Here is a 144,179-nt window from a genome sequence, read left to right as displayed (position 1 = left end):
AAAGAGGGGTTTCATGGTTCTCCAACCTTTGTAATCCCTTATAAGTTCCTCGATGTTTTCTGGGGTCAATAGTTTCACGTTCCATGTCCCCCTGCAAATCTTCTGGTCTTCCTATAAGTGACAGTCAGCCAGTAGGAGGCAGTGGTCAGAGACGAATTGCAGCTTGACACTGGTGGATCTGACCGTGAATGCTCGGGACACAAACAGGAAGTCTATCCTGGAACGAACGGACGGACCCGTCTGGCCTCGACCAGGTAACTTGATGGTGACAGGCCAGCTTTTTTAAAATCCCTGGCAGGTGCCAAAACAAAATCTTGGGTCACACTCCAGCAGTATAGATGTCACAGCTCAGGTCATGGTGAGGACAGCTTCAGATTTCTGCTAAGAACAAGGCCTGGCACAAATCCTGGGTCTGTATCTTGCCACATTGGATCGCCTGAGCTCACCAAATAATGGAAAACCAGGTGGGCTGGAGCACATAGATGTAGAGGGACTTACCTGGTTTTTCTTTACAGGAGTGCATTCACCTCATTTTCTGATATTCGCTGCGCCATGTAATCCAATGTGTCTGGGCACAGTTCCAGGAAACTCCTCCCTATTGAACCTACTGAAAACCCATAAAAGTATTGTTAGTTCCAGAAATCCAGCTCAATTTGTATGCACACTTCATAATTTCAATCTTCATTTATTAATTAAAGCACACTTTATGTTTCTTTTACAAGAACATGTTTTTATAACGTTGCCCAATTGCCGCAGGACAGCTCTTATGCTTATTTTATTTCACTTTTGAAAATAGTTAAACAACTGTTTCCTTGAATTAAATGGCAGCAATTTGAATGATTATTGGTTTTTACATAAAAACTTTGTCACCTTAAAATCATTGCAGGCAATGTAATAAAATGAGAACTACCATTATATATTTGAGAACTAAAGTGAAGAAACTTTGGATCTTTGCTATTGCCAACAGTACAGAATATTTGAAATTCAGTCTCAGTACTCGATCTAATAATTTGATTTATAATCTCTCTGGTACCAAATGAGAATTTATAAACGTTCCAACTCTTCACTTAATGCCATCAATGTTCCCAAATAAAATAAGCCATTTCTCCGGTTTCAAATATTTTTTCTCAAATATTTCAAGATTTTGAATAAAACCTTCAGTTACAGAATGATGTGATAAACTATGAGTCAAACATCTCCTGCAAGTGATTTCTTTGCATAAAAAATGCAATTTTGTTAGTCAAGGAGGAGGAGGGCTTGATAAATTTGGGGTGGCACAGTGGTGCTGTGGTTAGCACCGCAGCTTCACAGCTCCAATAACCCGGGTTCAGTTTTGGGTACTGCCTGTGTGGAGTTTGCAAGTTCTCCCTGTGACCGTGTGGGTTTCTGCCAGGTGCTCCAGTTTCCTCCCACAGCCAAAGACTTCAGGTTGATAGGTAAATTGGCCATTGTAAATTGCCCCTAGTGTAGGTAGGTGGTAGCAGAATTGAGGGAAGGTGGGGATGTGGTAGGGAATATGGGATTAATGTAGGATTAGTATAAATGGGTGGTTGTTGGTCAGCACAGACTCGGTGGGCCAAAGGGTCTGTTTCAGTGCTGTATCTCTAAAAAAAAGTAAGCCTCGCTTAGGTTCTGATTTATACAGACTGGATTTTAATCACTTGCACTAATTTTACTACAGTAACGATGCACCAGACTATCATTTGTATTTCTGCTAATTCAGTCTAAGTGTTTAACTTGGCTATCATTTGTGGTGATACGCTGGCCAAACTCAAAATGATTATCTGTGGTTAAAATAGCAATGCAGAGCCAGCTTTCTAGTTTGCATGCATTCTTTTATTGCAAAGGTTTGGAGCGCAAATTAGCTTTAACATTGCATTCAGCATGTTGTCCAAAAAAATTCAACACTACCACCATGACTTAAAATAACAACTATTTTAGTATTATAGAATAGTAATACTATATTAGACCAAATAAAACTAGAAATTAGGTTTTGCACTGGGTGGATACTAGTCTTTTACATTTCAGACCTGGGTTCAAATTCAAGCCAGATGGATAGTATGAAAACTGTTTGACTATTGACTCCAGTCTGAATCCAGTTCCCAATAGGCATAAGTCTACAACATAAAACTATCCCTCAATTAACATCACAAAAACAAAGTATCTGGTTATTATCATGTTGCTGTTCTACATTAACATTTTGCAAATTGGCTTCTGCATTTCCTACAGTACAACAGTGACTACACTACAAAAGTACTTAATTGGCACATTGAGACATCTTGAGGTCGGGAAAGGCACTATATAACTGCTTGTTATTTTTTTCTTTAAGCGATATTTGTAGTTTCCCAACATTCTATCCCGAATGCTCTGCTCCACTGAATCCAGCTTCATGAACATCTTCCCATCCTTTTGCTGCACAAATGGCAACAGAACTTTCAATTGTCTCAATCGCAATCTTTTGAATTCCCTCCTGAAAGCTTTCTGCCTTTCCACCTATTTGTCCACCTTTCAAAGCCTCCTTATGACCCATCACTTTGACCAAGATTTTGGTTATTGCTCCTAACCTCTTCCTTCCTGGCTCAGTGTTCATCGTTCTTTTGTCTGTTTGTGAAGTACCTTTGATTTTTTTCTTTTTTCTTAGGTCTTAAATATATTTAAAAAATTTTTTTTTATTGAAGTCTACCTTTTATGGCACAGAAAATTACATGTTTTTTTAACTTTAATGTTTTTTATTAATATCTTTTAACTTTCATCATAAGCATACCTTCAGAATATTCTGCAATTTTCAGTATCCAGACATTACAAGGGTCACTTTCAACATTGCCACCTGGGTTGTAACATGACAGGCTTGATCACCTGCCTGTTGTAAAATCCACCCAACTTTCATCCCATTGATTTTGATGGGATGTGTATAAGGCATGCATGCAAAGGCTGTGCTGATGTGATAGATTGCTGAAGAACAATGAAGGACACTGGAGGCAAGTAAATAGGAGTACTGGGAAACAGACATATACACTTATAAAGCATGTGATTAATTCTTAAAAATAATGGATCACTGAAAAGTAACAATGAACCTTGAAGATAGTTAAAACAAAACTGATAGCAAGCAAATGAGTTATAAAAACCTAACTGAATAATGGGCCACATGTGGTGTCTCATGGATCAGATATAATTTGAACAAATAAATTATCTTTGGTGCATGGGATTCTTGGATTTGGCCAACATGAGCTCCCTCTATTTTTTTTTTATTCGTTTGTGGGATGTGGGCATCGCTGGCTAGGCCAGTATTTATTGCCCATCCCTAATTGCCCTTGAGAAGTTGGTGGTGAGCTGCCTTCTTGAACCTCTGCAGTCCATGGGGTGTAGGTACACCAACAGTGCTGTTAGGAAGAGAGTTCTAGGATTTTGACCCAGTGACAGTGAAGGAATGGCGATATAGTTCCGAGTCAGGATGATGTGTGACTTGGAGAGGAACTTGCAGGTGGTGGTGTTCCCATGCATTTACTGCTGTTGTCCATCTAGGTGGTAGAGGTCGAGGGTTTGGAAGGTGCTGTCAAAGGATCCTTGGTGAGTTGCTACAGTGCATCTTGTATATGGTACACACTGCTGCCACTGTGCATCGGTGGTGGAGGGAATGACTATTGAAGGTGGTGGATGGGGTGCCAATTAAGCTTTTTCCTGGATGGCGTCCAGCTTCTTGAGTGTTGTTGGAGCTGCACTCATCCAGGTAAGTGTAGAATATTCCATCACACTCCTGACTTGTGCCTTGTAGACGGTGGACAGGCTTTGGGGAGACAGGAGATGAGTTACTCACTGCAGAATTCCCAGCCTATATCAAAGGCATTATAAGTATTTAATTTACAACATCAGGATTGATTGAAATACTCTTTCCATAAAGTCTTTCATTGAAATTTTGGATCTAACAATGGGTAGAAGAGGTGTAAAGCTACAAATTACATTTGTTCAAAGATTGTAATTTATCTGAATTTATCACTAATTAGTCATGCTTTGTATGAAAGTATGCAATTTAAATCTCCTTTGGGTAAAGAATCTTGATTTACTGCGTTTTTTGTTGACCTTTCAAAAATAATTTTGTTGTTATTGAATTTTTTTTTAAATTCATTCATGGGATGTGGGCGACGCTGGCCAGGCCAGCATTTATTGCCCATCCCTAATTGCCCTTGAGAAGGTGGTGGTGAGCTGCCTTCTTGAACCGCTGCAGTCGTTGTGAGGTACGTACACCCATAGTTCATTCCTTTTATTGACTTCGAATATTACCACCATTCTGTGCTGTCAGTGCAGAACAAAAGTCATTGTCAGTTACAAATTGTTTTTTCGATTACTACATTGCTATTGAATAAATTAGGAACAATTAACCAGCTAATGAGATTTTAGATTTAATTTTACCAATTACAATGCTTTCCATTCTCTCCATAAATAATAGTTCAATGCACGCGCTAATATTTTATTTGCATTGCTGGATCTGGTGCTGGTGAATGAGGTGGGCACATTTAGGAAGGATGTGAGGGTTCTTGAGAGGGTGTAGAGGAGATTTATCAGGATGGTTCCATGGAGGAGAGATTTTAACTACAAGATAAGGTTGGAGAAGCTGGAGTTGTTCTCCTTGGAGTACAGAAGATTGAGGGGAGATGTGATAGAGGTGTACAAGATTATGACAGGTTTACATAAGATAGTAAAGAAAGACTGTTTATCAGCTGATGGTACAAGGACTAGGGGACACAGATTTAAAGTTTTGGGCAAGAGATGCAGGGGGATGTGAGGAAGAACCTTTTAACGCAGCAAGTGATAATGACCTGGAACTCACTGCCTACGAGGGTAGTGGAAGCTGAGATGATGAATGATTTCAGAAGAAAATTGGATGGGCACTTGAGGGAAATAAACTTGTCGGGCTACAGGGATAGAGCTGGAGAATGGGACTGATTGGATTGCTCTACAGAGAGCTGGCATGGACTCAATAGGCCAAATGGCCTCCTACTGTGCTGTAATGATGCTATGACTATATGCAGCCAATATTCTGGTAAATCCACGTTACATCATTGTTTTATTTGGCCTATTCTCAAAGTGGCTCAATGATGTGCATAAATCCTTATAATGAATCAAAGGAGGTTGAATAATTGTGCATCATGCATATATTAGTGCTGATGACAGGATGAAAGGCAAGTATTTTTACGTAAATGAATAACTGAAAGAATTATAAAGAGACCTCTCAAAACGGTTGAGATCAAAAAAGCCTCTACCTCTTTGAAGATGCCCAATGCACAGTAAAGTTTAAATAATTATCAAAGAAAATGTTTTGTCAGATGTGTATAGCATTATCAATGTGTGGCTTCAGTAACAGCTACGATAGTTCCCTATTGCAGCTGCAATCACATTTTCATTTAATTTCTTTTAATATAGATCCCTTAGACATGATGATATTGAAATACTTGAATCAATCATATACAATATTCTCATTTACTAATTCATTTTGGTTGAGTAGATATTGTGGATAAATGTTAATGAAAATGGCAGTTCTTCTCAACCTCATTCTGTTATCTTTGCAGATTGTTGATAGCTGCCCTGATGACTCAACTAAGTAGCTGAACCATATAGGTGAGGAAGGTTCCATTTTTGATCCCTAATTTGTGCTGAGTGGCTGGGATAGCAGGAGGGAGCTACAATTGGTCTCAGCACCCCAGGGATACTCTAATAGGTGTTATGGTACCTATTACAGATTGTGCCATGCTTTTTATTTATTCATTCACAGGATGTGGGTGTTGCTGGCACGGCCAGCATTGATTGTCCATCCCTAATTGCCCTTGAGAAGATGGAGCATAGACACCTTCTTGAACTGCTGCAGTCCATGTGGTGTAGGTACACCCACAGTGCTGTTGGGAAGGGAATTCTAGGTTTTCGACCCAGCGACAGGAAGCAACGGCAATATATTTCCAAGTCAGGATTGTGTGTGACTTGGAGGGGAATTTGCAGGTGGTGGTGTTCCCATGCACCTGCTGCCCTTGTTCTTCTAGGTGGTAGAGGTCATGGATTTGGAAGGTGCATGGAAGGAGGCATGGTGAGTTGCCGCAGTGCATCTTGCAGATGGTACACAGTGCTGCCACTGGGTGCTGGTGGTAGAGTGAGTGAATGTTTAAGGTGGTGGATGGGGTGCCAATCAGGTGGGCTGCATTGTCCTGGATGGTGTTGAGCTTCTGGAATATTGTTGGAGCTGCACTCATCCAATCAAGTGGGGAATATTCCACCACATTCCTGACTTGTGTCTTGTAGATGGTGCAGAGGATTTGGAGAGTCAGGAGGTGAGTTACTCACTGCAGAATTCCCAGTCTTTGACCTTCCCTTGCAGCCAGACCAAAAATATGGCTGGTTCAGTTAAGTTTTGAGGATCCTTATGATGTTGATGGTATCAGGGGAGATGATTAGATTCTGTCTTGGTGGATATGGTCATTGTCTGGCACTTGTGTGGCACGCATGTTACTACAAATCAGCCAAGTCTGAATGTTGTCCAGCTCTTGCTGCATGCCAGCATAGACTGCTTCATTATCTGGGGAGTTGCAAATGGAACTAAACAGTGTGCAATCTTTCAGGAGCATCCCCACATCTGACCTTTTGATGGAGAGAAGCTCGTTGAAAAGCATCTGGAGATGGTTGGGCCTAGCACACTGTGCTGAGGAACTCCTGCAGTAATATATTGGGGCTGAGATAATTTTTTCTCCAACAACCACAACGATCTCCCTTTGTGCTAGTTATGACTACAGCCAGTGGAGAGCTTTCCCCTTGATTCCCACTGACTCCAATTTTGCTAGGCTCCTTGATGCTACACTTGGTCAAATGCTGCCTTGATGTCAAGGACAGTCACTCTCACCTCACCTCTGGAATTCAGCTCTGCGTCCACATTTGGGCCAAGGATGAAATGACGTCTGGAGCTGAGTGCTCCTGATGGAATCCAAACTAAGCATCGGTAAGCAGGTTATTGGTAAGTGCCACTTGATAGTACTGTTGATGACACTTTCCATCACTTTGCTGATGACTGAGAGTAGACCGATGGGGCAGTAATTGGCTGGATTGGATTTGTCCTGATTTTAGTGGATAGGACATACATGGGTGATTTTCCATTTTTGGGTAGACGCTAGTGTTGTAGCTGTACTGGAACAGCTTGGCTAGTGATACGGCTGGGTCTGGAGCACTACAGCCTGGATGTTGTCAGGCCCATAGCCTTTGCTGTATCCAGTGCACTCATCTACCCCTTGATATCATGTGGAGTGAATTGAATTGGCTGAAGACTGGCATTTGTGATGCTGGGTACCTCAGGAGGAAGCCGAAATGGATCATCCAGTCAGCACTTCTGGCTGAAGATGATTGCAGATGCTTCAGCCTTGTCTTTTGTACTGACATGCTGGGCTGCGCCATCATTGAAAATGTGGATGCTCATGGATCCTCCTCTTCCTGTTGTTTAATTGTTGAATTATCCATCACCATTCATGACTGGATGTGGCAGGACTGCAGCGCTTTGATCTGTTGGTTGCTTAGCTCTGTCTATAGCATACTGCTTCTGCTGTTTAGCACACCTGTAGTCCTGTGTAACTTCGCAAGGTTGGCACCTGGTGTTGCTCCTAGCATGCTGTCTCTACACTCCTCATTGAACCAGGGCTGGTCCCCTGGTTTGATGGTAAAGGTAGAGTGAGGCATATGACAAGCTGTGAGGCTACAGATTACGATGGAGTACATTTATGTTGCTGCTGATGGCCCACAACGCCTCATGGATGCCCTGTTTGGAGCTGTTATATCTGTTCTGAATCTATCCCATTTAGCACAGGGTGGTGCCACACAACACAATGGAAAGTATCCTCAGTGCGAAGACAGGACTTTGCCTCCACAAGGACTGTGCAGTGGTCATTCCTACCAATACTGTGATGGACTTTTGTATCTACAACAGGTAGATTGGTGAGAATGGGGTCAAGTAGGTTTGTCCCTCCTGTTAGTTCTCCCAACTTACCACAGGCCCAGTCTGGCAGATATGTCCTTCAGGACTCAATCAGCTCGGTCAGTAGTGGTGTTACTGAGTCTTAATGATAGACATTGAAGTCCTTCGACAAGAATATATTTTGTGCCCTTGCTACCCTTAGCGCTTCTTCCTAGGGTTCATCATGAAGGTGTACTGATTCATCAGCTGACAGAGGGTGGTAGGTGGTAATCAGAGGGAGGTTTCCTTGCATATGTTTGACCTGATGCCATTAGACATCATAGCCAATGTTGAGGACTTCCAGGGCCACTCTCTCCCAACAATATCCCACTCTGCTGCCACCTCTGGTGGGTCTGCGCTGCCGAAGCAACAAGACTTGCCGGGGATGGTGATGGGGCATTGACTGTCAGGTATGATTTTGTGAGTATGAATATATTCAGTTATACATGTCTCCTGCTTGGTTTGCTATCATAAACTTCTCACATGATTCTATTTTGTCACTTAGAATTTAGCAGCAGCAACAAGGGGAAGGTAAATACAGCTGAATTCTGAAATTTACATTACGCTTCCAAATATGGACAAGGCACGTAGTTATTTCATTCAACCTCTAGAAATGTTGTTCAGTTATTTTTCAAAATTCTTTGAAGGAAAGCTGGAGGACACATTTCAAAAACCTTATTCAGGTCAAGTTTGTACTATTTTTATTTAACAACAGGTTGTGCATTTTTTGGAGGATAAAGCAGAGAGGCTGGGCTGGATTTTACAGCCCACCTGATGTCGGGCTTCATGGCAGGGGTGGGGCCGGAAAATGTCTCCGGCAGAGGCCTGCCACGGGCCTCGACGCTGGGAAGACCTGGCCCGATATTGCCAAGGGTGGCAAAGCCTCGTGGCGGCCCCCCTGCCGCTCGACGACGGGAGCCAAATTAACATAGTTAAAAAATTGCAAATGAATGAATAAATGACTTACCTGCTCCCGCCGTCCATTTTGGTGCCATATTGGTGCCGGTGGCCGGCATTCCCACGCCTTCGGATCTCCATCTGGAGAGCCGATGCGGGATACTGTTGGGAAGGGGGAGCAGGTAAGTATTTCAGTGCAGGATGGGGGGGGGAGTGGGGTCAAACTAATCTGATTGGTGTGGGTGTTATATATGTATATATTGTTATACTATCTGTAAATTGTTAGGAACTAATTATCTGGGAACTAGTTGTTATGTGTAAGTGTTCCAGTAGGGTACCACATTCATGGCTGCACTGGGGAATCATGTTATATGTAACACAAGAACCAGTTCAACCAGGTTCTACAGCACAAGCATGGTGTTGAAATAAACAAGACTGACTCCAGCCTTTTCCAAGTTTAAAGTGTGATTCTTTCCAACATGTGGGAACCAGAAACAACATAAAGATGAAACATGGTGGCAGCGAGTGTCTGTGAGTCAACCTACAACATTTTTAGACGCATCAGATTGAGAAAAGTGACCCAAATTAGTGCCAGAGAGAGAGACAGAAAAACTGAGTGACTCGTGCAAAAACTCTAAAGAAACAAAGATCAAAATGCCAGCTGGGGCAGGAATGAATGCACTGATACAGCTCATAATGAATTAGGGAGCTGATGATGTCATAGAGGCATTTGAGAAGTTTAAACAAAAGTGCAATTTGACATTCAATAGTTTCCTAAAAGGCAGCTATATTCTTCTGTGGGCTGGAGATAAAGGATTAAATTTACTTAACAGCTGGGACCTAAGCAAAGAGGACACCAGAAACCCAGACAAATGTTTTGAAAGATTCAGCACCCATATACATGTTCCTGTTCCTGTGCTGTACTGTTCTTTGTTCCATCGCCAGCCAAATTCAAATCATCGAATATACCGATATGAATTTCAAGCCCACAGACAGGAACTAGGTGAGCCTATTGACAATTTTGTAGCAAGATTGAAAAATGCAGCCAAAAAACTTAAATTTAAGGACACAGATGAATGGCTGATCGATCAGCTCATTTGGGGTTCTGCACATCCTGAAGTACAGAAATCTCTAATCGGACAGGTCAAGCTCACAATATCGCAGGCTATAGACACTGCCAGAGCACATGAAGCCACGAGCTGACAGATGAAGACTCTGACCTCCCAAATGGCTATCCTTCAGTTAAGCCAAGAGAAAGGCAGAAGTGAAACAATGAAACAACAACGAAAGAATGTACATCAAACAGAGAGAAAGATGTGCAGGAGCTGTGGACGACCACATAAATTGATGGATGGAAGGAAATGTCCTGCATATGGATCAATCTGCAGAGCTTGCAGAAAGACCAACCACTTGGAAAAGATGTGCATAACAAGGCAAGAAAGTGGTAGACGAGTCATCAGAGCCAGAGTAACAGGGCGAAGGAACAGTGAAAGAAACCAAAACATCCATACCCTGGAAGATGGCGATGGGTTTGAGAACATGATAGAATTGCACGAAATGTCTGGATGTGACAGTTCCCAGAGAAAAGAAATTCACACAACCAGTCAGATCAGGAAGAGGTTGAGAAATAAGCCCACAACGATAAATCTGAAGGTGAAGATTGATACTGGAGCACAGAGTAACATCATCCCGCTCAGACTATACCAGCAGATCTTTCCTGAAAATTTGGAGAAAAATGGTTATCCAAGGGAAGGTGCTCTGAAACCAAACAGCATACGGGGGAACTGAGATTCAACAGCAAGGAACAACCCAAATCAGAGGGACATACAAAGGAAAAGATGTTAACTGTATGTTCTATGTCACAGAAACAGATGGTCCAGCTATCCTGGGGTTGAGCAGTTGTGAAGAGCTGCAGATTATCTCAGTAAACCATGAGGTGAGGGAGGCGACACTGAGGGTTGAAGACAGTACACCCATTAAAAGCGCCTTCCGATAAGAAACAAAGACGATCTGGTGCAAATATACCCAGAGTGTTTTGATGAGACGGTTGGATGCTTTGAAGATTTTGAGTATCACATCACTGTTGACCCAGCGACGAAACCAGTGATTCATCCCCCATGTAAAGTATCAGTAGAACTAAAAGGAAAGCTTGAAGGAGAGCTCCGAGAAATGGAAGAAAAGAAGCTGATCCACTGTCCACTCCTTGCTGTCAGGTCTGCGGGGAGAACTCAAGTTTGCAAGTTTGCAAGTTTTCCCTGTGACTGCGTGGGTATTCGCCGGGTGCTCCGGTTTCCTCCCACAGCCAAAGACTTGCAGGTTGATAGGTAAATTGGCCATTATAAATTGCCCCTAATATAGGTAGGTGGTAGGGGAATTGAGGGAAGGTGGGGATGTGGTAGGAATATGGGATTAATGTAGGATTAGTATAAATGGGTGGTTGATGGTCGGCACAGACTCGGTGGGCCGAAGGGCCTGTTTCAGTGCTGTATCTCTCAATAAATAAATAAACTCCACTTCCTCATCAGTACCTCATTCTTTAAATAGTAGCAGTCAGGGACTCCCTCTTCTTCAATTTCAGACTGGGCAGCCTGTGCTAACTCTGTCAATACTGTGTCGGCTCGCTGAGCCTCGGCTAGGGAAGATTCATTCAATTCATTCCTTGGGTCTTCTAACCTTCCAGTGCCAATCCAGTCTCCTATGGGGAAGCTGGTTTGATTAGATTTAGATTAGATTAGAGATACAGCACTGAAACAGGCCCTTCGGCCCACCGAGTCTGTGCCGAACATCAACCACCCATTTATACTAATCCTACACTAATCCCATATTCCTACCATATCCCCACCTGTTCCTATATTTCCCTACCACCTACCTATACTAGTGACAATTTATAATGGCCAATTTACCTATCAACCTGCAAGTCTTTTGGCTTGTGGGAGGAAACCGGAGCACCCGGAGAAAACCCACGCAGACACAGGGAGAACTTGCAAACTCCACACAGGCAGTACCAGGAATCGAACCCGGGTCCCTGGAGCTGTGAGGCTGCGGTGCTAACCACTGCGCCACTGTGCCGCCACTACACAAACAGGGGAACTGCAGGGGACCGTCTCCTGCCACTGCCTGTCTCTCTGACCTCCCGCAGTCTCTCTTTCATCACCTTCGCCCCTTCCAGATCATTACTTAGGAGCGGGTCAACCCCTTCCACAGGCAAACTAGGGAAAATCCCTACAGTCACCGGTCTCGAAACTAGGTCACAATCCAAGTGCACCCGATGTAAAGGTGCAGGCGTACACTGCCCTCCAATACCATTCACCACCATTCTGGTGTTTACTGCACTCTTTGGGGGAAAGGTCAGGCCTTTTCCCAGTAAAAGGGATCGAGTGGCCCCTGTGTCCCTGAGGATTACTATGCGCTTGCTTGCCCCACTCGAGGGGTATGGGGTTACTCTCCTTTTACAAAGTCCTGATAGCCTTCAGAAGTCCTATTAAATTTTCCTGCACTCGCAGCAGTAGGCATTCTGGGCCTTACTATTGCTGCAGTTAAAGCCAAAGCTTGTTCAGCTGTGCTTTCATCAGGGTCCTTTCTCCTTCACTGAGCGGGTGTGCCCTGATTAACCCGACAAACTTTCACCATAGATTCCGGCAGTCAGCTCTTCGATAACCTGCTTTGTTGCAATGGAAGCACAGAGGTCTCCGGGTCTCACTCCTACTTACAGCAACTTCCTTTTTGGCTGGAGGAGGGCCTCCTGTGTCTCCTGCTTTTCTTTCTCTCCCAGGACTACTTGGTCTTCTATCACCTTTTAGCCTTTGTCCTTTTCGGATTTGTGGGGGTGACTAGGAAAGGTTTTCTCTTGGGGAACCGACTTATAGATGAGAGAAAACTCATCAGCCAGAACTGTGGCTTGTCTGGCTCCATGAGCTTTTTGTTTCTCTACACGTGCCTTTATGGAGAGTGGGAGAGAGTTTTTAAATTCCTCGAGAAAAATTACCTCTTTCAGATTTTCATAGCTGGTCTGCACTTTGAGAGCCCTCAGCCACTGGTCAAAGCCAGCTGCTTACTTCTCTCAAACTCCAGGTAAGTTTGATCAGCTCGCTTCTTGAGAGTTCGAAATTTCTGGTGGTAGGCTTCCGGTACTAGCTCATATGCCACGAGGATAGCATTTTTTGTCAGTTCATAATTGGATGAACTCTCATCTGGCAACATGGAATAAACCTAATGGGCTTTTCCTGTTAACTTGCTTTGTAACAGAAGAGTCCAAGTCTCAGCTGGTCACTTTAATTGCCTTGCAAATTTTTCAAAAGATACAAAAAATGCTTCCATGTCTCCTCATTGAATTTTGGGATCAGTTGAGCAAATTTTAACAATTCAGTACCCAGCCCTGAATTACGATCCTCCATATTAGCCATGCTTTCACTGGGGTCACTTTGTCGCCCCCTAGTTAACTCAAGCCACCTCAGCTCTCTCTCCTCGCATTTCTTCTGGAAGGTTCTTTCTCTTTTTCCTCTCTTTTTTTTTTCTCCTGTCTTTCTCTTTCTCTTTCCTCATGTTCCTTCTGGAAGGTTATTTCTTTCTCTCTCCTCTCTCTTTCTCTTTCCTTGTCTTCAAATTCAAGTTTCCTCTGTTCCAATTGTATCTTTGCTAACAATACCTTGTCGGAGTCTATTTCTAATCCTGTTTCTGCTTCTTCAGATTCGAGGGAAAAATGGTTGGCCACTAGTCTTAGGAGTTCAGACTTTCTAGCCTTGCCACGTACAGTGCTCCCCCACTACTCAGCCATTTTTCTCAACTCTTCCATAGACAATGCTTTTAACTTATCTCAAGTTACTTCGCCCTGGCTTGGGGAGCTGCTGGTTTCAGTCGCAGACATGTTTGTATTCCAGCACACACAACCACAAGAAAACCTGTACTGAAATCTTTTCTCTTTGTGATTGGGATCAATTTGACTTCCCACTTCCAATTTCTCATTTATCTGTGGGTCGAATCCAAATTCTAGCCTCCAAATTTCTGATATGACCAGGTGAAAAACGCACACACAGTTAGAGACATAAAAGGAGAAAGAATCAAGGGGAAAGATTTGAAGCAATAGCTGGAGTTCATTTACTGTCTTTTGAGTTCGATGTAAATTCTTTGGTTGCAGTTAAATCTTGACATCTCGTTGGGGCCCAGTACACACACTTTCAAACTTGTTTTGATGGTTTTCTGTCTTCTTTTCATGAAAGAGAGAGAGAGCGAGACAGGGAGATGCTGTCTTCCTTCAAGTTCAGTTGCAGTCTGCCCTCAAACTGTTCTGTGAAGACAATTCAGATTAAACCTGGGCCAGCAGGCCAGTCATGTGGCTAGCTCTTTTTTTGAGGACATCCTGGCCGGTGAGGTATTGTGGATTCTTTCAATCAGCGTAGACATCCTCAGTAGGGGGGTGAGGGAGGGGGGGGGGTGCGCTGGAATGCTGACTTTCACACATTCAATGTCTAGTCATCAAAATCCATTTGGGTTAATTGAGTCAGGGAGCAGTTCCATTGTCTTTTCCAGGCAACTGTCTCTTAGAATGCAAATGTTCCAGCCTCTCTCTCTCTCTGATGGAAAAAAGAGACTGCAACTGGATTTCAAGAATACAGAAAATCATCAAAACAAGTTTGAAAGTGTATACTGGGCCCCAACGAGACGGCAAGGTTTAACTGCAACCAAAGACGACATCAAATTGAAAAGACAGTAAATGAATTCTAGCTATTGCTTCAAACCTTTCCCCTTGATTCTTTCTCTTTTTGTGTATTTATTGTGTATGCATGTTAGTGTGGTCATGTCGCGTATTTTTAGTAGTTTTAACTGAATTAGAGTTTTAAGGTTAATAAACTTACACCTTTCTTGTTTAAATCTAAGAAAACCTGCCTGGTTAATTTCTTTGCCATTGCAGGTGCAGCCATGTTTTCAGTCCAGTAAGAGTTTAAAATGAATATTCCATATGACGAAATTAATATGTCTCATTCTTGGCAGGTGTGGTTTTCATCACAATACTCATTTAGTTAGCCTTGCCCTGCATCTCTAAACATATGTCACCCTCTCTGTTCCTAATAGGCCCCACTCCTCCTCTTACTACTCGCTTACTATTTACATACCGGTAGAAGATCTTTAGGTTCCCTTTTATGTTGACTGCCATTCTATTTTCATATTCTCTCTTTGCCAGCCTTAATTTCCTCTTTACCTCCTCTCTCAACCTATTGTATATAGCCTGGTTTTCATCTGATGAGTTCACCTGACATGCATTATACACACTCTTTTTTTTTGTTTCATCATCATCTCTATCTCCCTCATCAACCAAGGAGCCCTGTTATTGGTTCCCCTACCTTTTATCCTTGTTGAAATGTTCCTAGCCTGTACCTGAAGCATTGCTTCCTTAAAGATAACCCATTGTTCTGATACAGCTCTTCCTGCTAGTCTTTGGTTCCATTCTGCCCTGGTTAGATCCCTTTTCATTGCGTTGAAATTAGCTCTCTTCCAATCTAGACATTCTACCTTATTTTGTTCCTTGCTTTTCTGCATTACTTGTGTAAACCGTACGATACGATGATCACTCTTACCCAAGTGCTTCCCCACAGACAACTAGTCCACTTGGCCCACCTCATTTCCCAGCATCAGATCCAGCAGTGCTTCTTTTCTCAGTGGGCTGAGAACATACTGGCCAAGGAAGTTTTCCTGAACACATTTTATAAATTCCTCCCCTCCTTACCCTTTACTCTAAAATTATCCCAATCGATGCTTGGGTAATTGAAGTCCCCCAATATCACCACTCTATAGTTTTTGCACATCTCTGTGACTTCCCCACAGATTTGCTCCTCTATCTCTCTCTCACTATTTGGAGGCCTATAGAATACCCCTAGTAGTGTGATCATACCCATTTTGCTCTGCAACTCTAACCAAATGGATTCTGTCCTTGTCCCTTCAAGGACATCCTCCCTTTACAGCACTGCAATGCCTTCCCTAATCAGGACTGCCTCCCCACCTCTTTTTTTTAACCTTCTCTATCTTTTCTGAACACTTTATATCCTTGTAAATTAAGTTCCCAGTCCTCGCCATTTTTAAGCCATATTTCCGTTATTGCCACTACTTCATATTCCCATACAGCTATTTGTGCTTGTAGCTCACTAACCTTATTCACCACACTTTGTGCGTTTACATACATGCATTGTAATCCTATCTTTGCATTCCTCATAGTCCTTCTCAGTCTACTCCCATCTAATACAGAACTCCCTTCTCTAGTACTGTCTAAAACTCTCACTCTGACCCCTACTTAATACTTTGCTATTTCCTACTCTAGTGCTATCTGTCACTTCCAACTTTGTTTATCTTGGTGTTCCTCTCTTGTATTATCTCCTGGTTCCCAAACCCCTGCCAAGTTAGTTCAACCCCTCCCCAATAGCATTAGCAAATTGTCTTGTAAGGAAATTTGTACCAGCTCTGTTCAGAGGCAACCCATCCAGCCTGTACAGGTCCCACTTTCTCCAGAATTGGTCCCAGTGCCTCAGGAATCTAAAGCCCTCCCTCCTGCACCATCTTTCCCACCATGCATTCATCTGCACTATCCTCCTATTTCTATCCTTACCTGCGTGTGGTACTGGGAGTAATCCGGATATGACTACTTTTGAGGTCATGCTTGCTAATTCTTATCTTGCTTACAAAATTCTTTCTGCAGGACCACATCCCTCTTCTTGCCTATGTCGTGTGTACCAATTTGGACCACGACTGCTGGCTGTTCACCCTCTCCCATCAGGGTGCTCTGCAGTCGTACGATGACATCCTTGACCTTGGCACCAGAGAGGCAACATACCATCGTGGATTCATATCTGCGGCCACAGAAATGCCTGTGTGTTCCCCTGACTATCGAATCTCCTATTACTATCGTTCTTCTAGTCCTCCTTGTATCCCCTGTAGAGCTGAGCCACCTGCGTTGCCATGGCCTTGGCTCTGGCTGCACTCCTCAGATGAACCATCACTTTCCACAGATGAACCATCACTTTCCACAGTATTCAGAACTGAATACCTGTTGGAGAGTGAGATGCACTCAGGAGTCTCCTGCACTACCTGCCTGTTTCTTCTTGACTGTTTAGTGGTCACCCATTCCCTCTCTGCCTGCATACTCTTAAGCTGCGGGGTGACCAAATGTGTAAACGTGCTATCCACAAAGCTCTCAACCTCATGGATGCACTGCAGTGATGCCAGCTGCTGCTCAACTTCAGAAACCCGGTGCTCAGGCTGCTGCAACTGATGACACATCCCGCATGTGTGGTTATCCAGGACCCGAGAAGCATCCTGAATTTCCCACATATCACAGGATGTGCACTGCAGAGGTTGGAGCAGCCCTGTCATTCCACTATCTATTAGATAATAAACCTTGGTACTACAATTAAATCCTGTTAACAATAAACCCTGCTGCTGCTAATACTGATAACACTTGCAATTGTAATAAACTTTCCCAATCATAATAATAACTTTACTACTGATAATAATAAACGTGATCAACACTAATCTACCGTACCACCATTAGTACATCCTACCAATGCTAAAACGTTACCAATAGTATTAATAAACTCAGCAATAGTAATACACCTTACCAAAAGTAATAGTAATAAACTGGAAGTACATCCAGCCACTCAAATAAGCTTTCATTTATTAGTAAACCTTACTACTTCTAATAAAACCTAACAATTAATAAATTACACGAGTTTTGAAAGATAAATCAGACAAAAACTCACCAACCAATCAACTACATGTTTTTCTCTGACGCCACACTGATTTTTTTTCTCTCAGAACAGACAGTTCCCACTGGAGCCACAGAGTGAATTGGCCAACTCTTGTAAACTACCCACTAGACTTGCTCTGGCTCCTTCTCACCACCGCTCTTTTAAACAGCTCACTAATCTCGCTCTCTCTCCTTCTCACCACCGCTCTTTTAAACAGCTCACTAGTCTCGCTCTCTCTCCTTCCCACCACCGCTCTTTTAAACAGCTCACCAGTCTCGCTCTCTCTCCTTCCCACCACCGCTCTTTTAAACTGCTCACTGGTCTCGCTCTCTCTCCTTCCCACCACCGCTCTTTGAAACTGCTCACTAGTCTCGCTCTCTCTCCTTCTCGCCACCGCTCTTTTAAACTGCTCACTAGTCTCGCTCTCTCTCCTTCACGCCACCGCTCTTTTAAACTGCTCACTATGTCTCGCTCTCTCTCCTTCCCGCTACCGCTCTTTTAAATTGCTCACTAGTCTCGCTCTCTCTCCTTCTCGCCACCGCTCTTTTAAACTGCTCACTGGTCTCGCTCTCTCTCCTTCCCACCACCGCTCTTTTAAACTGCTCACTAGTCTCGCTCTCTCTCCTTCTCGCCACCGCTCTTTTAAACTGCTCACTGGTCTCGCTCTCTCTCCTTCTCGCCACCGCTCTTTTAAACTGCTCACTGGTCTCGCTCTCTCTCCTTCCCACCACCGCTCTTTTAAACTGCTCACTAGTCTCGCTCTCTCTCCTTCTCGCCACCGCTCTTTTAAACTGCTCACTAGTCTCGCTCTCTCTCCTTCTCGCCACCGCTCTTTTAAACTGCTCACTAGTCTCGCTCTCTCTCCTTCTCGCCACCGCTCTTTTAAACTGCTCACTAATCTCGCTCTCTCGCCTTCCCACCACCGCTCTTTTAAACTGCTCACTAGTCTCGCTCTCTCTCCTTCTCGCCACCGCTCTTTTAAACTGCTCACTAGTCTCGCTCTCTCTCCTTCCCACCACCGCTCTTTTAAATTGCTCACTAGTCTCGCTCTCTCTCCTTCTCACCACCGCTCTTTTAAACTGCTCACTGGTCTCGCTCTCTCTCCTTCCCACCACCGCTCTTTTAAACTGCTCACCAGTCTCGCTCACTCTCCTTCCCACCACCGCTCTTTTAAACTGCTCACTAGTCTCGCTCACTCTCCTTCTCACCACCGCTCTTTTAAACTGCTCACTGGTTTCGCTCTCTCTCCTTCCCACCACCGCTCTTTTAAACTGCTCACCAGTCTCGCTCACTCTCCTTCCCACCACCGCTCTTTTAAACTGCTCACTAGTCTCGCTCTCTCTCCTTCTCGCCACCGCTCTTTTAAACTGCTCACTAGTCTCGCTCTCTCTCCTTCTCGCCACCGCTCTTTTAAACTGCTCACTAGTCTCGCTCTCTCCTTGCCACCACGGCTCTTTTAAACTGCTCACTGGTCTCGCTCTCTCTCCTTCCAACCACCGCTCTTTTAAACTGCTCACTGGTCTCGCTCTCTCTCCTTCTCACCACCGCTCTTTTAAACTGCTCACTCGTCTCGCTCTCTCTCCTTCCCACCATGGCTCTTTTAAATTGCTCACTAGTCTCGCACTCGCTCCTTCCCACCACCGCACTTTTAAACTGCTCACTAGTCACGCTCACTCTCCTTTCCACCAACGCTCTTTTAAACTGCTCACTAGTCTCGCTCACTCTCCTTCCCCCCACCGCTCTTTTAAACTGCTCACTAGTCTCGCTTTCTCTCCTTCCCGCCTGGAGATACTCTTGAGTTCGCACAAGGATCAAATTAATGTTGGAAAAGGTGAAATCTGTGCCACAGAGATTGCTAGATCTTTGTGGACTGTTTCTTAGCAGGTCAGCAGCAATGCTGTCGCTTCACTGCTGACTGCAAAATCTGGGCTGTTGTATCTTCATGAGTAAGCTTCCAAATAAGGACCGTGCAATAAAATCTGGTAATATCAAGAAAAAAAAAACCTGAGTCCACCCAACTAACAAAAAGGGCAATGACTGTTATGCATCAGAGTCTTTTATTTCAATCATAAAAAAATGGATATTATAAGATAAAAAACTCAATAAGTGAATTTTACAAACAAACAAGTGTACTACATTCCTCTGTTCAGGACTTGTATGCAGTAATTAACCAATTTGAAATAAATTTGAAATGCCAGTTGTACTAGAGGCAATTCACAGAACTGTGAATGTGAGTCAGTCGGAGCTAAGTTCATTAGTGACCATTTCCGGATGCGAATCAGGCAGTGCTCTGGAATCTCATATCAGAAAATGCAGGCCCATAGACCATCCTAAATTAGTCCACAGGCCTCATTATCTTCAGACTGGGAAACTGTGGAGGCCAATAGGGGCTCTTCATGCAACTCACCAATTGGGGCCAGAAAAGTTTTGGCCAGCCTGTACACCAGCTCAGGTAAATTATGGGAGCAGGTAGGTGACTGGGAAGTAGATAAGCTGAGCCAACAACAGTACACAGTAATGTGGAGGTAGGAAGTACACTCATGCTTCATCTGACTATATTGAGCTAAGTCCAAAAACTTACATGACAGTTTCTTTTGCGGTCTCCAGCAGTACTTTTAAGGAGTGCTGGTTAGCCAATGCAAGTACATGTTACAAACTCAAACTCGTCTTAACGAAAATAGCAATTGAATGAAGGACCCTCATTTCAATATTATTTTAATAATAGCAATGGCCCAAATGCACACTCATTTCAAGCATGGGCTATCACTGCTAAATTGGTCGTCATTGCACCCATTTTACAACAGCAAATTATGTTGAATTTCTCCTCCTGTCCCTTTCCAAGAGGAAGAAACAAAGTGGAAGATACTTGAATACATTTATTATTGTAATATTACTGTTTGCTCAGGGTCACAATGAGAGTTGAAACCTTAAAATAAACCCAGTACAGGGAGATAGTCAAATTCCCAGACTTGACAAAAGTCTCAGGGTAATTATGAGTATTTGCAATCATTGATTGTTGAAAGGATTACAGATGGTGAGACTTCCTCTTTAATCTGACTATTTAATAGTTCTAACAGACTGTTCTACCGTCTGCTCAGTCTATCAGCATTTCAACACACCTATCTAATGTGCACACATAATTTTGCTAAACAAACCTGCATAATGTGCACTTTGCTGTCTAATTGTAATACTGATGGCCATGCCAGTGCAACAACCACAAACAATGTTCATCTTCTAAGTAAGTTATTCACCTTTAATTAAAAATAAAATGAAGTGCTTCTTATTTACATAAAAGCAAAATACTGCGATGCTGGAAAACGGAAATAAAAACAGAAAATGCTGGAAATACTCAGCAGGTCTGGCAGCATCTGTGCAGAGAGAAGCAGAGTTAACATTTCAGGTCTGAGACCTTTCATGAGAAAGGTCTGATGAAAGACCACAGATTTGAAACGTTAACTCTGCTTCTCTCTCCACAGATGCTGCCAGACCTGCTGAGTATTTCCAGCATTTTCTCTTTTTATTTGTTTCCTATTTACCGTGAACAATGATACACCAGACATCATAATACAGAAATATTATTATGTAATTCACTTAGAGTGGTTTACTTTTTATGTTGTAATCTTCATAGAATAATTGATGCTACTCTTTGATTTGCTACAGTCTTCTACATACCCAACTTCCTGACTCTTGACTTCCACGGGAGATCCTTGCCAACAGAGGGTGGCTGAAACATTCTGCATTTCTGTTGAATTTCTGAATTGTGGTTCTGCTGGAGGGCTGTGGAGACAAAGTCCTAGCCAGAAGCATTAAGTTGGAAAATTGCCCTTGTATCAGCCATGATATTTTTTGAATGGCAGAGCAGGCCCGAAGGGCCGAATGGCCTACTCCTGCTCCTATTTTCTATGTTTCTATTCCAACAAAAATACTTCTTGCACATATTTAATATTTCTCCAGTTTCTCCAGACTGTTATATGCATATTACAAAGTATATTGGTGTTCAGAAGAAAGGAAGCTGAAGTGTTCATATGAAGATTTAGTGCAAAAATATTGTCTTGAATCTATAAAAAAAGTTACAGTATATATTTTATGTTTATAAGTTGTCAAAGTCAATTACCTCACAGGAATAGCTTGGGGCTTTTGCCAAATTTGCAACAATGATTGCTGATTTTAGATAGGTGCCGCACAGTCAGATTTTTTTTTGTGTGGGGAGAGGCTACATTAAATAGGGAGATGTTGAACGGGATGAAACATGAGTTAATTATCAAGAGGGACATTAAAAGATATGAAGATGCAAATTTGATACAACGAGAATTATACATCTTTTTAATTGTGTACCTAACTTGGGCACGAGAAACACTTTGCATAACTGTCAAGAATGTAACAATTTTGGACAGTAATGCAGTGGAAAGGGCTATTTACTACCCAAGTGAGAAAGGCTGCTAGTTATGATAAATGGCAGCTTAGTTTATTATCATGCTTTAGCACAAGTCTTTATGCTTTGTGTTGGAAAGGGAGAGGTTGCACCGAAAGAAGAGCTGGATGAAAGTACTGTAGTTGATAAGTGCAGGGACATATAGAGTTCATCAAATACACAATGTAACATGATAGTTCCTGAGACGCTGGGACTATGAGAATATGTGCTCTGAAGGTGAAGCCTCCCATCTTAGCAAATTGCAGACATGCTCGTCTTAATGGCATTGGGAATGGGAATGGCATTAAACAGGAAATTAGAGACGCATGCGATAAAGGAACATCTGTGATTATGGGTGACTTTAATCTGCAAATAGATTGGGCAAATCAAATTAGTCACAAGCCCATAGAGGAGGAATTCTTGGAGTGTATACGGTATGGTTTTCTGGACCAATATGTTGAGGAACCAACTAGAGAACACGCCATCCTAGACTGGGTATTGTGTAATGAGAGAGGAATAATGGCAATCTAGTGGTGCAAGACCCCTTGGGGATGAGCGACCATAATATGATAGAATTCTTCATCAAAGTGGAGAGTGACATAGTTGATTCTGAGACTAGGGTCCTGAATCTTAGTAAAGGAAACTATGAAGGCATGGGGCGCGAGTTGGCTATGACGGATTGGGAAATGTTACTTAAAGGGATAATGGTGAATAGGCAATGGAAACATTTAAAGAGCGCATGGATGAACTGCAACAATTGTTTATCCCTGTCTGGCGCAAAAGTAAAAAGGGGAAGGTAGCCAAACCATGGCTTACAAGGGAAATTAGAGATAGCATTAGACCCAAGGAAGAGGCTTATAAATCTACCAGAAAAAACAACAGCCCTGAGGATTGGGAGCAGTTTAGAATTCAACAAACGAGGACCAAGGGATTGATTAAGAAGTGGAAACTAGAGTACGTTAGCAAGCTTGCAGGGAACATAAAAACTGACTGTAAAAGTTTCTACAGGTATGTGAAAAGAAAAAGATTGGTGAAGACAAATGTAGGTCCCTTACAGTCAGAAACAGGGGAATTTATTATGGGGAATAAAGAAATGGCTGACCAACTAAATGCATACTTTGGTTCTGTCTTCACAAAGGAGGACACAAATATCATACCAGAAATGTTGGGGAACACAGAGCTTAGTGAGAGAGTGGAACTGAAGGAAATCAGTATTAGTAGAGAAATGGTGTTGGGAAAATTGATGGGATTGAAGGCCAATAAATCCCCAGGGTCTGATGGTATGCATCCCAGAGTAATTAAGGAAATGGCCCTAGAAATAGTGGAGGCATTGGTGGTCATCTTCCAAGATTCTATAGACTCTGGAACAGTTCCTACAGATTGGAGGGTTGCTAATGTAATCCACTATTTAAAAAGGGAGGTAGAGAGAAAGCAGGGAATAATAGACTAGTCAGCCTAACGTGGGGGAAATTCTAGAGTCCATAATCAAAGATTTTATAGCAGAGCACTTGGAGAATAGTGGTAGAATCGGGCAGAGTCAGCACAGATTTACGAAAGGGAAATCATGCTTGACAAATCTACTAGAATTCTTCGAGGATGTAACTAGTAGAGTTAATGAGGGGGAGCCAGTGGATGTGATTTATTTGGACTTTCATAAGGCTTTCGACAAAGTCCCACCTAAGAGATTAGCGTGTTAAATTAAAGCGCATGGGATTGGGGGTGGTGTATTGCAATGGATAGAAAATTGGTTGGCGGACAGGAAACAAAGAGTAGGGATAAATGGGTCTTTTTCCGAATGGCAGGCAGTGACTAGTGGGGTACCGCAGGGATCGGTGCTCGGACCCCAGCTATTCACAATATATATTAATGATTTAGATGGAGGAACTAAATGTAATATCTCCAAATTTGCAGATGACACAAAACTGGGTCAGAGGGTGAGTTGTGAGGAGGATGCAGAGAGGCTTCAGGGTGATTTGGACAAGTTGAGTGAGTGGGCTAATGCATGGCAGATGCAGTATAATGTGGATAAATGTGAGGTTATCCACTTTGGTAGCAAAAACAGGAAGGCAAATTATTATCTGAACGGCTATAAACTAAGAGAGGAGAATATGCAGCGAGACCTGGGTGTTCTCGTACACCAGTCACTGAAGGTAAGCATGCAGGTCCAACAGACGGTAAAAAAGGCAAATGGTATGTTGGTTTTCATAACGAGAGGATTCGAGTACAGGAGCAGGGATGTCTTGCTGCAATTATACAGGGCCTTGGTGAGGCCACATCTGGAATATTGTGTGCACTTTTGGTCTCCTTATCTGAGGAAGGATGTTCTTGCTATAGAGGGAGTGCAGTGAAGGTTTTCCAGACTGATTTCTGGGATGGTGGGACTGACGTATGAGGAGAGATTGAGTCGGTTAGGATTATATTCGCTGGAGTTCAGAAGAGTGAGGGGGGATCTCATAGAAACCTATAAAATTCTAACAGGACTTGACTGGGTAGATGCAGGAAGGATGTTCCTGATGGTGGGGGATTCCAGAACCAGATGTCATAGTCTAAGGATACAGGGTAAATCATTCAGGACTGAGATGAGGAGAAATTTCTTCACCCAGAGAGTGGTGAGCCTGTGGAATTCGTTACCACTGAAAGCAGCTGAGGCCAAAACATTGTATGTTTTCAAGAAGAAGTTAGATGTAGTTCTTGGGTCTAAAGGGATATGGGGCGATAGTGAGAACAGGTTACTGAGTTGGATGATCAGCGATGATCATAATGAATTGTGGAGCAGGCTTGAAGGGTAGAATGGCCTACTCCTGCTTCTATTTTCTATGTTTCTATTAATATTCTGTGCAAAAATGAATAGTAAATTGTGAGGAGTGTGCCAATAGGTGCTCCTGTGTGGCCATGTGCCACACCAAGGATGCACATATGGAAAACGCCATCATTTGATACCGTGGCATAAAAAAGCAAATTGGAAAATGTAGATTTTGTGCCTCGTTTGATATTCTGGTGTTTCACTTGAATACTTGCAAGAACAGAAGGAGATGCGTGTAGAACCTTTTCTGAGAAAATTAAATAGAGTGAATAGAAAACAGGAGAGGGAAAGTTGTAAATGGAAGTAATGGCCTTGATGGAGCGACTGTTTTTTTTCTTGATGCTTAAGTTTCTGGTTATCTACATGCTGTGTATTAAGTTTTTCAGGAACATTCTGAGAAAACATATATAATGTTTGAGTATGTATTGCAATAACAGGTTGACAGAGATTAACACCAAATAATAACAATTTGATTAGTTTTATCATATTGTCAACCTGATTAAAACAAGTTACTGTCAAAAACAATTTGTATTTCTAAAGTAACTTTAATGTAAAGAAACACTCCTAGTCAGCAGTGGCTCAGTTGATAATACTCTTGCCTTTGAGTTGGAAGATTGTGGGTTCAAGTTCCACTCCAGAGACTTGAGCGTAAAAATCATGGCTGATGTCCCTGTGCAGTACTGAGGGAGTGCTGCTCTCTTGGAGGTGCCATCTTTTGGATGAGATGTTAAACCGAGGCTGTCTGATGTCTCAGGTGGAGGTAAAAGATCGGACTATTTCAAAGAACAGCAGGGGAGTTACCCTGGTGTCCTGGCCAACATTTATCCCTCAATCAACATCACACAAATAGACTATCTTGTGATTATCACATTGCAGTTTCTGGGTCCTTGCTGTGCACAAATTGACTGCTGTTTCCTACATTACAACAGTGATTACACTTCAAAAGTATTTCATTGACTGTAAAGTGCTTTGGGACATCCTGATATTATGCAATGTGCTATAGAAAGGCAACTCTTTTTTTTCAAGGAGCTTCACAAATAAATGAAGGACATGGATATTGTCAGAAAGGGAGAAATTAGCAGAGGTCACTGAAAAATTGGTTGAAAAGGAAGGTTTTAAAGGTGTGGAGGCAACTGGAGAAGTTTATGGACAGAGTACCAGAAAGTAGGAAACCCGGCCATCAATAGTGGGGAAAATGGTGGAAATATACAGGAAGCTATGGTCAGGGGAACAGAGTGTTTAACAGGGAATATGACATGGAGATGATTGAGCGATAGAGCGGGGCAAAGCCAAGCAGGGATTTAAACACAAGTGGGTATAACTTGGATAGTGCCATAGTGCCGGCACAAACTGGTAGTAGGGAACAATGCATGCAGGTAGGCCCAAAGCCCAATCAAAATTGGATGTTGGATCTGATTTAAATTAGACAAGCAAGCTTAAGCCACCTGTTGTGCATCTCCAGTCAGCTCACCAGCGAAGTGGACATCAATTCTGGTTTGCTGCAATGCTGGCAAGCAGCCTTCCAGTGGGTCATGGTGGGAGGGGGGAGGGTGGTGGTGGTGAGCGGGTGTGGTCAAGAGATCAGGAAGGAGGTGATCCTACTCCACATTCAGGTAAGTATTTTCTATACATCTTACCTTTTTAGTGGCAACCTCCAGCCGTTCTGATTGCAGCAAGCCCGACACCAGCTGTGTTTAGGGCTGCCCAAGTTCAGATAGGAGTCCTAAAACAGGAGTTAGACCCCCATTTGAAAATTCCTAACACCTATTTAAGGTGCGGGCTCTGGACATCTGTACTGGGACCTTCACCAATATGTTGGACCCTGTACTTCCAGTACACAAAGCATGCACACCACCCACCATAATGGATGCTTAGACGCCCATTTTATGCCAAAAAATTTATTGGCCAAGGATTTGAAAAGAAGAAAGTTTGCCATGGTTATAATCTCATAGCTATACTGTAACTTGCTTCTTTCATTTAAAGTTTAATGAAAAATTAAGTGGTAGTGTGATTACTAACATTTCACCTTCAGTGTTGTGTTTCTAACATTAGACCAGTAATCTAGAGATTGTGTGTTCAAATCCCTTCATGGTAAGTTGTGACAATTGAATCCAACAGATCTGGTATTCTGTGGACGGGTACCAGAAAAATGATCATGAAAGCTGCTGGATTGTTATGAAAGCCCAACAATTCACTAATATCTTTAGAGAAAGGAACTTGCCAGTTGGTTCCAGCCCAAACTATGTGTTTAACTCTAAATGTCTTTAAGGTAACTAAAGATAGGCAATATATTTTGCCTTGCTATAGTTGCCCTCACCCCAAGAACATTTTTTAAACTGGGGTTGCATATAGCTTAGACAAATAGGGTAAAAGTTTCTTTTTCAGTTCTAATAATCCTAAATCACCTCCAGACTTGATTATTCAAATATACTCCTCACTGACTTTCTTTCATCTAACCTCAATAATCTTCAAATTGTTTAAAACATAGCTGTCCATATTCTCACGCGCTCTAAGCCACGCTTATCCATCAACCCATAGACCTACACTGGCTGCATGTCCTGTATTGTATTAAATTTAAAATTCTCATTCTTGCCTTCAAATCCTCCATGGCCTTGCTTGATCCTACCTCTGCAGCCTTCTGCAGACTTAATTCCCTTCCCTTCGGTCCTCCAATTCTAGGGTTCTGTGTGTATTTCCACCTTCATCCTATCATTATTCGTGATAGAACTATAAATTTATGAGGCACTGTTCTCTAGAATTACTTCGCTAAAATTATCCACCTAGCGTATCGTTTAAAGCCTTCTCTAAATCAATCTTTTCACTTAAGCCTTCAATCAATCCTCTAAAAAAAACTTTCTCTGACCTGGCATTCCATTGTTATATTACACTGTGCAGTTGCTAGGGATATTTTGTACCTTAAAGATGCTGGAATGCATTTCCAATGGGGCTCTCCTCCTCATCCATTGGAACATTGGCAGAAAAGGCAGGGAAATTGGAAAAACTGTGTCAATAGAAATTGATCCCTGCTGTATAAGTGCAAATTGCTGTTGTTGTATAGTCAATTAATTCACAGTGTAATTCATTGCTATATTTTAACAAATTAATTCCTCTTAAGTAACACTGCTGTTTTTATAATATTTTGTGCGAAAAATGTACATTTTTCAAAAGAAACAAATAAACCTGGATTTTTCTGAATGCTTATGTGCAATAAATACAAAAATGGATGGAGACTGGTTATGCCAGATCTCTGTCCATTAGCACCCCACTTAGTTTTCAGTTCAGGTTTTCAATTGATGACAGAAGCGCCCCAGTTGCAATACTGTAATGAAGCCCTCATGTGTCATTGAGATATCCACGCGGTTTCCTGGAGTTTGCTCGGAATAGCAACATGTCATTAACCTATCCATATCAGATGGGTGGCCAGGGTTGCTAGGGACAGCATTGTATGCTGAAATGATTTTAAAGGGCTCTAGAAAAATACTGATAACTGTGTTTCAAGACTATTTTTGCAACTTTTCATTGATTTCTGTTCCTTTTCTCCTTGTAAGCATTAAGTTACTCCAGAGGTTTTCTTTGGAACAATGTTAGCATAATGGGTTCTCCCATTGGCATCCACTTTTACTAATGTTTTTGCAGGAAGAAGATGAGCAACACGAAGCTGCCAGGCTGTATCAAAGGTAAATTTCCACCACCCTTATTTACATACTGTTTGTAATTTTCTGGAGAGCTCTGCCTGCCAATATTTTGCATCATCAGGGAGGTACAATAGAGCTGTGCCATCTGCCACAATGACATCTAATACTGATAAGCACCATTGAGGCAAGTGCTGCCAGTGGAGGTAACATGATCTGTGCCCTCAATTTCTCTGCCTCTCCCTCCCTCCAGGCATGCTGTAATTCTGTCCGAAAGGGAGGGTGCCCCGGAATGACAAATAAGGCCACTGTCCTCATTATCATCCACTGCATCTCATATAACCTCCAATTTGCAAGCATATAAATGCGTGTTTTGCGTATTCCAATGCTCCATGCTGTGTCTAAATTTATTGAGTTAGTCTATGGGTTTTGGTAGCATTCATTCTACCCAAACAACCTTTGCAAAGGTTAAAATATACATTGAAAATATTAGATGCCTTTTTTTATGATGTGGGCGGCACTGGCTAGGCCAGCATTTGTTGCCCATCCCTGAGAAAGTAGTGGTGAGCTGCCTTCTTGAACCACTGCAGTCTATCTGGTGCGGGTATGCCCACAGTCCTGTTAAGAAGGGCGTTCCAGGATTTTGATCCAGTAACAGTGAAGCAACAGCGATATATTTCCAAGTCAGAATGGTGTGTCTCTTGGAGGGGAACTTGCAAGTGGTGGCATTCCCATGCGGTTGCTGCCCTTGTCCTTCAAGGTGGTAGAGGTCGCGGATTTAGAAGGTGCTGTTGAAAGAGGCTTAGTAAGTTTCTAAGCTGCATCTTGTAGATGGTATACACTGTTGCCACAGTGCGTCGGTGGTGGAGGGAGTGAATGTTCAAGGTGGTGGATGGGGTGCCGAACAAGCGGGCTGCTTTGTCTTGGATGGTGTCGAGCTTCCTGCATGTTGTTGGAGCCACAATCATCCATGCAAGTGGAGGGTATTCCATAACACTCCTATCTTTACCTTGTAGATGGTGGACAGGCTTTGGGGAGACAGGAGGTGAGTGACTTGCCTTGGAATTCCCAGCCTCTGAGCTGCTCTTGTAGCCACAGTAACTCCAGTTCAGTTTCTGGTCAATGGTAACCCCCAGGATGTTGATAGTGGAGGATTCAGTGATGGTAATGCTGTTGAATGTCAAGGGGAGATGGTTAGATTTCCTCTTATTGGAGATCGTCATTGCCTGGCACTTGTGTGGCACCAATGTTACTTGACACTTATCAGCCCAAGCCTGAATTTGTCCAGGTCTTGCTGCATTTCTACACGGACTGCTTCAGTATCTGAGGAGTCACGAATGGTGCTGAACATTGTGCAATCATCAGCGAACAGCCCCACTTTTGAGCTTATTATTGAAGGAATGTCATTGATGAAGCAGCTGAAGATGGTTGGGCCTAGGACACTACCCTGAGGAATCCTGCAGTGATGTCCTGGAGCTCAGATGATTGACCTCCAACAACCACAACTATCTTCCTTTCGGCTAGGTATGACTCCAACCAGCATAGAGTTTTCCCCCGATTCCCATTGGCTTCAGTTTTGCTAGGGCTCCTTGATGCCATACTCGGTCAAATGCAGACTTGATGTCAAGGGAAGTCAATAAATATTTTTAAATTTTCAGTGTCATGCAGGCCCCCACCTGCTAAGAATGAGGCACACATTATTTTGCCACATGAACATTCGAACTTAAAATGGTGGCCGGGAAGAAAAGAGGGCCTATTACAAGGAATTGCCAGCCCCCTCACTGGAAAGACCTTTTTTGCATACTGGCAGACAGTGTTGGAACAAAGGAACCAGTTCCTGCTTCCCCAATACACAGAAGACCTGGTCGGACAGTTTAGTCACATGACTAACTGGCAGTTGGAGTTTTTTGAATTTGAACTTGCCACAGAGTTCTAAAACTCAGAAAGCTCTTTGCTTCTGGACTGAGAACATCTCTCTCCTGTCTGCTCTCATCTCTCTCTCTCACAGAACTGAAGACCCATTGAAGACACATGAACCCCAAGAGAGAAAGGTCTCCTACAGTGAACAAGGTTTAAGAAGAATACTGGGCCCCAACGAAAAGAAAGAACTACCTACAAAAGGACTACAGTGAGCTCGAAGCACAGTAACAAGAAACTCTTCTGATATTGCCTCAAAACTCGCTACTTTTTTTTCTTCTCTTTTCTGTCTCTATTTGCAGGTATCACGTATGCATGCTGGCATGAGGTGTGGCATATTCGTAGGCATTAACCAAATTAGAGTTTAAGTTTAAGTTTTAATAAATTTCACTTTTATTCTTTAAACCTAAGAAAGTCTGTTTATGCTCATTTCTTTGCCTTATAATTGGAAAGTGGCGAACAAGAATTCACCATGGGGCAGCTCAAAATATGGTGTGTTTAAAATTAAATCCTGTTACAGTAAGACCAGATGAAGACAGTAAAAGACTCTAGACATCTTTCACACCTGGTCATAACATCAGTTACTGTTGTGAAATCTCTAAACAACATTGTACCATTTGAGAATGGGTGCAAAGTAATAATGAACAGCATTTAAGATAAGCACTAAAAACATGACAATGGTTTATAATCATAGGTTACTGCTGAAGATAATATACTTTATATCAAGTTACTTTTATCCTTAAATTGAGTGCTACCATGATTTATGTATATTATATTCCATGGACCATATAATTACAATCACAACTTTTCATCATGGAAGGATTTATGAAGGCAGAATATGATTTCATTGAAGCAGAAGACGTTAATCAACTAGGAGTTATTGCATATCAAACAAGTAACATTTTGTTTGTTCATTTATGCCATCTGGTACCTTTTAATGACAATAGCAAACAATCATTTACTTCTGCTGAACATTTTCCATATGCAGTAGCATTAAACAAATGAAGATCAAAACATGTGAAAGTCATTTACGTATAAATGATGTGAAGAAACTGTGACTTGGTAACAATCTTGATCTTGGTCATTTATGTTTGCACAAATCACACTGACTCAGTTCCCAATACTGTAGTTTAAACAAAATAGATTATATTTGCATTTTGTACATGAATGTATTTCCTTCTATTTCAAATGTACATATTTATTCATTATATACAACAGAAACTCACACGATATTTAGCAAATATTCATTAAATTCATTATTGAACGTGGAGGGATTTTTGAATTTGAATACCTGCTTATTTGCAGATAAAACAATTACTCTTGTCTGCTTTCTGTGTGACAAAGCTTACAGTCTCTCCAGAGCTGCGCAGGCAGTCACATGACATTATTAAGCCCCTTTGTTGTTTTAATGAGGTTTTCTGGAATCTTCTCTGAGATTCAAGGTGCTACAGCTCAGGCTGTCCAGTCACACCTGGAGATGGTGGTGGGGGGTTGGTTCTTTCAAAGTCAATGGGTGTAGATGGCCCTGACGACCGTGCTGATCAGGCCGTTCCAGGTAATTTAATCACTGAGAGAACCCCATTGTTCTGGCTAGGTTGAATCAGATTTGTCGTCTCCAGTCTGACCTTTTGGTGTTTCAAATGTAAATTTAAGTGGCCATCTTGGCTGCCAGTTTACTTTTAAAAAAGTTACTTGTACAAATTTCCAGTAAAAGTCTAATGCAAGTTCCAACTGATGAAATTAATATTTCCCATTTGACATATAGGGTATTCCATGGCAAAATATATTACAGTGGAAAGCCACTTGGGTCCTGTCAGCTCTTGACCCAAACAGCTATTCACTGCTACATAATCCTGTAGCACTCCAACCTAGCAACTGCCTGCCGGTTATATGTTAATTGAATACTTCTGGGAGTTCTTTGATAATACCCTGGTCTACAACTACACCACCTCTTATGACTCCTCCATTTTCTCTGCCACCAGACTGCTTGTTCAACACACGGGGCTGGATTTTAAAGCCCCTCCACCGTCGGGAACGTCGGCGGGGGGGCAATGAAGATCAGTGAGGCGGAGGCCCGCCACCAACCCCGACGACAACAGGCCCGTGCCGATCTCGGCGGCGAGGCCTCATAGCGGCCGCCCCGCCGCCCAGCGACAGGGCACCCATTTAAATATGTCAACTAATTTGCATACTTGATTTAATGAGGGTCTCCCTAATCATTGCACCGATCTTCACTCGGGTGACCGACAATGCTGAGCCTTCGAATACCTGTTCTGGGATACGTGGTGCGACACCTGTGGGGAGGGGGGAGAAGTATTTTTTCTCTGTGTGGAAGTGGGGAGTAAGGTTAAAACACTGTGGATTGGTCGGGGGCGGGGCGGGTGTTGGGAAGGGGTAAAGGGAAAAGGTGCCGTCGACCTTTGAGGGGGGTGGCAAGATCAAATTCTTAATAAACAAATTCTGGGTGGGGGGAAGGGCAGGAATATTTCAAAATGCCATGATGGTTTTTTGGTTATTGAACTGACCTGGCCCTTTAATTTTAAAATCTCCATTAAGGGCTGCAAGCCCTTTAAAAATGGCGTAGGCATCTGCGCATTGGCGCCAGATGCTGTTGCCTGTGATGGCTCACCTGCCCCCACCACGTGATCGCCGGTGGGTGGGCACCGTGGCCATGCAAATGAGCTGCTGCGTTTGAAATCGCAGCGGCTCCGTGATGCTGTGCCTGTGCGGGTGGGGCGCTTTTTTTTTACGTCTGCCGCCTACTTCGGCAGCGGACTCTTAAAATGCAGCCCACAATCTTGTTTCAGTCTTAACTGGAAAGATCAAAACTATCATGCTCAGCCCTTGACATAAACTCTGCTCCCTTGCCATTGTCTGATGTCGAACCAGATCGTTTACAACCTTGTCATTCTGTTTGATCCTGAGCTGAGTTTCTAACCCATGTCATCTCCATGCTAAAGACCATCTACTTCCATCTCTATTATAACTGTCTGTCTCCATGCTGACATATTAAGCAGTTGTGAAATTACAGTAAATATAATCCTAACCATCTTTCTTTGAAAGATAGAAAATGAAAAACAGAAGCATGGACTATCTTAACATGTGCTGTAAGGTTCCTAGTATTAACCTTCAGATGATAGTTTCAGATAGACTACTCAGTTTACCAGTAAAGACTAAGAAATACATAAAAAGCACTGCAAAGAAAACTTAGATATGTGTCTATTAATTCCAAAAATTTTTCCAGTCAAATATACATAAAAATAAAAAACAAAATGTTTGCACTTAAATTGAGCAGCTTATGCCCTCTCTCAAACACCTGGCCAAATGCAGCATCTATATTTTGGACTATTTTCTTTCAGTCAACTTAATTCCTATTCCATGTATATTGTGGCAGAAAAAAATAAATTCAGTCCATATTTTATAGCCCAAAATGCTTCAATTTTGCTACAGTGCTAACCTGAACAAAAAGCACCTGCTGCTGTTAGGGGACGAAACAGGTGGCCTGTGGGTAATGTTTACATTCTGTGATAGGGGCTAGGACAGCATCCTCAAAAAGTTTTTTTGTGGAACACTAAAAAGTGAAATTTGTGTCATGGATTTTCTTGTACGTTTTTATGCTACTTAGAAATTCCAGGTCAAAAAAATAGAGGACAAACCACATGAGGGCATTATATAAAAGCCACATAGAAGGAAGTCAGAGGATGATGAAAATCTCTCATAGATACAAATTAACGCCATTAATTTTACATGTCACAGACAAATGTAATAAAACCATTTTGAACAATTTGGCCATGATTGGTCAAAATTTTACGTGGCCTTTGGAGACGAGCTGGGAGGCGGGAAGGCTAACAAAATGGTATAGGAAAGTGTCGGATGGCGTGCCTGCCCAGCACCCAATTGAGCTACTCAAATGGCCAATTAAAAGCCTCTTCCCGCCTGTGTTGGCATTTTACAAGTGGTGGTGGGTGGGGGGGAGGGGGGGTGTCCTCCACTGCATGAGGAGACCAGCAGGTAAATCCCAGCAGACTATGGGGTGGGGGCCCCTCCTTTTTAGGCATTCTTTGGTCCATGAAAGGGCCTCCCGGCAGTAATAGTACTACCTACCCTCAATGACCTCCCCCCAAGTCTGCCATTTCTGGGGCCTGCCTGACTGGTGCCAGCAGCCCCAGACCCCATTTATCTGGTTATGAGGCCCCATTTATCTGGTTATGAGGGCACACACGCATAGATGCACCCTCGTCCTCTAGGTGCAGCCCCAACAGTGGCCGCTGCTCCTGATGGCGCTGTTGATTGGGCCAGCAACTCTTTGGGGGTGTGGCGCAGTGGGCCACCATCCTTAATAGGATGGCAGGCCTGGTGGCAGCCATTTAATTGGCTGCTGACTGTAGAATGCAGCTCTGGGTCCTGGCGCTCACTGAAGTGGGTTCACCCCTCCCTCCCCAATTTCAGCCCTGACAGCGGGATCCCTGCTGGCTTTGAAAAATCATAGCCACAATTTCTCAAAATCAAGTAAAGTTTCCTGTCTAAAATTCTCCACCTCACTAACTCTCTTCCTTTAACACACTCCAGAAAACTTACCTCTTTGTCCAGACTTTTGGTTAGCTGTCCCTATGTAGCTTGGTATCAAATTTTGTTTGATTATGCTCCTGTGAGGCACCTTTGGGCATTTCACCATATTAAAGGTGCCATGTAAATTCATGTTGTTCTTGTAAGTTGTCCATGAAAGATTTAACAGACTGATGCTGGAGAATAGAACAAAGAACAAAGAAAATTACAGCACAGGAACAGGCCCTTCGGCCCTCCAAGCCTGCGCCGATCCAGATCCTCTATCTAAACATGTCGCCTATTTTCTAAGGGTCTGTATCTCTTTGCTTCCTGCCCATTCATGTATCTGTCTAGATACATCTTAAAAGACGCTATCGTGCCCGCATCTACCACCTCCGCTGGCAACACGTTCCAGGTACCCACCACCCTCTGCGTAAAGAACTTTCCACGCATATCCCCCCAAAACTTTTCCCCTCTCACTTTGAACTCGTGACCCCTAGTAATTGAATCCCCCACTCTGGGAAAAAGCTTCTTGCTATCCACCCTGTCTATACCTCTCATGATTTTGTACACCTCAATCAGGTCCCCCCTCAACCTCCGTCTTTCTAATGAAAATAATCCTAATCTACTCAACCTCTCTTCATAGCTAGCGCCCTCCATACCAGGCAACATCCTGGTGAACCTCCTCTGCACCCTCTCCAAAGCATCTACATCCTTTTGGTAATGTGGCGACCAGAACTGCACGCAGTATTCCAAATGTGGCCGAACCAAAGTCTTATACAACTGTTTTGGTTGAGCGCTTTTTTGAGATATAGAACATTTTATTCCAATCTGTTTTGCAATAAGGAATTTGGCACAATGCCCCAATTATTACCTTGGAGGAATTCAACATCAACAAGCTTATTCTTATAATCTGGAGTGTGGGAGGTTAAAATTCACAATGGCTCTGTGACTGATTGTTGAGTCTAACTTTTACTTTTGGTAGTAAAGAATGCCCAATCTTTTGTACTTTTCAGCAGACTAGAGAATGATTCAGTGCTGTGGTTGCGATTTAGCAGGAGTATAGTCTTAATGTCCAGAGCTAAAAATGTATAGCACTGCTAGTATGAGAAACACCTTCAGAGTTACAAGATCCCAAATTGTGTAATTATGAATTCTGTTAACTAGACATAAATTGAATATCTAAATTATATTAATTAGGAAGTGAACTCCCCACAACTCAAAAACATTCTATCTACAAAATTTGATGTGTATTATATTATGTAATAACGGAGAATATTATGATTAATTATACAAATTATACATGAATCACATAAGCAAACAAGATAGATTCCAAAATAAACTTTCCCTTATAATTGAAAAGCTGCAAGACAAATTACAAAACTCAGAGGATAGAGCTGAGGCCATCAATAACCTAACTATAATATGTATTATACAGCCAATGCCATAAAAATTAATATCTGATATGTGAGTAAAAACTAACATTTCCAGAGTATTTTCTCTCTGCATTTATTACACTTGCTTATTCCTGTTAAGTGTGAATACCTTTCCTGCCCATTTTACATATGTCATTATGATTACAACCCAAACAACAATGCCATCCTCTATGTAAACTGTTCTTTCCATCATTGTATTACAGTGCACCAAAACACAAAGCATTTAAGCTAATGACAATTTAAACAATTTTCATTTTGGAAATTAGTTCAAGACAATTAAAATAAAGTGTGCAACAGAAAATACTTGTATTGTGCATGTAGATTCCAGACAAAGTAGTGAAGTGTTGTGTCAAGGGAGTAATGTATTTAACAGGAATGGAGCAAACTATATATAAAAAATAAGTCTTACGCAAACCTCATCACGTCATTCTGCCAAGTACAAGCAATGCTGTTTAAATGCATTTTCCATTACTTCTAAGTTCAGCCCTGTTGGCACAATCTAAAACACTGAAGATAATTTAATGAATTATGCTACTTCCCTTTTGCAGAAAGACCATTATCATACTTGTCACGCTGTAACTGACAGATGGGCAGCTGACACCCACTGTATCTGCCACATCAATGTGGCAAGACTATGAGATGTAGAAAATGAAAGAATCCTAATTGACATTCTGAAGGAAATAACCTTTGTACTTTTTTTGTTCAGTGCTATGTATATCATACTTTCTCTGTAGTCCTGCACCTATTTATGCCCAATGGGCTCAACATTTGCTTCAACTGTACCTTAGCAAACAGAATAGCAATTCATAATTAGGATTAAAAATGTTAGTTTATAAAGTCCCAGGTTCAGAAGAGAAGACTGTTGCTGGAGATCCTCTGGCTCCAATCAGATATATAAGTGGGAGCAAATGAGCATTATCCCACTGAGCTGGACAAATAAAGAGAGACATTAGAAGAGGGTGATGTGGTCAACTATGTCAAGAAGGTCAGGAAGAATGATGAGGAGTTATTACACCATAGTCACAGTCAAAGAAGATACCATTTGTTATGTTGGTTAGGCCTGTTTCGGTAGTGTAGCGGGGCAGAAATCTGATTAGAGAGATTCAAACATGGAGTTACGAGAAAGCTTGGTATGGATTTGGATGATGGCAATATAGTCAAAAGTTTTGGAGAGTAAACAGGGAAGTTGGAGATGGAGTAGTAGTTTGCAAGGACAGGAGGTCAAGCATAGGTCTTTAGAAGAGGGTGGTTAGGACAGCAGTTTTGAGAGGCCTAAGGACAATATCTGAGGAGGCAGAACCACCAACAATTTCAGTTAGCTTGCAAACCAGGAAGTTGGGCAGTTAGTGGCTAAGTGGGAATGGGGCCAAGGGAGCAGGAGGTGGGTTTTCTGGATGAGACAACGTGGAGAGGGCATTAGAGGAGATGTTGGAAAAACTTGAGAGAGACATGGATTCAGGGCGAGGGCAGAAAAAAGCCTAGAGGAGGTCTGGGTTTGTGAGAAAAAGGAAGGGGTGGGGAAGCAGCACTGGCAGCTAAAGAGATGGTCACAACCTTTGCGATGAAGTCATGCATGATCTCCTCACACTTGTTACAGGTGAGGATGTAGGGGCAGGGGAGCGAGGTATGAGGCGAGAAACAAAGCAGGGGTTAGCTTTGCTATACAGAATAATCCTGGAGTAATGAATGGATTTGGCAGAGAAAAGTGAGTCCTAAACAAAAACAAGAAATGCTGGATTCACTCAGCAGGTCTGGCAGCATCTGTGGAAAGAGAAGCAGAGTTAACGTTTCTGGTCAGTGACCCTTCTTCGGAACTGACAAATATTAGAAAAGTCACAGATTATAAACAAGTGAGGTGGGGGTTGGGCAAGAGATAACAAAGGAGAAGGTGCAGATTGGACCAGGCCACATAGCTGACCAAAAGGTCACGGAGCAAAGGCAAACAATATGTTAATGGTGTGTTGAAAGACAAAGCATTAGTACAGATTAGGTGTGAATATACTGAATATTGAACAGCAGCAAGTGCAAACCTGAAGAAAAACAACCTGAAAAAAACAGTGGGTAAGCAAACTGAACAAACTAAGATGAAATGAAATAAATGCAAAAAAAGATTGTAAAAAATGTAAAAAGGAATGTAAAAAAAAGGAAGAAAAAATAACTAAAAATGACTAAAAATGAAAGTAAAGTGGGGGGCTGTCATGCTCTGAAATTATTGAACTCAATGTTCAGTCCGGCAGGCTGTAGTGTGCCTAATCGGTAGATGAGATGCTGTTCATCGAGCTTGCGTTGATGTTCACTGGAACACTGCAGCAATCCCAGGACAGAGATGTGAGCATGAGAGCAGGGGGGAGTGTTGAAATGGCAAGCAACCGGAAGCTCAGGGTCCTGCTTGCGGACTGAGCGGAGATGTTCCGCAAAGCGGTCACCCAGTCTGCGCTTGGTCTCCCCAATGTAGAGGAGACCACACTGTGAGCAGCGAATACAGTATACTACATTGAAAGAAGTACAAGTAAATCGCTGCTTCACCTGAAAGGAGTGTTTGGGGCCTGGGATAGTGAGGAGAGAGGAGGTAAATGGGCAGGTATTACACCTCCTGTGATTGCAAGGGAAGGTGCCCTGGGACGGGGACGAGGTGGTGGGGGTAATGGAGGAGTGGACCAGGGTGTCGCGGAGGGAACGATCCCTTCGGAATGCTGACAGGGGAAGGGAGGCGAAGATGCGACTGGTAGTGGCATCACGCTGGAGGTGGCGAAAATGGCGGAGGATGATCCTTTGGATATGGAGGCTGGTGGGATGAAAAGTGAGGACAAGGGGAACCCTGTCACGGTTCTGGGAGGGAGGGGAAGGGGTGAGGGTAGAGGTGCGGGGAATGGGTCGGACACGGTTGAGGGCCCTGTCAACCACAGTGGGGGGAAATCCTCGGTTGAGGAAAAAGGAGGTCATATCAGAAGCACCGTCATGGAAGGTAGCATCATCAGAGCAGATGCGTCGGAGACGGAGAAACTGGGAGAATGGAATGGAGTCCTTACAGGAGGTAGGGTGTGAAGAAGTGTAGCCGAGGTAGCTGTGGGAGTCAGTGGGCTTATAATGGATATTGGTAGACAACCTATCCCCAGAGATGGAGACAGAGAAGTCGAGGAAGGGAAGGGAAGTGTCAGAGATGGACCATGTAAAGGTGAGAGAAGGGTGGAAATTGGAAGCAAAGTTGATAAAGTTTTCTAGTTCGGGGCGGGAGCAGGAAACGGCACCGATACAGTCATCAATGTACCGGAAAAAGAGTTGGGGGAGGGGGCCTGAGTAGCACTGGAACAAAGAATGCTCGACATATCCCACAAAAAGACAGGCATAACTAGGACCCATGCGGGTACCCATAGCGACACCTTTTACTTGAAGGAAATGCATGGAGTTGAAGGAGAAGTTGTTCAATGTGAGAACAAGTTCAGCCAGGCGGAGGAGGGTGTTGGTGGATGGGGACTGGTTGGGCCTCTGTTCCAGGAAGAAGCGGAGAGCCCTCAAACCATCCTGGTGGGGGATGGAGGTGTAGAGCGATTGGACGTCCATAGTGAAGAGGAGGCGGTTGGGACCAGGAAACTGGAAATTGTCAAAATGACGTAGGGCGTCAGAAGAGTCACGGATGTAGGTGGGAAGAGACTGGACCAGCGGAGAAAAGATAGAGTCTAGATAGGAAGAAATAAGTTCAGTGGGGCAGGAGCAGGCTGACACAATGGGTCTGCCGGGACAGTCCCGTTTGTGGATTTTGGGAAGGAGGTAGAAGCGTGCTGTCCGGGGTTGCGGGACTATGAGGTTGGAAGCTGTAGAGGGAAGATCTCCAGAGGAGATGAGGTCAGTGACAGTCCTTTGGACGGTGGCTTGATGTTCGGTGGTGGGGTCATGGTCCAGAGGGAGGTAGGAAGAGGTGTCTGAAGTAGTCAGAGATGGCTTTGTCAGTGATTGAGACTGTGGGTGTGGCAATGCCTCCAAAATGGCAAGGTCCAAGGAGATAGCAGCCAACCACAGTAGAGCCTCACATGTAGTTTCTTTAATATGCTTTACAGTTTATATACTTTGGTCCTGAAATTTTGCCATGTGGGCAGCGAGTTCCAGGTCATTACCACCTGCTGCGTTAAAAAGTGAGTCCTAATATGGTCAAGCCAGATATGCTGATGGATGGCTCAAGTCTGTGTCCCTTGGGCTTGAGGGAGCAACGGTGGAGGCCACAATGGGGGAATGACGAGAATGGGACAGAGTTAATGTTTTGGTGGGAACAAAGGCATCAAAGTTGGAAATGAAGGACAATCTGAGCAAGTCATCAGCTACAGCAGTATTGTGATGAATGAAAGGCCAAAGGCTAAGCAATTGGGAGTTTGAAAGTGATATTGTAACTTACTTGACTGAGAGTTTATTCCAGGGATGGGTGCAGAAAGAAGTGTAGGTAGAAAAGGAAAGGGCTATATGGATGGTGACGGACAAGGAAGTAGTCAGAGATGGCTTTGTCAGTGATTGAGACTGTGGGTGTGGCAATGCCTCCAAAATGGCAAGGTCCAAGGAGATAGCAGCCAACCACAGTAGAGCCTCACATGTAGTTTCTTTAATATGTTTTACAGTTTATATACTTTGGTCCTGAAATTTTGCCATGTGGGCAGCGAGTTCCAGGTCATTACCACCTGCTGCGTTAAAAATGCTTCCTCATATTTTCCCTGCATCTCTTGCCCCAAACTTTCAATCTGTGTCCCCTAGTCCTTGTACCGTTTGTTAATGAAAACTGTTTTTCCTTGTTTAACTTATCTAAGCCTGTCATAATCTTGTAAACTTCTATTAAATCTCCCTTCAATCACCTTTGATCTAAAGAGAACAACTCAGCTTTTCCAACTAACCTTGTAACTAAAACTCTCCATCCCTGGAACCATTCTGGTAAATCTCCTCTGCACCCTTTCCAGGACCTCACATCCGTTCTGAAATATGGATGTACTTAAAACCTGTGATGATCAACTTTAAATTCATCATTTAAAAACAAATACTTCTGGTACAAGTGTTAGTTGGAAGGAAGCTATCTTGTTTCTACGCGATGACAGGATAGCCTTTTGCCCTCATCAAAAATTTATGTTCTGAGTTGATTGGCAAGTTTCATTCACTCGGCAAATGACTATTATGTATTACTCTATGATATTTAACTATGAAAATGAATATTAATTGCAACACATGAATGAATGCCTTAGAGCTTTCTACTGCTATTTAAACAGAATTTGTCTAAAAGTCCATTCTGTTATGTCCAACTGGTGGATCTAGCAGCATTGCTGACAATGAGTGAGGATAACAACAGGAACGTAATATATAACCTATTAACATGATTCACAGTGATTGAATAAGTCAAACTGCAAATTCTTTATCTGGTAGTCTGGGATTTTTAACTGTTGTTTAATGATGCAATACCATAGGCTGTGAATTATGAAAACCAAAACTACTTTCCATTATTATTATATGTTCTTTTATCTGTGTACTCAGTATATTTCTTTTTACTTTTTAAAAGGCCAGGATACAGTTGACAGCACTTGGGGGGTGGTGGGGGGTCGGGGGGTGGGGGTGGTTGTGAATCAGGGGGTTTAGCAACACTCTGTGAGTTTGGACTGTGTTAAATTTGGGGATGGATGATCTTGAATTCTGTTCTCAGAATGCAGGAAATGCTGCAAAGACCACATTTATTGCCCATCATTAGTTGTGTTTAGTTGGAGGTGGTGGGCCTTCTTCTTGAACTACAGCAGTCATTGTGGTGACAGTGCTTCCAGATTGAGTTTGGGTTCTTGGCCTGGTCTCTGTCAAAACCTGAGTTTGCAATGCAGGGAATTAGCAGCATGGGGGGAATTATTCACTGCAAAATTTGGCGCTGTAGCTATGAATTTTGGTGCTATGGGTGCAGTTTCGGTTCCACTTCTCTGCGTAAGCTTCTGGACGCCATTTTGGCAGGTTGTTAGTGCGGGTGCTGGGACATGAGCCAGAATTATGCAGAATCGACAGATTGTGACGTCAGTTAGTGTGTAACACTGATTTGACACCAGCAATACCATTTGGAGCTCAGTGCTCCAGCTAACACTCTCCTTGTTGGAATGAATCTATTCTGTGTTTCGTTCTCCTTTCAGATACACAAGAATTGGAACCTGGATGAATAGTGTTGCAGGCAAAAGAAATGGTGGAGGAAGGAGAGACTGATAATGAAGAAACACTGTCACTCGCTCTAATCCTCTCAGCCATCAACTAAGATACTGACACTGTGTGAACTTTAGATGATAGCTTAGATGCAGGATCATGTACATGGTGAGACACCAGGCACAAGAAACATGCAGCCAGGGCACGGTGAAATGGAAACCGGTGGATATACTGGACTTAAATTTCCAGAAGGCATTTGATAAGGTGCCAAATCAAAGGTTACTGCAGAAAATAAAAGCTCATGGTGTAGGGGGTAACATATTGGCATGGATAGAAGATTGGCTGGCTAACAGGGAACAGAGTCGGCAGAAATGATCATTTTCTGGTTGGCAAGATGTAATGAGTGGTGTGCCGCGGGGATCAGTGCTGGGGCCTACAATTTATAGAAATGACTTGGATGAAGGGACGAAGGTATGGTTGCTAAATTTGCTGATGATACAAAGATAGATAGGAAAGTAAGTTGTGAAGAGAAAATAGGGAGGCTACAAAGAGATATAGATAGGCTAAGTGAGTGGGCAAAGATCTGGCAAATGGAGTATAATGTGGGAAAATGTGAAATTGTCCATTTTGGCAGGAAGAATAAAAAGAAAGCATATTATCTAAATGGTGAGAAATTGCAGAGCTCTGAGATCATAGAATCATAGAAAGTTTAAGGCACAGAAAGAGGCCATTTGGCCCATCGTGTCTGTGCAGGCCGAAAAACGAGCCACCTATTCGAATCCCACTTTCCAGCATTTGGTCTGTAGTCCTGCAGATTATGGCAATTGAGGTGCATATCCAGACTCCTTTCGAATGAGTTGAGGGTCTCTGACTCAACTACCCTTTCATGCAGTGGGTTCCAGACCCCCACCACCCTCTGTGTAAAAACGTTTTCCTTATCTCCCCTCTAATTTTTCTACCAATCATTTTAAATCTACGCCCTCTTGTCACTGACCTCTCTGCTAAGGTGAATAGACCCTTCACCTCCACTCTATCCAGGCCCCTCAAAATTTTGTACATTTCAATCAGATCTCCCCCCAGCCTTCTCTGTTCCAAGGAGAACAACCCCAGCCTCTGCAATCTTTCCTCATAGCTGCATTTTTCCAGTCTTGGCAACATCCCCGTAAATCTCCTCTGTACCGTCTCTCGTGCAATTACATCCTTTCTGTAATGAGGTGACCAGAACTGCACACAGTGCTCAAGTTGTGGCCTAACCAATGAGTTATACAGTTCCAGCATAACCTCCCTGCTCTTATATTCTATACCTCGGCTAATAAAGGAAAGGATTCCATATGCCTTCTTAACCACCTTATCAACCTGTCTTGCTACCTTCAGCGATCTGTGGACATTCACTCCAAGGTCCCTCACTTCCTTTACACTTCTCAGTATTTTCCCATTTATCATGTATTCCTTTGCCTTGTTTGACCTCCCCAAATGCATCACCTCACACTTCTCCATGTTAAATTCCATTTGCCATTTTTCTGCCCATCTGACCAGACCATCAATATCTTCCTGCAGCCTACAGATATCCTCCTCGCTATCTAACACACGGCCAATCTTTGAGTCGTCTGCAGACTTCTTGATCATGCCCCCTACATTTACGTCCAAATCGTTAATATATACCACAAAAAGCAGGGGACCCAGTACTGAGCCCTCCAGTCGCTAAAACACCTGTCAACGGTTACCCTTTGTTTCCTGCCACTGAGCCAATTTTATATCCACCTTGCTGCATTTCCCTGAATCCCTTGGGATTTTATTTTTTTAACCAGTCTGCCATGTGGGATCTTGTCAAAAACCTTGCTTAAATCCATGTAGACCACATTAATTGCACTACCCTCATCTATCTTCCTTGTTATACTTCTTCAAAAAATTTGATCAAGTTGATCAAACCAGATCTTCCCTTAACAAATCCATGCTGACTATCCTTGATTAACCTGTGCTTTTCTAAGTGACAGTTTATCCTGTCTCTCAGAATAAATTCCAATACTTTGCCAACTACTGAGGTTAGACTGACTGGACTGTAATTATTCAGTCAATTCCTCGCTCCCTTTTTAAACAGAAGTACAACGTTAGCAGTTCTCCAATCCTCCAGCACCACACCTGTATCCAGTAAGGACTGGAAAATGATGGTCAGACCTTCTGCTATTTCCTCTCTTGTTTTTTTTAACAGGCTAGGGTACATTTCATCTAGCCCTAGTGATTTGTCAACTTTCAAGGATGCTAATCCCATTAATACTTCCTCTCTCCCTATGTTTATCACATCCAATACTTCACACTCCTCCTCCTTAACTACAATATCAGCATCGTCCCCCTCTTTTGTGAAGACAGACGCAGAGTATTCATTAAGAACCATACCAACATCTTCCGCCCCTACACATAGGTTACCTTTTTTGTCTTTTATGGGCCCTACTCTCTCCTTAGTTATCCTCTTAATATTAATGTATTGATAAAACATCTTTGGGTTCACCTTGATTTTGCTTGCCAATATTCTTTCATGCCCTCTCTTTGCTTTCCTAATTTCCTTTTTGATTTCACCCCTCCACTTTCTATATTCCTCTTGGCTTTCTGTAGTATTGAGCTCTTGGTGTTGGCCATAAGCTTTCCTTTTCTACCTTATCTTATCCTGTAAGCTCCTTAACATCCATGTGGCTCTAGGTTTGGCTATCTCACCCTTTTTCTTTGTGGCAACATATTTACTCAGAACCCCTTGAATCTCCCCCTTGAATGCCTCCCACTGTTCTGAGATGCAGAGGGATCTGGGTGTCCTAGTGCATGAATTGCAAAAGGTTAGTATGTAGGTTCAGCAAGTAATTAGGAAAGCTAATAGAATGTTATCATTTATTTTGAGGGGAACTGAATACAAAAGTAGGGAGGTTATGCCTCAGTTATACAGGGCATTGCTGAGACCACATCTGGAGTACTATGTACAGTATTGGACTCCTTATTTAAGGAAGGATGTAAATGCATTGGAAGCAGTTCAGAGGTTTACTAGACTAATGCCTGGAATGGGCAGGTTGTCTTATGAGGAAAGGTTGGACAGGCTAGGCTTGTATCTGCTGGAGTTTAGAAGAGTAAGAGGCGACTTGATTGAAACATGTAAGATCCTGAGAGGTCTTGACAGGGTGTACGCGGAAAGGGTGTTTCCCCTTGTGGGAGAATCTAGCACTAGGGGTCACTATTTAAAAATAAGGGGTCACCCATTTAAGGCAGAGATGAGGAGAAATCTTTTCTCTCAGAGGGTTGTGCGCCTTTCGAACTCTCTTCCTCAAAAGGCAGTGGAAGCAGAGTCTTTTTAAGGCAGAAGTAGATAGAATCTTGATAAGCATGGGGGTGAAAGGCTATCGGGGGTAGGTGGGAATGTGGAGTCGAGGTGACAATCAGATCAGCCATGAGCTTATTGAATGGCAGAGCAGGCTTGAGGGGCTGAGTGGCCTACTCCTGCTCCTAATTCGTATGTTCAGATGTGAGTTTTGGGCATCTGCTTCAAGAAAGCATGGCTACCAGCTTGTGGGGATACCCATAGTGCAAATCTTTTTATTTTTTGGCCCAATTCCTGCCTTAGCCGATGCAATCAATTGTAAATGATGGAAAATTAGACAGCAGATTTATCTCACGTGCGTTTCCGATTGAGGGCAGATATATTGCACAGCCATATAACTTCTGGCAGGAAATGTTGGAAGCAACAGGGACAGATAATGAATCAGAGGCTGTGAGCTTGCAATTTCCCAAACAACATTCATTGTAAGCACCATTCATTGGTAGTCAGACCTTACTCGGGGAAATCAGTCCCTGCTTTTTAAAGGATGACAGTAATGTTGTAATAAGCTGTACCAAGGCGAAACCCATGAGGGGGTAAATTCTATACAACATCATAAATGTACTGAAGAACATGTTTGCAACCTCACTGCATAGCAGTCTGGGCTTTTTCCCCCACCTAGGGTCCTTCACAGTAGACATCTCTGTAGTTCTTCTGCAAAGTGAACTCACTGAAATGTCTAGGACTTCTAAAAAAAAACTATTTTAAGGGGTGGGGTTGATGCTGAGATAATTGATTTAAATGGGGATTACCCTCTAAAATAGCAATGCCATATCGTGTGGTTTCATTTTTAAAAATTCATTTAGGGATGTGGGCGTCGCTGGCTAGGCCAGCATTTATTGCCCATCCCTAATTGCCCTTGAGAAGGTGGTGGTGAGCTGCCTTCTTGAACCGCTGCAGTCCATGTGGGATAGGTCTACCCACTGTGCTGTTAGGAAGGGAGTTCCAGGATTTTGACCCAGCGACAGTGAAGGAACGGCGATATAGTTCCAAGTCAGGATGGTTTGTGACTTGGAGGGGAACTTGCAGGCGGTGGTGTTCCCATGTATTTGCTGCCCTTGTCCTTCTATTTGGTAGATGTCACGGGTTTGGAAGGTGCTGTCTAAGGAGCCTTGGTGCATTGCTGCAGTGCATCTTGTAGATGGTACACACTGCTGCCATTGTGCGTCGGTGGTGGAGGGAGTGAATGTTTGTAGATGGGGTGCCAATCAAGCGGGCTGCTTTGTCCTGGATGGTGTCGAGCTTCTTGAGTGTTGTTGGAGATGCACCCATCCAGGCAAGTGGAGAGTATTCCATCACACCCCTGACTTGTATATTGTAGATGGTGGACAGGCTTTGGGGAGTCAGGAGGTGAGTTACTCGCCTCAGGATTCCTAGCCTCTGACCTGCTCTTGTAGCCACGGTATTTATATTGCTACTCCAGTTCAGTTTCTGGTCAATGGTAGCCTCCAGAATGTTGATAGTGGGGGATTCAGCGATGGTAATGCCATTGAATGTCAAGGGGAGATGGTTAGATTCTCTCTTATTGGAGATGGTCATTGCCTGGCACTTGTGTGGCGCGAATGTTACTTGCCACTTATCAGCCCAAGCCTGGATATTGTCCAGGTCTTACTGCATTTCTACACGGACTGCTTCAGTATCTGAGGAGTCACGAATGGTGCTGAACATTGTGCAGTCATCAGCGAACATCCCCACTTCTGACCTGATGATTGAAGGAAGGTCATTGATGAAGCAGCTGAAGATGGTTGGGCCCAGGACACTACCCTGAGGAACTCCTACAGTGATGTCCTGGAGCTCAGATGATTGACCTCCAACAACCACAACCATCTTCCTTTGTGCGAGGTATGATTCCAGACAGCGGAGGATTTTCCCCGATTCCCATTGACCTCAGTTTTGCTAGGGCTCCTTGATGCCATACTCGATCAAATGCTGCCTTGATGTCAAGGGCAGTCACTCTCACCTCACCTCTTGAGTTCAGCTCTTTTGTCCATGTTTGAACCAAGGCTGTAATGAGGTCAGGAGCTGAGTGGCCCTGGCGGAACCCAAACTGAGCGTCACTGAGCAGATTATTGCTAAGCCAGTGCCGCTTGATGGCACTGTTGATGACACTTCCATCACTTTACTGATGATTGAGAGTAGTTTGATGGGGCGGTAATTGGCCGGGTTGGACTTGTCCTGCTTTTTGTGTACAGGACATACCTGGGCAATTTTCCACATTGCAGGGTAGATGCCAGTGTTGTAGCTGTACTGAAACAGATTGGCTCGGGGCGTGGCAAGTTCTGGAGCACAGGTCTTCAGTACTATTGCCGGAATATTGTCAGAGCCCATAGATTTTGCAGTATCCAGTGCCTTCAGTCGTTTCTTGATATCACGCGGAGTGAATCAAATTGGCTGAAGTCTGGCATCTGTGATGCTGGGGACTTCAGGAGGAGGCCGAGATGGATCATCAACTCGGCACTTCTGGCTGAAGATTGTTGCAAATGCTTCTGCCTTATCTTTCGCACTGATATGCTGGGCTCCCCCATCATTTAGGATGGGGATATTTGTGGAGCCACCTCCTCCAGTTAGCTGTTTAATTGTCCACCATCGTTCACGGCTGGATGTGGCAGGACTGCAGAGCTTAGATCTGATCCATTGGTTATGGGATCGCTTAGCTCTATCGCATGCTGCTTACGCAGTTTGGCACGCAGATAGTCCTGTGTTGTAACTTCACCAGGTTGACACCTCATTTTGAGGTATGCCTGGTGCTGCTCCTGGCATGCCCTCCTGCACTCTTCATTGAACCAGGGTTGGTCTCCTGGCTTGATGGTAATGGTAGAATGGGGGATATGCCGGGCCATGAGGTTACAGATTGTGGTTGAGTACAATTCTGCTGTTGCTGATGGCCCACAGTGCCTCATGGATGCCCAGTTTTGCATTTCTAGATCTGTTCGAAATCTATCCCATTTAGCATGGTGATAGTGCCACACAACACGATGGCTCACATTGGCTCACCAAATTATATTTTAGGAAAAGTATTTCGGGGTTTATTTTAATTTTTGCATCTTCTAAATGAGAAACTTGTACAGACTAATTCAAATGAATGAATTTCCAAGTAAAATAAATGGCAAAAAATTTTAAAGAATTGAATTGCACAATTGCCCCACATCGTCGTAAAACGCATAGGTGAAGTGAGGGGAGTGGCGATTAATGTAAGGAAGAGTCTGAAACCCAGCTGAAGGCAGGTGGATGGAGCTGATTGACATGACGAGGGAGGAAACAGAAGCGATGAAAACAAACCTACTGGCACGATGCAAAATTAACAGATTGGTGCAAAACACAAGCACCCCCGCCCGCCAATAGCTAGAGCAATGCATCTTACTCTAAAATGCTGAATAAATCTTTACATATATGTGTGTAAATTTATGATTGCAATAGTTGATAAGAATCAAAATAACCTCCAGCAATTTGAAATAACAACTGTTATTTAATCTCCCGTCAATTCACATGTAACCGAATAAACATCTCGTCTCATGCATAAAAACGAGTCTCACAGATACATCATTAGCGAATAATGCTAATTACGCCGTCTAATAACTGGCATAAGATATGAAAACCCATGGTGCAGTTTATTACCTCGTATTTTTTTTTCTATTCTTAGTTGACTAAAGGCTAAAAATACCCAGCGCTAAGCAATATTCTCGCACTCGCTCACACACAAACAAACACAGACATACACACAGGGCCAACAGTGCTCTTGTTTAACGAGCGCTGACGACGTGGTGCTGAAGGATAGCTGGAAGAGTGCAGTGTACAATTACAGACTCCAGTCCGGCAGTTTTCGATATGCGAGGAAGTGCGAGTGGAAACAATCATTACACCGATGCATTTTTTATTACCTCTGACTAATGATTGACATCAACGTTTATTGATCAATTACGTGCACATCTCGGATTACGAATTTCGAACATAACATCAGCCTAACCAGTCACCAACATAGTTTGCGTCTATTTTTTCTTGTTTTTTTTTCAAAGGTGTAAAACCCATGCGGCATTGTGCGCGTATTGGTATTCAAGACCCACTGTGTGAGGTGGGGGATCTGGAGATCCACTTTATAAGCTTTGCAACAGCTTACAGCTGCAATCGTAACACATCATTTTCCTTTCAATGCATCTGTATTTCCCAGTCTAGATACGTATGCAGATTAGAGTACGTGCATTTTCTGCAATTGCCCTGGTGTGAGTCAGCTCTCGCTCTCTCCCCCTCACCGACTCTTCTCCTTCCCCTCATTTAGCCAGCAGCAGCAGCGAGTAGGCGTGGCGACATTGCTCGACGGTGCTGAAAGACAGCTCCCAGCGTTCGAGGGTGTGGTTGTCGCTCCGCCACGATCTGAAGGCTTCTCCTGTGCATCATGAGTCCAGCGGTTCGCGGAGCGGCGCCATGAAGCGCCAGAACGTGCGGACTCTCGCCCTCATTGTCTGCACCTTCACCTACCTGCTGGTCGGAGCCGCCGTCTTCGATGCCCTGGAGTCCAAACAGGAGACCTCGGAGAAGAAGAACCTGGAAGAAAGGAGGTTCGAGCTCATGACCAAATACAACCTGAGCGAGAAGAAATATGAGGAACTCGAGCTGGTTGTGCTGAAACTCAAGCCGCATAAAGCTGGGGTCCAGTGGAAATTCGCTGGATCTTTCTATTTCGCCATCACTGTGATCACAACTATCGGTGGGTAATTCCCCCCCCCCCCCCCCGCCCCCCGTATTACGGACCTTCACTTTTCTTTCTGCATCTATGTAATCTATTAGTCAAGAGAAAAAAAAATCTGATATATCAGACGGCGTTTTGGCGCTGTTTTACTCAAAAGTACCTGTAGCAGTTTAAAATATTTCATATTTTTAGTTGAATATGTTTTTCTGGTAGTTTGTAAAGACGTGATGATTGAACTAAAGTTTCAAGTTTTAAAACTTATTACACAATTCCATGCACTAAATATTCACAATCCACGGTAGGAATATTTTAGGAACCTTTCTGGCAAATAGGTATCCTTTGTTTTGAAGTTGCAGAGCAGAGTACGATAGTTCGGGGTAACTAGTTCTGTCTAATCGATTTTAGGAATTCATTTGTAATGTAAGCCGCAGCGTGTCTTTGTAAACAATCTTTACCGTCAAACCTGGACACAGAAATGCTTTCTTCCAGGAGAAAGGAAATCATGGAAATCGCTAAAAAAAATATTTACGCGCAACATGTTGAGAAGGACTTTTCCTTGAATTGTTTTTATCATTCACTATGTGTTTATTAGATAATTTCAACTGTTTAAACATTATACCGTGATTATTTTGTTAAACACTTGTGAATTTGGAAAGTAGGAGTCGAAATGTGGGAGAGGAGCAAAGGGATTCACAAATCAGTAGAAGTAGCACTGCAGGTTAACATGGCCATAAAAAATTCACACCAAGCACTGGGGCTCATTTCTAGAGGAATAGAACTGAAAAGCAGGGAAGCTATGTTAAACTTATATCGAACCTTGGTCAGATCACACACAGTTTTGTGCACAGTTTTGGTTTCCATGTTGCCAAAAGGATACTTTTGAGACACTGGAGAAGGAGCAAAAAAGATTCAAAGGGATGATACCAGAACTGAGAGGTTAGGACTATCAGGAAAGATTGAACCAGCTGGAATTCTTTTCCCTAGAAAAGGGGAGGCTGAGGGGTAACCTGATAGAGGTTTTTAAAGTTTTGAAGGGGTGTGTTGGGGTAGTTATAGAGAAGAGGTTTCCACTTAGTGAAGGCTCCATAACTAGGGGTCATAGGTATAAGGTAGTCAATAATAAATTCAGTAAGGAATGCAGGAGAAACTTCTTTGCCGAGAGAGTGGTGAGGCAAATTGCATAAATGCATTTAAGGGGAATCTAGATAACTACATGAAGGAAAAAGGAATAGAAGCTTTGGCTGATAGAGTTAGGTGAAATAGGATGGGAGGAAGCTTGTGTGGAGCATGAACATCAGCATAGACCATTTAGCTGAATGGCCTGTTTCTATGCTATAAATTTTATCTAAGTCTATGCAATTTACTTTTACATTGATGCAGAGCCCTCAGGGACCTGGGTCCTACTCCATGGAACTGCTGCCCTAAACCTTTCCTCCATTTTCTCCACCTTCAAAAACCTTCTCTAAATCCATCTTTTCAATCAACTTTTTGTTCTTCCTCCTGATCTTTTCCTTCCTGGCTTGACATCTATCTTGTAATGCTTATTTGTGAAGTGCCTTGGCATGTTCCTATATTAAATGTATTACTTCAATGCAATTTGTTGTTGCTGTTGTTGTTATTTAATGATGATCCATATTTATAAGGGTGCTTAAATTAGGTGCAGGTTCACTTTGCTTGTTTCTCTGCAATATTTTCAGAAGCTCTGCCTATTTTAGCAACTGCTTAATCCAAGTGTGTGTCATGTTAAATTGGAAAGCTGTCAGCTTTGTGAAAAATTGGCTATGTTGTTTAGAGAGATCCTATCTGCTATAAGTGATCAGATGGGCTATTTTTAACTGCTTTATTATACAGTTATTGTCACTCATTTCAGCTGTTTATTTAGATGTGCCTGCTCTTATTCTGATATTTCTCTATAGATATGAATGAAAGATGTAGAGAGTGATAAAATTAATATCTCTGTATAACTGGAATCCAATTACATGATTAATAGTGAAGGTATAGGGGGCGATCATCAACTTCTACCTGAAATGGACACAAACTCGTCAGAACAGAACTGTGTGCATAGCTAGCATCAGCAGGTCTAGACCATTTTCAGGTTTGGTCTTTATTCAGATGCTGCTGGTGAGCTGGGATATACCAGATACCCCACTGCAGCTCGTTGGGTATCGGAGGACAGAAAATCTGCAGGCTCCCACATTGATCTGGCTGACAGGTCAGATAAGAACACGATATAGTTGCAGGAATAGACCATATGGCCCCTTGAGCCTGCTTCACCATTCATGTCAATCATGGCTGATATTCTGCCTCAACTCCGTTTCCTGTCCATTCCCCATATCCCTTGAATCCCTGAGAGATCTAATCTATCTATCCCAGCCTTGAATATACTCAATGATGGAGCATCCACAACCCTCTGGGGTAGAGAATTCCAAAGGTTCACAACCCTCTGAGTGCAGTAATTTCACCTCATCTTAGTCCTAAAGATTGAACCCTTATCCTGAGACTGTGTTTTGTGTTCAAGATTCCCCAGCCAGGGGAGACAACCTCTCAGTATCTACCCCGTCTAGCCCCTTCAGAATGTTATATATTTCAATGAGATCACCTCTCATTCTTCTAAACTGCAAAGAGTATAGACCCAATTTACTCAGATTTGAAAGGGTGAAGGCCACTGGGGTGGGGGTGGGGCGGGTGTGGGGAAGGGTGTGGTGAATTGCGGAGAGGGTGGTTCATGCACAGACGGGCAGTTTAGCTGGAATATTTTCATGGGCTAACTATTACTCCCCTGGCCCTTAAACAACAACAACTTGAATTTATGTAGTTATTTTGTTTAACATAGTAAAACATCCCAAGGCACTTCACAGGAGTGTCATAAAGCAAAATGTGACACAGAGCCACATTAAGGTGAATGAGCAAAAACTTGGTCATTCAGGTAGGTGCTAAGGAGTGTCTTAAAGGAGGAAAGAGAGGTAGAGAAGCAGAGAGGTGTGAGGAGGTCATTCCAGAGCTTAGGGCTTTGACAACTGAAGACACAGCCACCAATGATGGACTGATTACCATCGGGGATGTTCCTGAGGTCAAAATTAGAAGACTGTAGATATTTTGATGGTTTATGGAGCTGAAGGAGATTACAGAGATAGCAAGGAGCAAAACAGTGATGGGATTTGAAATCAAGAATGAAAATTATAAAATTGAGGCATTGTTTAGCTGGGAGCCATTGTAGGTCAGCGAACACAGGGATGATGTGCGAATGGGACTTGGTGTGAGTTAGGACACGGACATCAGAGTTTTGGATGACTTCAAGTTTATGGAGGGTAGAATGTGGGAGACCAGCCAGGAGTGCTTTGGAATAGTCAAGTCTAGAGGTAACAAAGATATGGATGAGGATTTCAGCAGCAGGTGAGCTGAGGCAGGGGCAGAACCAGGCAATGTTACAGAGGTAGAGATAGGCAGTCTTAGTAATGATGTGGATATGTGATCGGAAGCTCTTCTCAGGGTCAAATATGGCACCAAGGTTGTTAGCAGTCTAGTTCATCCTCAGACAGTAGCTAGGGAGAATGATAGGGTGAGTGGCTAGAGAATGGAGTTTGTCTTCCCAATATTTAATTGGAGGAATTTTCTGTTCATTCAGTACTGATGTCGGGGAAGCAGTCGGATAATTTAGAGACAGTGGAGGGATTGAGAAAGGTGGTGGTGAGGTGGAGCTGGACATTGTCAGCATACATGTGGAAACTGCCACAATGCATAAAGTAGGTTACATAGGCAAGAGAACAATAGGAGAGAGCCCTACGATTCTTCCAAATAGCAGGAATTCTCAAAGTTCCTGGTATATTTGATGACACCCCTATCACTCTATGTACTTTTTCACACAAGAATGCATCAAACGTGAACCAAAATGGTCTATCCAATCAATGTACAGAGCATCTGTGGCCATCTAAATAGCAAGCCAGCAGCCTGAAACCAATCTGGTTGCAATATTGATTTGAAGTGATAATTAGTTCTTCAGAGGGAGGGTTGTTATCTATAATTTCAAGCAGTTTGTGCTCTTGTGATTAGATGTCTCCTTGTGACACCTGATGGTCCAGAACATTGTTCTTATCCATTCACACAGCAAGAAGCTTAGCCAGGCAGACATTTTGAAGCCTCATCAAAAGTTAAGCTCTCACCTCAAGGTAATAATTAGTATTGACAGCTTGGGGGCTGAGTTTGCATTTTAGAGATTTAAGGGAGAGCAGTTCACAGAGGGGCAGTTTTTCTCTCAAAGAATGTCTTTAATCATTTGAACCAGCAAGACAAAACTGTCTGTCTTTTAAAGTATGAATCAGTTGAAGGATTAATCTAGATAAGGAAATCTTTCATCGTCACATCACAGTGGCGCAGTGGTTAGCACTGCAGCCTCACAGCTCCAGGGACCCGGGTTCAATTCCGGGTACTGCCTGTGTGGAGTTTGCAAGTTCTCCCTGTGTCTGCGTGGGTTTTCTCCGGGTGCTCCGGTTTCCTCCCACAAGCCAAAAGACTTGCAGGCTGATAGGTAAATTGGCCATTATAAATTGTCACTAGTATAGGTAGGTGGTAGGGAAATATAGGGACAGGTGGGGATGTTTGGTAGGAATATGGGATTAGTGTAGGATTAGTATAAATGGGTGGTTGATGTTCGGCACAGACTCGGTGGGCCGAAGGGCCTGTTTCAGTGCTGTATCTCTAATCTAATCTAATCTATGTTTTGAGAGAAAGCAAGTTGAGTTTTATTGTTTTTGTAATCGAGGAATGTAGGAAAATTTATGCTTTCATTATGAAGAAAATGTATACTGCTCATTTTGTTGTTATGTTATTGATCTAAAGCATGTGCTTTATCTCACTAGACTGCATAGGAACTTAGTAACAGGAGTAAGCCATTCATCCCCTTATGCCTGCTCTGCCATTTAGTTAGATCATGGCAGTAATTTGAAAGAAGGAAAATGGAGCAGCACCAGAACAGAGAGAGAGCACTGTGGTTCACAGCTGTGGCACTGGGGGCCTTAGTCATGGAGGTGAACAGGGGCAGGGATGTCACATACGATCTTGAATTGGAACTCTATCACCGTTCCTTCATTGTGGCTGGGTCAAAATCCTGGAACTCCTCCCTAACTGCACTGTGGGTGTACCTACACCACATGGGCTGCAAAATTTCAAGAAGGAAGCTCGCCACCAACCTCTGATGGGCAATCAGGGATGGGCAATAAATGCTGGCCTTGCCAGCGAAGCACACATCCCAAGAACAAGTAAAAAGACTGCTTCCGCAGGGGCCAAGAGCCCTTGGAAGGGAATTGTAGCAGGTGTCTAGGCAGGTCGACTCCCAGAGTCTGGTCCTGAGGACCGGGCAGTAGTGCTGGAAGAAGTTTAATGAACTCATACAGGCGTTCAAGGTCAGTGAATGTATCTTCACAGGACATCTCATACCCACCGCACCACCAAACTCTAACACTGTTCAATGTACCACAGCCCCATCACTCACCCAGCAGCACTCCCTTGAACTCAGGACTCATGGCCAACATTCGATTACTTACCCTCACATGTGGCACCGTGGAGCTCAAACCTGCTATCCTCTCTCAGGATAACAGCATTCATGCCACTCTGTTAGTGTTCTTGCTGTTGCCTCTCAGCCAGCCAGCCAGACTGCTGCCACCCATGTCGAGGTGATGTAGTTGAACGCAGACCTTCACAGCCCAGAGCTGCACTATGCTGTCCTGCACGGCCATCTGCAGTCTCCCCCAATGAAAGTCAGCAGCCTTTCACCAGCCATGATTTAGCCACTGGGGTGGCACTGCATAGGAGCACTAGGACAGGCAAAGCCACCCACAAAACAGGCACAAAGGTGAATGGTTCAGTTTTGTTGGTATAATTGGATGTGTTTTTGGATGAAGATGTTAATGAAAAGGTTTCTGTTGGTGGCTTTTATTGTAGGATATGGGCCAAGGGGATGTTGTGTTGGGACATCTCAGATGGCTGTATGTTGGGGAATGGTGGATCTGTGGTGTGAAAGCAGGTTGTACTGTGGAAAATGTAGCCTGACGGACGCCCTCGGACAGTCCGTCTGGTCCGAAGGGGTTCCCCCACCTCCTCCTCTTCCTCCTACTCCTCCTCTTCCTCCCAAGGTGGTCTCCGGATTCCTGGTGGCAGTGGCTCCGCCCTCATGATGGTGTTGTGGAGGATGCAGTAGACCACCACGCTGATGTGTACTGAAGGGCTCCCCTGGTGCAGTCCAGGCATCAAACTTCAGCACACCGATGGTCTATTCCACGGTATTCCTGGTGGCTCCATGGCTTTCAATAGACGTACGTTGACCTCGCATGGTCGGGTAGCGGAAGGGACTCATGAGCCACGTGCACAGGACAGTGGACTTTGTCCCCGAGCAACCACCCGCTGTTTCTCTGTGGAGGTGTGAAAACAGTGGGAATGGCAGACTGCCTCAGAATAAAAGCACTGTGGCTGTGGCCAAGATAACAGGCATTCACTGACATGAGGTACAGTACATACCAGCAGCACATTATTGAAGTGGTAGCCCTTGCACTCCCAGACACGGAGGGGCTCACAGGGCCAATTGCGTGTAGCCGATGGCTCTCTCCACTATTGGGAATCCTGCTATCCACGCAAAGCCATGTGCTGTCTCATCCTGGTTCTCCCTGCTGCGGGAGAAAACAATGCATTTGCCTCTCCTGGCACTGATAGCCTCAGTCACCTTTTTTTTATCCATTCATTGGATGTGGTTGTCACTGGCAAGACCAGCATTTGTTGCCCAACCCTCTTTCCAGATGTGTTGTTGTATGGCATACTGGGACATGATTGATATGTCACCTGCTTCCACCTGAAAAAATTCAGACACATGAAAATTCAGTACTACCTTTATGGCCTCTGGCAGTGCCCTCCTCACCCTAGGGTGAGGCTTTAGGTTGTGTTGAGTGAGCTAGCAGTTCTAAGACCATCTCCTTGTTGAACCTGAGTTGCCTGCTACTCGGTGAGGTGGAGGTAAGAGAAGTACTCTTGAAAAACCCACGGTAGGTAGTGCCTTCTGTGGAGAGCATTCTCCCTCCTCCCTGTTCACTGAGCTTCTCTTCTCTGCATCCTTTCCTCCATCTGTTGGTCATGTTGCAGCCATACCACGTGCAGAGCATTCTAGCCTCCCAGAATGTATGCAGGAGCTCACCAACAGACCTCCAAAGACAAGCCACAATCCTTCCACTAACTTTGCCAAAGCAGAAGTAAGTCAGAAGCACCTAAGCTGCAAGTTGGATGCCAATCCCTTTAAATAATGATAGTGGAGGCTCCCTTGTGCTGCTGAATGCATGTTCAGCTGTGAGTGATTAGCACAGATGTCCAGTGGACCTATGCAGTCCAAGTTTGTGAAACATCTGACAAAGCAACCTGGACAGCTGATTGACTTCATGATCGGACCTCTCCTGAGCTTCTGGTGTACACATGGCACGCCCACACTAGCACCCCTCCCAACAATAGGGTGCCAAGTGGGCTGCACCGTAAGTGGCTGGAAGTGTGGTCCATATCATTTCTGGCCTTCAGGGTTTCATAACACTGGAACCAGTGATGCTCAATCTCGCGGTCTCTCTCTCCTACCTTCCAACCAATTTCCCACCAATGCCTATTCAGTAGAAAGTGGAGTGGGAGTAATGTCTTTTATTTCAATAGCTGGTATGTGAAGTAAAAGTTTTTTATGATCCTTGGACCACACTATTGTCTAGTTAGATATTGGGCAGTGAAATTGCATTCTAAATAATATGGAATTCACTTAAGGGAGTGAACAGCTGCCAAAGATGAGGAAATATTTAATATAAATACTCTTAAACTGTAACAAATAGCACTGCAATGTTGGCTCTTCAAGTCACTGCAGGCCTTTAAAATTTATAACAGGACACAAATTCTACCCTTCTATAAAGCCCAGGTGCTGAATATAAGACAGCATCAGGTTTGACACTCACTGACCTTATAGAAATAACTGAATTCAAATTTAACACATACATGTTAAGCTATAAGTCTTAATTGGCCGAAAGGGGCATGCTGCTGACTTATTCTAGAGTACTTGGGCCTGTTCAAAATTGGCTGATGATTCTTTTGCTGCTGGGCTCAGAGTGGAGGCAAAATCTATTTCTGATGCTGTGCAGCAAAACACATGCCATCTTAGTAACCCAGTAAAATGGCCAATAGCTTCAAAAATATGACACAGCCCCCAAAATATTTCAACACCAAGTAATTACACTGAAAGTGCAGTGGGATACAGGGATGTAACTTCAGGCATAGGTTAACCCAAATTCCTTTATTTATATTAAAGGGGGAAAGAGCACATGAAAATCTAATGGAAGATACAAGTGTTAAAATGCACAAAACATTTTTTAACTTGGTGTGTTTTACTTTGTGTATTTGCCAGTATTTTGAACATGGACATTGGCATTTTTAAAATCTAAAATGGAAGGAGCGTTTGTTCTGTTTTCTTAAGAATTATTTTCTGTTTGCCATCGGGAAATGTATATATATTTTTGAACTTCTTTCTCGCAGTAACAATAAGTAATCTATAATTGGGATGGAAAGACTTCTATTTTAAAGTTACCTAATAGCCAATAAGTTATTCATAACCTTAACTAGGCAGGATGCAGAAAGCAAATTTAGAATGGTGCAAAAATGTTTTCATGTCCTCTCATCCCCTGCCTCTGCTAATGCTAATTGGTTATACGCTTCTAAGAGAAGTCTGGGGGCCATGGCCATGTACACTCTGGCCATTCCTTCCTGAGTCCTGTTGCTGCCATAAATCAAGACAGTTGAAAACAGTTGCATACTGTGGGCTGAATTTAATGGGACCCCCAGAGACTAGGAGGTGGGGGGGGGGGGCCCATAGAATTGTGGCGGGAGGCGAGGGCGGAGGGCCCGTCGCCCTCCTGTCATACTGAAATTTAGTTGGAGGCAGGATAGGCCAAAGAAGACCTTCTCAGCCAGAGGCCAAATGAGGCTCTGAAGAGGCCTATTATCAGCCACTTAAGGGCCTCTTCCTGCTGCTGCTGGAATTATGCCAGCAGTGGAGGAGTGGGGGGGGCCTCCACCACGTTGAGGGAGGTCGCTCAGTAAAACGAGGCGACATCCCTGCGGGCTTCGGGGGGCGCCCTTCCTCTGTGGGCAATCTGTAGCCCATGGAGGGTCCCTGATGGAAAACCACCCACTTCCCTGAACCTGTCTCCCCCTGCACTCAACGCCCATACTCCCCCCATTGCTGGGGGATGCTGGCCTATCACCGGTGACCCCGCCTCACTTACCTTGGGTCCATGTCTCCAGCAACGGGCCTGGTTTCAAGGCCTCTTGCAGTACCGGCATTTTCTGCCACTCCCAGTGATGCTGCCGATACTACTGAGCTGCCGGCCCTCTGATTGGCCAGCAACTCTTGGGGCGGGATCCCCATCTTTAAAGGATTGGGGAACCTGATGCCGGGCTATTCATTGGCCTGGCATCATTAAATAGAGCCTGGGGGCTCTGAATGGCTGGGGCTGGGTTCCCACTGCCTTTTTGGCTCAGCGCCGGGAGCCCTGTCAGCTCCATTAAATCCTGCCCATTTGGTGGGAATTCTCATTAGAATAGGAATTGCTGCCTACTGTATGTACTGATCTCTGCTGCAAATGTGAACACGTGGATTGGCCCTTAAAAAGCTGACTGTCCAGGACAAATGCATGCACCAGACTAGGAGAGGTGGGAATGCATAAAATTTCTGTTGTTCTGCTTGATTATCTTTGGGGATCAGAAATATTTAAACTAAATTTTCTCTCTGGTGACACAACAGGTGGGACAAATTCCATGGTGAGGTAGATATATGGAAGGAGTGGGCTTGATGGCTCAAAGCCCGTTGTCTTGTTGCATGTTTTCTTATAATTCTATAAGTCAAATGCTCTCTGTGCATTTCTGAGACCAGTTTTCTTTCAGGACAGTTGCAATGCAATTGTTTGATGGAGAGTGCATAGAGTTAAATTTACCACACTGCCCTTGTATCAAATTACTTGCTGTGCACTTTCATTCACTCCACCTCATTATGAAAATAATTAATAAACCAGATTCTATAATTTTTAAAGAGACAAATTGCTCAACCAGCCAATACTAACTTGACAGTATTGTTATAAAATTTATAATCCCATGTAATATTATGACAGAACGAAATACAGCCCTCTGGCTCTCCTCTGTCCAAAGATTTGAACATATTTTTACAAAGCTGTAAATGACACATTGTGCATATGCATTTATATTTAGATACATATTTCAAACATGATAAAACATTAAATAAGGGGAAAACATTGAAAATACCACTGAGACATTTGACTAGATATGACTGTGTTCTAGGGTTACTGCTGGATCAGTGCCAGCACTGTGCTTCTGTTTCCCCTCCATGACCCTGCTCAATTTTCCCCAAGAGAGGCTAATTATGTATTCAGAGTGAAATCCCAACACTGTTGGCATCTTGCCTTGGTAGGAAGAATGGGAGAGAGAAACATTTATGTGGCTGTAGCAGCTTAACACCGTTTTGTTCATAAAGTAACTAAAAACTGATGGTGAATCTTTGGAATTCTCTACCTCAGAGTGCTTTGGAGGCTCAGTCATTGAGTATATTCAAGACAAAGATCAATAGGTTTCTAGATATTAAAGATATCAAGGGATATGGGAATAGTGAGGGAAAATGGCATTGACTTAAAAGATCAGTCATAATCTAGTTAAATGGTGGAGTAGGCTCAATGGGGCCAAATGGCCTACTTATGCTCCTATTTTTTATGTTTCTATGACCTTATGTCAAAGGCTGGTTCTGACCTGATAATTGAGGTGCTAAATTAAGGAAACAAGCCCTAACAACTTTGGGACACAGGGAAGGAGGTCCACAAAGGTAATGGCTGATATATCTAGAAAGCCACTTGGTGAAGGATAGAACTAGAACCAATCTTTATACACTTTTATAAGCATTTATTTACAGAGATACACATTATAAACATGCACCTCCTAATACAACAACTACAGTTTCAGTCTTTTCTTACTAATGGGAGCACAAGTGAATCCCCAGTTAATGCCCACCACCTGCATACAATTAAACACAATTAATATGTAATTAACAATGGCCAGACCAATTGATGGAATTGGCATTGATAGTGTTACCTTCAGCAACCCTTAGATGGCAATTCTATGTAAAAAGTTTAATGACCTCAGAAATTGCATTTAGATGAGAGGAGACCATCTTAAGTTGAACCAAAACAAAGTTAAAAACTTACCTTCAACTTCCATCCCCTTGCTTTCCCTGCAATCCACAACATGCAGTAATGTCCTGAAATGTCCACAAAAAGCTCAAGACCTTCACACCCTCCTCCTGAAATTGTTCTTCACTCACAACCTAAAGAAGTAAAAGGATCACTTTTGTATTTACTCATTTTCTGTACCTGTTATCACACCCATTAACCAATGCTTACTCACAAGTAGGTTGCATTCCATATGATGGGAAACAAAATTCCTTCAGACTTTACTTTCTGCTTAAAGGAGAAAACTGTGTATAACACCAGGCAGATAAGTGCCACTGAAGAGGGCCCTAAGCCTTTGTTCTTTCACCCCTTTTGAGAAGAATGTCTTGGAACTGCTAGACCAACACAAGGAGACAGCATTGTGAGCCAGAAAAATAGGAGGGTTGTTGCCAACTACAGGTTGGTTAGTAAAATTCTGGTTATGTCACTTCTTGCTATTCAAATGAAATCTTTTATCACAATGCATTAACAATGCTTAGTTTTATGAATTCTTCCAAAAGGGCACAGCTCTGCTACTTCTGCTAACCTTTTTTTTGTCCCCCTTGAATAACCCCATCCATGAGAAGCAGCCTGAAGAACTGGGATTCTCAACTTCAGCTCCTCGTAACATCACTTCACTCATTCTGTCATTATACCTCAGAAGCAGCAGCTCAGAGACACGCACACAGAAGTGCTTTGTTAGATTGAGGGGACTTCACATGCAGATGCACAAAGTAAGAAACTTTGGATGCCAGATGAGGAGACACCATCGCTATCTGAAGGGACGGGAGAGCCTACCCTTGATTGAGGAGTCTCAGCACACAGATCTTAGAGTCCACTATTTAAAGAAAGGATGCAGACAAAGCATTAACCCCATGTGCAGGGAGTTTAGTCAGGGTCCCAGAATTGGAGGCAGATGATGGGTCAATTCGAGGAGTCCATTAGCTGTATCTGCAGCTAACTCTGTAGTGTCTGGCATGTCGAGCATGATCTGTAGCACAGGCTTCCCCAGAAACAATCTAAGGTTAATCTAAGGGTAACATGGTAGCTAACTGCTTTGAGCAACGAGAAGATGAGGCTATCCCTCAACTTCCAAGATCTGATTGGAATCATTTGGTCTGTTTTCCCACCAATCAGTGGCTAAACAGATTCACAACCCAGTACTAATGGCCTATCAGGTGTACATATATAGGATGGTACTGTCTGTCAGGGCAGTGACATTTGTGCATCTTTGTTGCAAGTTTTGGGTCAGCCTCAGATATTCTTTCAGCTGCAGCAGTGCCGGTCATTCCCATAAGCTATTTCAGCCACTAATGTTTAGGACTGTGCCCATTCTGCCTAATATCTAATTATACAACAGTATCACCCAGGGGTTGTAACCTTAGAACCCTTTGTAATCTGAATTGGATACTGTATATTTCGCGCACAGTTCCATGCACAATGTGCCAATACATATGTAAACAGACTGAGAAACACTTCAGTGAGACCAGACCAAATATGAATAGTTAAGTCGCGATTATTTAGATCATGTCTGATGAACAATTACTTACGATCCTCGAGCCTCAATTTTTGGATGCCTGCATCCATTTGGTGCTTGACACCTGGTGTAAATTAATTTCTAGGGCAATGTACCTTAAAGAATATTGAACCACAAATGTTTAATGTACAACTTGAATATGTAGCATAGTGAAGGAAAGTCTTGGAGAAAGAGATACAGAATACATCAGAATGACTAGCATTGGTAGTGGACAGCTGAGTGGAATGTAAGTATATGAATGTTCAAAAGGGTACGACTAGTGTCGTAGTGGGCAGAGCATTATTTAGCATAAGGTGTCCCTTATGAATTCTGCCCACAACTGTGGGCATCTGGCAAAGGTTGCCCTTGCTCATGCTACCTGCTGAATCCTTTGCCCTTGGTCACCTTTCTAGTCTTCATAACAGAGACGAATTGCAATGGTCAATGATAAGGTCAAAGTTTCCTGAAGAGAATGGTTGCAGTGGCAGCAAGCAAAAGGATGGAACTAGGTTAGCAAAGGTGCAAAAAGCAGAAAAACACAATATTCCAGAAATACTTAGGAATAAACAAAAATCCTTTGTACCTAACAGCCTTTAACACTACTTTGGCTACTGTTGCCTACCCGCCAGCAATGCCTCTTATATACAGTTATTAGTTTTCAGAGTATGCCAGAGGCATTAGGGGAGAGAAAGCTTTCGAAACCTGTTATAATGCAATTAGCACGGAGTGAGTGGGTATGGTGGTGGGCACTGCTACATAGGGATAGGAGGAAAACTGCAGCAGAATTTTTTTGAGCGGGTGTCAGTAAATGGGAGGACATTCCTGCCTGGATGCATTCTCCATTGTGGTCAGCATGTTATTCTAAAACAGATAAATTAATCATAGTCTTCAGAATATGTATCTGTTTATTGATATTATTAAAAACTGAGATAGATTTTAGGAGTTAGTGCTACTGGCATAGAGGCTCATTCAGCAGGAAGGCTGACCAGGTAATCAATGAGATTGGTGCACACATTTTGTGGCCCTTCCAATTTTCTGGTTGTTACTTTTATTCAGTGGAAATTTCTGAAGGCTGGGAATCAGACTTCAGCACCCATCTTCGCTTGGGAATGTTAACTTGTAAATTTTACTCCCTTGTATTAGTGTGGCTGGAATGTATAACAACAGTAATTCTCTACTTTGCTGATTGGTCCAAGGTATCGTGTTTTCAGCAGGGACCAATCAGATCCTAACGTTGGTCCATGTTGACCACATTACACAAGTCATGCATAAGATTACCACTTTTTTTTCTTTTATAGCTTTCTAATTTATGATTATATTTTGAGATGATTTCATCACTTTTTAAAATTATTTGTGGGGCAGCCACCCTGTTATTACTCTCCACCTCAGAACTGTGTTGAGCTGCCTCCCCTGACCCTGAATAGTATTTAGCAGCTTCCAGTCTCAGAGTTTATGATGTCAGTTTCCTGGACTCTTCTGTTGCTGTCTTACATCCTCCACTTAGTCGGTAGACAGGGCAATTCAGGGGCTGGAGGCATTATCACAGTCTGTAATTGGTGCTAACAAAGTTGGGAACCAACAGCAACAAAGTCTGAGCCCAGGAGCCTGCTGTTCTAATCCAGAAAGCCAGGTGGTGAACAATAGAAATGGAGCCAATCTTTGCATACTGTCATGCAGGCCCCACCTGCCAAGAATGAGGCTTGTTAATTTCAGCATATGAACATTGATTTTAAACTGTTGCTGGGAAGAAGAGAAGGCCTGTACAAGAGCTGTCAGACACTTAGCTGAAAAACATGTGCATACTAACAGACAGTGCTTGTGGAGACAAAGGACCATTCTCTGACACATTCAACCCACAATGGATTTTGATCACCAGACATTGAAGGTGTAAGGAAGAGCATGCCAGAGACTGCTAAGGTGATAAAAAAAAAGCCAGGACTGGTTAAACCAGCTGGTCACGTCACTAACTGGCTGGTCCAGGGTTTTCTGAACTAGCCATAGAGTTTTTGAACAGAAGAAAGACTATTTGCTGCTGGAGTGAGAAGACCTCTCCTGTCCGCTCCCATCTCTTTCTCACAAGGCTCTGGACCCACTGAGGACACATGAACTTAAAGAGAGAAAAGTTGCGTACATCGTACAAGGTTTAAGAAGAATACTGGGCCCCCACGAAAAGCAAGACCTACCTACAATCAAGGACTTTACAACAGCAAGCCCGAAGAACATTAACCAAAACCATCTTCAGATATTCCCTCAAACTTTTCCATTTTATTTCTTCTGCTCTTTTCTGACTCTATCTGCATGTATGTATCGCGTATGCATGCTCACGTAGGCGCGTCGCGTATCCGTAGGCATTAGCCAAATTAGAGTTTAAGTTCAATAAAGTTCAACCTTTTTTCTTTAAACCTAAGAAAACCTGTTTGACTAGTTTTTTTGCCTTATAATTGGAAGTTAGTGAACAAGGATTCACTAAGGGGAAGCTAAAAAAATGGTGTGTTTAAAATTAAAGCCTGTTATGGTAAGATCAGATGAAGACTGAGATGGAACCCGAGACCCCTTTCTCATCTGGTCGTAACAATACTTTTATAAGCTTTCATTTCCAGAGATATACATTACAAACATGCACCTCCTAAACTAACCTCCACCGTTTCAGTCTGTTCCTGTTTATAGGAGTACAAGTGAATCTCCAGTCATGCCTACCACCTGCATACAATTAAACATAATTAATATAAAATTAACACTGCAGCAATGAATTCATGGTTTATATTTCTTGAGAGGGCACGATTGTAATGTGACATGAGATTAGGCTTCCCTCTATAACTGAAAGGTATTTAACAAGAATGAAGGTGCCGGGATGAATGCAGCCTCTGAGCACTTGGCACGTCATAACATTCAAGGCTATGGGCCAAGTGCTGGCAAATGGGATTAGGTAGACAGGTCAGGTGTTTTAATGCATCGGTGCAGACTCGATGGGCCGAAGGGCCTCTTCTGCACTGTATTATTCTGTGAGGTCTGTAATATTACATGTTAATTCACTAAGAGGAATGAGGAAGAAGTTTTCTTCTGTCATTTGGAATGCCGAAGTAAATGTATCCATTTTTGCACATATTGCTATTGAGACAAGGTACATATGACACACACCAAAACTGAGCTGCAGCACCCTCAGGGAAAGTAGCATGCAAAACATGCAGAAAACCTTTACCCTTTTCTTCCTACTCTTTAATTCCCGGGTGCAATGAAGATGAAATGAGGAAGGAGACCCATTGCATCAGATTGCCATCCCCACAACGCTGGTGGAGATTTCCAAGGTTTCTCATATGGTTAGGACTGAGTCTGTATGAGCAGATGCCAGTGAGCTGAAAAGGGGCATTTTGGTCCTCCAGCCTCACTTCCCTCTCACCAACTGTAAGGCCCTTGCATATTTCACATGTACTAGTTAAATTTAAAATGCAGGCAGCTGCCCTGAAATACCTCCCAGCCATGACCCTCCTCGCCACTGTCTAGTTCCAGATTGTTTCATGCCTTCTTTTGGTCCCCCGTGTGGCAAACATATTTTGTCTCTGTAACAACTGGTGCTTGTTGTTTCCACAGTCCTCATAATTGGGGCCAAAACTCCTAACACTCACTGCACCGCAGAAGTACTGCAGAGTTGATGCCAGGGACATTTTGTCATGAACCTACCAGAGTATGCAGGGTCAGAGGAAGGTCATGTCATGTCATTTGCATGTAAGCAGCAAGCTCTTGTGCCACTATGGGCACATCTCACACACCAGCCAAAGGAGGTGGTGGATGGTTTGGGAACAATGACTTTAACAAGTCACTTTTTCCACAGCTGGCACAGTCAGCAAAGACATTTTTCATTGGTCCAATTGGCCTCTTTTGTAAGGGGCCACTATCACAAGTAGAGCTGTATTTTGATTCAGGCTCCAGGCTAGAACATATGTTTGAATCCCTAGATAAGTCTCACATTTGCTGCTTTAAGGACCTATATGGCAGGTTGTTCCCCGAGGATAGACCATTGGGCATTAGAGAAGCTGTGATAAAAGAAATTCCAGATTGATGAATTCAATCCTGTGGCTGTACCCTCTCCAATGTCATGGCTCATATTTGTGCAGTTGGAGGTTCTGTCTCCACTGCCCCAAAGGCTCCATCAGAAATTCTCAGCCTGGTTCGAGATATGCCATACTCAGGCCCATCCTGCCTGACTTCCCTTGGTCAACATATGCTCCTCTAACCCTGTGCAAATTTGGAGAGATTGTGTCTTGGAAAAATGTGTACATGCAGGATGTTGGAAAGACTCACCATTTACTGAGCATGTTTTGGAAGTCCTGTTGCGGGAGATGCTGCAAAGAAGAATCGTTTTCTTTAGAGCAGTAGGGCACCCGTTGTGGACGCTGAGGTGCAAGCTGAAAGAATGAAGGTGCCGGGATGAATGCAGTCTATGAAGTCTGTAATATTACGTGTTAATTCACTAAGAGGAATGAGGAAGAAGTTTTCTTCTGTCAATTGGAATGCCAAAGTAAGTGTATTTTCGCACATATTATTGAGACAAGGTACATATGACGCACACCAAAACTGAGCTGCAGCACCCTCAGGGAAAGTACCATGCAAAGCATGCAGAAAACCTTTACCCTTTTCTTCCCACTCTTTAATTCTACAAAAGCTGAACAATACACTTCTTGTGGGGTAGACAAATAGTGACATAGAAATGTTGAAGTGTGTGCTCAAAATCAATACTCCCACTAGAAACTACATGCATGTTATAATGGAATGCAATCACACAAGAGGGATATAGGCACAATTGTCATCATCTATGCCTTGGGCTCATAGGAACTCAGGTAAAAGTCATGTGCCCTGTCCAGCTGATGCTCCTTTCCTCAGTGAAAGTGGTGACCTTCACAACTATAGGAACAACTATACCTATGGCAGAAGTTGCCTGCAGAAAGCGTACCTCCCTTTTGAAGTGGAGGTGCAGAACAAAACATTGTATGTGTAGCTACATCTGGATTCTGAGTAAATAAGCCACTAAATTCGTTGAACACTTGTTGATATAATTATGCTCCTCATAGAATCTTATGTGTGGTCTCCTCTGACAGGCCCATGTGGAAGTGTCTGGGTCTGCAGTTCCTGGAGTAAAGGTAAGTGTAGACATAATGCCGCAGTTACCTGTACATCTATACTTGGTGTCCTGGGTATCGGAACCTCCAAAACAATTTGTTGGCTGCAACGAGAATTGCAGCAACAAGTAAAAATATTGGAGAACAGTTTTTCAAAATAAAAGTCTTAGGATACAAAATATGAAACCCTTCACAGGAACAGAAACTAATGGAAGAAGAAAACTGCTGCAAACTGTCAGTGCTTCCTTTCAAAATTAGGAGGACGCTCAATAACATTTGCGAGGGGCCTAGCGCATGTTTCAGGTGGCCACCAGTAGGTTTGCTAACCCTCCTGGATTGTCCTGGAGACTTCAGAGATAAAAGATCTTGGCTGATTGCTGCAAGCAACCAGGAGAGCCGTTCAGACATTAATTTTCTTTTTTTCATTTTCTTTGCACAGTTTTTTTATTGGTTATAAACATATTGAAGGTAGGAAAAATAGGTTTGGTTTGACTGGGCAAGGCTGTTGGAGGGAGGCGGTCATGTGATGATTCCTCCAGGAATATGTACAACTAGATTTGGCAGCTTTAGCCACCTGAGAAACCTCTCGACCTGAATATGGGCTCAGACATTGGTCTGCATCTTTGAGGCTTTAGACATCGCTCCTTTGAAATTGGGATTTTTTACCCATTTTCTGCCTGGAAAATGGACGCATTGAACACCCTACAAAGACTCATCAAGTATTTCTGATGTGAATTGTATTTCATTCTTAGCTGATAGGTTTTTCTTTAGTTAAGATGTTAAAGAGTTAAGCAGACAACTAAGTGTGGTATTAATGATGCTATTCTTTGTTTTTGCATCTATGGAATAAGTCTCCAGGCTAAACAACCAGCTTTCAGCCTACTTGAGCCTTTCACACTGCTTCCTTTATAAGCTGCTGAGCCTCAATGGTCTACTGCAATGTCTGAAGGATTGGGTCTCAACACTTCTCAATGTGGTTTGGAGGCATAAGATGACAGCAGAATTATATGATATGCTGGGATGAAAAATTCACCATGTACACATATGCAATTTTTTTATTCAGTCATAAATTTATGTTAGAAGCATTTAAATCTGTAACATCTAAAATATCCCAAGGGAGATGGTGAAAGTGAAAAAGAGCGACAGAATGAGAGGGACAAAGAAGCAGGAGACAGGAGGGTGTAGAGCTGTAACAGCGTCAGTATCCTGGAAAGAAATGGAAATACAATAATTTAGCTTGGCTTAATTATCATTGAAGGTTTCAGCATAAGGAAAACAGTTATTTTCATGATAACCTATTTTGCAATAGTTATAATGAAACAAAAATAGTTTAATCCTAATACTGTAACTGACTATAGAATTTGCCAGCTTCCATGGTGGTTCAGTGAAATTATCCAGTGACTGAGAACCATACAAATTAAGAAGGTTTACGTTTAGTTTGCATTAGTGCTGACTTCTGTGAAGATGGCACCTTTGGGTTAGTGAAGAAAAAATCAGGTTGGGTTCCTCCTCCTGATCGTTGCTCAATAACCTCAGCTGGAAATAATGCATGTGAACATCAAGTGAGGACATGATCGGACTCCATTATAATGCTTTCTTCCTTCTCCATTGATTGAACAACCTACAGACACTCACGACAAAAGCTCATAAATTAATAATGGACAGAGAAAGGGAAGAATTTCTGAAGTGTGTTCAGGAGAATTTTTTGATCAGTATGTTTCCTGCCCAAAAGGAAACGAGGCATTGCTAGATCTAATTCTGTTGGATGAAGTTGGTCAAATGGAGAATGTCACAGTTGGTGAGACCTCGTATCATAGTATCATATGGTTTAGGTCAGTTATAGGGAAGGACAAAAAGTAACCTTGAATAAAAATACTGAAGGAGGGCTAATTTCAGCAAAATGAGGACAGATCCAGATCGGGTACATTGGAATCAACGACTGGCAGAAAGAAACGTAATGTAGCAATGAGCAGCTTTTAATGAGGTAAAGTCTAGGTATATTCCATTTGTTCCTTTGGTGCGTGAACCATTATAAGATTCATAGGAATACAAATAATATAAAAAGAAGACATGGGTCTTCATTGTAACTTAAATTGGAACATACATACAGACAGCTAATACAGGAGCACACCTACACACGCCTTACTCTATCGGTCCACATCCATGGTTCTCTGGTCATGTGTGATGTGACATCACTTCCTTCAGTGACTCTCCATTTACAGTTTCTTAAAGTGACCCCACAGCAATCTATAGACATATTAACAGTGAAAGGATTGCCAGAGGAGCGGGGCCAGTTAGGGACCAAAATGGAGATCTCTTGGTTGAGGCAAGAGGTATGGTTGAGCCACTAAATGAGTACTTTGCATCAGTGTTTACCAAGGAAGAGGATTATGTCAAAGCTTTGGTAAATGAGGAGATGGCCGGGATTCTGAATGAGATTAAAAATTGATAGAGAGGAGGTACTAGTAAGGCTGGTAGTACTTAAAGTAGGCAAGTCACCCGGTCCGGATGGGATGCATCCGATGTTGCTGAGGGAAGTATGGGTAGAAATTGTGGAGGTACTGGCCACAATCTTTCAATCCTCCATCGATACAGGAGTGGAGCCAGAGGCCTGAGGAATTGCAAATGTTACACACTTGTTCAAAAACGGTGAGAAGGATAAAACTGGCAATTACTGGCCAGTCAGTTTAACATCTGTGGTGGCAATTACTGGCCAGTCAGTTTAACATCTGTGGTGAGGAAGTTTTTAGAAACAATAATCCAGAGGAAAATTAACCGCCACTTGGACCAGCATGGATTAATAAAGGAGAGCCAGCACAGATTTGTTAAGGGTCAATCATGTTTGACTAAATTGATTGAGTTTTTTGATGAGGTAACAGAGAAGATGGTTGAGGGCAGTGCTATTGGTGTTGTGCATATGGACTTCCAAAAAGTGTTTGATAAAAGTATTACGTAATACGCTTGTTAGCAAAATTGAAGCCCATGGGATAAAAGGGGTAATAGCAACATGAATACAAAATTGGCTAAGGGATAGAAAACAGCAAGTTGTGGTGAATTGATTTTTATCAGACTGGAAGGAGGTATACAGTGGAGTTCTCCAAGATTTAGCACGAGGATCACTGATATACCTAAATTACTTGGGCTTGGGGGTTACAGGGCACAATTTTAAAATTTGCTGATGATGTGAAACTTGGAAGTTCATTAAACACTGAGGAAGGTTGGAGTAGACTTCAAGAAGACAGGCAGGCTGCTGCAATGGGAAGACACATGTCAGATGAAATTCAGTGCAGGAAAGTATGAGGTGATACATTTTGGTAGGAAGAATGATACAATTTTAAAGGAGGTGCTTGTGCACAAATCTTTGAAGATGGCAAAACATATTCATAAAGCGGTTATTAAAGCACATGGGATGCTGGGCTATATTAATAGGTGTGTGGAAAACAAAAGCCAGGAAGTTATAACAAGCCTATATAAAATGCTAGTTTGGCCCCAGCTGGATAGTGTATCCAATTTTGGGCAACACACTTTCGGAAGGACTTGAGGGCATTGGAGAGATTTACTGGAATGAGGGATTACAGCTATGTGAATAGACTGGAGAAGCTGGGGTTGTTCTCTTTAAAGCAGAGATGGCTAAGAGGAGATTTGATACCAGTGTGTTTAAAAATCAGGAAAGGTTTAGATAGAGTAAATAAAGAGAAACTTTTCAATGGCTGAAGAGGTCATTAACCAGAGAGCACAATTTTAAGGTAATTGGCAAAAGAACCAGAGGTGACATGAGGGAAAACTTTTTTATGCAATGAGTGGTGGATTTGAAATTTGCTGCCTGGTAGGATTGTAGATACAAGTTCAATAGCAGCCTTCAAAAGGGAATTGGATAAATACTTGCAGGAGAAAAAATTGCAGAGATATGGGGAAAATGCAGGGGAGTGGGATTAACTGGATTGCTGTTTGAAAGAGCCGACTCTTTCATGGTGTACACCATTTTAGGATGAAAAATGATAATTGGGGCAAATGGCTTTGGAGGGCATGTTGCAGGAGGTCATACTGCAAAGGGTGGCTCTATTTGGAAGAGATGAGCACCAAATAATAGTACAGCCAGAGCACTGTGAATATTGGAGTGTGCAGCAGACTGTTATATTTTTTCTGACTTTCTTTGAGCAGTTCAACCAGTTGAACCATTCTTTTAAGCATTCTGAATGTTGGTTCGCTGAAAACCCTGGTTCACCTAACAGCCTGGTGCTATCTGCTACCTCCCAGCATATAAGGATTACACACAGGTGTCATTAGCTAGTTACACTTCTTAACTTGTATCTCTGAGGAGCTAAACCTTGAACATACCTCTTCTTCAAAGGGTACTGTTACGCTTGATTGACTCAGAACGTAAACATCATGTATATTCCCTGGGAATTATGTATTGTTTTCTAGTGTAGGTTGTATACCAGTTGAATGTTTTTGAACGAATAATACATATTGCTATTAAGATATGTAATTTACCTGTTAGGCTAATGATTGATTGTCCCATACCATGTGTGCGTGTCTATGCACATGCAAAATGTGGTGCCAATTACTTGCTCAATTCAAATGTGGATGAATACAGATTATCTGATTATTTCATTTGTGGGACCTTGCTATACACAAGTTGACTGCTGCATTTCCTACATTACATTTCGAAAGTACTTCATTGGATGTAAAATGCTTTGGGATATTCTGAGGTTGTGAAAGGTGCTGTATAAATGCAAGCCTTTCTTTATTTTAGCACCACTGCAGATACTTAGAAAGCCCTTGTGACATAAAACTAGAGAGCAGGAGTGGCCTTCATTACCATTATTAGTGTGTATCATTATTCATGCTTGAAGGTCTTCATGGGCCAGTCAGTCACTACACCCCTACCAAACCTGATTCACATTATCCTGTTGCTATTTGTCATAAACAGCTGGTGACTCTGGTGCAGAATTCCCCTGCTTAGTTTGTGAATATTGTGCTCCCTGTGCTCTCTACGCTCCTGGACTACATTCTCATCTAGCTCTCACTGCATTATGAAACAGCCAGCAATGTCGACTGAGCACACTTTGTGTAGCTGAGTAACATTATGCACTACTCTTATCTGAAAAAGTTGTGCATCAAATTTTACTCTTTCTTTGTATAAATAGCCTACATTCTGAATGGGTGTTTGGTATTGTAGGTTTTGAGATACTTATTCCAATGCACAATGTACAAATTAAAGTTTACAAAAGAAAACAAAAAACAAAACGTGCCAAGCTTGGGGCTGCATGGGCTTTTGGTCTAACTTATATTAATTTGTTGATGTGAAGTTAGGTTTTCTTTACAAAGGGTTAACTCTCCAAAGAAATACAAGTCATTGGGGATGTTGTTTAGGTCACTTTAATTGGACTGCCAGCTGTCTCAGAATTGCATACTAGATTCATTTTCTGCTATCAGCTGTGGCTCAGTTGGGAACACTCTTGCCTCTGAGTCAGAAGGTTGTGGGTTCATAGTCCCATCCTAGGGAAACTCTAGAGTAGTCCTGAGGGAGTGCTCTGCTTGTCGGGGATGTCATCTGTCAGGTGAGACTTTAAACCAAGGTCCCATCTGCTCTTTCAGGTGGATGTAAAAGATTCCCATGGCACTATTTTGAAGAAGAGCAGGTGAGTTATCTCCTCTGTCCTGGTCAATATTTATTCCTCAATCAACATCACTAAAAGGCAGATTATCTGCTCATTATAACAAAGCTGTTTGTGAGAGCTTGCTGTGCATAAATTGACTGCCACGATTCCTTCAATATAACATTGACTACACTTCAAAAGTACTTCATTGGCTGTGAAGCACTTTGGAACATTTTTAGATCATTAAAGATGCTATATAAATGCAAGTCTTACTTTCTTCTTTTTCTTTGGGACAATGGGGTTAACTTGTTAGTATGTACCAGAGATAGGCCCATCTGTAATGTGAAAATTCCTATTCGTGTTTGCATCCAGCAAGGGTCTTAGCTAAAGAGAAAATGTATTTGTCATGGCTCCAAAACCAAGGTGGCGGGGAAATGAGGGAGCTTTCTAATTCAAGGTGGTAGCCTTGATAGATGGCTTTACAAGCCTTGGCACAGAAAGCTGAGGAAGAGTCAGAGGTTAGGCTTTTACCTGTCTATCACTCTGACAAAGGTAGTCTTGTTCAGTTTTGAGTTTGGAACAGTCAGGCTGAGACATTAAAGTATTGCTTTCTAAAGTTGGTTCTGAGAATACTTGTAATGTAAGTTCAGCCCATATCAAATAGCTTTTCCTATTCCTATAGTCCTATTAAGATTCTCACTTGAGGTTTATGATGCCATTAGGAGCCACTCAGAGTAGCTAAAAGCTTGGTCAAAGAGATAGATTTTAAGGAGTTGTCATGCTCACGAGAAGAGCAGCGATGAAAAATACAGAACCAAACTAAAGAGTTAGAAATGATTGGAATCATTTTAAAGAGACTGGTACATGTGTTGTCAACAAAATGGAAGACAAGACACATGACCCTCAGCATCTCTTGCCCTCAAATCCACATCTGTGTCTACTAAGTCTACAAACCATGGAAATGTGACAGATAATCACACTTGGATGTGAGCTATACTCAAACACAATAAGACAAGACCTTTTGCAGACATCGCGTCTCCAAATAACCTCCATTACAATGGAGTGTGAACCATCCTTATCTCAGAATGGGGCCAATATCAAGGCCATTATACAGCCCAGCTACGATCGAAACCTGATGTTACATTGGCGAAAAATTCATCTTAGAAGGTATTCATTTTGAGGAACAAAGGGGGAGTCTTTCAGGACAGGACTAGACACATCATCATCAGTCCTGTCTGTTCTCAGCTCTCACAGTACAACAACAACAAGCCATTTTTGAATTCAAGCAAGGCTGAGAGAGAGAGAGAGAGAGAGAGGGAGATCATTTCCAGCCAATACAGTTGAACCCTGCTGTGACAAGTTGGAAGCTAGCTACAGCAGAGACAAGACAGTGCCTTTGCAAAAACCACTTTTCTACCAGTAAGACCTACCTAAGACATCAGCACCGTCTTCAACCCAAAGAGAACCACCAGGAGACTGCAACAGCCCAACGAAAACCAAACCACTAGCAAACAAGCCTGTAACTTTAAAAAGTCACCTTCCGAGCAGGATCCCACAGGTTATTCCTGAAACAGCAGACTTTGATAACCTGAACTCTGAACACCTCTTACCCTGCACTTATCTATCTTCTCTTGAGAGTACGTGCAAGAGTGAATGCATGCGTAAGTGGTGTTGCGATCATTTCGGGATTTGTTAAAAATAGTTTTTTTTTACCTATGAGAAAACCTGTCTCTGTCTGTCTAATTGGCAAATAAAAAACAAGGGGTTAAAATACTCATAACAAAAACACTTGCTGTGATCATTTGGGAGATGAACAGTGGGAACAAGCCACACCATCGTCCACCTGCCCATAAGAGTGTTTTAAGGAGGAGAGGTTTAAGGAAAGAATTCCAGAGCTTAGGGGCTAGACAGCTGAAGGAATGACCACTAATGATGCAGCAACGTGAATGGTGATGCATAAGAGACCAGAGCTGGAGGGGTCTCTGCGGGTAGTAGCGCTGCAGGAGGTTACAGAGATGGAAAGGGATGAGGCCCTGAAGAATTTGTATATGAAGGCGACAATTTTAAAATCAAGGTGTTGGTGGACTGGGAGCTAATGTAGATCAGTGAGCACAAGGGCGATGGGTGAACGGGACGTGGTGCCTGTTCAGAAAAGGCAGCAGGGCTTTGGATGAACTCAAGTTTATGGAGTGTGGCAGATGAAAGGTCAGCCAGGGGAACACTGGAATAGTCAACAACAACAACTACAACTTGTATTTATGTAGCACCTCTAGTGTAATAAACATCCCAAGGTGCTTTGTAGGAGCATTATAAAGCAAGAATTGACACCGAGCCACATAAGGTGATATTAGGGCTGATGGCCAAAAGCTAATCATTGAGGTAGGTTTTACGGAGCATCTTAAAAGAAGGAAAGAGAGATCAAGAACCGGAGAGGTTTAAGGAGGTAATTCCAGAGCTTAGGGCTTAGGCTACTGAAGGCACGGCCACCAATAGTGGAACAATTAAAGTCAGGGATGCTCAAGGAGCCAGCATTAGAGGAGTGCAGATATCTTGGAAGTTTGTGGGACAGGAGGAGCTTACAGAGATAGAGTGTGGTGGATTATAATTCTAGCTCCTTTTTGGGACCACCTCTGATCAGGCATACTTTTCAGATGATCACTGTCAATTAAAGGTTGGGAGAGACAGATCCTAAAGATGCTGAATGAATCTGATGGATTTAAAATACCATCTCCCTAAAGGAAAGGAACCAGCTAAGAATATTACTGTCCTCCAGATAGCCTTTTTAGCAAGTTTCAGCCAGATTCTAATAACCCGGATATTCTGAGGGACCAGGAATCTCTCCTCAGGAATGTACCTCCCCACCGAAGAGCGTACGAAGATAGATTCACAAGTTAGCAATACAGAAGACTATGTGAGGCAATATAAATTCTAAATTATATAAAAGTTTATTGAAGAACTGAACCGTCAATTGCAATACTAGTAGTCTTAGGAAAAGATGTAAAATACCATCTTTGGTGAGAGAAGCCAATTTTTAAAATCCGAATATTGTTACAGTAAAATATTTAAGTAGAAGATTCATCAATTGTTAAAGTAACATTTACCTTTAACTCCCTGGGTAGAAGACTACAGAGTTAGTGAAATACCTTTGTCCCAGGTAAGGGAAGAATTATCATCGCCTTACTCCAATAGTCGTACCTTTACTGTGAAAGATGTTGGAGCGAGTCCAACGAATCTAAAAATCTATTGCGTGTTCCTAATATTTATACTGTTTTCTAAGTTGCAGAACTAATTTCTTACATATGGGGGTGTTATCTCAAGTGTAAGTAAATTCATCCCCCTTTATTTCTCAAATAAAGGTGTAAATTTGTTAATTTCTAGGGTAAGATCCATCCTTTCTGATTCCTAAGAAAGGTTGTATAATTGTTAATTTCTAGGTAAGGTCCAGGCCTCTTTGATTTATAAGTCAAGCTGCAGTCTTGTGATGGTCAATTTTTCATTAGCCATCTAACTGTGTGTCTGATTATAATTCAGTTTTTGGTTTTGCTTGCTTTGTCAAAAATTCAGTTGACTGTGGTTTAGGGCTAGCAGCATAAAACCATCTTACCAAATATTACACTGTGCTTTTGTGACAGTTTGCCAAACTATGTTATCAATGTTTTACTGTGTGGTGAGGTTTGTGACTTTGGGAGCGAATCCCTCTTATCAGAAGCTGCTTTTTATGGTTCTAAAATGTCCATTTAGTATTATAGAGATGAACTTTTTTAATCTTTTAGGAAGGTGAATCCTTTTTAATGTTTTTTTTGGTGATACAGCACTGAAACAGGCCCTTCGGCCCACCGAGTCTGTGCCAACCATCAACCACCAACCACCCATTTATACTTCTTCTTTGGCCTCCTTGTCTCGAGAGACAATGGGTAAGCGCCTGGAGGTGGTCAGTGGTTTGTGAAGCAGCGCCTGGAGTGGCTATAAAGGCCAATTCTAGAGTGACAGACTCTTCCACAGGTCCTGCAGATAAAATTGGTTGTCTGGGCTGTTACACAGTTGGCTCTCTTCTTGCGCTTCTGTCTTTTTTCCTGTCAACTGCTAAGTCTCTTCGACTCGCCACGCTTTAGCCCCGCCTTTATGGTTGCCCGCCAGCTCTGGCGAACGCTGGCAACTGACTCCCACGACTTGTGATCAATGTCACAGGACTTCATGTCGCGTTTGCAGACATCTTTAAAGTGGAGACAAGGACGGCCGGTGGGTCTGATACCAGTGACGAGCTCGCTGTACAATGTGTCCTTGGGGATCCTGCCATCTTCCATGCGGCTCACATGGCCAAGCCATCTCAGGCGCCGCTGACTCAGTAGTGTGTATATGCTGGGGATGTTGGCCGCCTCGAGGACTTCCGTTTTGGAAATACGGTCCTGCCACCTGATGCCAAGGATTCTCTGGAGGCAGCGAAGATGGAATGAATTGAGACGTCGCTCTTGGCTGACGTACATTGTCCAGGCCTCGCTGCCGTAGAGCAAGGTACTGAGGACACAGGCTTGATACACTTGGACTTTTGTGTTCTGTGTCAGTGTGCCATTTTCCCACACTCTCTTGGCCAGTCTGGACATAGCAGAGGAAGCCATTCCCATGCGCTTGTTGAATTCTGCATTGAGAGACAAGTTACTGGTGATAGTTGAGCCTAGGTAGGTGAACTCTTGAACCGCTTCCACAGTGTGATCGCCGATATTTATGGATGGGGCATTTCTGACGTCCTGTCCCATGATGTTCGTTTTCTTCAGGCCGATGGTTAGGCCAAATTCAGTGCAGGCAGCCACAATCCTGTCGATGAGTCTCTGCAGACAATCTTCAGTGTGAGATGTTAATGCAGCATCGTCAGCAAAGAGGAGTTCCCTGATCAGGACTTTCCGTACTTTGGTCTTCGCTCTTAGACGGGCAAGGTTGAACAACCTGCCATCTGATCATGTGTGGAGGAAAATTCCTTCTTCTGAAGACTTGAACGCATGTGAGAGCAGCAGGGAGAAGAAGATCCCAAACAGTGTAGGTGCGAGAACACAGCCCTGTTTCACGTCACTCAGGATAGGAAAGGGGTCTGATGAGGCACCGCTATGCTGAATTGTGCCTTTCATATTGTCATGGAATGAGGTGATGATACTTAGTAGCTTTGGTGGACATCCGATCTTTGCTAGTAGTCTGAAGAGACTGAAGTAGTCTGACCGAGTCTGTGCCAACCATCAACCACCAACCACCCATTTATACTAATCCTACATTAATCCCATATTCCTACCACATCCCCACCTTCCCCTACCACCTACCTATACTGGGGGCAATTTATAATGGCCAATTTACCTACCAACCTGCAAGTCTTTGGCTGTGGGAGGAAATCGGAGCACCCAGCAAAAACCCACGCAGTCACAGGGAGAACTTGCAAACTCCACACAGGCAATACCCAGAATTGAACCCAGGTAACTGGAGCTGTGAGGTCATGGTGCTAGCCACTGTGCCGCTCATTCAAAGGAACATAACTCTTTTAAACTTATAACCCCTCATTATGGCCAGATTCCTTCATAAGGCACAAGTCAGGAGTGTCTTGACACCATCTAGGACAAAGCAGCCCGCTTGATTGGCACCCCATCTACAAACATTCACTCCCTCCACCACCAACGCACAGTGGCAGCAGTGTGTACCATCTACAAAATGCACTGCAGCAATGCAACAAGCTCCTTAGACAGCACTTTACAACCCGCGACCTCTACCAACTAGAAGGACAACAGCAGCAAATGAATGGGAACACCACCACCTGCAAGTTCCCCTCCAAGTCACAGACCATCCTGACTTGGAATTATATCGCCATTCCTTCACTGTCCCTGACTCAAAATCCTGGAACTCCCTTCCTAACAGCACTGTGGGTGTACCTAAACCACATGGACTGCAGCAGTTCAAGAAGGCAGCTCACCACCACCTTCTCAAGGGCAATTAGGGATGGGCAATAAATGCTGGCCTAGCTAGCGATGCCCACATCCCATGAATGAATAAAAAAAAAGTAAGGAAGAGGTGAGGCTAAACAGGGATTTGAAAACAAGAATGAGAATTTTAAAATAAAGGCATTGCTTGACTGCAAGCCAATGTACATCAGCAAGCACAGGGTTGATGGGTGAATGGGACTTGGTGTAACGACACAGACAGCAGTGTCTTGGATTAGCTCCAAGTTTACAAAAGGTAGAACTTGGGGGCTGGCCAAGAGTATATTGGAATAGTCAAGTCCAGAGCTAATAATGACATGGATAAGGGTTTCAGTAGCAGATGAACTGAGGCAAGGTTGGAGTCGGGTGATGTCATGGAGGTGGAAATAAGTGGTCTTAGTGATGGTGTAGCTATATGGTCAGAAGCTCAACTTGGGGTCAAATATGACACCAAGGTTGCAAATAGTCTGGTTCAGCCTCAGACAGTTGCGAGGGAGAGGGATGGAGTCAGTAGATAGGGAATGGAGTTTGTCATGGGGACTGAAGACAAAGGCTTCTGTCTTTCCAATGTTTAATTGGAAGAAATTTCTACTCAACCAATACTGGATGTCGGATATGCAGTCTGATAATTTAGCAACAGTGGAGGAGTCGAGAGAGGTGGTGGTGAGGTAGAGCTCAGCGTTGTCAACGTACATATGAAAACTAAGGCTGTGCTTTTGGATGATGTCACCGAGGGCAGTATGTAGATGAGAAATAGGAGGGGGTCAAGGATAGATACCTGGTGGACAACAGAGGTAATAGTGCAGGAGCAAGAAGAGAAGCCATTGCAGGTGATTGTCTGGATACGATTAGATAGATAAGAATGGAACCAGCTGAGTGCAGTTCCACCCAGCTAGATGACAGTGGAGAGGTGACGGAGGAGGGTGGTGTGGCCAATCATGTGAAGGATGGAGACAGGTCGAGAAGGATGAGGAGGGACTGTTTACCTTTGTCACACTCAAATAGGATGTAATTTGTGACTTTGATAAGAGCTGATTCAGTACTTCAGCAGTGATGGAAACCTGATTGGAGGGATTCAAACATGGAGTTCCAGGAAGGATAGGCATGGATTTGGGAGGCGACAACGTGTTCAAGGACTTTGGAGAGGAAAAGGAGGTTGGAGATGGGGTGGTAGTTTACAAGGACAGTGGGCTCAAGTGTTGGTCTTTTGGGGAGAGGGTGACAACAGCAGATTTAACAGGAGAGGGGAATAGTATCTGAAGAGAGAGAACGATTCACAATATGGGGACCGGGAAGGGAAGTTGGGTGGTCAGCAATTTAGTGTGAATAGGGTCGAGGGAGCAGGAGTTGAGTCTCATGGACAAGACAAGCTCAGAGAGGGCTGAGGGAAAATAGGAGAGAAACTGAAGAAAGTCAAGTCTGGAAGTACCAAAAGCATGGATAAGTGTTTCAGCAGCCGATGCACTGAGGCAAGAGTGGAGATGGGTAGTGTTACCAAGGGGAAAGTAGGGTGTCTTTGTGGTGAATAGAATATGTGGTCAGAAGCTCAGCTCAGGTTCAGTTAGGGTTGTGAGGTAGCCAGAGAAATGGTGGAATCAGTGTTGAAGTAATGGAATTTGTGGCAGGAGCCAAGGACAATGGTTGTCGTCTTCCCAATATTTTATTGGAGGAAATTTCGTCCAGGACTGGATGTCGAACTAGCAGTGCGACAACAAGGTGGCAGTGGAGGGGTCGTCAGAGATGGTGGTGAGTTGAATGGTGGGTGTACGTGTAGAAACTGATGTCATGTCTTCGGATTATGTTGCCAAGAGGCACTTTGTAGGTGAGATATCGGAGGGAAAACCTGCCCCAAAACTGCTGTGCAGGCCATCAGAAGATGTATCCAGTCCTGCTCAGGTGGAAAGCTAGTGGATGTGGGCTATACTGCAAATTTTGATACCTCTGCAAACTCTGTGCTAGAGTTCTGCCTAAATGGAATCGGAGGGGTGGATTTTAACTTGGAAGGGTTTCCCGCAGAAAATTGTTCAAAGGAGTTAATTTTCTGACCTACAGCAGCAGTAGGAGGCCTTAGTTTATTTTAGCTGTTGTTGCTTGTTTAAGTTCTACTGGTTCACTTCCTGCCCAGAAGAGCTCCTTCTGTCCCTACGAAGGAAAATTTCTGATTTACCTTTTGAGCCTCTTCCTTGACAGCTGCTGAACTGCCTACATCTGACAGCAAAGCTGTGGTGGCTTCCTGCTCAGGCCCAGATTAAAATGCAACTGGGATCCTATTGACCATAACAGGACCTCAAATTGAATACATTCTGAGGCCCTTGTCTGCTTTATGCGGGCTCCTCAGCCCCCTGCACAACACATTAGAACATTCTTTCCGAGCTACATTACAGACTTAGATTAAATTTTAATTATATGTAATTAAAAACACATAAGACCACTTCCCTCAAGCTAAGTTACAGACTTAAATTAAAAATTAATTCAAGCTAAAATCTAGAAGGTTTCTAATGACACCCCAAGCTTTTCCTGTGGCTTTTGTACTGTATCTGTTTGATGATTGCAAATCATGGCTTAAAATAACTGCTTTTTAATGCAAAAATATCAGTGAAAGAAATTTCCTCCATTCAAAGTGCTCTTCCCCTTTTCACTATTTTTTCTTCACTTTACTGACACAAAAAACCACATGTCACATCGTGTACGACAAGCAAGGGTATGTTTTGGTCCTGCTCATTTTGGCCATGAGCTTGGAAAGAGAAAGTAACACCTGTAATTTAAAAAAAATGCATTCATACAGCAAAATATAATATCACAGTGCAGGATGAGGCTATTCAATCCTTTCTTTGAAAGAGCTATCCAATTTGTCCCACTCCTCTGCCCTTTTCTCGTAACCCCACAATTTTTTCCTTTTCAAGTATTTATCTAATTCCCTCTTGAAAGTTACTATTGAATCTGTTTCCAACACCTTTTCAGGCAGTCTATTTCAGATCATAACAACCAACTTACTGCTTCAAAATAAATGACTCTCACCTCCCCTCTGGTTCTTTTACGACAGTAAAAGCAGCACAGTGGCACAGTGGTTAGCACTGCAGCCTCACAGCTCCAGCGACCTGGGTTCGATTCTGGGGACTGCCTGTGTGGAGTTTATAAGTTCTCCCTGTGACTGTGTGGGTTTCCTCCCACAGCCAAAGACTTGCAGGTTAATAGGTAAATTGGCCATTGTACATTGCTCCTAGTGCAGATGGTAGGAGAATTATGGGGATGTGGTTGGGAATATGGAATTAATGTAGGATTAGTATAAATGGGTGGTTGATGGTTGGCATAGACTCAGTGGGCTGAAGGGCCTGTTTCAGTGCTGTGTCTCTCTCTCTCTCTCTATGAGTACCTTTGCTGTAGAGGAACATCTAAATGCATGTTACAGAAGAAAAATTAAAAAGGGAATGGATACCAAGTGGATCAATACATCTTGAAGAGGATGAATTTGCAAGGAAAACACTGGGATGTAGGGCTAAATCGGACAGCTCCTTTCGAGGTGGGGAGGGAGAGGATTTTAGGGAGGGAGTTTATTGAGAGAGAGATACAGCACTGAAACAGGCCCTTTGGCCCACTGAGTTTGTGCTGACCAACAACCACCCATTTGTACTAATCCTACATTAACCCCCTATTCCCTACCACATCCCCACTATTCTCCGACCTACACTAGGGGCAATTTACAATGGCCAAATTACCTATCAACCTGCAAGTCTTTGGCTGTGGGAGGAAACCAGAGCACCCGGCGGAAACCCACGCCAAGTTCCAGAGAGTGAAGCCAAAATGACTGAGGGCTGAGCCACCATTGGGATGAGGTCTGGAATTTATTGAGAGATACAGCACTGAAACAGGCCCTTCGGCCCACCGAGTCTGTGCCGACCAAGAACCACCCATTTATACTAACCCTACAGTAATCCCATATTCCCTACCACTTACCTACACTAGGGGGCAATGACCAATTTACCTATCACCTGCAAGTCTATGGCTGTGGGAGGAAACCGGAGCACCAGGCAAAAACCCACACGGTCACAGGGAGAACTTGCAAACTCCGCACAGGCAGTACGCAGAACTGAACCCAGGTCCCTGGAGCTGTGAGGCTGCGGTGCTAACCACTGCGCCACTGTGAATATGGAAGAAGGAAAGAAACTGGACAACAAATGAGAGTTGATAGCAAAGAGGATGGAGTGGTTGAATAGGTCAAACGCTGTGAAGGTGTCAGGAGATAAAAGTGGGATGATGTACTGTATCACATTTTTTACGTTGGCGAGGGCAGTAGTTGGAGAAGACAGATGGATCAAAGGTGGACTTTTTGAGGAGGGTCATAATGAAGGCAGTTTTGAAATGGAGAGTGATGGTGCCTGAGCAAAAAGGCAATGAAGAATGTTGACAAGTAAGGCAAGGGAAAAAAGGTAATTGAGTAATTAGCAATAATTTAAAAAGGTAATTAACATAATTGACTTTAAACTTTTATTTGTTTCTGTACTTGAAACTACTTAGTGTGATATTCATTTAAACACACCTGGAATCATTTTGTGAGTAGATTTATTGCTTCATTTCTATTTTCAGTTACTTTTTTAAGACCTTTGAATTTAATGTGATAGATGGTTTGGAAAGATCCAAAGGCTGATTTTTTGCTTCCTGGCTCAGTTCCCAGCTGGAGCAAAGATTAAGAAAGGGGAGTGAGCCATTGGCCAGAATTTTAACACCATCCCACCACCCCCCCCGGAGCAGGCTAGGAGGAGGTGGGGTGGGGAGCGTAAAATCTGATGGGATGGCCGGAGTGCTATGCCCATCGCCTACCCACCCCCACAGCTATTTCACCAGCAGAGGGCGAGGCGGAAGGTGGCCTACTCGCCCTTAAGCCAATTAACGGCCATTTAAGGTCCTCTTCCCGCCGCTACTGGTATTTTACCAGCAGCGGATGGGCACTTTGCCATCTGAGGAGGCTGCCTAGTAATACCTGGTGGCCTCCTTGCAGGCTGGGGAGGTGGGAGGGGTGCCATCCTGATAGCGGCTGCCCTGGCTGAAAGAACTTCCCCACCTCTCCAAGGCTTAGCCAATTGTACCCGGTGAGGCCTGACCCCATTTATCTTCTTGGAGGCTGACATCCATGTTCCTCTTCTCTCTGGGTGCAGTCCCAGAAGTGGCCACAACTCCCAGTGGAGCTGTTGGGACTGAAGAGCTACGGATCCTCTGATTAGGCGCAGCTCTTGGAGGCAGGACTTTCTGCCTCAGAAGGGCAGAAGCCCCGACTGCAGCCAATTAAGGGCCTGAGCCAAGCAAAATAACAATGTGGCATGCAGGCACCCCAAGGTGGGCTTACCCCCAGCTTTTCAGCCGGTAGGTGGGGCCACCACCTCATTGTTAAACTCTGGCCATTATGTCAGGTCTGTACCTCCAAATGAGCAGTACTGTGCCTGGAGTAGATGCAGGTGCAGCATTGATATCACATTGAGGCTGGAAGATGCATTCCCAGCCTGCCACCTCAATTTATTTCTGTCCAACCATTGAACATCCAAACATATAGGTACCCAAACAAATCTGGTGTGAGGGTTTATGCCAGGATACCCATGACCAAAAAATCGGTGGAGATCCTCGAAAAGCCTAAAAATTAATTGGGAGAAATGGATACACTTCAACTTATTAGGTGATTCACCTCTCAGAATATCTTCTGTGCCTTTGGGCTATCTGGCTGCTGCTCTCCAGCAACATCAAAAATGTCCTGATGCTGATGGTCCAGGGACTAACTTCAGACCTCTTTAACCTGACCTTGTGCTCCTGTTACTACATTTCCCAGTGCAAGGCCCTGTCGGTAGGTGGGTCAGTGCTTGGAGTGCAAGTGGTCCAAGGGCATTTCTTCCCTTTCAGGCACACTGCACCTCAGTGCACTGTGTCTTTTGAGTGAAGAGCCCCAAAAGGAAATTCATGAACTGCTTTGAATGCTGTCCTCTTACTGATGGGTGTGAGATTTCAGGATAAATAGAGAGAGTAAATTACTCTAAATAAAGAGCTAGCAAAAGCACAGATGCGATACACCAAATGGCCTCGTTCTGTGATGTAACTTTTAAAATTCTACAGAAAAGCAATACTGAAAATAAAGCATTCCAAACTGCTGGTCCCATCAAGTTCAAACAGATTCGAGTGAACAGTCATGCTGCAGAAGGTTAAGTACTGAAGCTCTGTGGGCCAAATAATGACGGCTGACAGCCCCCCTCCCCCCCCCGCTCCACTTGGACCATGGGCTTTATTTTGGACAACTGTGCCGTAGAATAAGGGAGCTTTCATTTTTTGCTGCAATGGATAAAATTGTGCAGATCACTTTTTGATACAAAGTCAATTACCTTCTGATATCCTTTGCAGATTATACAGTAGATTAAGTTTCCCTAATCTGCAGCTCTGAAACCATGCAGGGAAGAAATATGTTAACAAAACAACTTTCTTTTAACTTGTTTATTTTATTTAGTTTTCCTGATTTGAAAAATTATTAACCCTGTATTTATAACTAATTTCCAATCTATATTTGTTTGGCATGTTATCTATCCTGTTCTAAAAAACATTTAGTAAACAAATCTCACAGTTTACTTTTTGTTACTTATCGCTTTATCTCTGGTGATTATGCTTTATAATGCATTATTCAGGTATTAGGATCAACTATTGTATTTGCATGAGGATCAAAAGAGATATTTCAGTTTACGTGAAGGAATTCTGAGTAGATTATAGGTTTGTCGGTAATTTCAACATTTTTCAGGACCATATCTAGTTCGTTAGCTGAAGGAAGAACTTAAACTCAATTCAGTGTCCCTTAAAATTAAGTAATTATACAGGAAGCCAGCATTATAGAAGGATTTTGATAAGCTGGGAAATATATTAAAGCTCAATAAAAATTTATACAGTATGTACTTTGTAAAAGCTGTCACTGGTGGACATATCATACATGTACCACACACCCGCCCATATATGTATCAAAGCAATGGTTTATGGAAGTTATATATTATCCAGTTGCTGTACTTATTTAAGAAGCTGGACACGTGATTCCTAGCTTCTTCATTGGAAGCACATCCTGTTTGCTCTTGAATATCATCTGATTTTCTATGTGGAGTGTACAGTAGGTGTACCTGAGACATACATTACTTTTTGTACAATGTAGAAAAGAAAGAGCTTTTATTTTCATTACATTTTATTGCATCCTTTTCATAAATCTGTCTTTGGAAAGGTTGCTTGAGAGAAGAATATTGGCTAGGAAAATTCCTTGCTTTTCTTAGAGTAGTGCAGTAGGATCTTTTATGTCCCCCTGAGCTTTGTTTACCACCTCATCTGAAAGACGGAACCTTTGACAATGCAGCATTCCCATAGCACTGCACTAGAATCTCCGCCAAGATCGTGTGCTAAAGCTCATAATGGGTGTTGAACCCAGAACCTTTAAGCTCAGAGGTGCGAGTACTACTGAATAGACCATGCACCAATAAATTGGCTGTTTTTATTTCCTAGGTACTATCATCTTGGAAGTTCTGAGTCATTCAAAAACATGGCAATTCTTTAAAGCATCAAAGTATCCATGGATTGTTGGAGTTTGTTTTCTAATGTCTAGAATGCCAGACACACATTTGAGTTAATTACTGTCTGATGTTTCTAGAATGTATTAACAATCTGTGAAGCCTTCTGTTGTGGCTTCAGTGTTTGTAACCCAGGCATTCCACAGACTTATCATCTAGTTTGCAATTATGGAATGATGTGACAATAAATAAACAATACAGAAGTGATGTTGGACCCACTATATTTCTCTGATGAATGATATAAATGAATAATGTGAGTCAAATCAGATCTGCATGTAAGATAAATATATCCAACAGAAATTCACCATTTATGGGATATGGGATCCTGGGCTTTATTAATAGAGGCATAGAGTACAGAAGCCAGCAAGTTACTCGTTTGGCCTCAGCTGGAGTATTGTGTCCAATTACAGACACCAAAATCCTTCCTAAAGTTTGGAGAGGGTACAGAAGAAAAGGTTTCAGGGATGCAGGATTACAGTTACATGGATAGACTGGAGAAGACTGGATTGTTCTCCTTAGAACAGAGAAGGCTAGGAGAGATTTGATAGAGGTGCTTAAAATCATGAAGGGTCTAGATACAGTAAATGAAGGGAAACTATTTCCAGTGGCTGAAGGGTCGATAACTAGAGGGCACAAATTTAAGGTGATCGGCAAAAGAACCATAGGCGACATGAGGAAAATCTTTTTAATGCAATGACTGGTTAGAATTTGAAATGCAGTAATAAGGTGTTGGATATAGATTCAATAGAGTCTTCAAGAGGGAATTGGATAAATACTTGAAGGTGAAAAATTTTTCAGGGATATGGGGAAAGAGCGAGGGTATAGGAGTAACTGGATTGCTCTTTGAAAGAGTCGGCACAGACTCAATGAGCCAAATGGTCTTCTTTTGTTCTGTATTTTTCTATGATTCCATGATATTCTGTTGACCATATAGATATATTTTACATTAGATTTAATCTCAGTTGCACCTTGAGCTGTAAGAAGTCAAAAGAGTGTGAAAAGCCAGTAGAGTGTGGAGTTTAGTTTCAATAGGAGTTCAGGTTTGAGGTGCAGTTGGACATGAGCTTTTATTATCTACAAATAATATGTGATTGAAGCAAGACTGTTGCATGAGCTTGGTAGTTCAGATTAACAGTGGCCGGAATTTTACCTGCTCAAATCGGACGTCCTCCAAGGTGGCTGAGCCGAAGACGCTAACAGCCCAATTGAGGTGACTATTTCTGAGCTGGAGCTTGGTGCGGGGATAGGATGTGATGCTGCACCCTCTGGGGTCCCCTCCTCCTCCTCAGAGGTGGACGTATGTGCCCTGGCGATGCTGCCTGGCCACTGCTGTGTTTCACCTGCAGGGAAAAGCAGAACAATCAGGTGTGATGAACACTCCACACTGAAGGACATGTCATAGACTGCAGTGTGGCCACATGTCTGTGACTCTGAACTCACGAGCAACCTTCATTGCTTGAGCCAGCCAAACACCCCCACCCTGTGCCCCCCACACCCCCCCCCCCCACTCTGGGGAACTCACCCTCCTGGCCAGGTGTGCCAGCCTCCCCATTGACAACTGAGTGTCCTCCGTCCTCCCCAGCAAGCAACATGCCTCCTCCTTCACACTGGTGAGAATTGCGATATTTGCGACACCACCACTGGTCTGTGACTTCTCTGGGGCATTCTGTGCCATTTTTTCCTGTGGAAACACATGGCAATCAGTTCAGTTACTTGACTTGAAGGAGCACCCACTCATCCCTTGTGTTGCATGCTGCATCTGGGACCATTTCCATTGAAGTGTGTTGTTGGCACACTTCTGGATCATTGTGCATCCCAGATGTGTCCAGCATATGGCCCATGACAGGGCTGCAGCCATTCACTCCAGATGGATGGTTTCAACTTTGCAGCATCAACACCTGGTAACCCTCCCGTATAAGTTCAAAGCAACAATGACTGAGACATGCCCCTTACCCTGGCAGAGCGCAGAATGTCGTTGACCCACTTTTGACACTGGAGTCATGTCCTCCTCACAACCCCGCAGCTGCTGACCTCCTCCACAACATCCAACCATGCCTTGTTGGTGATGTGGGGAGGCCTCCTCCTTCTGTCTGTTGGGAAGAGGACCTCCCGCCATGCCTCAGCCGCCTAGGGGAGGACATGCAGGGAGAGAACCTTGGGGCCATGCGGTTGCCTCTGTCTGACATTGCTGCAATCGGGTTCTGGTCCTCCAAGAACTCTGGTAGATTTATGGATATTGGATGGGTCGCCCCTTTAATTGCAATGACACTGCTTTCCCCCTCAGCCAAGTATATTCCTTGTTCTCAGCTCTAGCTCCTCCCACCATCCTCATTGCAGAAAGCAGCCGTTTCAGAGCCACTGAAGGTGCTGAAAGTCCTTTTAAATGGCTTTCAGCACCTTCTTCCGGCTCTAGCCACTCCCCTGCGACGCTCCTGCCTGTGCACGTCTTTTTCAATCAGTGATCTGCCGCTGAGACGCTAATTGGTCAATTAACGCTCGATTGGGGCGGCAGCTGAGCGCGGAGCGAAAATGACTTCGGCACCCGCTTCCACCTCCCGGACCCACTGGGACAGGTAGAATTCTGGCCAGTATCTATATTTTTAAGTTAGACACAGAGAAAATTGGATAAATATTTGAAGAAGAACATAGAACATAGAACATACAGCACAGAACAGGCCCTTCGGCCCACAATGTTGTGCCGATCCTTTGTCCTCTGTCAAGGACAATTTAATCTATACCCCATCATTCTCCTTTATCCATATACCTATCCAAAAGCCTTTTGAAAGTCCCTAAAGTTTCTGACTCAACAACTTCCCCGGGCAAGGCATTCCATGCCTCGACCACTCTCTGGGTAAAGAACCTTCCCCTGACATCCCCCTTATATCTCCCACCCTTCACCTTAAATTTATGACCCCTTGTAACGCTTTGCTCCACCCGGGGAAAAAGTTTCTGACTGTCTACCCTATCTATTCCCCTGATCATCTTATAAACCTCTATCATGTCACCCCTCATCCTTCTCCTTTCTAATGAGAAGAGGCCTAGAATGTTCAGCCTTTCCTCGTAAGACTTATTCTCCATTCCAGGCAACATCCTGGTAAATCTCCTCTGCACCCTCTCCAAGGCTTCCACATCCTTCCTAAAATGAGGCGACCAGAACTGCACACAGTACTCCAAATGAGGCCTTACCAAGGTCCTGTACAGCTGCATCATCACCTCACGGCTCTTAAATTCAATCCCTCTGCTAATGAACGCTAACACCCCATATGCCTTCTTCACAGCCCTATCCACTTGAGTTGCAACTTTCAATGATCTATGCACATAGACCCCAAGGTCTCTCTGCTCCTCCACATGCCCAAGAACCCTACCGTTAACCCAGTATTTTGCATTCATGTTTGTCCTTCCAAAATGGACGACCTCACACTTTTCAGGGTTAAACTCCATCTGCCACTTTTCAGCCCAACACTGCAACCTATCCAAGTCCCTTTGCAGACGACAATAGCCCTCCTCGGTATCCACAACTCCACCAACCTTTGTATCATCTGCAAATTTACTGACCCACCCTTCGACTTCCTCATCCAAGTCGTTAATAAAAATCACAAACAGGAGAGGACCCAGAACTGATCCCTGCGGAACGCCACTGGTAACTGGGCTCCAGGCTGAGTATTTACCATCTAAGACCACTCTCTGCCTTCTATCAGTTAGCCAATTCTTAATCCAACTGGCCACATTCCCCACTATCCCATGCCTCCTGACTTTCTCCATAAGTCTACCATGGGGGACCTTATCAAATGCCTTACTAAAATCCATGTACACCACATCCACTGGTTTACCCTCATCCACTTGCTTGGTCACCTGCTCAAAGAATTCAATCAGGCTTGTGAGGCAAGACCTACCCCTCACAAAACCGTGCTGACTGTCCCGAATCAAGCAGTGTCTTTCCAGATGCTCAGAAATCCTATCCCTCAGCACCTTTTCCATCAACTTGCCTACCACCGAAGTAAGACTAACTGGCCTGTAATTCCCAGGGTTGTTCCTATTCCCTTTCTTGAACAGGGGCACAACATTTGCCACCCTCCAATCACCTGGTACCACCCCCGTCAGCAGAGAAGATGAAAAGATCATTGCCAGCGGCTCTGCAATTTCATCCCTTGCTTCCCATAACATCCTTGGATATACCCCGTCAGGCCCGGGAGACTTGTCTATCTTCAAGTTATTCAAAAACCCCAACACATCTTCCCTCCTAACGAGCACTTCCTCGAGCTTACCAGTCTGCTTCCCACCGTCCTCTTCAGTAATACACCCCTTCTCATTCGTAAATACCGAAGAGAAGTACTCATTCAAAACCTCACTTATCTCTTCCGGCTCAACACACAGTCTCCCGCTATTGTCCTTGACCGGACCTATGGTCCCCCTAGTCATCCTCATATTTCTGACATACGCGTAAAAGGCCTTGGGGTTTTCTTTTATCCTACCCGCCAAGCATTTTTCATGCCCTCTCTTAGCTCTCCTAATCCCTTTCTTCAGATCCTTCCTGGCCATCTTGTATCCCTCCAGAGCTATGCCTGTGCCCTTTTTCCTCAACCTTATATACGCATCCTTCTTCTTCCTAACAAGACTCTCAACCTCTCTTGTCAACCACGGTTCCCTCACATGACCATCCCTTCCCTGTCTGACAGGGACATGCTTATCAATGGCCCCTACTATCTGCTCCTTGAAAAAGTTCCACATTTCGACCGTGCCCTTCCCTGCCAGCATATGCTCCCAACTTATGCTCCTCAGTTCCTGCCTGACAGCATCATATCTACCCTTCCCCCAATTGTAAACCTTGCCCTGTTGCACATACCTATCCCTCTCCATTACCACAGTGAATGCTACAGAATTGTGATCACTATCTCCAAAGTGCTCGCCCACCAACAGCTCTATCACTTGCCCTGGTTCATTACCTAGTACCAAATCCAATATTGCCTCCCCTCTGGTCGGGCAGTCTACATACTGAGTCAGAAAAGCTTCCTGGACATACTGCACAAACACTACCCCATCCAAACTATTCGATCTAAAGAGTTGCCAATCAATATTTGGGAAGTTGAAATCCCCCATAATTACTACCCTGTGACTTCTGCTCCTTTCCAAAATCTGTTTCCCAATCTGCTCTTCCACCTCCCTGCTGCTATTGGGGGGCCTATAGAAAACTCCCATCAAGGTGACTGCTCCTTTCCTGTTCCTGACCTCAACCCACAGTGCCTCAGTCGGCAGATCCTCCTCGAAAATTCTTTCAGCAGTTGTTACACTATTTCTAACTAACAATGCCACCCCCCCACCTCTTTTACCACCATTCCTAATCTTATGAAAACATCTATAACCAGGTACCTCCAAAAACCATTCCTCCCCCTCACCTATCCACGTTTCAGTGATGGCCACAACATCGTAGTCCCAAGTGCCCATCCACGCCTTCAATTCACTCACCTTATTCCTGATGCTTCTTGCGTTGAAGTATACGCACTTTAACCCTTCTCCGTGCCCATCTGTCCTCTGCGACAGTGCTACCTTCCCCAATACCTCACTACACTCTTTGTCTTTCTGAGTGGACCCACTGGTCCCTGGATTACAAGTCCGGTTCCCATCCCCCTCCCAAACTAGTTTAAACCCTCCCGAACAGTACTAGCAAACCTCCCTCCCAGGATATTGGTGCCCCTCTGGTTCAGATGCAGCCCGTCCTGTTTGAACAGGTCCCATCTTCCCCAGAATGCAGTCCAATTATCCAAGAACTGGAAGCCCTCCCTCCTACACCATTCCTGCAGCCACGTGTTCAGCTGTGCTCTCTCCCTATTCCTAGCCTCACTATCACGTGGCGCCGGCAACAAACCAGAGATAACAACTCTGTCCGTCCGAGCTTTCAGCTTCCAGCCTAACTCCCTAAACTCACTTCTAACATCTGTGCCACCCTTCCTTCCTACGTCGTTGGTGCCAATGTGCACCACGACCTCTGGCTGCTCCCCCTCCCCTTTAAGGATCCTGAAGACGCGATCACAAACATCACGGACCCTGGCACCAGGGAGGCAACAAACCATCCGTGCGTCTCGCCTGCGCCCACAGAACCGCCTGTCCGTACTCCTCACCATCGAGTCCCCGATGACTAGTGCTCTCCCATTCTCCCTCCTTCCCTTCTGAGCCACAGTGCAGGACCCCGTGCCAGAGGCCCGGTCACTGCAGCCTGCCCCCGATAGGCCGTCCCCCCCAACAGTATCTAAAACTGTATACTTGTTGTTGAGGGGAACGACCACAGGAGATCCCTGCACTGACCTCTTCCCACCTCTAACTGTTACCCAGCTGCCTTTGATTTGTGGAATGCAGTCCGATGGGAAGAGTGGGGCAATGGAAATAATTTTGGACAAAAGCAAAATACTGCAGATGTTGGAAATCTGAAACGAAAACAGAACATGCTGGAAATACTCAGCAGCTCAGGCAGCATCTACAGAGAGAAAAACAGAGTTAACTTTCAGGTCTGTGAGCTTTTATCAGAACTGTCAAAAGTGAGAAATGTAAAAGGTTTTGAGCAAGTGAAGGGAGGAGGGGGAAGATGAACAAATGGGAAGATCTGTGATTAAATGACAGAAGGTTTCATGGTACAAAGCCAAAGGGAGTGGTAATGAGATAAGTAAAGAAACAAAAGATGTGTCTGGATAAGGTGTGAATGACAGGATAGCAGCCTTCCAAACACAAAGTAAAGGGATAAAGAAAGAAACAAGAGGGAGAAAAGAAATGGGCCAGCAAAAACAAACATGATAAAAGAAAAAAATGGGGGCAGATGTTATGATCCAAAATTGTTGAACTCAATGTTGAGTCCAGAAGGCTGTAAAGTGGCCAGTCGAAAGATGAGGTGCTTGTGTTGAGCTTCTTTGGAACACTGTAGCAGGCCAAGGACAGAAAGATCAGAGCGGGAGCAAGGTAGAGAATTGAAATGACAAATGACAGGAAGCTCAGAGTTGTGCTTGCAGACTGAATGGAGGTGTTCTGCAAAGTGGTCCCCCAATCTGCATTTGGTCTCCCCGATGTAGAGACCATATTGTGAGCAGTGAATACAGGATACTAAATTGAAAGAAATGAAAATAAATTGCTCTTTCACTTGGAAGAAGTATTTGGGGCTTCGGATGATGAGAAAAGAGGAGGTACAAGGGCAGGTGTTGCATTGCCTGCGCTTGTGTGAATGTGCTGTAGGAAAGGGAGGTGGTGTTGGGGGTGACTGAGGAATGGACCAGGGTGTCATGGAGGGAATGGTCCCTTTGGAATGCTGCAAGGGGAGGGGAAGGGAAGATGTGTTTGGTTGTGGCATCACACTGAAGATGGTGGAAATGGCAGAGGATTATCTGTTGAATAGAGTCTGGTGGGGTGGAATGTGAGGACAAGGAGAACCCTTTCATGCTTCTGGGAGGAACGAGAAGGGGTGAGAGCAGAAGTGTGTGAAATAGATTGGACACGGTCAAGGCCCTGTTAACCATGGTTGCAGGGGAGTCCTCGGTTGGGGAAAAAGGAAAACATATCGGAAGCGCTAGTGTGGAAGGTTTCATTGTCCGAATAGATGCAATGGAGACAGAGAAACGGGGAGAATGGAATTAGAGTCCTTGCAGGAAGTGGGGTGTGAGGAAGTGTAGTCCAGGTAGCTGTGTATGACCGTGGGCTTATAGAGAATATTGGTTGAAATCCTATCCCCAGAAATGGAGACAGAGAAGTCAAGGAAGGGAAGGGAAGAGTCAGAGATGGACCATGGGAAGGTGAGAGAAGGTTGGAAATAATTTTGGATTGCTCTAGCAAAGAGCTGGCACAGACAATTTGAACCGAATGCCCTCCGTCTGTGCTATAAACTGCTATCATTCAGTGATTCTATCTCTTTAAATTGAAGTGTGTGCTTGTATTACAGAGATTACTATGCATTCATTGTAAACTGTGACAAACATCTGTGATGTTACAGCTACCATCCAGTGTTCCAAGCACATGTTAAGTGTTGTCATGGCACTGAGGAATTGTAGCATTTGTCACCTTAGGCTGGATTGATTTACAGGGATTTTTATCACATCTGTTCAAATTAAATTTGTAGTCGCATGCCAATTTACATGAATAATGTAGTGCTGGGGAAAAGTCTTGTGAAATTGATCTTATCCAATACTAGCAACTTAAACCATGGTATGAATGTAAGTACCTGTGTTAAGGAATTAAACTAATTTCCTAATATTAATATTTTCGTACTGGCAAGCTGAAACACTTGGTATAAAAATGGCTGCAAGTGCAAACAAACTTGCCTTAGTTTTAATATCACAAACAGTTCTGATTGATGAATCATTGTTGGATTTAATCCTCAGTAATTAAAGTGGGAATTGAGAAATGGCACAAAAAATACACTGCTGTTGAGGCAGAGAGCTTTGAGAGGAAGTGCTCGGGTTTCAACTAATGTTCAGAGGTACCCTGGAGTCAGAAATTATACATTTTTGGCCAGCTGCAAAACTAAAATAATTAGAGTAATTGACTTCAGTATCTCAGCAACACAAATCTGGAAAGTATTCATCTACATTGAAGTCACCACAGAATGCATTGCTGGTCCACTTTATTATAAATCAAACTTAAAGCCCTGGCTAATGCTATGTCAACTTGTGTAACCTGCATTACTTTAATCATTTGAATAGATCTTTTTCTTACAAGAATTACCTGTTTACTATAATACCTTGGTCAGAAATGTTTCAGCATATTTACAAATAAAGTAGAACACAGCGTAGTGTTAATGAACACATTGTAAACTCAGTACTATTTAATGATGCAATGTATTGAACATAATATAGACTAAAGGAAATTTCAGCAGAGAAGCAGGTCAGTTGGCCCAGTGTGCCCATGTCTGTGCTAGTTTACATTGGAATCAAATTTATAAAATATTGGATACATTTTTCACAGCTATACTGGTGGAATGGAGACTTTCAAGCAGTGGACAAGGGTTGGGAAATTAGGGGCTGGATTTTACCAGCCCTTTGGGGACAGGCTGGGAGGCGGGAAGGCTGGAAAAATGGTGCAGGAAGGTAGTGGGTGGCATGCCCGCCATCTTCCTGCCACCATGCCATCTTATGGGAAAGGTGGCAGATGGTCCGCCAGCCCGGAGCCCAGTTGAGGCACTTAAATAGCCAGTTAAGGGCCTTGTCCCACCTCCGCGTGGGGAGATGGCCAGGTAAATCCTGGTGGCCTCCAAGCAGACTCCGGGGGAGGACCATTATTTCAGGCGCTCTTTGGCTCACGGTATTGCTGCCCTCCGTGACTGGCCTGATTGTCCCTGGCACCCACAGACCTCACTTATCTGCCTTTGAGGGCACATGGCCATCGATGCGCCCTCATCCTGCAGGTGCAGCCCCAGCAGTGGACACCGCTAGCAGTGGAGCTGATGAGGCTGCTGAGCTGCTGGACCTCTGATTGGCTGGCAGCTCTGGGGGTGGGCCGTTGTCCTTAATAGGGTCGGCAGCCACTTAATTGGTTGCTGCCAACAAGATGTGGCCCCGGCTCTTGCTGACCACTGAAATGGGGTCGCCCCCTCGCTTTTGGCTCTGGCGGTGGGACCCCTGCCGCCCCCATAAAATCCAACCCTAGGGTTGTAATTCACACTGTGCCTAATTTCCCAATAGGTAATTTTGAATAGGGAGGCCATGCTACCAGCAAGTATAGGCCTCATTAGATTGTGCAATATGTCAATGCAGTCTTGAGCAGTAAGTCTTCATTATTGGTAATTGCTGCCTGCACTTAGATGTTTCAGTTCCAAGTGGGTTCTACATATGCTAGGTGCTTCAGATGAGGAAAATGTATTTCTGAGTGGTCACAAATGCAGCTGCAATGACACATAAAGTAGATAATTTTGAATTTGAGTGATAATGATTCGGTCACCTGTTATAGATCACTTCCGATTCTTCTTCCTATTTCCATCGAAGTCAAGTAGGAGAAATGCGTAACACATGATTGAATTGATATCGTGTGTTTTACACTATCATCCAAAATCAGAATTACTCCCAGGGTGTTTTGTCCACTTCTACCATTAATCCAGTACCTGTGCTTATAGATCCTACATGGAAATGACAACATAGAAACAGGCCATTTGGCCAAACCAGTCTGTGTTGGTATTTATCCTCCACATGACCATCTCTTGCAGGATGACCTTCAAACAACATTGGAACAGGGACAGATCTTCTCATAGCAGTGAAAATTACCACAGTATGAACCTTTCTTACAATTGGTTCCTCCTGAGCCAGCTCATGGTCATGTGCTTCATCAGGCAGTCTGTTGTGCATAGCAATGTAAATTTTTGCAAGGGACAATGCCTTCATCACTTTCCCTGTTGAAAAGAGCCATCGACTGGACAGGATGCAGAGCTTTTATTGAGTGGTAGACTCTTCTGAGTGAAAGCTGTCACAATGGAGTCTGATGTGGGAATTAGAGTTCCATGTCTACCTACAAGCAAAGAAAGGGCTTACATTGAATCAATGTTCAGGTGGTATCTGACCGCAACAATATCTGTATGTTTATCATTATCCAGGAATCATTACTGTGCTGGCTGTCCAGGGTGATTGCACTTTTGAAAGGAAACGAAACACTGATTTGGGGGGATGACGTTTGGGACATGAGGGCTAAACTCTGCATCAGTGACCACTGACCCCACTAAGAAACTCCCTAACAGAAAAGGAGGACCTTAGGCTAGAAATTTAAGCATCTATTTTCTGTTCTATATCTACCATCTTACCTTGGAAGAAAAGTGTGCCTTTCAGCTTTTACACAAGTTTGCAGTTGACAGGAGAACAAGCCTTACCTACTTAGCAAGCTTTAACAGGCCAGCAGCCTATTCAAAATGGGGGTTTACGGACTCAAATTATAAAATTTAGCTTAGGCAGCATTCTTTGCTGCACGTGCAGGTGAGTTTGACCATTTGCCCATCTGAATCCCATTTTCTCCAAATTGGAAAAATCAGGATTTTAGGCTTCTGGCTTCACACCCTGGATGCTTACTGAACAGCCTGATCCAATATGTTGGGTGGCACATTTCCAGCATGGAATGAGCACGCACACACCATCCACAATATTGAACCCTTAGGCTCCCATTTTACACTTGTAAAACGGGCAAGGCACAATTGAAATTCTAGACCAGTGTATGGGTGGCAAACAAAACCACGTTTAATACTCCCTGCTGATCAGACTCCTCAGTCCCTCTCTCTCCTGCTTCCCCATTGGTGGTGTGCTGATTTTTGATTTTGATGAAAAATTAGTTCATAGGAAAGTCCCAAAAGTTTTAAAACTACAGGTTATTCTTTGCTAAAAAGAATAATAGTTGCAGCTCACTTATGTTAGCTTGTTAGTAACACAAACATCATCCATGTGAAATATAGTGTATTAAGATGTTCTCATAAGAGTAATAGTTATATAATCTCCTTGCTTGTGTGGCAGTTGATTGGCTTCAGTTTCTAATGTGGTACTAAGCATATCCATCTAATAGAGTATTTCTATCAGTATCATGAAAAACAGGAATAAAAAATGGTTCAAAACAGATGATGCCTAGAGACAGCTCTACATGCAATTACTGTATTTCAGGCAATGGAAGGTGAAGTGAATTGAATAACTATTAGTGTCATATTAGAACTTGCCAAAGAGTCAGAGTACAGCTGAGGACAGAATCACAATCACAAATACTTTATACTTGATGGTAATTTGATGTTGCGCAGTCATTTTATGTGTTTAATTGCATTTACACAACAACAGAAGGATTAGGGGCAATTGATTGTACATTGTGTTGGGGAGTGAGAGGCTAAAGACTGTACCCTCACAATTCTCAGTCTGATGAGAAATCTACATAATAGGAACATTGGAAGGTTGTGATCCAAAAAGACCATTTTGGTCCATTTAGTTGACCCCAGAATGGAACCAATTGTATAGCACTCAAGTTACAAAATGATGTGCTTGTTCTATCCAGATTTAATCATTGCATAAATGTCACACCATGCCATGAATCATAGTGTTCCATTTATGTATTGATGGTTAACTATGATTGTACATTTATGGTGGACAAAATTGCTTTAAATTAAAAAGGAAGAAAGCAAGGGCTCACTTTTGTCTGTTGAGTGCAATCTGGTCAGCAATTTTGTTGCTGGAGTTTGTTGCTGGCCTTCAGAGTATGCTGACGTTGCAGAGGTTGTGGACGACCATGAGCCATTTAGCTGTTTCAGCTGCTCACAGGCAGTTGTGGTACTGTGTGCAGAACTTGCAGCATTCAGAACAGGGTTGTTACCAGTTTGTAATTTTTTTTAGTAGGTCTTTGAAATGGCTTCTTTTTTTGTTGTATTGACAATACTGTAGCTGATTTTTCAGTATTACATGTTGAAGGGGTAAGGGTAAAAGTGCTCTCTGCACATCTTGGCTGGAGAGGGAGATAGAATGTCCAGGGTTCCCACTTTCCAGATAAAGCGAATGGTCAAAACTGTGGCAAATGGATTTCAATGCAGGTAAATGTGAAGTTGTCTACTTTGACCCCAAAAAGGATGCAGTAGTACTTTCTAAATGATGAAAAGCTAGAAACATTGGCGGTCCAAAGAAACTTATGGATCCAGGTGCATAGATCATTAAAATGTCAAACAGGTACAGAAAATAATCAAAAAGGCTGATAGAATGCTGGCCTTTATATCCAGAGGACTACAAGACAAGTGGGTAGAAGTTAAGCTTCAGCTATGCAAAGTCCTAGTTAGACCACATCTGGACTACTGTGAGCAGTTCTGGGCACCACACCTTAGGAAGGATATAGTGACGTTGAAGTGAGTGCAGCATTGGTTTACCAGAATGATACCTGGACTCCAAGAATTAAATTATAAGGGCAGATTACACAAACTCGGGTTGTATTCCTTGGAATTTAGAAGGTTAAGGGGTGATTTGATCGAAGTTTTCAAGATATTAAGGAGAACAAATTGGGTAGATAGAGAAAAACTATTTCCTCAGATTGGGGAGTCTTGGACTAGGCGGCATAGTCTAAAAATTAGAGTCAGACATCTCAGGAATGAAATTAGGAAACACTTCCACACACAAAGGGCAGTCAAGTTTGGAACTCTCTTCCACAAATGACAATTGATGCTAGATCAATTGTTAGCTTTGAATCTAAGATTGATAGATTTTGGTTAACCAAACGTATGAAAGGATGTGCTGCAAAGGCAGGTATATGGAGTTAGGTTGCAGATCAACCTTGATCTTGATGAATACAGGCATGAGGGGGTAAATGGCCTACTCATATTCCTATGTTCCTAATCCTGTATGGAAATTGGATGAGGAGAGGATTGGGCTGCATTTCGTTGCTTTCTGCTGTTGAATGACCTGCCTGACATTCACTGTCGAGCTTCCCACAAGAAGAATCACTGGTTGCCTGAGCAACTAAGGAGAGACTGATGATCAAAGAACCACAACCCAGCCAGGAGTTCCACCTGTAGGAGAGGAAGAGAGAAGGAAGGAAAATAGGTAAACAAAAAGAGGGAAAATACCTTCCTTTAGCATTTGATGCCGAAATAGACAGTATTTAATTCCCACGTACTGGATAAAGATAAAGAAAAAATTACATTTATATAGCTTCTTTCACGATCTCAGAATGTCCCAAAGCACTTTATAACAAAGCACTTTTGAAACGTAGTCACTGTTGTAATGTAGAAAAATATGGCAGCCAATTTGTGCACAAGGTCCCATAAACAGCAATGTGATGATGACCAGATAATGTTTTAATGGTATTAGATTTGATTAGAGATACAGCACTGAAACAGGCCCTTCGGCCCACCGAGTCTGTGCCGAACATCAACCACCCATTTATACTAATCCTACATTCCTACCAAACATCCCCACCTGTCCCTATATTTCCCTACCACCTACCTATAGTAGTGACAATTTATAATGGCCAATTTACCTATCAACCTGCAAGTCTTTTGGCTTGTGGGAGGAAACCGGAGCACCCGGAGAAAACCCACGCAGACACAGGGAGAACTTGCAAACTCCACACAGGCAGTACCCGGAATCGAACCCGGGTCACTGGAGCTGTGAGGCTGCGGTGCTAACCACTGCGCCACTGTGCCGCCCTAAAGCTGAAAGATAAGTATTGGCAAGGAAGAACTCTAATGCCTTTTTTTGAAACAGTGCTGAGAGATTTAACATCTCATCTGAAAGACAGCATCTCCAACAGTGTAGCACTTCCTCCATAGGCACTAGAATGTCAACCTACATTTTGTGTTTAAATTTCTGGAGTGGGGTTTAAACCCACAACCTTCTGAGTTAGAGACAAGAGTGCTACCACTGACCCACAGCTGGGTGTCAACCAAGTTCTCAACAAACCACAAATGAATTTGTTAGTTGAAATATCATGCTTTAATGAAGAAAATACACTTGGGCACAATAAATAATATATTATCTACCTGTAATTGTTGAACAGAAGACCTTAGTTAATGCTTGATTAATTATTTTCTATAAGGAGCTCACAGTAAGAACACTATGTGACTAAACTATGGATTTAAATCCCATTATAAGCAAAAACACTCCATTTGTGATGAGTTCATTAGTTTTTAGTATATATTGTGTTATGATAATGTTAAGTGGCACCCTGGATTCTAAAAAGGAACATTTTGATAAAATGCTTGCATAATTCTCGGATTCTAAAATGCAAATGAACCATAAAGGGATTGATTTTTATTTTCCCCATCTGGGTGGGAATCTGGCCCTGTATAGAACCTTCTCGATTTTCATCCATTGACTTCAGCTAAATGCAAATTAGCGAGTTCTACCGTAGGCAGATTATTGCCAAGGCGGTGAAGGATTTTTAGTGCTAATGCTGATCCCTATTCCATCGAAACTAGAACCCAGTCATTAGATGTACACTGTAGAATATTACTGTAACACTTAATGTGGTTGTCTGAAATTCCAGCCTTTGCAATTTTAGTGAAAGTGTTAACCTGCTTTAATTACTAAAATTAAAGCGAGGGGAATTTCAAACAGACATTCGTCCAGTAGTACCCCATATCATAATTTCTCTACAAATGGAGGTCGAAACACCCTACCACCAACGGCTGTCCTCATTTGCAAGTCAGACACAGGAGGCCTGGTGGAAGCAGGAATTCTGGTGGAACCGAGGGGACTGGATCTCCACAAAATCTCACTTGCTGCCAGTTTCTGACGGAGCTTGGTGTCGGCAGAGTTTCTGTATGTGCAAAAAGTGGCCCATGGTATCAGAGTAGAGCTCGGCCAAGGGCAGGAGATTTCAGGGCCTTGATCTGCCAGCCATACAGTTACCTGGATGAATCCAGCATAGTGGTGTGTGTACCATAGAATCAGAGAAGAAACATGGAATGATACAGCACAGGAGGAGGCCATTTGGCCCATTGTGTCTGTGCTGGCTTTTTGAAAGAGCTTTTCAATTAGTCCCGCTTCCTTGCCCTTTCTCCATAGCTGTGAGAATTTCCCATGCAAGTATTTATCCAGCTCCCTTTTGAAATGAAAGCTGCTAATGAGTCTGCTTCCACCACCCTTTCAGGCAGTGCAAAGCAACTCGCAAAATAAATGTTTTTTTCCACGTCACCTCTGATTCTTTTACCAATTACCTTAAATCTGTGCCTTCTAGTTCCTGACCTTCTGCCACTAGAAACAGTTTCTCCTTATTTATTATATGAAAATTTTTCATAATTTTGAACACCTCATCAAATCTCGTGTTAACCTTCTTTGCTCTAAGGAAAACAATCACAGTTTCTCTAGTGTTCCCATATTATCACCAGGATCTCAGTGGTTGCCTCTTTAGTTTGTCATTTTTCACCCTCCAGGGTGACCCTGTTGAATCTTCTACATTGAGAGTGGTTCCAAGCCCTCTGATTATATCCCAAAAACAGAAACTTGGGGCGGCGCAGTGGTTAGCACCGCAGCCTCACAGCTCCGGCGACCCGGGTTCAATTCCGGGTACTGTCTGTGTGGAGTTTGCAAGTTCTCCCTGTGTCTGCGTGGGTTTCCTCCGGGTGCTCCGGTTTCCTCCCACATGCCAAAGACTTGCAGGTTGATAGGTAAATTGGCCATTATAAATTGCCCCTAGTATAGGTAGGTGGTAGGGAAAATATAGGGACAGGTGGGGATGTGGTAGGAATATGGGATTAGTGTAGGATTAGTATAAGTGGGTGGTTGATGGTCGGCACAGACTCGGTGGGCCGAAGGGCCTGTTTCAGTGCTGTATCTCTAAAAAAAAACTTGCAGCAGGACTCATCCATGCACGTTTTCTCCCATACTTCATCCAACCTAACCAATCATATTGGCTTTACATGATGGTTTTACATGAGAGACAGCAATGCTTGCAATTAGTTTGGAGGTAACTTCCATATCTCCATCTTTCAAGCACTTTGTCTTGGACGATAGCAAATGACCTTGAGTCCAGGCCTTTGAAATGTAAACTCTTAAGTCCAAATCATCAACATGCTGTGACATTTGACATTTGTCTATGTCTGCAGATAAGTTCATAAATTCTTAAACCTGCTGAATCTCTTGCTACTCCAAAGACATCCATATGTTCCTGAAAACCATGGCCTCCTGTTTTCTTTTTATTCATTCATGGGATGTGAGCGTCACTGGCACCCATTTGTTGCCCGTCCATAATTGCCCTTAAGAAAGTAGTGGTGAGAAAAGCAAAAGAAAAACAGAGGACTTGACTTTCAGCCCCAGCCCAGGCTGGGAATGGAGGTGGGCGGATGCTAAAAGTAGCCCTGCCGGCCTGTGTGCCTCTTCCCCGGCTTCATCCCACCCCAAGCTATTTTCCTGGAGGTGGGATGATGGAGAAGGGGGCGACACGGCTACCCATCCGCATGTGGTGAAAAGCCAATTAAACCAATTATAGACCTATTAAAGCCAATTGAAGGAGGCCGACTGTGATTTTCCAGGAGGTGGTGGGGACAGTTTTGCTGCCTAAACGCAGCCTGCTGGTAGCAGATCGAGGGGGCCAGCACTCCAAGTAGGCTTTGAAGCCCTCCCTGCCTGCTTGGGTGCAGCAGACGCAGCAGCCACAGGCTGCTCTGTGGAGGGATTGCTCCACCGCCACCCCCCCCCCCCCTCCAACAGTGGTGGCCTGGCTGCAAAAGCCATTTTTTATTTAAACTTTAATAAAATTGGAGAGAGTGCACCTCCATTTTGAAGCAGCCCTCTCACTTACCTGCCACGGCATCCTGCTGCTGTTTTCAAGCTGGAAGGCCTATGATAGGCCATTCAGCTTTGAGACCCTGCCCACCATTCTTAATCGGATGGCAAGCCCACTCTCTGTTCATTAATTTGCCACTCTGGGGAAAATCACATTGACTGACTGTTTCACATACAGTGCGGGCTTCTGACTCCCACTTGAGTCTTGACGCTGGAATTCAGAAGCCGGCAGAGAAGATCCCGTAAAGAGAATACATTGTAGCTTTTTACTTGAGAGCTCAAGGGGTTAATCTGCCAATTAATAGTTTTCTTGTTACCATGGGGAAACATCCACTCAAATTAAGAAACAAATTTAATAATGCCCAAAATGTTTACATTCAGCAATATAAAAGTTGTTGCTTAGTGAATTAAAAAGAGTTAATATGTAACTAGAAAGCAAAAAAAAAGCTTGCGGTGTTAATCTTTTCACGTTTCTAAAGAAGACAAATCCATACATGATCTATCAATGTCAGCTTGTGCCACACAACTGCTTGCACCAGAGGTGTGGAGCTGAGGATTTTTGACCCCACTAAAGATTGCACCTAGTTTATTCTCAATGTAGGCTGAGAAATCTGCCAATTTGATTTCAATTTATCTCTGATTCACCTTCAAAATGAACTTTCCTAGTTTAATTGGATTAATCTTCTCTACTCAGCATTGTTTTTCCCCTTTACTTATTCTTAGTAATAATGTTAGATCAGTTTAGAAACATATGACAATGCCATCCTGATATCTTATGGGAAATGGCAACCCTACACACCCAAGCCTGTCTACTGCACAGAAGCTTTGCTGCTTACCTTATCCTCACATGGACTTTTTCACTTTTCTGTGTTTCTTTGTGAATAATACTGTACCAGAAAAAAACTGTGCTGTAAAGTAAAAGACGACAGTACGTTACTGGGTAACCTACAGTCGCCTCACTCAAATGCGGTCTTAAAGCTCTGGGCTTACATCATCATCAGGTCTATTAGAACTTCAACATCATCATTTTCTTGGTAACTGCATAATGGTTTGAAGTACAGTAAATCAAAAATGCCCAATAATTTTATAAATGAATCATATATTAGAGAGAATAGCAAATAGCATGTAGATAGCATTAAGATCAATTTCTTCCTTAGTGTTCTTCAGATAATCTAAAGCCACCTACTGTCTACTTATGACATCATCACAACTATCTGACTGAATTACTGCTGCCTTATAACTCACTGTCGGCTGCCTAATCTGTAAATAACATAACACTTGAGTGGGGAATGGCAGCCTATGTATTCCTCAAGCTCACTTTCTACTTTAACTCGTAGAGAAACCAGTAACATTAGAACATAGAACAAAATACAGCACAGAAGGAGGCCATTCAGCCCATCAAGTCTGTGCTGGTTGAATAAGCTATCCACCCACACTAATACCACCTTACAGCACATGGTCCGTAGCCCCGCAGGTTACTGCGCCTTAGGTGCATGTCCAGCTACCTTTTAAAAGAATTGAAGGTCTCTGCCTCCACCACCAATCCTGGCAGTGAATTCCAGACACCCACTACCCTCTGGGTGAAAAGGTTTCTCCTCATGTCCCCTCTATTCCTTCTACCAATCACCTTAAATCTGTGCCCTCTGGTAACTGACCTCCCCACCAGGGGAAACAGGTCCTTACTGTCTACTCTATCTAGGCCCCTCATAATTTTGTACACCTCAATCAAGTCACTCCTCAGACTCCTCAGTTCCAGGGAAAACAATCCTAGCCTATCCAATCTTTCCTCATAGCTGCAACTCTCATGCCCTGGCAACATTCTTGTAAATCTCCTCTGCACTCTCTCCAGAGCAATTATGTCCTTCCTGTAAAGTGATGACCAGAACTGCATGCAGTACTCCAGCTGCGGCCGAACCAGCGCTCAACATAACTCCAGCATCACATCCCTGCTTTTGTATTCTGTACCTCGGCTAGTAAAGGAAATCAATCTCAATGCCTTCCTCACCACTCTAGGTACCTGTCCTGCCACCTTCAAGGACCTGTGGACATGCACTCCAAGGTTTCTCACTTCTTCTACAGCTCTTAATATCCTCCCGTTTATTGTATATTCCCTCACTTTATTTGCCCTCCCCAAATGCATCACCTCATACTTCTCAGGATTGAATTCTATTTGCCACTCTTCTGCTCACTCAACCAAACCATTGATATCTTTCTGGAGCCCATCACTCTTCACTATTAACTATACGGCCAATTTTTGTGTCATCGGCAAATTTCCCAATCATGCCTCCCACATTTAAGTCCAAATCATTAATATATACCACGAACAGCAAGGGACCCAATACTAAGCCCTGTGGAACACCACTGGAAACTGCTTTCCATTCACAAAAACATCCATTGGCTACTACCCTTTGTTTCCTGTCACTGAGCCAATTCTGGATCCACATTCTCAAGTCAAAAGAAACAACTGCTATTCCTTATGCCTTTGAAAACTACTTTACTTGCCAATTTGTTAAAATGTAATTAATGACACTGGTTTCTTTCATTAGTAATCTCCCTTTACCTTAGTTTAGCAACAGCAGATTACACTGAAATAGTGCTTTGTTATGGCTGTGTGGTGAGGGGTGCGGGTGGTTCCCACTGTTCAACTCCCACCTGACTGCAGCATGTTTTTTGTTATTAGGGTTTAACCCCTTTATGTTTTATTTTTCAAATGAACAGAGAGAGACAGGTTTTCCTGTAGGTTTAAAACAGAAGATTAACTCCTGAAATTGTCACAACTGCATCCACTCATGCATTCACTCGCATATACACACACACAAGAGGAGACAGATAGAGAGGAAAAGGGGTAAGTAGTTTTCAAGTGAGGTAGCGTTTCAGGGTTCACGGTAAACCTGTTGAATTCTATTGCAAGTCAAGTTCTCATTGGTTGCAGGTTTGAGGTATTTGCAGGTTTTTCCCTTGGTGGAAAGGTCAGTTTGAAAACAGAGGATCACTTTGAGTTCACTGCTGCATAGGTTGGAAATGCAAAATTCACAGCCGGGCACCCCCTTCTGGCTTGCTGGATTTTCTCCCCATTTCTTCGCTGGACAAACTTCTTGGTGATGCTTCTTTCTGGGTGTCTCTCCCTCTCCTGAGGGCTACCTTTTTAAGGTAAAAAGTTTGTCTCCTCATATTCTGGTAGAAGACGCTTTGGTCTCTCATCCATGATGATCACACAATAGCCCAGGATGCGAATAATATGGTTATGATGTACCCACTTCATGCCTTCTTTGTTTCAGTAGAACCCATTCAATTCAGGAATGTTTCAGGATGGGTGTAATTGACACCTCTTGACCTAGTTAGACATCTTTTGTTCTAAATAATGTATCAATGTTCAAATACACATGCGGCCATCTTTGACAGCATTGCCCATTTAAAAAAAATGCAAAGTCAATTTTTATAACTTCAATTTTATTCTGTATTTTTTATTGTTGCATTTCATGTAGTTTGACAGCCTAGGACAATGTCCCAAGGTGCTTCTCAGAAGCATAATCTGATAAAAATTGGCATTGAACCAAAGGAAAGGATGTTAGGAGGGATGACTAAAAACTTTATTAAAGAGGGGGATTTTACGGTTGGTCAAAGGAAGTGAGGGAGGCAGAGAGATGGAGAAGTTTAGGGAGGAAATTCCGGGGTTAAGAGCCTAGAAGACTGAAGTCATGACTGCCAATGTTGGGAAGTAGGGAGTGGGAGCTGCACAAGGAACCAGAGTTGGAGGAATGCAGAATTCTTGCAGAGTTGAAGGGCTGGAGAAGGTTACAGAGATAGGAAGGGAAAGGTCATGAAAGGATTTGAAAACGAGGATCAGAATTTAAAATTTGAGGCGTTGGGTGACAGAGAGCTAATGTCGTTCAAGGAGTGATGGTTGAGTGGGATTTGGGTTAGCGGAGATTTGGATGGGCCAAAGTTTATGGAAGGGTGTGAATAGGAGGCCAGACAGAAGAGTATTGGAACAGTCAAGCTTTGAGGTGACAAAGGAATGGATGAGGATAGTTTTGGCAGCAGACTGGCTGAGGTGGGGCAGAAACAGGCTACGTTGTGCAGGCTGAAATAGATGGTCTTTTGATGGAGAAGATGTGGGGTTGGAAACTCAGCTCAGGATCAAATAGGATATCAAGATTAGAAACAATCTGATTTAACTTGAAACAGTGGACGGGAAAGAGGATGGAATTGGTGGTGAGGAAACAGAGTTTGTGGTGGAGGCAAAGGACAATGGCAATGGTCTTCCTAAAGTTTAACTGGACGAAATTGCATTTTATCAGGCAGTTTGACAACACAGAGGCAATGGCAGGGTCAAGAGAGGTGTCATCAAAGTACATGTGTAACCTGCCCCCCATTTTTTGGTTAATGTTGCCAATGAATGGCATGTTATGGGTAATAGGAGGGGGCCAAGGTTAGATCCTTGGAGGACTCCAAATAGAATGGTGCAGGGGCAGGAAAGAAGCTATTCTGCAGATGCACTGTCTATGATTGGTGTGTAATTAAGCAAGGGCAGTGTCATTAAGCTGGACAACAGAGGAGTTGCATTGGACAAGGATGGGGTGCTCAACCATGTCAAAAGCTGCAGAGAGGTTGCGAAGGAAATGGATTAGATTTTGTTCCTTTAAGTTTCACAACAGCTTTATAACTTGGATTCAATTACTTTGTGTCCTGCAGACATGCCTGGATGTTAAAGTATGGCTTACCCATATCTCATTCCCTATAGATCTTGAAGACAGGGAAACATTCATATTAATTGAATAAGTTGAACCATAGCCAAGTTCTACTAAAAATAAAATAGACTTTAAAGAAACACTTTGAACCTTCACGAGAGTTTTTTTTTCTAATGTGCTTGCTTCAACACCAATATGCCCAGACCAGGTATAGCACAGGTTAAGCTGCTATACGGGAATACAGGTCTAATTGTTTTTAAGAACAGAAAAAAAGTCATTAGATTAATCTCATGTAACTATTTTTACTGTCGAGAGATAAACTTTATTGTCTTTTGAACCCATTACTTTGATTATTTTAATGGCCTTCTTTTGATAGCTGTTTCCTCAACTCACATAGATGCAAGTTTTTTTTTGTTGATAAAAGGTCTTATTATCTGCCTTTCTGTTGACTTCCTTTCTTACTCCTAAATTTATAATTTTTAACTTGTGTCTGGCTATTATTTGAAACAGTTACCATGTACAATATTACAAAGAATCTAGTTACTGTTCTGACAATTGAAGCTGTTTATGGCAATAGCAAAACCTAATAGCACAGTGGAAAAGAGATTAGGTGGCAACCCCATCGGCAGCATTGATTTAATCTTAAAGAAAGCACTTAAGGTCTTTCTATGATCAGGATCTGTGAGAGTGGAGTCCTCACCCGCAGTAGATGCATCTCAAGAATTGATAGACCCACTGGCTGTAATCTTCTCTTCATTAATTTTAATGAATGGAAGATCACAGCAGACCAGCTGCGATGTCCCAAGATGTGCCCCATGTGGGTGGCATTTCCTGCTGCCAGCGCTGAATCACAGAATCACCCCTTTAATTTTAAGAACTGCTTGAGAATACAGTTTTACTTGATTTGAAAGGTCACATTTTGAGCTTGGTATTTGCTTCCAGTGTGCAATCTTTACTATCACCAGCAATTTTGTGAGAATACATTAGCCTATAAGAACCCTGTTTCACGCCACTCAGGATAGGAAAGGGGTCTCCTCTTTGCTGACGATGCTGCTTTAACATCTCACACTGAAGAGTGTTTGCAGAGTCTCATCGACAGATTTGCGGCTGCCTGCAATGAATTTGGCCTAACCATCAGCCTCAAGAAAACGAACATCATGGGGCAGGACGTCAGAAATACTCCATCCATCAATATTGGCGACCACGCTCTGGAAGTGGTTCAAGAGTTCACCTACCTAGGCTGAACTATCACCAGTAACCTGTCTCCAGATGCAGAAATCAACAAGCGCATGGGAAAGGCTTCCACTGCTATGTCCAGACTGGCCAAGAGAGTGTGGGAAAATGGTGCACTGACATAGAACACAAAAGTCCGAGTGTATCAAGCCTGTGTCCTCAGTACCTTGCTCTATGGCAGCGAGGCCTGGACAACGTATGTCAGCCAAGAGCGACGTCTCAATTCATTCCATCTTCGCTGCCTCCGGAGAATACTTGGCATCAGGTGGCAGGACTGTATCTCCAACACAGAAGTCCTTGAGGCGGCCAACATCCCCAGCTTATACACACTACTGAGTCAGCGGCGCTTGAGATGGCTTGGCCATGTGAGCCGCATGGAAGATGGTAGGATCCCCAAAGACACATTGTACAGCGAGCTCGCCACTGGTATCAGACCCACCGGCCGGCCATGTCTCCACTTTAAAGACGTCTGCAAGCGCGACATGAAGTCCTGTGACATTGATCACAAGTCGTGGGAGTCAGTTGCCAGCGTTCGCCAGAGCTGGCGGGCAGCCGTAAAGGCGGGGCTAAAGCGTGGCGAGTCGGAAAGACTTAGCAGTTGGCAGGAAAAAAGACAAAAGCGCAAGGGGAGAGCCAAATGTGTAACAGCCCCGACAAACAAATTTTTCTGCAACACCTGTGGAAGAGCCTGTCACTCTAGAATTGGCCTTTATAGCCACTCCAGGCACTGCTCCACACACCACTGACCACCTCCAGGCGCTTACTCATTGTCTCTCGAGATAAGGAGGCCAAAGAAGAAGAAGACATTAGCCTATGTGAAGTGTTTGTTCTTGGGTGCTGATACACCAGATTTAAATGATTTCAACCAACCTCTTAACGTGCAATTGTTATTGACGCTCCATGACAAGTTAAGCCTTTCACCCCAGTAAACTATGCAATGTACTTTGTCAATCATTTGTGGAGATCACCAGCATAATGATTGGATTTATTTTCCCTCCTACATTTTTGAGAATCCCATGGTAAAGGTAGAAAAAAATATAAGAGGCATATCATGCCCAAAATAACAACTAATCAAGATATTTTTACTCTATAATTTGATATTTATGAAGAAAATAATAAAATGTTATAAAAATGGAAGTTACACACATCATTGTCCCTGACAGGTTTAGGATAGAGAATTGTCTGTCCACTGATTCAAACTAGGGGATGAATGGGATAACAGAGCCATAAAAGTTTTGGAGGAGGATGAGAAAGACAAAGAGAGAGTAGAAGGCAATCTATTCAATTACTTTCTGCCTAACATAATTATTCCAGATATTGCATTGTTGTGAGTCAAGATACTAAATACAAAAAATGCATTCCAATAATTATGTCAGTTATGAATAGTGAGCAAAGGGAAAGATTATGAAAACTTTTATGCCTAAAAGGTTGTTGAGTCATGGTCTGTTGTACGAGAAACATTGGTAAAACCGGAAATACATAATAGCTTTTAAAAGAAAGGTGGATAAATAATTGTAAAAGAAGAAAACAAATAAAAGCTCATGGGGAAAAGTCAGGAGGAATGGGATTAAATGGATATTTTTTCAGGTCTGATGAAATGAATAGCCTCCCTCTTTATTGGAAAATTCTATGGCTATGAAATTCGGCTCAGCAGTGCCTGGCTTTTCGAAACCATGAGGACCGTTTTGCCTCCAAAATGGAATCTGTGGCACACGCTTCTGGTGTAGGGTATACCAGATGTCATTTTGGTGAGTTTGTTAGTGTGCGCCAAGAACCATCCACTGGAAGTATGCTGTGTAAGCAGAGAGTGACATCAATTAGCGTGTAACACTGCATTGATGCCAGTGCTGCCATTTTGGAGCTCAACACTCCTGCGAATGCCCTTTCTTAACCTTGCACAGCTGAATACGTGCTCAGCAAATGGAAGGATCCCCCACCAATGCTACTGAAAGGGATCATCAACTAGTTTTAGATTAGTTGCTGATTCATTTTTGCTGACTCTTGCTGCAATTGTACAAGTGTTTGATGGTTTCTAGAGTTGTTTAAAGTTAGGAGTGATGCAGCGGATACTGAAGGACTTTGTCCTGACTTCAAGGATTCTGCACAAGCCAACTTGCTCGCAGTCATGGATGTGGTAGTTTGTATCCCACTTGGCCTACAGAATGACAGGGGGAATGAGCAGAGGCAACAAAGATTAAGACAAGCTGCTGGAAGAGTGGGGAGGAGGAAAAGGAGAAGACGTGTCAGCAGGAAGCCATATCTGCCCAGGGTGTTAATCTCAGCAAGAAATAGTATGTCAGATGTCTCCACTCAACTAAGGACATCCTCACTAAAATCTGCCACCTGCTGCAGCTAACAACTGCAACTTCAGAGTAGGGCGAGGACAGCATTGCCAGTGGCAGTGAAGGTGACCGTGGTCTTTAATCTTTATGCACTGGCTCCTTCTAGGTTGGAGCAAGTGATATTTGCAGCATTTCCCAGTTTGCCATTTACTGTTACATTAGGAGGCCACTAAGGCTGTGTATTCCAAGACAGCAAAATAAATTTCATTCTCTCTTGTCAGAGAGAAGCAGGTGGACGAGCATAGGGCTTTGTGAGATTGCAGGATATCCTTGACTGCATTCACATTGCTTTACAGGCACCACATGCCAATTCTGAGATGTATACCAACTGAAAAGGATTCCACTTTCTCAACATCCAGCTGGTGTATGACCACACTCAGCAGTTCATGCAGGTCAATGCTCGATATCCTGGAAGCAGTCACGGTGCCTTCATTCTGCAGTGCCATCTGCATTTGAGCAACCACAAAAAATCAGAGGGTGGCTACTGGATGACAAGGAATAAGCTTTGGCAACATGGCTCATGACTTCGGTGCCCAATCCGCACATACATGGGCATGCATATAGAGAAAGCCATGTTTCCACACAAAATGAGATAGAGCAGACCATTAGGGTGTTTAAATAATGATTCCACTGTCTGTACTGCTGTGGAGGAGCCCTGCAATACTCAACAGAGTGTGTGTCAAAATTACTGATTGTCTGCTGCATACTGCACACCCTTACCAACACGAGGGTACCGCCCTTGCCATCACAATAGAGTGAACAGCTGAGGAGGAGGAGGAAGGGAGGTTGCAAGCAGCATGACCCCTTTCTGGCCAGGTTATCCGAGATAGATCATCTGACTGTGATGCCAGTAAATGCAACCCCAATTCCCCATTTAACAACAGTCCCACACTTTATCTTCTCTCTGTTATTGCCCATCACAACGTTCTTTTGGCCACATGGCAAAAATAAAATTCACCTCAAAATAAACATTCCAAACCAAATTTATAAATCAAACCATGCCATATTGCATTCAAACATCAACTAATCACCATTGTACATTCCCTTAGTGCTTGTATTCTGTGTGCTTTTGCCCGTCCTAGTGGTCCTATGCAGAGTTACCCCAGTGGCTGCAGCATGCCTGGTGGAAGGAGGCTAATTTTCAGTGGGAGAGACTGTGGATGGCCTTGAGCAGCTCTGAACATAGAAGACCCAGCTGGGGATGCATCACCTCGGCATGGGCGGCAGCACTCTAGGCTGGTTAGCTGACAGGCAACTACAAGGGCACTGTCAGAGTGGCAGTGGTGGAAGGATGAATGCTGTCATCCTGAGAAATGACAGTAGATTCATGTTCCACAGAGCCATTGCCACTCCCCCAGGGCAGCACCTCAGCAATCAAAGCAGTGTGTTGGAGGACACATTGCTGGACTGCTGTGAGACGCTGCAAGCCCCTTTGAACACTGATATCTGCAGGCATGATGGCAGCTGTCTGAGCCTGTGTGGCAGCAGGCTGTACTTGCATAACTTCAGTCTGAGCTTCCACTGCAGCATCGGATGTTGGTTGGCTTCTACTTGTTCTGCAATCGAAGCAGAGATATCAGATGTTGCGTCATAGTTGGATCCGCAAGTGTCATCGTGGAGTTGGCTACCACTTCAATGCTCGAGAAGAAGGGCTCCAATCTCTGTGCACAGTCCGGTGCCAAATTGGTGTTGGACTCCTTTATGCTCTTTGACAATGACACCATGCTTTCTGGCAAGCCAGCCAATGTAATATGCAATTCATTGAGCATATCCATCAGCCTTCTTCTGTAGGTCGTACCGTTGAAGTCCTCAGCTGAGTCCTCTGCAGCAGAACACAGGTGTGACCTTGCCCTCTGACAAGCTGGCACATGTTCTATGCTGGTCCCCTGCCAGGGCTGCAGGCCATTCATTCCCGGTGTCTCGCCACATGCAGATCTCGCTCCTAAGCCATCATCCAAAGTATCCACAGCATCTGTATCTGAGCTGGTGGCTGCAAGTGTGAGAGCGAATGATGTGTTTCTACTTCCCTGTCTTTCTGCTCTTCTGCCTCTTACTGTTCCATCACTGCCTGGCCAGATTGAAGTTCTTGGGTGTCTGAGAGGAAAAAGTCAAAGGGTAGGGTAGTGGTGAGGGGAGGGAGGCGGAAAGCAAGAGATGCATACTTACACTGTCTGCAGCTTGTAAATCAGAAGCTATTATTGCAGGAAGACGGAAAAGTGGAATGTGAGAAGGTGGATTAGGTACAAGGAGACCATGATCTATCTTTTCAGCCCTACTGCTGACCCATGGCCACTCCAATGATGGCGAGCATCATCTCCTCCATTGGTGTAAGGACATGCAGCCATACCTGTCCCCTGCTGGTTAGGTGCTGCTGAAGCATTTTTATGCCATCTTGTCTTGCAAGAGAGAGGGAAGTGTGTCAGTGAGTGTGGTGCAATCTATTTGGGTGATGAGTCTGTCATGGTTGAATAGCTGGCAATGTGTGCAGGCTGTGAGATGTGGGTGTGAGGCTTGCAGCAGTGCTAAGTGTGTGAGGATGAGGTGCAGAAATGAGTCCTGTAGAGATTGTTGGTAGGTGAGTGATGGGGTTGTGGTGCATTAAGCAGTATCTGAAGCTAGTGGTGCAATTGGAGGGATGTGGGATTTGAAAATACAATCACTGACCTTAACGACTCATGTGAGACTGTTGAATTTCTTCTGCCGCTGCATCCAGGACTTTGGGGATGGACTCCTGGCATTGACTTTCATAACCACCTGCTCCCACTGTCTTTGTAATGTCTGTTTGGCAGGCCTCCTGATCCCCTGTGGATAAAGCACATCTCTCTTTTTCTGCGCCTCCCGCACCAAGGCCTCCAGTGCAGCATTAGAAAATCTTGGAGTTTGCTCTCTCCCATGTAGCACCATTTTTGAGTTTTTCCCAGGTCAAACTCACCGTTAGAATGACATCCAGCACTCGTTCCAGCCAAAATGCATCACCCATTTAAGAGATGTAGGCTGGCTTTAAGTAGTGCAGGCGAGACTGAACTCGTGCGAGCCTCTCACGATTTTGTGTCCCCTGCTCAGGGTGTAGCCACTTAACATTGTGCTTAGCACTGGCTTCGTGCTGCAATCATTTAAACAAGCAGGCAGTGTGAAGTTTGCATGCTGCCTGCATCAGAAGCAATGGGCATGGGCTAATAACACATTGTGATCCTCGCATCCTTTTTAGGCTGTTATCAAATTTTGTGGCCTATGACTCTATGTAGAACAACATTTTCTCTAAAACTGCAACTTTAAAATACTTCTCTTGTATCCTTCAAGTGTACATGAGAGACGTATATATACTGATGCATAATACATCATATCCTAAAGATATTCAACCATTCCCTGGGAACAAGACTTAATTGTATACGAGAAATATTAGGGTTTGATCACGGTACAGAAATACATTTTTTTATCTTCACATTGAGTCGTGAAGTGAAATTTTATTTTTGCTGTATGACTCATTACTCCGACATGCTCCATCTTACACCAGGATAGCCCCATAAATTTAATTTATTGTGTAGGTTATGGAAGTTCATAAGATAGCCACCACTCATTTTTTGAGGTAGATAAGCAACACATTGCCAGATCTATTAATAAGAATTAAAGCACCATCTGTGATTAATATAACAACTTATATTTATATTGCGCCTTTTACATAATAAAACATCGCAAGGCGATTTACAGGAACATTATAAAATAAAGTATGACACCGAGCCATAAAATAAGCTATTAGTTCAGATGACCAAAAGCTTGGTCCAAAGAGGTAGATTTTAAGGATGTCTTAAAGGAGGAAAGTGAGGTAGAGAGGTGGCGAGGTGTTGGGAGCATATTCCAGAGCTTGGGGCCGAGGCAACTAGGGACACGGCCACCAATGATGGAGCAATTAAAATCAGGGATGCACAGAGGCCAGAATTAGGGGACTAGAGATATCTCGGAGGATTGTGTGGCTGGTGAAGATTACAGAGATAGGGCGGGGCCAGGCCATCAATGGATTTGAAAACAAAGATGAGAATTATAAAATCAAGACATTGCTTGACCAGGAGTTAGCGTAGGTTAACGAGCATAGGGGTGATCAGAGAACGGGAATTGGTGCATATTAAGACACGGGCAGCAGAGTTTTGGATGACCTCAGGTTTATGGAGAGTAGAATGTGGGAGACCAGCCAGGAGTGCATTGGAATAATCAAGTCTAGCGGTAACGAAGGCATCAATGAGGGTTTCAGCAGCGGATGATCTAAGACAGGAAGTCGGGCGATGTTATGGGGGTGGAAATAGGTGGTCTTGGTGATGGCATGAATGTGAGGTTGAAAGCTCAACTCAGGTCAAATAACTTAGATATTAATTAATTATCTTGCTTTGCAAAATATCGTACAAGTTGTGTAAACAGGATACTAAGTGAAGTATTATGACTTTAAAAGAAACAGAATGTACTTCAAAAATGTCACTCTTGATGGGCAGGATTTCTGGCCCCCACCAAGGCCAGGATTGAAGATGGGTGGGGCCATGCCCCTGTTCTATCATGCCTCTGGGCCATTTTAGTGGAGATGCGATTGGGTCAGCAGGGTTACCCACCTGCACGTGGCAGGTAGCCAATCAGGCTCATTAAGAGTCTTTTGAGTCCAATTAAAGCCTCCAGGTTCCTGCATGAGCAGGAGCCAGTTTAGCTGCCCAGAGATGGGCACCCGGTGGCAGGCCAGGGGGTCCAGTGCTCCAGGCAGGCCTAGAAACCCTTTGTGCCTACCTGTAGAGGGGCTCCCTCCACCCCAGTACATTGGTGGCCTGGCTGCTGAATCTATTTTTTAATTAATGATTTAAAGAAGTTGGAGAAAGGGCACCTCCGTTTTGAAGCGCCCTCTCCCTTTCTAGCTTATATTCCAACCTGCTGCGCCCCTCGAGCTGGAAGGGCTCTGATTGGCCCTGTAGTTTCGAGACCCCACCCACCATCCTTAATTGGATGGAGAACCTGTCTTCATGCCAATCAAGGGGGTGCCCCATTGAAAATCCCAGTTAGTGACTGTTTCCCCCTGGGAATGGGTTTGGGACACAGAAACATCCTGATCTGTTTCCTGCCCCCAGAGGGAAAATCCGGCCTGAGATGTCTGCCCTTTCCTGCTTATAGAATTAATTCCCTAGCCCATTACTGAGGTTTCACACTTTTCGATTTATATTTTACCCAAAATTTCAATAAACCATAAAGTTATTCTTTTCATTTGATGGCTATAGATGGAAATGACCTTAGTGCAGATAGATATCTCAGGAATTTGACCCAGACTCAGAGCACAGAAGATTTTGGAGTAATCCCAGGCAAAACCTTTGACTTTTCATGGGCTGTTATGTGGATGAGTATGTTTGCACACAGCAAGACCATAGAAACAGCAAATGAAATGAATGTAAATTCTTTATTTGATAGTGCTGGTTGAGAAAGGAGGGTTGGTCAGGAATGTGCCAGAACTCCTTATTCTCTTTGAATATTGCCATAAGATCTTTTATATCTAACTAAATAAGCTGATGGTTTTTGGATTTAATGTGTCATCATTGACCAGAGGAACAGCTAACTTCCCCCAGAACCTGTGCCATTGTGGCCAGTCAGCTTTTATGTGATCAAACTTTTCTTGTGCCAGATCTTGTTTGGTCAGGAATAGGGGGCAGCGAACCATAACAACAGATCTCTGTTCCCTTTAAATTACCCTGGCATAGAGTCATAGAGTCGTACAGCATAGAAACAGGCCCTTTGGCCCACCGCATCCATGCCGACCATAATGTCTATCTATACTAATCCCACCTGCCTACATTAATTCCATATCCCTCTATGCCTTGCTCATTCAAGTACCTGTCCAGATGCCTCTTAAATGTCACTACTGTTCCTGCCTCCACCACCTCCTCAGGCAGCTCATTCCAGATACCCACTATTCTTTGTGTGAAAAATTTACCCCTTTGATGCCCTTTAAACCTCCTCCCTCTCACCTTAAATCTATGCCCTCTCGTTTGAGTCACCCCTACTGTAGGAAACAGACTCTGGCTATCTACCCTATCTATGCCTCTCATAATTTTATATACGTCTATCATGTCCCCTCTCAGCCTCCTTCACTCCAGGGAAAACAGACCCAGCCTATCCAATCTCTCTTTATAACTCAAGCCCTCCAAACCAGGCAACATCCTTGTGAATCTTTTCTGCACCCTCTAGCTTAATCACATCTTTCCTGTAGTGCGGTGACCAGAACTGCACACAGTGCTCCAAATGCGGCCTAACCAACATTATGTACAACTGTAACATGACGTCCCAACTCTTGTACTCAGTGCCTTGGCCGATGAAGGCAAACATGCCATACGCCTTCTTCATCACCCTGTCTACCTGTGTTGCCACTTTCAGGGAACTATGTACTTGCACCCCAAGGTCTCTCTGCTCAAGAACACTCCCCAGGGCCCTGCCATTCACGGTATATGTCCTGCCCTGGTTTAACTTCCCAAAATGCATCACTTCACACTTGACTGCGTTAAATTCCATTTGCCAATCCCTTGCCCACTTTCCCAGTTGATCTATATCCTGTTCTAACCTTAGACAACCTTCTTCACTGTCCACTCTACCACCAATTTTGGTGTTATCTGCAAACTTACTAATCATGTCCCTTACATTCACATCCAATTCATGAATATATATGTCAAACAACAGAGGGCCCAGCACCGATCCCTGCGGCACACCACTGGTCACCGGCCTCCAATCTGAAAAACAACCCTCCACTACCACCCTCCTATCACCAAGCCAATTTTGTATCCAATTTGCTATCTCATCCTGGATCCCATGTGTTCGAACCTTCTGGACCAGCCTACCATGTGGGACCTTGTCAAAGGCCTTGCTAAAGTGGGGTGGGGGGTGTCAGGGGTGGGGGGGGGGGGCATAAATTTGAGACTTTTGTGTTGGCAACACAAAGGTGGAAGTTGCCAACTTTAGAGAATAGTATGATGTCCGCGATTGCATAGAATTACCGAGAATATACAGCACTGTAACAGGCCATTCGGTCCAACCAGTCCATGCTGGCATTATGCTGCATTCGGGCCTCCTCCTATCCTTCCTCATCTAACTCCATCAGGGTAATAATAATGTACTATTCCCTTCTCCGTCATGTGCTTACCAAGCTTCCCCTTAAATGCATCTATACTATTCAGCTCAACTACTCTCTGTGGTAGCTAGTTCCAGATTCTCACCACCTTCTGAGTAAAGAAGTTTCTTCTGAATTCTGTTTTAGATTTCTTATATATCATTTATATTATACATAGATAGGTATGAATTTTGCAGGTCGGGAGTGGGGGGGATCTTGGTTCGTCATCATTACCCCTATGAAACTGACTTCAACTTCAGGATGTCGGCCATGTGCAGATTAGTACTGAAACCCAGAGGTTGGGATCTGTCACTCAGGATTCCAAGACAGGCTGTGGACCCCCCCGCCCCACAACCAGCCCCTGCCCTGCAGAGCCAGCAATCCTTCCCCTTTCCTACTCTCACATCGCTGTTTGAAAAAAGTTTTGAATTGCAATTAATTCGTACATTCTAAATCAATTTTTAAATAATTTTAAAAAATTTTCTTCAGAATACCGTCACCCCACATGTATGTCCCAATCTTTAATTTGCTCTATGTAAGAAAAAAATAGAAGTGGTTTTATTTTAGTGCTTTTACTGTGAAAATCCTTTAATGTGATTGGCTACTTGGAAAGCCCGATGACATCACTGCTGCTCCACGCTGAGAATGCCCAGTAAAGAACGCTGCAGTCAGTTGCAGCATCACTGCACAGCGATGGAGGTGAAATTCTCACTCGTGAGATCACTTGATCTTTCTGCGACACTTACTTCGAGGTCAGCAGCGAGAGCCCTTGCTTCACAGCTCATGGCAAACTCTAGGCCATTATACTATCTTATACTGATGGCCTCTAGTTTTGCTCTTCCCCACAAGTGGGGTATAAAACCTTTCATAATTTTAAAGACGTCTATTAGGTCTCCCCTCAGCCTTCTCTTTTCAAGTTAAAAGAGGCCCAGCCTCTTCATCCTTTTCTGTTTGGTATAACCTCGCATTTCTGGCATAATCCTTATAAATCTTTTGTTCACCCTGTCCATATATCCTTTTTATAATATGGCAACTAGAACTGTACACAATGCTCCAAGTGTGATTTAACCAAGGTTCAATGCAAGTTTAGCATAAATTCTATACTTTTCAATTCTATCCCTCTAAAAATAAACCCAAGTGCTTAGTTTGCTTTTCAATATTCAATAATGTAAAACAAAGGATTTTTTTGTAGAAACGCATCATAAAACACACTCTCTCTGAAGATCTGTATATGGCTCCAAGGCTCACTTATAAAGACTGTTTTTGGAGCAAAATTACTATTCTGTCCTGACACTACTTTTGGCGTGTGATGCAGATTAAAGTTATTGGAGAGAAATGTTGCTGTATTCATAAGTTCTGATGTTAGTGAAGGTGTAGGATTGGTGAATTTTGCTCTACATTCACACCTGTAAGTACTTCTGCAGGTAATGGTAATGGTCTCTGTCGAGCAGCAATGACTCTTAGTTTGTTCTGACAATGCTTTTGAACCATAATGCTAAGGAGCTTTGTGTTGTGGCTGTCTGTTCATTTGTGTGAATTGGATATACTTGATGCTTACCCTGTTTACAATGTGAGAAAAGGTACAGTTTTCCAGCTTTATTAACCATCACCTTAATAAACATCCTACAGCCACAACAAATTGTTATAAGTCTGAGGGCTGTTATATAACAAGCACCATACACTAGTAAGACCTGAAGTTTCTTCCCTTTCTCTTTGATCAAAAATAGATTGTTACGTTCTACTTATTCAATCATCCCTGTCATTTTTTACTGGTCTTAAAATTACTCAGGTGTTCTGTTGTAACTCTGGTTGGAGACTGGCAGAAACCTCAGAGAAATGCTGATGACTCAATTCACCAAATCTCTGTTGTCTCTGGAACTTGCCTTAGTCCTTTGCGAAGAGCGGAATGTCAGTCTACCTCTTAGAAGATGTGTCACGGCAAGGACTCCCTAGGTTGGCAGTTCCTACTCCTGTTTTACAGAAGGGACATGGCTTTGCAGCGGCAACTAGTACATCCAGTGAGTTGAGGCATACCAACCTACATTAATGCAAGAAGCCTAGACCAACCTCCCCCCTTGACGAGGGAACAAATTCCTTTGAAAATATTTCCTGGATCAGCTGCTTGATAGACACCCCACCTTAAACATTCACTTCCTTCAGCACCGGCACACAGTGGCAGCAGTGTGTACAGTGAAGACTGATCAATGGACAGACTAATACAATCAAACCCAGAGCAGTGAAACACTACATGTACCATCTACAAGCTGCACTGCAACAACTCACCAAGGCTCCTTCAACATCACCTTCCAAACCCGCAACCTCTACCACCTAGAAATACAAGGGCAGCAGATGTGTGGGAATATGGGAACACCACCTCCAAGTTCCCCTCCAAGTCACACACCATGCAAAATATATTGCTGTTCCTTCACTGTCGCTGAGACAAAATCCTGAACCTCTCCCTAACAACACTGTGGGTCTACCTACACCACATGGACTGCAGCGATTCAAGAAGGCAGTTCACCACCACCTTATCAAGGGCAATTAAGAATGGACAATAAATGCTGGCCTTGCCTGCGATGCTCACATCCCAAAAACATTTTGTTAAATCCTCCTTGCTTGGGGCTGAGGGTACCAGTTGTGTCCAAAGTGATGTTTATGTCCACTGTCCCACGCTAATAAGGCGCCCCCCTGCTGCCAGTGCTGGAGGCCACTGTTGGGCATGATCCTGATCGAGGTGTTGGGATCACAGTCCATGGAATTGCAGGGCATTGCCTCTCTAACATACGTCTCTCTCTCTCTCTCGTGCATCCTTTTAACTAGATGAAAATAAATCTGTATCAGTTATATCGGTTGCGGGGGGTGGGGTGTAAGTATGTGTGATCCAGCTCAACAAATGACTTTACTCTGCAGTTGTAATGCATGTCTGGAATATTTCCTTGATTACTTAGACTGATTTTATTTATTTAGAGATACAGCACTGAAACAGGCCCTTCAGCCCACCAAGTCTGTGTTGACCAAGAACCACCCATTTTATACTAACCCTACAGTAATCCCATATTCCCTACCCCCTACGTACACTAGGGGCAATTTACAATGGCCAATTTACCTTTGGCGGTGGGAGGAAACTGGAGCACCTGGCGAAAACCCACGTGGTCACAGGGAGAACTTGCAAACTCCGCACAGGCAGTACCCAGAATTGAATGCGGGTCCCTGGAGCTGTGAGGCTGCGGTGCTAACCACTGCGCCACTGTGCCGCCCTCTATATCTATATCAGATTTGTTTTCTGTACATTTCACCACAATAATTTGGCTTTTAGTTACGTCAACTGGTACACCAGTTATAGTGATACACAGATTTTAAAACGAGACATTCACTAAGTATTAGATCAAAGACATTAATTGACACACAGATTAATTGTTTTTATGGAGCTGCTTTACTTTTACAATAAACAGTGATATTAGGAAGAAGTAGTTTCTTTGCTCTTTACCTCAATTCCAAACTGATTAACACAAAAGGTGATTATGTAGTTGAAAGACCTGGTGTCAGCACCGATTGTTAGAACAAAAGAAAGTCCAGAACAACAGAAGAACATCTTGCTCTTCAAACTTGCTACATCCATTGTCCGTATAATCCATGTACTGTTATTCTATCATATACATTTGTTCCTGTTTCACATGACTGCAGTGAATAAGGCTTAAGTGTATAAAATAAACTGAATAAAATATTTTAAATTTTCAATATTTAATAAAATAATCCAAGTGAAAGTTCAAGCATAAAAACAGAAATTGCTGGAACTACTCAGCAGGTCTGACAGCATCTATGGAGAGAGAAACAGTGACCTCATCTTCTCTGGAGACCTTCCCTCCATAGTCTCCAACCTCACAGGCCCGAACAGCCTGCTTCTACCTCCTTCCCAAGATCCACAAATAGGACTGCCCTGGTAGACCCATTGTTTCAGCCTGTTCATGCTCCACAGAACTGATTTCTGCTGCTATTGATTCTATTTTTTCTCCCCATGTTCAGTCTCTTCCCACCTACATTGTGACTCTTCTGGCACCCTCTGCCACATTAGCAGTTTCCAGTTTTCTGGGGCTAACGTCTCCTCTTCACAATAGACAGCCAGTTTCTCAACACCTCCTTCCTCCAATAGCATGGTCTGCAGGCTGTCTGCTTCTTCCTTGAATGAAGACACAACCATTTCTTAGCCACCACTACCCTCCTCCTCCTGGCTGGACCTGTTCTCACATTGAACAACTTCTCCTGTAACTCCACTCACTTCCTCTGAAGTTGTTGCTACGGGAACCCATATGGGTCCTAGCTGTGCCTGCCTTTTCATGGGAAAAGTGGAGCATTCTTTGTTCCAGTCTGACTCTGGTTCCCTCCCTCATCTCTTACTAGTACATTGATGACTGTATCGGTTCCACTTCCTGCTCTTGTCCTGAACTGGAAAATTTCTTCAACTTTGCTTCCAGTTTCCACCCTTCCTATGGTCCAGCTCCAACTCTTCCTTTCCTTTCCTCTACTTCTCTGTCTCTGGAGATAGGCTATCAACCAGTATTCACCAAAAGTCCACTGACTCCCACAGCGACCATGACTACACTTCCTCACAGTCCACTTTCTGTAAGGACTCTCTTCCATTCTCCCAGTTTCTTTGTTTCCATCATATCTGTTCTAAAAGTGCAACCTTCCATACTAGCGCTTCTGAAATGTCTTCCTTTTTCCTTAAACGAGAATTCCTCTCCCTCCACTATGGTTGACAGGGCCTTTGATCATGTCCATTCCATTTCCCGCACTTCTCCTGTCATCCCTTTCCCCCACCTCAACCCCCCCCCCCCTCCCACCACACGATCCCTTCCATGATAGGATTTCCCTTGCCCTCACCTTGCTTCATCCCACCAGCCTTCACATTCAACAGATCATCCTCTGCCATTTCCACCACCTCCAGCCTGATGGCACCATAAACACATCTTCCCCTCTCCTTTCAGCATGCTGAAAGAACCGTTCACTCTGCGATACCCTGGTCCAGTCCTCAGTTACACCCAACATCCCCTCCCCTTCCCATACAAACACAGTAGATGAAACACCTGGCCTTTTACCTCCTCCCTTCTCGCCATCCAAGGCCCCAAATACTCCTTCCAGGTGAAACAGTGATTTACTTGTACTTCTTTCAATTTAGTATACTGTAGAAGCTGCTCATGATGTGGTCTTATCTACATTGAGGTGACTAAACAAAGATTAGGCAATTGCTTTGTGAAAACCTCTATTCAGTCCACAAGCGTGACCCCGACTTTCTTTTAATCCTCCGGTCCACTTTCATTCAGATCCTTCTGTCCTTGGCCTCCTACACTGTTCCAGTGAAGCTCATTGTAAACTCAAGGAAATGCACTTCATCTATAAACTGGGGACTTTCAGACTCAACATTGAGTTCAACAAGTTCAGATCAAAACCTCTGTCCCCTTGTTTTTGGATGGCTGCTGTGGCAGTGATTCTGCTTTCCCCATTTAAAACTCCTCGAGACACAACTTTTGATTCTTTACTTGTTCTATTACCATCTGCTTTTGCCTTGCAGTATCATTCCTTTTGTCATTTAATCTATCCTGCCTTCCACCCTATTACAGGAATTCCCCTTGTTTCTTTCTTCCCCTTCCCCCACCTTTTCCCTGCCTTTCTTAAAAACTGTTACATCTCTAAGGACTCCCAGTTCTGACGAAGCATCATTGACCTGAAATGCTAACTTTGTTTCTCTCTTTGCAGATGCTGCCAAACCCGTTGAGTATTTCCAGCATTTATTTCAGATTTCTAGCGTCTGCTGTATTTGCTCTTGCAAATTCTAGCAGTTAGCATCTATTCACTCTGGTATAGTTGCTTCTGTTTTCTAGCAAGAAGTTGACATGTATAAAAGTGGGTTTTCCCTTCTTTGTACTCACACCAAAGTGTTCAATGACATAATTGAGAAAATATGTCTTGTTTAATATTCTTGAGAAAAGTGGTTTGCGGTAGCCATGTAATTGGGTACCTTAATGCTAAGTATCCTGATTAATGTAATAAAATTAGCTATTATTGCTATTGCATCCAATATGTTAACAGATGATGATATACATTTTTTTGGCAGGGTATGGCCATGCTGCTCCCAGCACTGATGGAGGGAAGATTTTCTGTATGTTTTATGCCCTGCTTGGGATTCCACTCACTCTGGTCATGTTTCAGAGCATGGGAGAGAGGATCAATACATTTGTCAAGTATCTCCTACACAGAATCAAGAAGTGCCTTAGGATGAAACGAACAGAGGTCTCCATGGCAAACATGGTCATCATTGGCTTTTTCTCTTGCATTAGCACCCTATGTATTGGGGCTGCTGCATTCTCATATTATGAGGATTGGACTTTTTTCCATGCTTATTACTATTGCTTCATCACACTCACCACCATTGGTTTTGGGGACTATGTGGCTCTACAGAAGCATGATGCTCTTCAAAAGAATCCTCACTATGTGGCATTTAGCTTTGTCTACATTTTGACAGGCCTGACAGTAATTGGAGCTTTCCTCAACCTGGTAGTTCTGAGGTTCATGACGATGAATGCAGAGGATGAAAAACGTGATGCAGAGCAGAAAGCCTTGCTAATAAGAAATGGACAAAGCACCATCCGTACAACAGAAACCTCTGGCAACTTCCGGAACATGTACGCAGAGGTTCTTCATTTTCACTCCATGTGTTCGTGTCTCTGGTATAAGAGTCGTGAGAAATTGCATTATTCAATTCCTATGATCATCCCCAGAGACATATCAACATCCAACACATGCATCGAACAGAGTGATGCATCTCCAAATAGACTTACTGACAATTTTTCAAATGGGTGCGTGTGTAATCTGCACAGGTCGACTATTAGCTCTGTGTCTACAGGACTCCACAGCTTGTCTGCCCTCAGAGGACTAATGAAAAGAAGAAGTTCTGTGTAATAAGGATTCAACAGATTGATTCAGATATTAATGGATGTCATGTATATAATTAACAGTATGTAGAACTTAATAAGTAAATTGGACCATATCCATTTTGTTTCGTATCTTACCAGATGAAAATCACAAGCTGTTTATTCAAAACTGTGGCATGGAAACATATCAGTTACGGTGTTTACTTTGGTATTTATACTACTGTAATAAGTCTGAGAAAAGATGCAATCAAACTGCCTAACACACTTGCAAGTACAGGGATGGAAACAGTTTTTCAAAAGAGCACCTCTCTGTGTAAGTGGTACAGCTTGTCTTAATTAAATACCACCTGGGATAAACATTTGACATACAGTCAACTACATTTAACAAATATCCTGATTGAATGAATCACCACCTATAGTGTACAGATGTAAAAGTCTCAAATTGCTTACAAAATTACTTAATGGTAATACTGCTTGCCTATAACGAGTAGTGTTGTTATGCAGTTCAGCATATTCAAATCTGTCAAAGCCAAACTTGCTGTCAAAATATTTGCTTTTAGCACCAGAGAGTGGGAGCCTGGAATGACACTGGGAGTCAAGAGGAAGAGAATGGCAGGAATTGAACTGAAGGCGGGAGTCACTGTGAGTGTAACAGTTTGATGCAGAGTTAATTCCTAATGGCTGAGAAATTATGGCCTAAAAATTCAACCAGTGCTATTCTGACTAACTAAGCCCCCTATATGGCCGACATGCACTGCCTGCCATATTGGATTAGATAGATGCACTGGTGGCAGGAGCACACATCAGGAATATTTAAAGGCCAAAATAATTTATTCAAATGATAGCTCTGCACAACTTAAAAGATCTATTTTGATTTTTCATTTTTGAAAGCCCCAGTGCTTCATTCACCATTTGCTGAACTCACACAACACAACGTGAACTAATGTACAGGGAGGCCCCCATACTTACCTGGGGGTCGCAGTGACACCTGTGGTTCGATCTTCAATTATGCTTCAGCGGTAACTCTGTACAGCTCATCCCCTCCATTGGAATGAGGCCCGAAACCCAATATCGGGGGTACCTCAGACTTAAGCATTCAGGGCAGGGATATTTCATTGTCAAGACTTGAAGATGAATAATGGCATACATCAAGCAGCCAGCACCTTCAAGAGAGGAGGAAGATAAAAGGTTTGAGAGGAAAAATTGAAAATATCACAATGCTGGAACAGCTGATAGGAATAGTAATTCTGTTAAGCATTTTCTTGCACTTTTACAATGTACAATTCTGCATACAGCTGGTGACCAGTTGAGTTTAGGAAGCAAGGTGATATAATCAACCCCACATTTTTCAAACTCCACATATAGCTTGGCAAATTGTCATTTGGCATACTTGGGGTTGACCGTGTAAATAACTTCACAAAATAATTCATTTCTGTCTGATTGGTTCAGCCCAATTAAAAAATAAGACTTCTCTTTACTCTTGTACATGATTGAATACTTCCCCAGTCTATCAAGAATGTCACTTTCTGTCCAATTCAGCCTGGATTGGCTTATTCAATTACTAAATCTTATTATGCACTACAAGATAGATTTCTTAACAGAGTCACTAACACCTATGGTGCTCATTTCTTAACTGCTTGTTGCCAACACAATTTGTAAATATAAGTGAACATCATGAATGAATGAGATTCATGGGATCAAATAAAATTGTAATCTAAAGAAATATATATCATGATTTCTTCCCCCAATTGTGCTGTTAGCTCAATAGGAATAAAACAGGACTTTGAAAACTAAAAACAGAAAATGCTGGAAATACTCAACTGCTAAAAAGAGAAAAGGCTAGTTCATGTTGTTGGCAGGACCTTCTAGATGTGGCCAGACCTGCTGCGTATTACCAGCTTTTTCTCATTTTAGTTCAGATTTTCTCTTTACCAGAGCTTTAAAATGGTTGATATAAAGCTATTTGGGATATTACACCGTGCCATCTTATCAGGTTGTTGAGAGTTGAAGACACTGCATGAATGCATGTGTGTTCCTGGGTTTTTTTAATGGTCACACATTAGGGGTCATTTTCTAATCTCATGCTGCTGGCAGCACATCAGAAATTCATAAGCCAAGAGGCTCCCTGCAGCAGTGCAAGTGCAAAAAATAACTGACTTAGTTTAACAATTTTCAGTCGCCTAAACATGAATAAACTCACTAGTAACATACACTATTTTGCCAATGTAAATAAAACCATATAAAATTGTGCTGGAAATTAAAATATATGATGGCAAAATGTTGAGAGATACTGATGAAGTGCTGGTTGATAATTTTCTAATTTCATCCATGGTGTTACTGCTTCTTTCACTGTTTGGTGTCTTAATGGTATAGTTATAATTTAACTATGGAAAGGACCACAGCATCCCTAAAGGAAAGCAATAGTTGACTTTATGGTTATAGAGCTAATATTTATGAAATTCTCTATTATACTTTAAGGTACAGTAATTCAAGCTTATAGAATCCAAATCTGGAAATTGCACAGGACTCTTTATACAACGTTTGTCGCTTCTATCTATAAAGAGTTCTGAAATTATTGGGGTACACTTTGTAAAGTGGGTGATAGCAAGTCACAGGCCATTTTATATCTCTCCTGATTTAAGTGGAAATAGAAATTTTGTTCTGTAATTTGTTAGGCAGCATTTAAGCTGTAGGCTAGGATTTGTAGATACGTTTATTTGCATTTTGCGCTGCATGAAATTTATTCCTAGAAATTGCATGTTATATCAGATTGTTCAGGTTACTTTTCTGTAATTTTGAAACACTAACCTGTCTTTCTCTGTCAAATACTAATTGAATTACTGCACATTTTCAGCATTTTTGACATTTTGTTCTTTCCACAAATCTAAAAATGTTCTCTATCAAAAAGCCAAATATTACAAACAATTTGCAAGTTGAAACAGGAAAACTAACTAATGTTTAACAAACAGGTCATGTATAAATATTACCTTAAGTTTAACATATAAAAAAACTACACAAGAGAAAATCACATGCTGGCATTCTCAACATGGCATTTGCAGATGGCCAGTACAGCAGCATGGTGTGTCAAAAATGCTTTAGATCTTTGCAGACATGAGGCTGAATGTAATGAGGGTAGCACGGGTCCTGAAGACGGACCCAAAAGCTGGGAGCAACCTCACCTTGGCCGATTGTAGGATCCCCAGCCGCATATTTGGGCCATCCGGCAACAAATTAGTTGCCGTCGGAACTCTTGTCCCTTGAAAGGATGAGAGCCCACCTCCAAGAGCTGCCGGCCATTCGGAGGGCTGTCAGCTCTTCAGTCTCAGCAGTGCCACCCGGGAGCAGTGGCCATTGCTGGGACTGCATGCAACTGAAGGACGCAGCAATGGATGCTGCCCTTACAATGAGATGTGTGGGTTCTAGAGTTGCCGGCGACAGTCAGACAGGCCCTGGTGGGGGAGAGGGTGGTGGGGGGGTGGGGCTGGGTTGTTGCTGCCGGGGTGGACATTGCTGTCAGTGGGTGCCTCAGTGGGCCACAGAATGCCCAATTAGGAGGGCCCCCTCCCCATGCCCATAGGGAGGCTTCCAGGGTTCACCAGGCGGTCCCCTTTCACAGTGGTAAAATCTAGCCCATGGAGTGGAAGTACCACAGTCAGACAGGGGTGTACAGCCCACATAAACTTCAGTGGTACTGAGTGCCCATCTTGGATGAATGCTGGTGGCAAGAAAATGCATCCCTCCAGTAAGGTGACACCCTACTTTTCCCACCACAAATATGTGGAGTAAGCACCTGTGGGACATACACCAGTTAGAAGCCATGATGTATGTCTCTGCGTTGAACTGGAAAAGTGCATCGAACTGCAAAAGCATTTTCTGTTATTTCTGAGTTCTTGATTCTTTTTTTCCCTATCCAGCAGCCTTGAGAACTTGCCTATGTTCTACATTTCTACATTTCACCAGTAGAATCAGCAGGGCACAATGCTCTTTTTCATCAATATAAATCAGGAAGATCAGTATTTTGTACATATATAAAACTGGTCAGAGAATAAAATTCAGAAGTATAAATATCCTTCATTGGTTTGAGGCTTTTATATGCATGAGTAGTGATTGACCTAAAACTAACTCGGGATCACATACATGTACGTCATTCATCCCTAACCAGGTCGTATTCTTAATCTCTTGATTTTAAATCAGTAAATTAGATTTCATCCAAGAGTTTGCTGCTTGCACTGAATTGCAATTGTTGTTGCATGACTTAACTTACAAAGTTCAAATATATGTATCTAATTCTGTGAGATTATATTTTTTTTCTGGTGGTCTTATTACATTTATTACAACACATCCATTGTTTCCAGCTGCTCAAAACACTTAGTAAAACTGTGGATTGATTTATTTATTTAGAGATACAGCACTGAAACAGGCCTTTCGGCCCACCGAGTCTGTGCTGACCGTCAATCACCCATTTATACTAATCCGACATTAATCCCATATTCTTACCACATCCCCACAATTACCCTACCACCTACCTATACTAGGGACAATTTACAATGTCCAATTTACCTATCAACCTGCAAGTCTTTGGCTGTGGGAGGAAACCGGAGCACCCGGCAAAAACCCACACAGTCACAGGGAGAACTTGCAAACTCCACACAGGCAGTACTCAGAATTGAACCCGGGTCGCTGGAGCTGTGAGGCTGTGATGCTAACCACTGCGCTACTGTGCTTTGTATCCCAGGTTACATAAAAGGTGTTTGAAGTCCGGAGTGTTTTGATGCGTTGTGCTATCAATAGACAAATAAGGTAACAAAAAAGCAGATATTCTATTTTTGTTATTAAAGCATGTCTATTTGTCCACAGTTTTCAGTTAATGATTAATGTTGATGAATAGTTATAATTTATTAATTATAAAATATAGGTAGTGCACTACTGCACTCTAAGACCATTGTACATGGACTTTCACTTTCCAGTGTTAGGTTTTATGCTATGTAATGATATATTCACAGAAGCATGCCCCTCTTTAATGCCAAAAATGCTTGGCTTCCAAGAAGCATGCTATAATCTGGACAGAGCATACTTTCAAACATAATGCTTCACAATAAACAGCAGAGTGTACTGTGGATTATAAAAAAAGAAATACTTCACAAGTATGCAACTACATACAGCACTTTTCATTCCACAGCTTAATACAAGATTAAGAAATAAAATGCCTTGCAGCTGTCCAGGAAAAAAAAACTTTCACCTTCAGCAGAATAAAATTGGACAGATAGATTTTACATCGAGGAATCCGTGAGGAAAAACAAAGTATTATTTTCAATTTTATTTTAGGGCTTTAGTCATGAATGATAATGCTAATGAAAAATACATATCTCTAAAATTGTAAAATAAATCTATTCAAAATTCACATGATAATGAACTAATCACATTATGTGAATTAATATTGATGGTGGACTGATGACTGGCTTGTCTGCAGGTGGTGTAACTCAGTGACTGAAGGCCTCACTATGTATTGAATAGGGACAATTTAATACAAGTTCATTAATTATATTGTAAATAGTCTCCTAGACACATACTGAAAATTTCAGATGTACATAAAATAAAAATGTAAAGTGATGCGATTAAGATTACAGTTTAATAATGTGCACTTAAAATATTAATTTTTAAACATATTTACATATCAAGTGATCATCAGCACATATATTCATTTCAAAAGCAAAACACTGGGGATGGTGGAAATCTGAAATAAAAACATAACTAGCTGGAAACACTCAGCAGGTCTGGCAGCATCTGTGGAAAGAGAACAGAGTTAATGGCTGGAATTTTACCTTAGGCGGATGGGTGTTCGCCACTGACGTAAAAGTCGGTGGCGAACCACTTCTGTCTAGCCTGGGGATCCGTCCCGCATTTTATGGGTCCCCGGGCTTTAATTGTCCCAAAGCGGGACTTCCACCCGCTTGAGGGAGGAGGTCCCGTCTTATTGAGCTGCCAGCAAATCATCGGGCCGGCAGCTCTTAGTCTCAGCAGCACCGACCGAGGAGGATGCCGTGGAGCCGAGATCCAAGGTAGGTTTTGGATGCCTCACCAGGGTGATTGGTCGTGCCCTGGTGAGGCAAGGGTGTTGGTTTGGGGGGAGGGGGGAGGGGGGAGTGCGTCTTGGGTCTCGGGGGTGGGTTGGGAGGAGGGGGCGGCCCTCAATCGGGCACCCCCCCTCCCCAGGGCACCAAAAGGCCGGTAGCTGTCACTGGGTGGCCTTTCACGACCCCAGCATGCCCATTTACCACAGGTAAAATACCCGTGGAGGTGGGTGAAGGCCCTTAAGTGGCCTTTAAGTGGCTACATAAGGGCCTTGATTAGCCTGGGATGGGCGGGGTGGAGGAGGACCTCCGTAAAGTTGGCTGGAGGCGGGAGCGGGTCAGGAAGGCCTCCCGGAGCCTCCCGTTCAATTTTATGCCACCCCCACGCCACCATCCAGCTCGCTGGGGTGGCGTAAAATTCCAGCCAATGTTTCAGGTCTGTGACCTTTCATCAGACCTGAAACGTTAACTCTGTTTCTCTCTCCACAGATGCTGCCACACATATTGATTTGTCTGTCTACTGTGTCTGTTTCCTCTGCGTTTATTTGGCTTAACCAACTAAAACGTTATACATTAGACTTGCTATACTTTCTATTACCTTGAGCTGAAAAGATTTATATTATGTTTAAAAAGTCAGAACATGTAAGACATAAATTAACAGCGTGAATAGCTAAGTTTATTTTCAGATGTAAATACATGAATTTATTAACTGGCGTTGATAAAAAATGAACTATTAAAGCTGCAGGGAATCATAATGTATTTTTGAGAAAAATAAAGCAAAAATGAATCCAGGGCTCCCAATATATGACTAGGATGGCAAACATGAGAAATGGTACAAAGTAAGTGCCAGATGTTATTCATTTTAAGATAATAAATATTTTCCTAATGAATGAAAACTGAATTATTTGGAATCAATTACATCTAACTGCTTTCCCATTTGTCTTTCCTTCAAGATCATATGGTACATGCACCCATATCTGTTACTTATATGCGTTTATAATCTCCCAGCCTTCGAGTTTAACACCTATGATTTTTGTTTTAAATCAAATAAACCAAGATTGATAAAAGTAAAAGAAAAAACAAGGTAAACTGATCAGTAGTGATTAGGTTAAGTTTTAAGACCCTGAATATTGAAGCAGGAAGAGAAGACTGAATGAAGGAGGAAAGGAGATCTCGGAGAACTGAGCTTGAGAAAGAATAACACACATTGCAAACAAATGCTCAGTATGTGCTAAAATAAAGTAACTGTTCATTACGTGTTTGGTCTTGATGTCAATCTAAATAACAGTCGCATCTACTGGGGTGATCCTTTGGATAGTCAGTATTTCAAATGAGCAGCACGTGCAGGTAAAATAACACCTATATCTTCAGGGAGTTATTTTATGTGTTGCCAATGGGGAGTCTTGCCCACTGACAGCACAAATCTGGGTGCACACCGACCGTGGGACTATTTGGAGCATCACAGACTTAAATTTACGAATTGCATTGCAGTGAAAGTCCCCACTGGCAGCATGGATTGATAAAGGTATCCCCTTAAAGTGAATGCCAAAAATTGTACTTTTAATCTGAGAGTCAGACATAACTGGTAGCCTTGTAACCATCCCACCACTTTCTCTGTACCTCTGTAGTCAAATATTGGCTCACCTTTAGTTAATTTAAAGGAGCCTCTCAACTATTAAAGCAGCATGCTGATTAACAGCATATCACCTTGTAATGTATGTTCAAATTGACTCATGCATCATCTTGTACATTGAATTCACTGTTGAATAGTTGAACATAACTACAGGAACTTGCAAATGCCAAATTCTCAGTGCATCACTGTGAGTTGCTGCTGCATATTTAAAGCATTAATTCATGCTAGAGGAACTAAGGTGGATGAACAGTTTGCATGAATTTTGCATGAAAGGTGTTTTAAACTTGTATACTGCCTCTGAAAATGCCCTAAAGCATGACTGGTTGAAAACTTGTGTAATGAGGCATAATAAACCACAACTTGTCATTGTAAATGTAAGTGTATTTTCTTTCTAAATGGGTGTGAGATCATCTAAGTTATAATAGCAATAATGAACAGCAAATGGTACAATAATTGATGATATGTATGTCAACATTTCTTGAAGTATAGCAAGGCACAGGGCTGTGGGCACAGAGCAGGACAGTGGGATTAGTTTTGGGATGCCCTAGCAAAGAGCTAGCATAGACTTACGAGATGAATGATCATCATCTGTGCTGTAAAATTCTATGGCTCTATAGATATTCAACAATTAATGCACAATGCTTATGTTCATTGTTGTTTATTGACCTTTTGCGTTCCAGTGCACATGCCCTTAAAACTGCGCTGCATAATGGCAATCTGTTTTCCTCTTATTATATTTCCATGATGTACTGGAATAACTAAACACATTTAACATCATCTCATTCTATGTTGTACATAACTGTGCAGATAATGCTAGAGTACCTAACTTTATGTGTGCTGTTTCTGAATCTACCCAAGATGGTTTGTGCTATACTTTGTTGTAAATAAAATTCTTAGTTTAATAAAAATGATTTGCTCAACAGTTTTCAAATGACTAATTTGATTAATATATATTTGACGATTATTTTTTCTACACCACAGATACTTGGAGACACTTAAAAGGATAACAGAGTAATAATCCTTGGTAATCGGGAGTACTTACTAAAAAATCTGATTTACATTGTTTAAAGAGGCACTAGCTTCACAAATAACAGGCTTTCTGGTTGAGCGAGAGGAACTATGGACCATTGCCTTCACATTGCCATCCCATGCAATTGGTGTAATGATGTATTTCAATATGATTTACTTCATTATATCATGTGTTTGTAAACAATGTAACTCCTTTATTCAAAAAGGGAGGGAGACAGAAAGCAGGAAACTACAGGCCAGTTAGCTTAACATCTGTCTTAGGGAAAATGTTAGAAGCTAGTATTAAAGATGTTCTAGCAGGTAATCAGGCATAGTCAACATGGTTTTGTGTAAGGGAAATCATGCTTAACCAATTGATTTGAATTCTTTGAAGAAGTAACATTTGCTGTGGATAAAGGGGAACCAGTGGATGTACTGTACTTAGATTTCGAGAAGGCACTTGATAAGGTGCCACATCAAAGGTTACTGCAGAAAATAAAGGCTCATGGTGTAGAGGGTAACATATTGGCTAGCTAACAGGAAACAGAGAGTAGGGAAATATGTAAAGAGTGGTGTGCTGCAGGGAGCAGGGCCTCAACTTTTTACAATTTATATAAATGACTTGTGTGAAGGAACTGAAGGTATGGTTGCTAAATTTGCAGATGACACAAAGGTAGGTAGGAAAGTAAGTTGTGAAGAGGGCATAAGGAGGCTACAAAGGGATACAGATAGGTTAAGTGAGTAGGCAAAATTTGGCAAATGGAGTATAGTATAGGAAAATGTGAAATTTTCCATTTTGGCAGAGAGAATAAAAAAGAAGCATATTATCTAAACGGTGAGAGATTGCAGAGCTCTGAGATGCTGAATGATCTGGGTGTCCTAGTGCATGAATCACAAAAGGTTAGCATGCAGATTCAGCAACAGTGACACATCACCTGTCCTATCATCCTTAATGTGTTTTAACTAACTACTTAATTATTTTATTCAAAAATTGTTTATTTTCCTTTTTTATTTTTTTTTATTAACATTACCACCAGTTCCTGTACTATTTTAAAACTTAGGAATGGAATAGTCCGTAACCACTTACCAGATACCAAAAAGCTAACTTCTTCCCTGTCGTAAAGAACCAAATCCTACAGGGTGAAAAAGTTAGAAAAAGCAAAGCAAAGGAGCACCTCCCTCCCTCCTCACCCAACTCTCTCAACTCATCGAACTCCCAACACTTAGTTCAAGTTGCACTCTGTCCCTTTTTTAACAATCTAATTGGTAGCTTGTTTAAACCATCAATTTTAATTAACACCTCTAGTCCTGTTCTGTGCTTATACTCTTATTACAACAGTACACTACCCAATTGAATATTTTTAATTTTCCAGGTCCTAATTTGAACCAATACACTCCCTGCTGGTCTCTGTCTCTCTCATTCTGTATGATAAATTATAAAATTCACCTTAGTTTTTAGTATATATACTAATGAATCAATCAAGTCTTATTTCACATTTGATTGATTTAGATTAAATTAAATTAAAAGCTTACCGGTATACTCACCCTGGCCGGCTTTCTGTTTCCTTGCTCCCTCTGTTGATTATGACGTCGCTCTGATGCCACTTTTTAATTTTTATTTTCTCCGCTTTTCTCCTGCTGCTTTCTCTTCACGGCATCTTCCACCCGGTCTGTCCCGTAACCAACCTTCTGTATGTGTCTGTGCTTGCATTGACTTCTGGCACAGTCCTTGTTGCTGTTGCCAGTATGCTGCACACACTTTGTATTTGACCATGGCTTATTGTAGCCTCTGACCACACTGTCATAGCCAGATTTTCTGCACTGACGAGCCCAATGCCCTTTCAAGCCACACGGCCTGCAGTAGTCTTGCAATGCCGGACAATTCTGCAGCTAGTGTAGGTGATTGCACCGCCCACACAATTTATTCTGTTTTACCGCCTTGGCCACTTCGTCAATAGTCGTAGCCACACCCAACGCTTGCAAGTGTTGCCTTCCTGCCACAATGGCTTCATACTTCCTACTGTCTTTCAACAAAGTGTCGATATTATGCCCTTTTCTTCCAACAGGTCTCTCTGGAAGCCTTCGATTGGCATTGAAACAATGACGAGTTCCATGATTCTCCCTGACAACTCAGCTCAGAGAAATCACAGTCTCCACCCTTGTCACAGCATCAGCTTACAAACTGGAAACAGGTGACATTGCAAACATCTCGCAGTTCGTCATTCATCGCATCATCTGGGAGGTCACAGAGCCTCTATGCACCAGGAAAGGTGACTCAGGTGTCTTCTCTCCAAACTGAGAGCAACAGGAGGAATGGACATGTGGCTTTGCCAGGATAACGGGTTTCCCCACGGTGCATTGCAGGTTCTGCATCTCAATGGGAGATGTACCAAGACCACAAGGGGTACCGTTCACTCCACGTGCAGTTGGTGTGTGATTATGTCCAGGACATCATGCTGCTGAATGCCTGCTATCATGGCAGCAATCATGATGCTTTCATCCTGCATCAATCAGTTGTCCCATCATCCTCAAGCCACCGTGTCACACCAGAGGGTGCCTGCTTGATGATAATGACTATCCATCGTACACCTGGGTGATGATTCCCCTCTGCAACCCTAGCACACATGGCCATGCTCATTGAGTGAGAGCCATGCTGCAACAAGGAATGCCCTTGAGCAGACCATTGAGCTGCGAATGCAATTGTTTCGCTTCCTGGACCACTTTGGGGGAGCCCTACAGTACTCACCAGAGAGGGTGTCCCGATTTCTGCTGGTCTGTTGCATCCTGCACAACCTGGCCATCATAAGGGCACAGCCCTTGCCACCAAGGCTGAGGTGAGCCACCTCAGGAGGAGGAGGAAGAGGAGGAGGAGGAGGTGGAAGATCAGGACGAGAAAGATGAGGAGGAGGAAGGGAGGAGGCAGTCGGCCCATCCACAGAGCAGATGAGCTGTCCATGAGTATATCATCAGACTCCAGTTCCCTGAATGAAAGCCAAGGTTCCTGTGGCTCAACATTTCCCCACTTTACCATCTCTCTGTTGCAGACCATCGCAGCATCTCCTCTTGGCCAAAATCCTGAAATTAAAGACATCACACAACAACCATTCCATCCCATCCCAACTTTATCCAAAAACCCATCCAATACTCCATACAATACTCAACTAATTACCCACGTGCACTCTTTTAAGGCCAGTCTTGTGGTGCCTTTGCCTGTCCTAGTCTCCTACCAAGTGCTCCCCCAATGGCTGCAACATGGCTGGTGAAAGGCTGCTGCCTTTCAATGGAGGAGACTGCAGATGGCCTTGCAGGATGACCTCGAGCAGTTCTGGGGCTTGAAGGTCTGGCGTTGGACTGCACCACTTCATTATGGGGGGCAGCACTCTGGGCTGGCTTGGTGACCGACAATAACAAGGGCACTAGTGGAGTGGCAGTGCTGAAAGCACGAATGCTGTCATCCTGAGAGAGAACCACCTCCTGCACTAACAACTCTAGGATGACTGACGAAAACCTGGGATCATACTGTTTACCTGTTGCACTATTTTGGGTCTTTGCTGAAGGCCTTCAAATGTTGCCCAAGTAGTTTCAGCCCTAGCAGATTTATGTTCCATGGAGTCCCTACCACTCTCTTCGGGTGGTGCCTCAGCAATCCTAATAATCGGCTGGAGCACAGATTGCTCAACTGCTGAGATCCTAATAACCCCTTTGAGCACAGGTATCCACATGATAGCAGCAGTCTGAGCCTGCATGGCAACAAGCAGAGATTTCAATACCTCAGTCTGAGCTTCCACTGCAGCACTCAGACCTTGGGTGGCTTTTGCTTGTACTGCAATGAAAGCTGAGACATCAGCCATCAAATGCTGCATTACGGTTGGGTCTGCAAGAGTTCTTATGAAGTTACCCACCAGTTCCACAGTAGAAAGGATGAGCGCCTCTAAACCTCCTGCCCCTTACCTTAAATCTACACCCCCTGGTTATTGACGCCTCCGCTAAAGGAAAAAGTCTCTTCCTATCCACCCTGTGTGTGCTCCTCATAATTTTGTACACCTCAATTAGGTCCCCGCTCAGCCTTCTCTGCTCTAAGGAAAACAACCCTCGCCTATCCAGTCTCTGTTCATAGCTGAAATGCTCCAGCCCAGGCAACATCCTGGTGAATCTCCTCTGCAGCCTCTCCAGTGCAATCACATCTTTCCTATGGTGTGGTGAGCAGAACTGTACACAGTACTCCAGCTGTGGCCGAACTAGTGTTTTATACAGTTCCATCATAACCTCCCCACTCTTATATTCTAGCCTCGGCTAATAAAGGCAAGTATCCCATATGCCTTCCTAACCACCTTATCTACCTGTGCTGCTGCCTTTAGTGATCTATGGACAAGTACACCAAGGTCCCTCTGACTCTCTGTACTTCCTAGGGTCTTACCATCCATTGCATATTCTCTTGCCTTGTTAGTCCTCCCAAAATGCATCACCTCACACTTCTCAGGATTAAATTCCATTTGCCACTTCTCTGCCCATCTTACCAGCCCATCCATATCGTCCTGTAATCTAAGGCTTGCCTCCTCACTATCTACGATACCACCAATTTTCGCGTCATCTGCAAACTTACTGATCATACCTCCTATATTCACGTCTAAATCATTAATGTACACTACAAACAGCAAGGATCCCAGCACCGATCCCTACGGTACACCACTGGTCACAGGCTTCCAATTGCAAAAACAGCCCTCAACCATCACCCTCTGCCTCCTGCCAATAAGACAATTTTGGATCCAATTTGCCAAATTGCGCTGGATCCCATGGGCTCTTACCTTCTTAAGCAATCTCCCATAAGGGACCTTATCAAAAGCCTTACTGAAGTCCATGTAAACTACATCAACTGCTTTACTCTCATCTACACATCTAGTCACCACCTCGAAAACTTCAATCAAGTTTGCTGGACATGATCTCCCCCTGACAAAGCCATGCTGACTATTCTTGATTAATCCCTGCCTCTCAAAGTGGAGATTAATCCTGTCCCTCAGAATTTTTTCAATAATTTCCCTACCGCTGATGTTAGACTCACCGGCCTGTAATTACCTGGTTTATCCCTGTTACCCTTCTTGAATTATGGTACCACATTCACTGTCCTCGAGCCCTCTCCTGTGGCCAGAGAGGATTTGAAAATTTGTGTCAGAGCCCCTGCTATCTTCTCCCTTGCCTCACATGGGCAGTGCAGTGGTTAGCTGGGCAGCCTCACAGCTCCAGCGAACCGGGTTTAGTTCTAGGTACTGCCTGTGCGGAGTTTGTAAGTTCTCCCTGTGACTGCGTGGGTTTCTGCCTGGTGCTCTGGTTTCCTCCCACAGCCAAAGACTTGCAGGTTGATAGGTAAATTGTAGGTGTAGTGGTAGGAGAATTGAGGGAAGGTGGGGATGTGGTAGGGAATATGGGATTAAATGTAGGATTAGTATAAATGGGTGGTCGTTGGTCGGCACAGACTCGGTGGGCCGAAGGGCCTGTTTCAGTGCTGTATGACTCTATGACTATGACATAGCAGCCAGGGATACATCTCATCTGGGCCTGGGGATTTATCCACTTTAATGCCCGCTAAAACCGCTAATATCTCCTCCCTTTCAATGGTAATTTGTTCGAGTAGATCACAATCCCCCTCCCTGATCTCTGCACCTGCATCATCCTTCTCCATAGTGAACACAGATGAAAAGTAATTATTTAAAACATCACCTGCAGCCTCTGACTCCATGCACAGTTTGCCACTTTGGTCCCATATAGGCCCTACTCTTTCCCTGGTTATACTCTTGCCCTTAATATACTTATAAAATGCCTTAGGATTTTCCTTTATCTTGCCCGCCAATGTTTTTTCATGCTCCCTCTTCGCTCTCCTAATTTTTAAAGTACCCCCTACACTTTCTGTACTCCTCTAGGGTCTCCGCTGTTTTCAGCCCTCTGAATCTGCCATAAACCTCCTTTTTTTTCCTTATCCAATCCTCTATATCCCTTGATATCCAGGGTTCCCTGGACTTGTTGGTCCCATCCTTCACCTTTACGGGAACATGATGGCCCTCAACTCTCACCACTTCCTTTCTGAATTACTCCCACTGTTCTGATGTAGACTTTCCTACAGGTAGCTGCTCCTAGTCCACTTTGGCCAGATCCTGTTTTATCATATTGAAATCAGCCTTCCCCCAATTCAGTACCTTTATTTTCGGTCCATCTTTGCCCTTTTCCATAACTACCTTAAATCTTACAGAGTTATGGTCACTATCCCCGAAATGTTCCCCCACTGACACTTCTACCACTTGTCCGGCCTCATTCCCTAAGATTAGTTCCAGTACTGCCCCTTCTGTTGTAAGACTATCTACGTACTGGCACAAAGAGCTCTCCTGTATGCATTTTAAGAATTCTGCCCCCTTTAAGCCTTTTGCACTAAAACTATCCCAGTTGATATTGGGGAAGTTGAAATCCCCTACTATTATTACCCTATTATTTTTACACCTCAAATCTGCTCCTCTATCTCTCCCTGACTATTTGGAGGCCTGTAGTATGCTCCCAGCCAAGTGATTGCCCCCTTTTTGTTTTTACGTTCTACCCGTATGGCCTCATTTGAGGAACCTTCTAAGATATCATCCCTCCTTACTGCAGTAATTAACTCCTTGATCAATAATGCAATGCCACATCTTTTACATCCCGACTCCCAGTCATGCCTGAAGATGCTATACCTGGAATATTGAGCTGCTAGTCCTGCCCTTCCCTCAACCGTGTCTCTGTGATAGCAATAATATTATATTCCCATGTGTTAATTAACACCCTCAATTCATCTGCCTTACTTATAAGAGTCCTTGTGTTAAAATAGATGCAATCCAGCCTTGCATTATTCGCTTGTGCCTTAACAGGTCTATATTTGCTTTACCTTGCAGACTGACTTAATTTCTCTTCTATATTTGGCCGTGCATCACCCCTATGTGCCTCCACTCTGTATCCCATCCCCCTGTCAAATTAGTTTAACCCCCACCCCACAATAGCACTAGCAAACCTCCCTGCAAGGATGTTGGTCCTGTTCCGGTTCAGGTGCAACCTGAACTTGTACAGGTCTCACCTTCACCAGAAACAGACCCAGTGATCCAGGCACCAGATTGCTCCATGCTCCTTGACAGTGGCAGCAGTCTTTCTGGCAGGCCTGCCAATGCATGCTCATCAGCCTTTTTCTGTACACTGCCCTATCAAAATCCTCATCTGAATCCTCTGCAACAGAACTTGTCTGTGACCTTGTCCTCTGGGGACCTGGCTGAAGAGTTGCTTGGAGTTTGCCTTTTACTCGCAGTTGTGTCCCGCCTGGACTATGAAACTGTAAATCTGTCGGTTGCAGGTAATGTCTCTTCACCCAAGGCTCTTGGTCAGACAATACCATGACCCTAGCCCCTGTGTCAAGCTTAAAATTCATGAGGAAACCATTCATGCAGATGTCTGCTGTGCAGAAATCTTGATCTGGATTATTGATTTCTCTCAAGAACTCTCCGAGTTCTTTCTCTTGTGGATATTGCTGTACTTGATCTACTGCTGTTTGCCTGAAGGTCTTCTGTTTTATACCCTTCAGTGAAGTAAATTTGCTATGGCACATCTTCCCATAGTGTCCAGTTTTTCCACAATTAAATCACTCAGCTTTAACTGCTCTTGTCTGATGAAGGGTCACTGACCCGAAACGTTAACTCTGCTTCTCTTTCCACAGATGCTGCCAGACCTGCTGAGTGGTTCCAGCATTTCTTGTTTTTATCTCGTCTGTGGGTTTTCTTGGCTCCACAGCATTGGCAAGGTTTTCCCCTGCCATGCAGCTTCTCACCTGTATGTTTTCTGTTCCTCAAAGTGTTTTCCTGACTTTGGCTTAACCAGTTAGATGGGCATTGGACTCCTTCTCATTATGGCTTGTCTTCAGCTCATAGGATGTCCCTATTCTGTTGCGAACTTCAGCCTTTTTAAAAATTTGAATGGCCATTTCCAGTGTAAGGTCTTCCTTGGATTTCAGTAGGTCTGACAAGGATTCATCCGCTATGCCGATGACCATCCTGTCTCTGATTAGTTCTGCCTTTAATTCGCCATATTCGCAACCTGTCGCCAATCCATATAGGTCATTATATAGGAGTCCACAGATTTGCCAATCATCTGCACCCACTTATTAAATTTGGCTTTTTCCAAGATTTTATTAGTACGGAGAATAAAATATTTATCAAAGGCTTGGAGTACCTCTTCAAATTTATCCGTAATCTCATTGATCCCATGTTGGACAATTACGTCGTCCACTATCGCTCGTACTGAATATAGGAGGGTGTTCATTTGTTCCACTTCAGATTTGATATGGAGTTGAGAAGCAATTTGGAACCTTAAGAATGTTTTTCTCCATACGAGCCAATTTTAG

General features: G+C 43.2%; 1 protein-coding gene across 1 annotated transcript; it reads left to right on the top strand.

Moving 5' to 3' along the window:
• Positions 1-50,266: 50,266 nt before the first annotated feature.
• On the top strand, positions 50,267-127,094 carry kcnk3a (potassium channel, subfamily K, member 3a). The gene is made up of 2 exons (XM_068018611.1): positions 50,267-50,549; positions 126,250-127,094. The coding sequence occupies exons 1-2, from the start codon at positions 50,267-50,269 to the stop codon at positions 127,092-127,094; spliced, it is 1,128 nt and encodes a 375-aa protein (XP_067874712.1).
• The last annotated feature ends 17,085 nt before the right edge of the window (positions 127,095-144,179 follow it).

This window comes from Heterodontus francisci, chromosome 3 (genome assembly GCF_036365525.1).
Source record: "Heterodontus francisci isolate sHetFra1 chromosome 3, sHetFra1.hap1, whole genome shotgun sequence".
NCBI lineage: Eukaryota > Metazoa > Chordata > Chondrichthyes > Heterodontiformes > Heterodontidae > Heterodontus > Heterodontus francisci.
The sequence above is the reverse complement of the archived record's forward strand: the minus strand, read 5'-3'. Positions and strand labels throughout refer to the sequence as shown.

Excerpts from the sequence above, each read along its gene's own strand:
- kcnk3a (XM_068018611.1), top strand. The coding sequence starts at position 50,267 with ATGAAGCGCCAGAACGTGCGGACTCTCGCCCTCATTGTCTGCACCTTC. Across the intron at positions 50,550-126,249 it reads CACTGTGATCACAACTATCG|GGTATGGCCATGCTGCTCCC; the intron begins GTGGGTAATTCC and ends TTTTTTTGGCAG.